General features: G+C 36.2%; 4 protein-coding genes across 8 annotated transcripts; 2 read left to right on the top strand and 2 right to left on the bottom strand.

Annotated features, from left to right (window-relative positions):
- Window positions 1–2,216: 2,216 nt before the first annotated feature.
- On the top strand, window positions 2,217–10,708 carry LOC128858373 (prolyl 4-hydroxylase subunit alpha-1-like). Its single transcript, XM_054094586.1, has 9 exons — window positions 2,217–2,475; window positions 5,902–6,053; window positions 6,120–6,270; window positions 6,366–6,553; window positions 9,325–9,461; window positions 9,536–9,991; window positions 10,059–10,112; window positions 10,188–10,353; window positions 10,431–10,708. The coding sequence occupies exons 1-9, from the start codon at window positions 2,285–2,287 to the stop codon at window positions 10,490–10,492; spliced, it is 1,557 nt and encodes a 518-aa protein (XP_053950561.1). The 5' UTR covers window positions 2,217–2,284; the 3' UTR covers window positions 10,493–10,708.
- A 4,199-nt stretch (window positions 10,709–14,907) lies between these two features.
- LOC128869168 (prolyl 4-hydroxylase subunit alpha-1) lies at window positions 14,908–24,285 on the top strand. Its single transcript, XM_054111702.1, has 8 exons — window positions 14,908–15,026; window positions 19,620–19,771; window positions 22,503–22,659; window positions 22,744–23,092; window positions 23,163–23,656; window positions 23,725–23,767; window positions 23,983–24,148; window positions 24,215–24,285. Exons 1-8 carry the CDS (start codon window positions 14,908–14,910, stop codon window positions 24,283–24,285), a joined length of 1,551 nt encoding a protein of 516 aa, XP_053967677.1.
- A 3,484-nt stretch (window positions 24,286–27,769) lies between these two features.
- LOC128871995 (J domain-containing protein) lies at window positions 27,770–121,653 on the bottom strand. Of its 5 annotated transcripts, none has more exons than XM_054114238.1 (5): window positions 121,398–121,653; window positions 120,396–120,554; window positions 59,383–59,484; window positions 34,142–34,297; window positions 27,770–30,191 (listed from the first exon to the last, which is right to left on the bottom strand). In XM_054114238.1, the coding sequence occupies exons 2-5, from the start codon at window positions 120,480–120,482 to the stop codon at window positions 29,970–29,972; spliced, it is 567 nt and encodes a 188-aa protein (XP_053970213.1). In that variant the 5' UTR covers window positions 120,483–120,554; window positions 121,398–121,653; the 3' UTR covers window positions 27,770–29,969. The 5 variants fall into 5 exon arrangements, with proteins under 5 accessions (XP_053970213.1, XP_053970216.1, XP_053970215.1 ...); XM_054114241.1 differs by lacking the exon at window positions 121,398–121,653 and adding an exon at window positions 121,276–121,296; XM_054114240.1 differs by lacking the exon at window positions 121,398–121,653 and adding an exon at window positions 120,832–121,203.
- Window positions 121,654–131,967: 10,314 nt separating this feature from the next.
- On the bottom strand, window positions 131,968–133,022 carry LOC128858368 (uncharacterized). The gene is made up of 2 exons (XM_054094573.1): window positions 132,125–133,022; window positions 131,968–132,065 (listed from the first exon to the last, which is right to left on the bottom strand). Exons 1-2 carry the CDS (start codon window positions 132,632–132,634, stop codon window positions 132,057–132,059), a joined length of 519 nt encoding a protein of 172 aa, XP_053950548.1. The 5' UTR covers window positions 132,635–133,022; the 3' UTR covers window positions 131,968–132,056.
- Between the last annotated feature and the right edge of the window lie 11,157 nt (window positions 133,023–144,179).

Here is a 144,179-nt window from a genome sequence, read left to right as displayed (position 1 = left end):
CACATGCGTTATTTTCAATAAAAAACGAGGATCAGGCAAGGCAATAACAGTTTAATATCGAGATACTTCAATCTCAAAGAACCGTCGTTAATTTTCTCACTTCTCTCTTCCCATTATGCTTAAGGGGGCGTCCATAAATTACGTGAGATGTTTTAGGGGGGGAGGGGGTCGAGTCAAATCTCATCTAATCTTACGTTGGAGGGAGGGGGGGTCTCGGCAAATATCACGCAATTTTTTTTCTGATTGAAACAAAAAAATTGTACATGCTTAAGATTTAATCTCAAGCGTAATCGTAGTATGATTAAGATCATTCACTAATTCGTTCGAAAGAAAATAATTTCATTCATACTTCGACGTTATACATTACTACTGTCAAACCACCATATTTGTTTTATACCAAATAGCTCAATTTAATCTGAATTTGCGGTACAGTGTAGCCCGTCGGTTGTTTTCGCGCCACTATGAGCCGAACGCCCTATCACTCAGGTTGACGTTTGACAATTCCGGACTTTAAAGAACATGACGGAAAATCATTTGCTCCATTTCTAATACGCGTACCGATTCAACCGCTGAATGCCTTCATCAGCACGCCTATTGATCTCTATTGCCCAAGTATACGTGATGATTTAGAGAAAATATGCTGCAGTACATGCGGTATTTACTTCGCATCTATCACAAGAGCTGCAGAGCACAGGAGAGCAGCTCACATTGCACCAGCTAAGCAAGCGCGTATGTTCCGCAAAGTGCGACCCTCACGGATTGTCACAAGACGAGCTAATGAGTTACTGTGCGCAAGCGTCAACGGCTTAGAGTGGCTAGATTAGAACGAAGTTGAAGGAGGACATGATTTTACTGAAAACCATATGGACATGTTGGTCCCAATAGTCTCTCTTGAAACCGCGCATGATTCTCCATGAACTGAATTAGAGTAGATATTCTTTTTTTAATCGCAGTAGTTACGATTTAAGTCTTCTATTGTTAAATTTTTATTACACTTATAACTCTCAGCAATATTGATTACTAGTCTTAACTAGTCGTAAATAAAAGCACGAAGCAAATTTTTTTTCTTTTTACAATAACAATCCAACGCGTTTACATAAGAAACCCACATTTTGAAAAATCTCACGTGAGATTGGGGGATGGGGGAGGGGGTTGAATAAAATCTCACGACATCTCACCAGGGGGGGAGGGAGGTTCAGAAAATTGAAAAAAACACCTCACGTAATTTATGGACGCCCCCTAAGCAACTTAGCTTAACTTGCAGGGCGATGAGGGTTGCGGCGAAGCTGTGGAGAAATGCAGTGAAATGAGTCGCCAACTACAGTTGAATGATTTCGAACATATGTGAGGGAGGAGATACGTCTTCTCGAGAAGACTGTCTCGACGAAGACAATCTTCAGATCCTTACAAGCTTGACACTCACATCAACTCTCCCCAGCTGAGTTTTAAGTATTTTCTTGCTGATTACTGCATTCTATCAACTAATGCCATTTAAAAATCTGCACATTCTTCAAAGCAAATAACTTGGCAATAAAAGTTATCAAATTGGATACGCACGCATTCATCCGCCGTGCGAGTAAATCACCCAGCTCTAATCAATGTGCATTTTTACACGCACCGGCGTAGCATCGTATCTTTAGAGTGGCAACAATAAATAAGTGGCTCAAAACGCAGCTGATAAGCGAACAAATTGAAAAGAGTTGTACGCTATTCATTTTTGCTTCGACCTGATAAATGAGATAAATTAAAACGATAAAAAAGCAGGGCCGTTTCAGGTGGGAAATGTGCGTGAAATTAACCTATTAAAAAGTACCAAAGATTAACAACCAGTAAGAGTACCAGTATTTAATTTTGTTTTATTGTAACCATAAATGTGTTAATTTATCAAAAACACTATGTAATCGTACACCAGCTTGCACCTACATACGTCTGCACAAATAGCAGAAGCGCACCTGATAACTACTCATGGAAATCAACTTGGTGCAGTGCGATGTTGCCCACCTAGCAGCGATTTGAACCACCAACGTGATTTGGTTCAACTTTAATTGCTTTTATTTGTCAAACATAATGATAAACAAAACAAAATAAGCAAATAAGCACAAACAAGCAAATAAGAGAAAAAAAAGTTGGTACCATCGCGCAACTAAACATACTTTGATACGTTCTGTTAGAATTCGATCTGCTACCACTTCGAGTTGAACGCCTGTAGTATTTAATAACTCTTCTGGGTGTTGGGTCAAACTATCGCTTTCATTTCAAAAACCATTGGCTGCGCATCGGAGACATGTGCACTTACGGTTTATTGTTTTTGATATTCGGTTTCGGTTTTGGTGCGACGCAAAATGCTGCGGATGTAGGCAGTCTTACGACATCTGTTGCCGGCCTGGAACAATTGCTAGCAACAGAATATTTGCTTATACAAAATTTGGATGACTACGCTAACGCGTTAGAGAAAAAGCTACTTGTCATACGCAGGTGGAATATTGAGTCGAGTCTTTGTGTTGAAATTATTTTTAATTGCAATTAATTGGGTTTTTATCGTTTTCTTTACAAAGTGAATACAATTTTTTGTCGATTCAAATGCAAACTGCGGTGGAAATAAATAATGTAAACATAGATAGCACCAACTGCAAAGACTTTCCCAAAACCAATGAAGTGAGAAATTAACTTCCACAACTTTCGATAAAGAGTCGCTTGCAAGGGTCAAAAATCGACTCATAGAAATAAAAAAAATGTTAATATAAAAAAAATTATTCTGCGTTAAAAGCATGTCGAAATCGTATTTTTCTATGTAATAGTGCTGAATATCCTTCCTTGGAAAATTTAATTAATTCGAAAATGTAAATTCGCACGCTGCTAAATCATGCAAATGGATGATTGTTCAAATGTGACGTTTAGTAAAACCATAGGTCAAAAGTGTCAATCGATGCGATGGCTCATTATTGTGCAAAAAACGATTGCTTTCTTCTGCATGAGTTACATAATAGGTGGCGCAAAATTAATGAACCAATTTTGTTTTTGAATTACTTACATATTTATTAAATACAAAAAACCAAAAAAATTATTTCGAGTGCTGGAAACCTTTATTCTAATCGTTACGCGCTCCATTGCTTGTCTGCTGGTATACTGCAGCTGTCCACTTTACAAGTGTCAAAAAATATAGATATTCTGAATGATTAATTTTGCGCCACTTTGTACAACTACCAAACGTTTCGCAACATCAAGATAGGCTGGTGCATTAACAATTGTTTCAGTGAAATGAAGTCTTTGTGGGCAATGCCTTTGGAGGCGTAAAAGCAAATAAACATGCAAATATGCCCTTTAAAACTTTTTTAAGTGCTTAAAACACTTTAAATTTTAAAAATATGCTTCGCATTAAATAACTATAGTGCAGGCGCTTCTTCACATGTTTTGACAATTTATTTGTTTCTAATTTAATTTGAATAATTTTTCTTGGAAAATGCAGTTCAATAGCCCAAAAAAATCTAAGTGTCAAACTTAGTGCAAATTAAAAAACAAAATAAATCAACAGATTTTCAGCAAATTTAGATAGAATTTAAGAAATTAAGTTTGTTATAATAAAGTGAAATTTGTAATTGCCGCAAAAATCGGGAATGCTGAAAATCAGGCTTGGGCATTTCGCACTGCCACTAGTTTTTTGCTGGTATTTAGAATAGGGGTTTCATTATCACTAAGCCTTCAGTTTTTCAGTGGTTTAATAGGTCTATTTATAAGTTCGTGCGGTTTTACAACAGATGGCGTAACTTGATTATTATTCCATCGATCCACATTTCCAAACATTCATTGGAGAGCTACTGTCGTAAGGCACAAACGTCAGTATAAGTTTTTTATTTGAAGCGTAAACAACAATATTTTTACCACACTTGAAAATGTCGAATTTCGTGCCAAATAATGTGTTTTTGCGGGGAATTCTTCTTCATTATTTTAATATGAAGAAAAAAGCAGCCGAAAGTCATCGTATCTTGGTGGAAGTTTATGGTGAGCATGCTCTATCTGAGCGAACGTGCCAGAAGTGGTTTGCACGCTTTAAAAGTGGTGATTTTGGCTTGGAAGACGAAGAACGCGAGGGTGCGCCGCCAAAGTTCATGGATACCGAATTGGAGGAATTGCTCGATCAAGATCCGGCTCAAACGCAAGAAGAGGTTGCAAAAACTTTGGGAGTTGATCAATCAACCATTTCCAAACGTTTAAAAGCCATGGGAATGATCCGAAAGGTAGGCCATTGGGTGCCGTATGAATTGAAGCCAAGAGACGTTGAACGCCGTTTTATGGCATGCGAACAACTGCTTCAACGGCACAAAAGAAAGGGTTTTTTGCATCGAATTGTGACTGGCGATGAAAAGTGGGTCCATTACGACAATCCAAAACGTCGGGCAACGTATGGATACCCTGGCCATGCTTCAACATCGACGTCGGCGCAGAATATTCATGGCCTGAAGGTTATGCTGTGTATCTGGTGGGACCAGCTGGGTGTTGTGTATTATGAGCTACTGAAACCGAATGAAACGATTACGGGGGATGTCTACCGACGACAATTGATGCGTTTGAGCCGAGCACTGCGAGAAAAACGGCCGCAATACGCCGATAGACACGACAAAGTTATTTTGCAACATGACAATGCTCGGCCACATGTTGCACAAGTGGTCAAAACATACTTAGAAACGCTCAAATGGGATGTCCTACCCCACCCGCTGTATAGTCCAGACCTTGCGCCATCCGATTACTATCTCTTCCGATCGATCCAACATGGCCTGGCTGACCAGCACTTCCGTAATTACGATGAAGTCAAAAAATGGATCGATTCGTGGATTGCGGCAAAACCGATCGAATTTTTCACAAAGGGAATCCGTGAATTGCCAGAAAGATGGGAAAAAGTAGTAGTAAGCGATGGACAATATTTTGAATATTAAATTTGTAACCATTTTACGTCAATAAAGTTTCAAATTTCGAAAAAAACCGCACGAACTTATTCATAGTCCTATTAACTATCCGCTTATTGCATTAATTATTTAGTGCACTACGCCCAATCCTGCTCAAAATCTTTTTTCTTTGTAGCAGAAAAAACCAAACACCATCAGCAAATCTAGAAATAATTTAAAAATCAACTTGCATTCCAATTTCTGAAATCAATGGGCTATAAAACTGCATTATCTAAAAATGTTGAATAAAAATGTGTAGTTGTATGAAAATTTCTTGCATTTTTTCTCATATTTGCAATAAGCTTGAAACATGGATTTATATGGTTTGGGTAAGAGAACGAACTATGTTTTCAAAAAAGGAATTATAAAATCTAAATTGCCATTAAATAAATTGTCAAAACTTGTCAATAAGTCCCTGTGCTACAGTTATTAAACGCTGTGTAGTCATGTTGGTACCATATCAACCTATTTTGGCGCTCTGCCTGATACTCTAAATATATTGAAAATATTCGGAGGCGGTAATTTTGATAATTATTACTGACTTTGAACTGTGTCGCACGTGATGACTAGTTGTGACTCAACAACTTTTTGTAGTCTTGCCATTAATATGTCAGTGTGTATGTTCACAAGCATCGAAACAAAACAAATGACAATTCCTCCTCCGCATTCTCCTCTTCAAAAGCGTCTTCCACTCTACCTAAGCTATACTGATAACTTCTCCCTTGCTTTTAATTAACTTTTTGTATCTGTTGTTAACTTTTAGTAGAATTTTCTTATCGCACGACCAGGTTTCTAGTTAATAATTGATTATCAAATAGTTAGCGGAAGGTAGCGCTTTTTAAATAATATTTATTATTAATATTATTTTATATATTAAATAATTATATTGATGCAGGCATCAAAAGTTTTGTTCATTAACTCCTAGGGATCCACTCTAATGTTATAACTTCCTTGTCTATAGAGTGGCTACCATCCTCCGTGAAGAAAATGAAAAAGCACAACGAAATTCGGAATATTATTTATCCATACCAACAAATATATTTTCTTTGGTGCGCCGATCACAAATGGATTGGGTATATTTGGATATTTTTATGAAACGAAGTGCGGGTGAAGGTAAATATCTTCTATGTTTTTTTGTTTAAAAACCAGCATATATATTATTGCAATAATTTTCCATAGAGCAAATCAAAGTGTTACAAGATCATTGGATTCATTTGCCTAAAACTGATGACTTTAATGAAGCGGTGAATGCTATAAGTCGGTTGCAGGACACCTATGATCTCAAAGCAGCAGACCTAGCAAAGGGAGTGATTAATGGCAAAAAATATGAGTGCGTATCAATGAAAATAAAGGGAAATGGTTTGATGAAAATTAATTGACTTTATAACATCGGATTGTTAATCGATATTGATTTTTTTTTTATAGTACGAAACTATCTTCCCTCGATTGCTTTGCTTTGGGTTCTGAGCTATTCAACCAAAACGATTTTATAAACGCTGGCTATTGGCTATATACAGCATTACAATTATATGAGGAAGATGTAATGACACGACTACATACCTTAAGTCAGTCAACTATCATGGAGCTCTATGCCGAAACGCTTTTGAGGCAAGGTAAGTGCGCTTAGTACATAACACGTCTGTTTTGTTTTCATTTTCGGGCAAATGAGCGTAAAAAGAAAAGCACTCTTAATAGAGCGTAAACAGCCTAGAAGCAGTGGTACACAAAAAATATTATTTCTTGCCAAGAATGCAAGATTGCGCTCACAAGAATGTAAGAAGAAGAAGAAGTTACATAAAGACCCACGAACAAATTACACAACTGTGACGAGACATACACTGCGATTCTGTCAAATTCACTAAGCGCGGAATAGCGGTACGAGATGGCCGTTACCTTGAAACTATATTTTGTACACCGTCTTGTCCGAAACAAAACGTTAAAGTTATATGTTATTCTTTGTTATTGTTTTCCATTCCTCTTCTTCTTACACAAAACAGTGGACAATTCAATTTGTCAGTTTTCAAAAACTCGCCTGGATTTCTTTTGTTGCCGACTTTCGGCAAATGAAAAACACAAATTAGTCTCTCAAAGTGACTCTCAACAGCCTGAGGACCCCGAAGAGAAACACAAAGGCAATTTCGGACGCCCGCGGGCAAGCAAAGAAAGCTCATTAAGACCGCCTTTTTTGAAAGTTTTGCGTCTTTAGACTTATAAGTATTATTGTTATTATTATTATAAAGTTATTATTAAGGTAATACTGTTAATTTTATAGCCCTCTCTGGTAACCAGCCTTCCCTAGCAGAGTTTTAGAATGGTTGAATGAGTTATGGTCTCCTTGCGAACGCTTTTTTTCTTTGACCTACGTCGGTAGGCGCCAAACACACTCCCCTTATATTGCACAAGTCCACATGTGTGTTTTTTTTGTTTGTGATATGAGACTGACTTCTGATGTGCGCAGAATACGTGTTCGAAACCCCTCACGTCAGGGTTTTGAGAAAATCGGGGGTAAAACCCATAAACTCCATGAATTACTATGTTAAGTTGAAGCGGTTGTCCTGTGGGACACACTCAGGCTCAAAGCCCATTGTAATGCCGAGTGGGGAGCTTTCTCTATTTCCCTATTTCTTCTAAAACCACTGTGTGCTTTTCAAAAATTTTAGAATACCTCGTATTTCTGCAGAACTGAGAGCATCCAATTCATTAAAAAATTGTCCGCCTAGAATGGCTAATCTCCGTTTGGATAGAGCAGGACAATGCCACAGAAGGTGCAAGACTGTCTCTTCCTCTTCCTCATCAAGGCAACTTCTACAGAAGTCATGTGCTTGCGCACCCATCCTACCTATTAGACAATGTCCCGTTATGATTGAAATTAGTGTGCTAAGGCTGTGCTTGTTTTGGCTAAGCAAAGATTCTGTGCGTGTAGCATTGAGAGTCGGCCCCAGTTGACGGGTAATTTTGCAGGTGGCTTCAATATGCCGCCTTTCCTTTGCTTTCCTAACGATTTCTTCATTGCCTATGTACTCATCGGTCAACTTGGTGCCGAGTCTCGCTAGTTCATCGGCCTTCAATGTGGCGATGGCCAGGAACCCGTATTATCCTTAAGCGAAATGACTCAGCCATTTAACCACTTGCTTAGAGTGTTCAGCCTTATTGCCGCATTACGCGCGATATATTTTGCTTGCAGATCTACCGGCAGCAAGTTTAATGTCGCATATAATGCTTTCGATGGTGTGGTTGACATCGCGCCAGTTAGGAGAACAGATGCTAGTCTTTAAATTAATTACTAACGAATTCCGAACTAATTCCAAATTATTAAACTACAGTTAGACTAAGGCCATAAAAATGGATACTCTAAGATTTTCGGGATCGCTATTACTAATTCAAATTGACGGTAATGGGGACTCGGGCAAACATTTCGGAGTACTTAGTTAGATGACATTAGTTCAACACCGGATTTGTAATCAACGACCACAAAGCCTCCGAGTATCCATTTTTAGAAGTTCAGCTTAGTCGTAGCTAAATAAATAAAAAAGAAGCGAATAAATACATTTTGTAAGGCTGTGTTATGCAAGTATTTCGCTTTACTGTGTATTCTCGCTTTACTGTGATGCTCCGAATAAAACCTCTGGCCGACGGTGGTAACCTTGTGTCGCTCAATTTTACTATGTAATTAGTGAAGTAGATATATATTAATATAGATATATTTATATATATATATTATATATTTATAAATGTATATATTTAGCTCCTCCTTCTATTTGATTTTTTTACACAAATGGAAGGACCTACAGTTTTAAGCCGAGTCCAAATGGCAGATATTTGTTTTTATGAGGACTTTTTTCATGGCAGAAATACATTCGGAAGTTTGCCATTGCTTGCCGAGGGTCTACCGCTATTAGAGACAATTTTGTTATCAATTGGTACTTCATGCCCGGGGTTTCGAATCTGCGCTTCCCGAATGGTATATATATTTGCCTTTGCAATTTCACTAATTGCGCTTCGAATATATGTCGACGTTTAGTTGAGAAATTGTTCTCAGGTTATTGACTTCAATATTTTCTTAAAAACACAAAGCGCCTGAAAAAGAAATTCAACAGCATCAAATTGCATGATCGTGATGGCAAACTCAAATTACGCAGGTGCGATATAATATAATTTTCGAATCATCGTTGCAAGACTTTCATCATTTTCATAGTGGACTTGCATAATTCTGTACGTTGTCACACGCGACAGCTGCGAAACAAGAACACTGCACGAGCAACACACAATTTTTTTTCTATGGGAAAAATATATGCACTTATCTCCTTGTATGATACTTGCACATCCTTTGTAATATTTACTTTGATTTCCTGATACATTAGCAAACACATACTCGCCATTTCAGGTCGCCATCAAGACTCTCTATTAGTGATGAACGCTATACTGGTCTTACCTTCCGATGTGCCGAAAAATTCGCTTATAATTAAGAAAAAAGCCGATCTGGAGTTGCACATTAAAACATACAATCCACAACCAGTAAGGGTGAGTCAGAAGCGATTCACTCATATTAAGTAACTGTAGTTTAATTCTATAAAACCCCTACCTACCTTCCTCAGCATCCGAAAACGGAGCCAACTGTGTATCAACGTTGCTGTCGTGGTGATTTTTCGAGTCGCAGCTCTAAATTCTACTGCATCTACAATACAACAACAACCGCATTCCTTAAATTGGCTCCCCTTAAAATGGAAGTTATAAGTCTCGATCCATATATGGTCGTATTTCATGATATTATGAGCGATGTGGAAATCACCACGCTTCAGGATATGGCGCGACCTCACTTGCAACGTGCGACAGTATACAATCATGCCCGTAAACGCAGTGAAGCTGTTGCTGGGCGCACCTCAAAGTTTGCCTGGTTCTATGATCATACGAACGCAGTTACCAAACGCGTTAATAAACGCATTGAAGACATGACTGGGCTAGATTTGGTAGGTTCGGAAATGCTACAAGTTATGAACTATGGACTAGGGGGTCATTATTCTACGCATTACGATTTCTTCAATGTTTCAACGGTAAACAACTTATTTAGCTTAAAATATTATGAAATGGGATATTTATCTAATTCATGTGTGTTTTCAGGAGAACGATATAGTATCCATGCAAGGTGACCGTAAAGCCACTGTACTCTTTTATGTAAGCAAAATCATTTATAGTACTCAAATTTTTTCCAATACATAAAATAATATTATATCCTTTGTATAAATCTAGCTGACTGATGTGGATCAGGGGGGCGCGACGGCGTTTCCAAACTTAGAAACTGCTATTTTCCCTAAGAAAGGCACAGCTGTAATGTGGTATAATCTAAATAATCGTTTCGAAGGGGACCACAAAACTTTGCATTCCGGTTGCCCAGTATTGGTTGGTTCTAAGTGGGGTAAATAAACATTTTTATTGTGTGTTTGTATAATTTTAGAATATTTTATTAAATTTTTTGCAATTAATTCTTTACAGTCACAAACAAATGGATACGCGAGAGGAACCAAATTTTCAAGCTTCCCTGCTACAAGGAATAGTTTTTATAATAAGAAATAATAAAATTTTTTGCATTTTTTATATTTTAATATTGTGCAGCCTCATAGTTATTAATTAAAGGAATCTTAAAAAAGCAAATCAGTGCCTAAATTCGGGCGGAGTCGATCTGTGGTTTGCAAAATCTTATGCGACTTTTATTTCCGACTTTGTGACCATAGTTTATGAGATAAAATTTTATTACAATAAATACAAAATGTTGCTACTCGACTCTCAGCTATAGCATAAAGCCTTTGCTATAGATTATGTGACTTAATTCTTCTTCTTCTTAATTGGCGTGATAAACGTTTACGTGATTTTGGCCGAATTTAACAAAGCGTGCCAGTAGTTTCTTTCTCGTGCTAACCGATGCCAGTTGGACACACCAAGTGGCGCCAAGTCCTACCTTCACCATCTTTCCAACGCAGGGGAGGTCTTCCTCTTTCTCTGCGACCATCAGCTGGTACCGCATTGAATACTTTCAGAGCCGGAGCGTTTATATCGATTCGTACCACATGACCCAGACAACGAAGCCGCTGGATCTTCGTTTACTGCGCTATGTCTATGCTTATGCCGTCGTAAAGCTTTTACAGCTCTTCTTCGTTCCATCGCCTACTATATTCGCCGTTGCCAACGCACAAAGGTCCAAAAATCTCCCGCAGAATCTTTCTCTCAAACACTCCAAGCGACTCTTTATCGGATTTTGTTATTGTCTACGCTTCTGTGCCATACGTTAGGACGGGCATGATGAGAGCCTTGTAGAGTGTTATTTTTGTTCGTCGAGAGAGGACTTCACTACTCAATTGCCTACTTCGGCCAAAGTAGCACTTGATGGCAAGAGACTTTGTGACTTAATTGGATTTACAAAATACTTGCGAAGAGGTGCATAGGAGTTCAAGGTAAGAAGGGGATCAATACGTGTAGGGGTAGCAGCAGTTGTCTCTGAACCAGTGTGCCTTTGCTCTTGCTTGCTGCTAGATAAATGATTTCTTTCTTATCGCTCTACATGACCCCGGAGTATAAACTCAGCCCTATGTGTATTATTTTATCAAGATCGCATCTTTCTCGGCTTCTTGCAGGGATGCGCTGACAATGCTAACAATGGGTAATTCACAAACTCAACCAAAAGTAATATGGTCCTCTTGGATAGATATTGATTCGTACCACACTTAAAACCATACATCAGGGTACTAACATTCTAATAATAAATAGGTGCAGGTATAACTCCGAGCGGAGTGAGGTGAAAATTGCTGCTACTCATTGGTGTCTAGTGCCATCTGTTCTAAGTGATACACCACCGTTATCTGTGCTGAAGAGGCTGTGCAAAGTTTAAGTCCCGGGTTCTCATCTTGTCCTAATTTCAATACCGGCTTACGATATTGAATAACCTTTAGTGATGTCTCCAAAATTGGTAGAGGCGATAGGATCAAACTTATTCCTTCCTCTTAGAAAATATGTCTCTCATAGTTAAGCTGCAGTTATGGCATTGGTAAGCTCTCTAACTATTTAAAAACTGGCTCGGGCGTGCAAGTTACAGCATAACATTTAAATATTAATATATATGTTAATAAATGGAAAGCTCTTTATTTTTTTGATAAAAGCTCAAATAGGAGTACCTGTGAGTGAGGCATCTGGCTTGCTTCGAAGTTACTGGTAGATAATTACTTAGAGGTCTCAAGTAGCTGCGGGTGGGCTAAGCTAAGCAGTTACTGCTTTCACTGAGCAAATGAACCGGCAAACAGTTGCTGCGGTCTATACTATATACCTTCTGCTCAAATATGAACGAGACGTTATCAATAAAACGGTCCGCGGATGACATATGGCAAAACTAAATTTTACATGGCAAATTTCAGCGTGATATATCACATAGTTTGTTTTCTGTGCTACTGTAAACAAGTCAAGTTCGAGTGTGTTCTTCGAATTTAACGATGGAAATTCAAGTTGAACAAAGAATTTGTTTGAAATTTTGTTATTCCAACAAAATTTCGGCTTCAGACGCCTTAAAAATGTTGCAGACAACCTATGGGGTCTCTGCTCTATCGCGTGCACGTGTTTTCCAGTGGTACAAATTGTTCAAAGAGGGCCGTACATGAACCCAAAAACTTACGCCAAAGTCGCTCAAAAATTAAGGTTATGCTGACTGTTTTTTTTCGATTACGAAGGTGTGGTGCACTCGGAGCCCCTCCCGCAAGGCCGATCGGTTAACGCTGAGTATTATTTAGACGTTTTAAAGCGTTTGCGCGAGAGCATTCGTCTTAAAAGGAAGGAATTGTGGGACTACAAGTCATGGTTCTTGCATCACGATAATGCACCAGCTCACACATCACGTCTTGTTCGCGATTATTTGAACAAAGATAATGTTAATATCGTTCCGCAAGCACCGTATTCGCCTGATATGGCTCCATGTGACTTTTTCCTGTTTCCCAAGCTCAAGTTGCCGTTCCGTGGAAGACATTTTGAGACAATTAAAGTCATAAAAGAGAATTCGAAGAACACACTCGAGCTTGACTTGTTTACAGTAGCACAGAAAACAAACTATGTGACATATCACGCTGAAATTTACCATGTAAGCTTATAACAGTCCTACCAAAAAACAAACAATTTATTTTTGCCATATGTCATCCGCGGACCGTTTTATTGATAACGTCTCGTTCATATTTGAGCAAAAGGTATGTATGTAAATTGATTTTCATACCCAATCTAGTAAAAGAGTGATGTAATGCTTTTTAGTTTCAGGCAAAGGAAAACGCAGTAATGCTGTATAGAGAATCGAGATAACAGCGTTCTCATCAATTAGGCTTTCATGAAACGACTGTTGGGCGGATTTTACCTGTAGATATACTCATAGTGGATATTTAAATGATGAAAGTGATAACGGCCGTAACCAAATGGGGTGGTGCATTACTACCATTCGTAATTCAGAGAGAATGTTGGTTCGAATATCGGTGGAACACCAAAATGAAGAAAAAGTTTTTTTTCATAGCAGTCGTCTCTAGGCAGGCAATGGCAAACCTCCGAGTGTTTTTCTGCCATGAAAAAGCTCTCCATAAAAAATATCTGCCGTTCGGAGTCGGCTTGAAACTTCAGGTCCCTCCATTTGTGGAACAACATCAAGATGTACTCCACAAATAGAAAAAGGAGCTCGGTCACTAAGAAGGGTGTATGCGCCAATTATATATATATACCCTATGATCAGAAAGTACCGGGAATGTTTAAATAAAACAAAACAGAGCTACATAAATTTTAGTCAAATTTATTTTATCTCCTTCAAAATATCACCCATCTGAAGCAACACACATGTGCCAACGTTTAACCCAGACCTCCATGCACCCCTGGTAGGTCGACGAAGGGATGGAATTCGGCTCTTTCGACGCATTGTCTTTGATCTTCTCTGTCCACTAAAATCTCCTTCCACGAAGTAGAAACTTCAACTTGGCAAACAAAAAGAAGTCGCACGGGACCAAATCTGGTAAATACGGTGCTTGCACGATGGTAATATATTTACTTGGTGTTTGGTCAAATAATCCAGTACAATTTGGGCTGGGGGCGATATCATCATGCAAAATTCAAGAATTGTTTGCCCACATTATAGGCCGTTTGCGACGTACAGCATCTCTCAAACGTTTCAAAACGGATAAATACTATTTTTTATTAACTGTCTGATGAAAGGTTATCATGGTGCACTACGCGTTGGTTATCGAAGAAAACAGTCAACATCACCTTCCCGGTACTGTTTTGATCATATAATTGAATAAAAGTAGTAAAAAATGTAAGAATCGACATTTTTACATGATTTATTTTAAAACAACATCTCGGCACGTGTTTTGAAATACCTTTTATATCCCTTCAAGTTAAATTAAATATTTTGGAAGTTAATTGAATGCAAAAACACATGCGATATTATGCCATATTTATCTCTTTTACCAATACAAATATGAGTGCTGTTTTGAACTTACCAGTTGGCGCGTTGACCCGAAAGCTCGCCGCTGCCGGCAAAACACTCAGTTTACAAAACATGGTACGTATGTAAATTAGAAACCGGTTAGGTAATCGCCCCACACAATCAACGAGACTCCAGCGGTTATGCCACTTAAACTATAATGGCCTTTCTCCAACCTTTTCAACCATGCCGATTGCTGTTAACAGCGAATTTGCTAAAGCTTACTATTATCGTGTCTATGTGGTCGATTGATCTCCTTTGGTTTATGTGACTTTTAGTAAGAATTTTGGTTTTGGCTAGAGCGGGTAGTTATATATGTACATAAATAGCTATAGTGCAGCGTGAAATATACTAATTATTGGATTTTATGTTTTTGTGGTGATTTTGGCTTGCTAGAAAATGCAGTTCAACTTTTGTACTATTTTTCCGGTGAATTGCATTCTCCTGCTGCTGCTTTGTGCCAACGTGTTTCCTTTTAATATGGAGTTCTACTCATCCGTACATCAAATGACCAAATTGGTGCAATTTGAAGCGGTCTTTTTGCGGCATATGCAAAAATATATAAAAGCTAATGAAAATAAGTTGGAATTTCTGAAGGCGTAAGTGAGGGTGCGAGTGGTAAAAAGAGTGAAGTGGCTTGAGATTTTCTCAGTACTGACGTACACCAGGCGATGAAACAATAGCACATCTCTATTTTGACAATTTTGTTGTTTTCTTTAAATTTTCTTGTTTACCAATGCAATGTTCACATTACCAAGGGATAAAGGTATAACAAAATCAATTAATTTTTTGGCAACTTCAAGATTGTACTTATTATACTAAAATTTAATAAGTTGTGAAGCGGCTTGCCAACAATTTTTCGAAAAATTCGAATTAAAAACCTTAAAATTGTAATGGAAAGTTTAGGGAATTCTTCTAATTATTGTGCAAAGTTTGAAACTTGGATTTTTCTAGACAGTGAAGTATACTTTTATAAAAAAAATGATGAATATTCACAAAAAAAAAGTAGTCGAAACTGGTCAAAATATTGATGTGCTATACGGCATTTGAGAAACTTAAAAATTTTAAGGAAAAAATTGTTCATTAAAGTTAATAATCAACTCCAGGCGGAAAAGAGTGATAAAAGTTATGCGGGTAGGCGCAAGATTTAATTTCGTCTTCAATGCTTTAGTAAGGCTACCAAGTTTGGTTCGACAAGAAAGGGCTGTTCATGTTTATATTTCCGTGGAACACTTCAGTTAATTATGTTTTCCTAGGAAGCTTGTAAAAGACAGTTTTTAGTTGAAAGACTCACGTGACTCAAATAACCTTTGCGATCGGCAAATTTCTCTGATGGGAAGACCAGCTTTTCTGAGTTATTTGTCCCTGACTGATTTAAAGCAAATATATGGATATTAGAAAACACTGAATACGTTGAAACTGATTTATTGTGTTTAATAGCGTTATATGACATAAGAGAAGAAAATCAATCCCTTTTAATGACATCTTGTCGCCAGACTGGCGGCCTCGACTTTTAAGACGACTTGCGAATGCCGCCACTGTAGTGCAAATTGTTAATGTATAAATTTAGATTTTCTTTTATTGTTTAGTAATGTTTAGCGAAATAGTTTTTAATTCTTTAAACTAAATCTTAGAACTTAAACAACTTCGTGTGAGCCCTTCTACCTCTCAAAAATGTACTAAGAGTGAGAGATCATTTGTATAGCTATAACTTAGATATTCATCAAATAAAACTAAACGAATATTTTCTTTATTAACCATTTAACTGTGTCGCACCGTTTACAAAGCGCCCACAAATTTGTGTCGCGAAAATCGAACGAGGACGGGTATAATTGCCAAGCGTAGAGTAAGAATTGCATGAAACATAGGTATAGGCTTATTTTGTAAAATGAAATTAAAATTACGAATATTGATTTATTTCACTTATGTTATTTCGCTAAAAATGTAAGAATACAAAGTTCAAGATTTATTTTTCTGTTGTGGAGTGGTATTTTCTGAAACGAGGTACAACACACAAGGGCACATTCCAACAGAACACCAGTAAACATCTTACGTTTATTATAACACAGGGAACACCTTCGTGTGGCGTTGCTTGCACTCGAAGTTCCGGGATTTGTATAATCCGGAAAATGATTCACGAGTAATTGGGTTACATGATGTATGTTTTCAGGATCGCTGTCGGCAGTAATGCTTTCAGAGGACGACGAAAATGCTTGTAAACGTATTATCTTCTTTGTAGGCGAAATCACATCATCGTCGCTGCCGGGATTGCTCATTTTGAGAATAAAAATATTAAAACTAAAAAAAGAGTATTATTATTATTATATTATTATTATTATTTATTATATTATAATAATATAAAATATTAAACTAACTTAAAAACAAAAAAAAAATGAGCACTCTAGCTGCTTGGGCCTTTACAAATATTTCTGGAAAACTTTGTAACATTTACACACTCACTTTATAAGAACCATTGACTCGTGAGATCGTATACTCACTTGATAATAACTGTTCCCCAAATACCACTAAATCGCTGATATATATATACCATGGCTGATTCGGTATGCGAACTAATACGCTGCTTCTTCCGGTGTATGCGGGGAAGCATGAGTTTATTACACAAATTTTCATATTTTTAGGTTTTTTTTTTGGTTTATTTTGGCCTGGTCTCATATTCTTCTAAACATCTTGAAATTTAAAAATATGTTACATTTTTTACAAAAATTACAATTTAAATACCCAATGGTAACTACTTTCTTGTCATGACTAATATTGTTGTGATGACAAAAATTTTTGCCACTTTTCCATGACGAATATACTCGCCAAACACAGTTAACTGGTTAGTACTGGGCTAAAAATATTCTTATCGCGATAAATACCGTTGCTGTAGCGCTTCGCTGTGGATATGAAGCATCACACATTGTTTATCCAGCAGCAGTAGCCCTTAGGTAGGTAATGGGCAAACCTCTGAAAATTGCCTTTGTAAGGCCGTTAAGCCTTCGTTGCTGGAACCTACTCGAGATAACGGTTTAAAATGCATATGAAAAATTAGATTATTATCAAGAAATGACAGTGAAAGAAGCTAGACGACAACTCCTTAGCGCGAGCCATTCAACCCTGCCTCAATTAACATAACTGAGTACAATATGTTATATTATTCATGTTAAGCGCTGTTTTTTTTTAATGAAAGTAAAAAAAATCATCATTTCAAAAATATAGGTTGTTCTAAAGGAACTTATAAAAGGAGACAAAGAGGGGATTACGGTAAACCGAAATTAGTGAAATGAAATGAGGAAATAATAGCATAAGAGACAAAATTCAAATCGGGAATATCTGCAATGAATACTTTTCTAAGAAAGTACCATTTTTTTTAAATTATATTGATAACTGACAACAGAATTCAATTATCCTTTTCCATTGGAGGAATGCAGTATTTATTAGCTTGAAAGGGCAATCAAAAATTTGAATATAACAGCAAATGATCCGTATGGGATATCTGCACGTTTTATAAAGAAATATAAGACTTTCAAGTTTTCCGATTATCTAAATTTATCAATGAATGTTTTGCAGTTAATCAGGAGTTAGGGGAAGTAAAAATTGGCTCCGTTGTCCCAATCGACACAAGAAGAAGTTAATAAATATTTTCAAGCTTCCTATAAATAACGAAATTAAGCATTATTGCTCCAAAATTTTAAAATGTTATTTTAATCGATTCAAATTCTTTCTAAAACATAACCAAATATTTGATGAGAACCAATTTGGATTTGCACAAATCTGAAACTCAAGAAAAATCTGCTTGTTTCTCATGTACGAAAATATTGTCTATAAATTAAAATATGTACTTCGCCTGGTGATTTAGTTAAAGCAATTGATTCGACTAATATACAATAGAAATAATGGTCAGAAGACTTTTAGAACTGGGGCCAGAAAATAATCTTGTAATAACGTAATAAGTTCCACGCGCGCAATAGGGGCAGGTGTACCGCAAGCTCAAGGCTTTATTTTTAAAATGTAATATCTTAATAACGTACTTGAATTAAACTCGATAAGAACACTACACGCTGATGATGAGCTTTTCATGTACTCAACGATTTCGATACAAGAACTATTAACAAGCATGAAATCAAACTTGCGAACAATTAAAAATAAATACACAATAATTATAATCAAACATGATATCCATATAAAGCTGAAGTATAAGGAAATTGCCTTCTTCCTCTTTGATTTATTACTTTAATCACTTAAGCGATTTTAATCGAGTTTAACAAAGCGTACGTGTCGTTTCTCTTTGTGCGACAGTTGAATACACCAAGAGAAGTCAAATCCTTCTGTGCTTTATTTTTCCAGCGCAAAGAGGGCCTTGCCTTTTTCTGCTACTACTTCCAGGTATACTTCCGCATACTTTCAGAGTTGGAGAGTCTGTGTTTTGCGGGTTATGGAGAATACCGTGTGATGACTACTTGCGGTTGTGTCCTTTATACTATTGGGTAATTCCGCAGATGTATGATAGATAGAGACATGACGCGAAGTACAAGGTGCTTAGATTGTTGGCGCTGCCAAGCTTCATAAAGCTTTTGTAGATTCTCGAAAACTGTAAGGACCGCCAGCATGCGATGTTGTCATCGTCTAATCTTTTGCGTCATACAATAGGATGATGAGAAGTAATGTGCAAACATTTTTATGATACAATATTCTATACCAAAAATTTTGGGTTTCAAAACTCTGCCGGTTCAAATTCTGTATCTTAAAAATCTAAATGACTCAATATATTTAGGCGGTTTATAATCTGATTCACACTTTTTCTACAATTTTCACCTAAAACAATATTGTGGGTGCAGAGCTTAGAACGGTTCCCTGACGAAAGACTTATAAAGTGTGGTTTATAGGTATTCGTCTACTTAGGCAGCATATGTTGCCAATACAGCTTCTCCCCGACCCCAATCGTCTGTGAATTAAATAATTTTCTTTTTGCAACTAACAGAATATTTGTGCAGTGAAGTGTAAGAAGAGATAAGGAAATTATATTCAAAGTGCAGGTACCTCTGTTGAAATGAATATATGTATGGACATTCTCAAATTGCTTTTTATGTTGCTTGGTTAGAAATATTTTACATTATTACGAATTATGGAAATTACCACTCTGAAAATCCTTCTCTAATCACCCAACTTTCTGGTTACTTACCGTTTTGCAGTCGGTTGGAAGAATTGGAAGCAGATCGCGATGAAGCACTTCGAGAAGGGGCGGATTACTTTGAGAGCCCGTTAAATATGTATATGCTAACCAAACGCTTGACAATGGATTGGGAGCGTGTTGAAAACCTTATGCAATATGAATCAGGAAAAAGTAATTCAAACATGCCAATATATTTAAACATAATGTAAATTCAGTTTTAACCAAGGTCATATTTTGTTATCTGTATCTTCTTTTTTTACGGAAGAGGAGTGCTTCGACAGTCTATGGCCATTGTAGCCATCAGTGTGAGACTTTAACCCGAATTAAAGCCCCCTCTTGTCTGTCTATATCTGTATCTGTATCTGTATCTGTATCTGTATCTGTATCTGTATCTGTATCTGTATCTGTATCTGTATCTGTATCTGTATCTGTATCTATATCTGTATCTGTATCTGTATCTGTATCTGTATCTATATCTAATTTGTATCTGTATCTGTATCTGTATCTGTATCTGTATCTGTATCTGTATCTGTATCTGTATCTGTATCTATATCTGTATCTGTATCTGTATCTGTATCTGTATCTGTATCTATATCTGTATCTGTATCTGTATCTGTATCTGTATCTAGTATATCTAATTTGTATCTGTATCTGTATCTATATCTGTATCTGTATCTGTATCTATATCTGTATCTGTATCTGTATCTGTATCTGTATCTGTATCTGTATCTGTATCTATATCTAATTTGTATCTGTATCTGTATCTATATCTGTATCTGTATCTGTATCTGTATCTGTATCTGTATCTGTATCTGTATCTGTATCTGTATCTGTATCTGTATCTGTATCTGTATCTGTATCTGTATCAGTATCTGTACCTGTGTCTTATCTTATCTTTATCCTTATCTTCATTTCGAAATTGACTTTAAAGTTATGCTGTAGTGGACCTTTTTTCTTAGAATCTTATGTAGACCCTGAATCTGCTGATAATGATGTCGAAAAAATATACTTCAGGGTTTGATTGAAATGTAATGAGCCTTATTTTTTTAAGCAGTTTTATTAAACCTTTTGGCTTATACAACTAATATTCTTCAAAATAGGACCCTTGGCGTCAATACACCGCTGGTAGCGGTCCTTCCACTGCAGGAAACATTTTTTAAACTCATCCGCCGGAATCGCATTCAATTCGGCTGTCACAGTTTCTTGGATCGCCTCGATGGAGTCGAAACGCCTCTCCTTCAGCTTTCTTTTCAGGCGCGGGAACAACAAGAAGTCCGGAGGGGAATGTTCAAAAATTCACGAACCCGGTTCACATCTTCGTCTGTTTGCGTCGTCGAAGGCCTTCCAGATCGCTGTTCGTCTTCGACGTCCTCCCGGCCTTCCTTGAACGCCTTGTGTCACCGTTTTACCTGGGCACTGGACAGAGATTGGTCCCCGTAAGCCTCCTTGAGTAGCCCAATGGTTTCGGTACTCGTTTTGTTTCGCTTTACGCAAAATTTGATCGAGTAACGTTGCTCCAACGATCGCTGCATTTTCGCCACTGCAAAATCCTAACACACTTTTAAAACAACTTTCCCGCGCGGAGCGATGTTGACTGCATCGCTGTTGCCAGCGAACTGGGACCGGTTTCTAGTGGAAGGGGAAGGTCCAACGATCATTTTCCCCCACCAGCCGATTTGGTTGAACGCTTGACAACCGCTCCGCGCGGGAATGCTCATTACTTTTCAATCAAACCCTGAATTTCATAATTATAGCACGGGAACTTATTGACAAATTTAGACGTTATTTTAATTTAGTATTGAGTATTTTTAGTATTTCAATACTTATTTTTTTTTTGCTCATATAGTTTAGTTTACTATAAAACCTGTATAAATTCCAGTTTCAAACCTTGTGTCAACTCATAAAAAAATCTATACATTTAGATAAAAATTTCAAACCTCTTAGTCAGAATTTTTAGAAAACTTTCGGGTGTGCAGTTTTACAGCTCATTGAATTTTGGTTTAATAAAGTGTTAGTTTAAAGTGGCATACAAATTCCGTAAATTTTTGAAAAAAATTTTTTCTGGCTATCTTCTGCGTTTTCTCCATGTATCGAATGCTCGATACTTTTATATCTTGTGATTTAAGGGTTTATTACAGTGGTTTCCAAATTTTATAATTTAAAAGGGGACCTTCACAGATAGTCGTTGTAGCTACTAACAATCATTATTAATAGAAATTTATTTTCAATAGCTTGCTGTTTAAAGTTCATGCAAGCCTTTCACAAGAAGTTGCTGATATATAAAAGAAAAATGGAAGGAGCGCAAGGAATCACTAACGGGTTTCCTATTTTGAAAGACTTTTTACAAGAAAAAATACCTCCATCTGAATTTTTATAGTACAGGAGCAGCAATGAACCATATAAGCAAATTCATAAGTAATTACCAAAATAATAATGTCCTTATGTATCAAGGAGGACTTTCCCTGTAGCCCTGTAAATGTGATTTATCATTATAATACTTATTGCCTTTATAGTGCTCTTTCAAATATTTGTGTTTCCTTTTCCTTAGGTTCATGTTTTATTTGTTGGTAAAATGGTTGTCAACGCTTGAAATGTTTGTATGAATCCAACAGTATTACTTCGTCTCACATATGCAACTTTTTTATTATGACCTTATTTCACTTTTTTCATAGAACTAAAGCTATATAACTGTATTTATCGATGTGAAGTGAAATAAAGTAATATGGCTTTATTTATTTATACATATGGCTTTGGAATTGGTTACATTATTTCGTAGTACTTAATGTTGGTATTGAAGCAATAAAACCATAATAAATTTGAAATTTAGGCACAAAACCTATACGATACAAAGAAAGACGAGTTTCTAAGAATAAGAATAAAGAAATATGTTTGATTTCCGCAGAATCACTCAACGCAATTGAGCGCTACAAGGACGCCATTCCATATCCTGGAACTTCCGAATTAGATGGCGCTATTGACGGCTTAGTGCGCATACAGGATGTCTACCGGCTCAACACAGCAGATATGGCTCAAGGTATACTGGATGGTGTAAAGTATGAGTGAGTGCTGTCCTAGTAATTTCATCACAATCATCTAGGAATATTTTCTTTAATAACTTTATTTTCTCATTCGTTCATTTCCAGCGTCAATCTAGATGCCCGTCTTTGTTTTGATATTGCGAAATACGCTGCCAAAGAAAATAAAACGCGACTCGCTCATGCATGGGCTACAGAAGCGCTACGCTTGCGCAACGTCGAAGTGTTACCCAGCGAAATGCTTTCGGTAGAAGAGAAAATCGATAAGGCAGAAGTTTTGTTGATGCTGGCCAAAACAAAAACGGAGCTGGGAGATTTGAAGGGCGCAAATCAAACCTTAGCGGAGTTGGTGCAGTTGCGTCCAAATGTCGAGAACTATACAACGACTTACTTGCATTTTCAGGCCAAATATTTTGAAAGTGAATATGCTAGCGTTAATCTAACGGAAGACCATGAAGTGCGTGAAAATTTGCGTAAAATAATTTTTATTTTCCCAGTATAAAATCTATTCCCTCCCACATTTGCAGCCATTACCAACCAACCTATTCACTACCGATCCCCCCACGCTTTACAAACACATTTGCAATGGCTTATTTACGCAAAGCCCGAGCGAAGAACGTGATCTACGTTGTGGCTACCTCACCGAGACGCATCCTTTTTTACTGCTTGCACCCATAAAAGCCGAAGAACTAAATCACTATCCTTTGCTTGTGCTCTATTACGATGTGCTTTCGGATGCTGAAATCGAGATAATGAGAAGTTTAACAAAAAATCGCATTGTACGTTCGAAAATCTTTGGTGCTAATGAATCTGTTGTCTCACGTGTGCGCACAAGTCAAGCCATATTTTTACCGAAAACAGTGCACAAGATACTGCAGACGATTGATGTGCGTGTTGAGGACATGACAAATTTAAATATGAACTTTGCAGAGGATCACCAGTTTCAGAATTATGGCATCGGTGGGCATTATGAACAACATTATGATTGGTTTGATTTAAGTTTGGTGAGGAGGATTTATTTGTTTTCGAAAGTAATTTTAACAAATTCAAATTTTTGATATTTTCATACCAGACTGATCTTGTTGTCAGCGATAAAGAAATGGGCAATCGAATTGCAACAGTTTTATTTTATGTAAGTCAATTCACTTTTGCTTCGCCTAATTTAAAGTTCAAAAAAGTTATGGCACAGTGATCCAATATTAGCTATGCTTTTCTACATTTTTTCTTTTTAATTTTTGAGGGATGAAGAACATTGCGAATATTGTAAAAAAGTCACTTTGCCAGAAATTCGTTAACTCACTGTACTCATATCTATAATTTTTTATTATTGTTTTTTTTTTTTTCAAGTTAACTGATGTCGAGCAAGGCGGCGGCACTGCTTTTCCCTATCTCAAACGTTTGTTAAAGCCCAAAAAGGGTGCTGCGGCTTTCTGGTACAATCTGCATGCTAGTGGCGAAAAAGATCAACGTACTCTCCACGGAGGTTGTCCGATTATCGTCGGCTCCAAGTGGGGTATGTTGAAAACAAATGAGTTCGAAAACATTTTTCCCATAAATTAATGTTTTGTGTTATTTTCAGTACTCAATCGTTGGATACGTGAACATGATCAGAGTGAGCGCCGTCCCTGTGAATTATGGTCTAATGTATAGGTTAAAGTCTTGTGTTGTTAAGTGTGTGAAATAATAAAGTGGTTAGAGTTAAGATTTTGAATTTTCGTAATTACAAATTGGCATTTTCGGAGTTTAGTTTGGGTTATGTTAGGCTGGCTCAAGGCCCATTTATTAAAGGTGACGGCACTAGCCAAACAAAACATTTAGTACATTGTCATTTGAGTTAATTATACTTTCAATAACTTTTTTCAATCATTATTGTTGTAAAGATTTTCACTAAAAATATAGAATTAGTTTTTAAATTAATTTAAATTTCATTTAAGTATTATTTTCAAGTATATCACTTTCTTCCTTCATTTTATCAAAAACAAGGCGAATCTATTAAAGGTGATATCAGTGGACCAGCTGATTTGATTATTTTCTTTTTCCGTGTGAATTCAGATGCCAGCACAAAATGAAAAGTCGTTCCATTCGCATCATCGTCGTATGCTTCTAATTCCAACTACATATCGCCTGTTCAACACAGTTCGGCGTTTCTATTTCCTTTGTCGCGACATTACATTAGGTACAAAACGTTGTTGTTGGTCTAGTGCCATCACCTTTATTGAATGCGCATGGACCAAAAACTGGCAAATTTGTTTTCTTTTTTGTTTACTACATAAACAAAAATATATACAGGGTGCTTACGTTATTTAAGGACAACTTGAGAGCAGGACTAATTAGCTTTTATTTTGAACAAAATTTAATAAAACTTTACGAATTTTTTACACAACTTTAGCTTATTAACTTATTTTAACCTACTTGATCCAGGTCCAGAAACGATTGCATGCCCGAAACAAAAGCTTTTTATTCATACTAACCATAACGGTAATAATTGGTGTTTTCAAAGAAGAAATGGTGTTATGAGGATTTTTATTGGTTTCACGCTCAACTATGGCCCATACGTAGTAATCCGGATGATTAAGGTTTGGGGAGTAAGGCGGCCATAAGTTCGTTGTTGGGGTGGCTATGGAAATTTTCAGCCCTTCAAATCTTGTGACGCCATGGCTTTGTGTGAAGGAGCAGAGATGCTAAATTCTGCAGATCCGATGGTGTCGGAACGTTTCTCATGTTTTTTGCTTTTTTCAACAAATTCCCCATTGCGGCTTGATGCCTCCAATTCACGTCGAACCTTATGAATGAATGAATGGGCGCCCTTAAGAAAATTTGGTATTTTTAAATCGGTGTGATTTCCACATATAGCAAAAATAACTGAAAAACTCTTCATTTCTTGCATTAAATTGCAGTCGTGCATGCCATATCTGAAAAAGAGCAAAAATAAAAATAACCGTTTTGGGCAGTTATAGCCGCATATATGCATGCCCTTAACTCACGCATATACCCAGTATTTTAAAAAATCCATAGCCCATATAGTTAAAAGAACTAAATATTTTTGAAGGTACGTGAGCTTTTTATTGTAATTCACATCAACTATGTACAATAAATTAACCATTTTTCGGATTCAGACTTTTGTCATAGTAAAAAAAGAGAAATCTTAAAAAAATATAAAAAGCAACTATAACATACGAACTTGACTGAGAGATTGTATCAGAAGTATTTTTAAATTTTTGTTTTTTAGTTATTATTACAGTGGAAATATGGTTTTGACTCACACGTTAAAATGGGTTTAACGCATATACTCGCATACTGCCATAACCTGCCGCGACTGTGGGGTGCAATAGAGCTGGCAAAATATCGATGGCAAAATATCGGATAGCGATATATCGAGTTTTTAAAATTAAAGTGTTATTATCTATATTTTTTTCCACTAATTATAGTTTTTTTTTAAATATACATATTTCTCTGGTTCAGGTTTAAAAAACTTGGCCTGAGAACTAAAATATGGGTAATCAAAATGCATTAAAATTTCAAACAACAATTACTTTCAGTTCAATTTCTATTATTATAGATGACTTCGAGCATGGAGAAATTCTTGAAGATGAGAAAACTGACCTAATCATCACTAATAATGAGATTGGATTTTACCATTGAATAAGTCTATATATTTTTTTGGGTTTAAGGGAATATTTTTGTTTTTGAATGAATTTTAATAGTATAGATAGGATCGATAACGAAAATATCGAAAGGAGCCACAATTTTAGTTTGCCAGCTCTAGGGTAGGCACTTTCTGTGGACGAGTGCTACTTAAGAGGTCAAAAGCTACTCATGTGCATAATATGAATCAAAATTTATAAAGCGTGTTATTGAGCGCTTGAGAACTTAAAATGATAATACAAAATAGAAATATGATTTTTTTCTATCATGATCTCGTTGATAATTTCATGGCATTTATTTGTGGAATATGATATCCGGCATATGGGCGCCGTGGCTATGAGTTACATGATTCATTAGATCAGTTCTATTTTTATACTTTTTCCAATAAATCTGAATCAGTGAAAACTCGATTGCTTTTAGCTAAAATATTTCTGCTAGCAACCTTACTATATGGATGTTAGTTGTATGCCAGACTATCACCTGTGTCGTAGTAAACTTAATGTCCTCCACAACAACATCGCCAGATACGTGTATTGTGTATAACGTCGTCATCATATATCAGTTTTTGTCTGAAAAATATTTTCTGTAAAATTTTATGGTTTATTAAAAGTAAAATGCCAAATGCTCCCTCACAAAGTCATTAAATCTCGTAAATACCTTGTCGAACGAATTCATTCCATAAATGGACCCTATCACTAATTCTGCTTAGTATGAAATACGGGTGCCCTGTATCTGAACGTAAAGTTTTCGTTTTTGCTGTGCGTCTTTGGAACTCTTTCAAACTCATCTGTAGTACAGTGCGCTTTAAAAATGAATTCCGACATTATTTTGACCACTAAGTTGCTAATATGCAGGTACACTTATATGTTCTTCTAATGCTTCATTACCCTTTCTACTTCATACTTCCACTATTTTACAACCTACTATTTCCCTTTGTTAAATTTTTTTCCCTAAAACAGCTCTATTTTTAATGTTATTACTAAGCTTGTAGAATTAAGCTCAAACGCTGAAAAATAAGTTGTGTTTATGTGTTTCATTAATAAATGAATAAATTCTAAATGAGCCCAATCAGTAAAAATGCGAATCAGTCTATGATCATTTCGGTTGAATTCTTGCTCGAGCTGTATTTTACTTACATAGGCACGTAAGGCAAGATGTTAACGTAAAATTTTGCACGTAGTCCAATGACAAAAGTCAACAAGTTGAAAACGGTGACGAATCGACATTTCGCTCTATCAACAGTTTCGTTTGTTTTCAAAGTAAATTTCCGCAATGTGGAAGCTTGTTCTGGCGTTAAACGATTCACTGAACAGAAATGTCAACACAGTTTGCCATTCTCAGCTGTAAAACCAAAGTTATCGATATCGAAAGTTCTCATGCAGCTAAACAACACTCGACATATGAAGATTCTTTTTTTTTAATTATTTCTTTACATGAAAATTCATACTTACAAGAAAATTCAGGCAAAACAAAGTTCATTTTTTATTAAGTGTTTCTTTTTATTTTTTTATTGATTTAATTTTTTTTTTCTGTTGTGAGTGTCTTCTGAAGAAATTTCAGCAATTGAATGTGGTTGATTCCATTTTCTATTAATACAATGTGGTTCGTTACCAAACAAATTCTATGTTTTTATTTTTTTTATTTTTGCTTTGATGTAAACATCTAATAAGTTCGATTAAATGGGTTAAAAAATCTTTCTCATTTTTTTCTAAATTAGCTTTCTTTTTAGTCACTGCGATGCTGCACCGTGTATTACATGCTTTCAAAGGAGTTCAAATAAAAGAAAAAAAGTACAAAAAAAGATACAAATTCATGAAATATTTTCTTTGCTGTTATCTAGTACTTTTTACGCTCGTTAAGGTTTATTTTAAGTTTACATTTATAAAAAAAAAATATCTACTTTTCTTGTTCGTTTTGTAGGTGGTCAATTTCACGTTAATATTCGTAAGTCGGTATTGTATTTTGCAGTTTTAAGTTGCTAGAATGCACATACACATATCTGGTATAAACTCCGCCGTTGAAAGCAAAATATCTATGCTTATATATATATTTCTTTTTAACTTCTGATGTGCTGTATTAAGAGGAGCGTAGTTTTTCATTATTAGTTCTCCAAAGTCATGGTTTGCAAGCAAACTCCAAACTTGCTTCATAACTGATCTATCTTTTTTTGCAAAGCATATTTTTGACTTATCAATTGTCTTTATTATTTTTTTAAGTTTAATTTTAATTTTGTTTTTAACATTTGATTTTGTGCGGTACATCAATTGCATTAGAGGCAACGGAAGTAGTGTTTGCATTTTAAATAAATTTATTTCCTTTTTCAATGGGGCTCACAAGTTTCTAAAATTGTAGTTAAGTATTTTTCACACTTTTCAATATTTTATTTGATTATTTTTATTTTTCTGCCTTTTAAATTCGCTTCAGATTTGATTTTTGTTTACGGTGTTTTTGAAATACCAATTTGACAGCCTTTGCCTGTTCATGTGTTTGTGTAGGACCTTTGGACAAGCTGCTAACTTCTTTTATGGTGTATAGAATATATGTTTGTATGTAAATATTATTAATATTTTTTTGTTGCAATCTTTTCTAGTCGAGCTTAGTAAAGTTTTCAAAAACAGGGATTGTCATAAGGGGCACACATTTAACATCAATAGATATTTTTTTCAATACAGTATAGATCTTAACATTAGGTATGTAATTTATATATTTTTATTTTTAGTTTTTATTTTGTTTTTTTATGTTTTTTTTTGCTTTTTTAACATTTTCAAATTCAATCTGCGCAATAAATAAAGACATTTAATGCAGTTGCTTTGTGGTATATTTATTACTTTCAAGTTCCTCTTAAAATATATATTTCATAATATTTGGTTTACACTTAATATAAATTAGTTTTTTTCTTAAGGTTTTGTTTCATAATCATCGTCTTTTTCTTGTTCTTCATCATTTTAGGCGTTTATTGAAATTACAGTTTCTTAGTTTCGTTTTTTTCATTTGTTTCATTCGCTTCTAGTCATATACGTTAATATATTTATTTATTATATAATATTAATAATAATTTTACTATTTAATAAGTAACAACATATATGTAGTTAATATTTTTCAAAACATTCAGTGTATACATTTAGATAAGTTTTGAAAATTTTGGATATGATAAAATTCATCGAAATTTTAGGCAGCCAACCATGGTCAAACCCACAAAACGGGCTTGTTTGCCTGTGTATAGCTTTCTCTCCTTCTCCTTATGCCGTTTTATTTCGCTCACCAGCGTGCATATACAGATAACTGTACGTGAGTACGTATGTATGCTTGCGTACCCAAATGGCTAAAGTGCAATAATGCTGCTTCTAAAAGGTTACTCATACATGCTCGTACACACGTACATACTATACATTTGTATGCTTAGTACATGTGGAATTATGCATGTATGCAGTGTGCTAATATGGGTTTTGTTGGTTTTTTAATTTTATAGTTTCAAATTTTCCGCTCTTCGACAATTCAATTAAGTGCCGTGGCATCAATAAAATTTTCATACTGGTTTAATTCTTATTTACTCTGCTATTATAGTTGTTTTTGTTGTTGCGCCCACTCCTATTTGACGGGTATTGTATGTATTTTGCTTCTTCGTTCTTTTATGTTAGTTGTTATTGTTTGTTGCTGTTGCTGTTATTGTTGCGGCTGCTATTCTCTGCTTAAATTTCATAGTTGCGGAACTTATTGGCCACATCGGAATTATCTGTGCCCCATTCCGTTTTTCGATTGCCATAATAGAGTGCGGCGCCACCCTCGGAGGCACGTCGATGGGCTGGATTTGGCGAAGCCGCCGAAAGGCCACCACTGCCGCCGGCACCTGCTGTAGCGCCCGTCTCGGGCAGCATGCGATCTTTGGTCTTTGGTGTGGCCCAATGCATGGACTGGTTTATGGTAGATGGTTGTAAGAATTTAAATTTATTGATGAATTGTTTTTGTTTGGATATATAAAAGCGGAAAGAATTGTGGATTACATTTAGTTTAATATAGTTTGTTTTACATGCGGGTTCTATACAGTTAAGACGAATTGATTTTAACATATATATAATGGTTTTTAAAATATTATTTGTTTATATAATTTAAGCACGAAATTTTTAGCGAAATATCATTAGTAACTGAACATTTCTGCGTTTGGCTAATCGATTTTTCAACTCTTATGAAATTATGCATGAAAGTTGAATTTAACGGATAAATACATATGGCTTAAGCAATTCGTCCTAACCAATTCCATACTTCATTGATAAGTAAAAGTAATTTTTTTTTTCTAAAGGGTGACTCAAGGGTGATGCAGATTTTTGACAACAATTATTTGCGATATGTAAAGTTTTTTTCCGGACTCTTGGTGAAACAGGCTTTGAGACAAATTTAGACATCGAGCGATACTCAGTTGAACAACGCGTAAAAGTGATCCAAATATTTTATAGAAATATTCATTCAGCGCATTCCATGACCTTGCCATGAGGCACATTTTCATCTAAGTGGATAAGTTAGTCGGCATGTCGTTAAACAAAAAAGAAAAAGAAAAAAATGACAAAATATGCACCCACAACAAGTCACAGTTTAGTTTGGTATTTCGGCTGACGGAATCAGCGGACCATAATTCTTCGAAAATTATGCTGGTAACGTTATTATGGTGAACTTATGTATTTGTTAAATATGTGGTTTCACCAGTACGGTGTCATTTGATACACATCGCATGAATAAATAGTCATATTCTAAAAAAAAGGTATCAGCACGCATTATCTCAAGAAACGACGAGGTCATATGCTTGCCGACTTTTTGTGATTTATGACTATTGGACTTCTTTCTCTGGGACCACGTGAAAAGTGTGGTCCTTGTCAACAAGCGCGAGACGTTTGTAAATGATATAAAGCCCGAACTAAGCTAAAATGTCATGGAAAAAATTTTGACATGCACATCCTGTAGTTGGAATTTATCCGATATTGTAAAAAATATGATAAGATAAAAAATATCAATTCGAAAAATTTTGTTGTGTTTTTCTTATAAAATAAAATCTGCGGTCTTATTGGATCACCCTGTATTTGTAATGGCAAGCATACATATATTTATCTAAGTATAAAAATGGATATGGAGTAGGGCAAATACACAACATCAAGTAGATTTATTAAAAATGTACAGATTATTCAATAAAGTGAAGAGATTTGAGGTACTTCATGCAAGGTTCTTCGCACTACTAGAAAATTGAAGACAGAAATCTGATTAAATATTCATCTTCATATGCACTTTGTTAAACCATGTAGATAGCTGGCATAGTTACAACATATTTTTTCGCAATTTTTTATTATATGCACTTATATGCCGGAATCTAAGGTCACAGAAAAATAATGTCTGCGCTATTGCTCAGACCGAGGCTTTCAATAGTGAAATAACAATGCTATACTTAAATAAAAAGATATTCTAAAGTTGTATGAGATTACGAACGAAATACGCTTAGAAATTGTCAATCATTACTACCGAAAATTTTGAGCCGATTATAATCGCAACCACAATTCGAAATTAATTGAGTATTCATTTCAATAATGTGGCGAGTTTTGTGTAAAGATCTTGGCCTATACTTTTTCGTGCCTCTTGATGTGCCGAAATTTTTCTAAATAATTATATTATGTCTCTATTGCCAAATCCTATAAATATACAATCTACTTGGTAGCCAGACTGTGGAAAAACATTCCATCTCTAGAATATAGAATATATATTGATGAAATACAAATTTCAAACGGGCTCTTTGTTGTAAGAAATTCGCTAGAGAGAAATTTGCAGAATACCACAAACAATGACTAGTTTAAACAGCTGTTATGCACAAATTATCTGACAGTTAACTCTCAAAAATCACATGGAAACAAGTCAATGATGTAACAACTTAGACAAAAGAATTATTTTGACAATATCTCAGGCGCTGTAAAGAGTATTTGGTATGGGAGTATGGTAGTATGGCAATCATGTCTGGCACTGGCTACGCAACACTCGGCTTACCTCCGCGGTATATCGGCAGCGTAACGTTATGTGCGCTTCGAGTATGCTGCGCCTTTGAAACTGTGTCCGAAGAAGCAGAGATAGTAGTCGCTGGAATTCATATAGTAGACATACTGGCAAACAAAGCTGCAATGTTAGCTGGGAGTGAAACGCAACGCTTCGTAGCACCCAAAACTAGTACAAATACTACATAGTATCTACCGAAACTTGGCAACGTAGATGAAACAACACAATGAAGGGCCGCTGGACACATCGCTGCATCCCAGATGTGCGAAGCAGCCTAGAAAGAAAGTACGGACAATTGGATTTTTACCTTATTCATTTTTTGACCCGGCATGGATGCTTGAAAGCATAACTCCATCGATTCAAACACGAATCGGTTGAGATTATTGTGGGGAAAAAACGCGGTAGAAGATATCGACCCCGTATTTCTTGAATGTGGGCGATTCAATGGCTCTTGGTTGAAGGTTCCTATCATATTTGACGGAAATTATTATCCTGAGTCATTCGTGCAATCCATGCTACAAAGAAGCGAAAAATGGACGGCAGTATGTGACAAAAAAATAACAGTTTTGCGCCGCCTCCTAACGGCAGATAGTTTTTTAAGCGGAGCTTTTTCCATGGCAGAAATACACTCACAGGTTTGCTATTGCTTGCCGAGGGATTGGCCTTAACAAAATTTGTCTATACCAGTTTATGGTAGACTACTAAAGAAGTCTTCACGAGGACGTGAATCGCAGTAAATCATTGAAATGATTAAGGGTTAGGGTTAGGCAACCCTTCTCTGACGGATTTATCTGTGATCTCCTCATACCTAGCCATTATAAACTGATTTAGTTACAAACCGATTATTTTCTTTCAAGGTTGCCCACAAACCGTAAATTTTAAACGAAATTGTAAAATTGTACACTGAGAATGGCTTTGAGCATGCAGTTTACCACAAAAAAAGAAAAAAAATGGATACTGGCTTCAAAAATATATTGTCAAATTTTATAATGTTGCTTTTTCTAATGAAAATTATGCATATCTTTATTTACAAATGTAGAGTCATTTATGCAAAAACATCCAAGTGGCTACAAGGGCATGTGGATTGTTTTTTTTTTGCATTCAAATTATTGCTCATATACAACATAAATTTCATCCGAAGTCAAGTGGGAGGGAATGGATGAAATGTGCAAATGCATATTTATTACACCAAGGACTAGTTCTTTTGGAAATGAATTTGTACACAATTGTAAATGGAAGAAGGGAATTCAGAAACAAAATAAATATATCAGAAACACACAAACGCGCGACCCATACTTTTATGCGCTCATTTGTATATTCGTATAAATCAGGAAGTGCAGCGTGGAAGTAGGGATGCCACTCCCCAAGCGATATGGCGACAGTTTGAATATAATTTTGTATTTTTAAGTAGGTAGATACAGACATACATATATACAAATTTGAGGAAAGGAAAGGGGATGTTGCCATAATAGAGCAGCGAAACAGCGAAATGGTCAGCTGGTTGCTGTAAGAAAGCTAATGCTGTTACTAATACCAGTTTAAAATGGTTTTTAGCAAATTGTTGAATGTTGAAACTTTTTAATGTTTCATTACTTAATGTGCGCTGCTGCGTGTTCTTTCAACACAAGCGTTTGCATTGTTTGTATGGGGAACTAGAAACGTGTAGTTTAGTGCATTTTAATTTTTTATAGTTCTTACGCTAACTCGTATAAATGGATTGTAGTGGTTGTGCGGGGTACACTCATTGCATTAAAGGGGCACGTTGAGTAAAATTTTTGTAGTTTTCTTTTAGCTTCGTTTTCTTTTATACTCGCTGCGTTCGATTTGCCACTCGTACCTCCTTATCCACTTTCTCAGCAATTGTGTATCTTCTCACCTGTCCCACGTGCTCCTTCATACCCAACCAGTTCTTGTAGCTCATTGCAATGCCACTATTGCGCCATTTGTCATAGTTGGCGCGCTTTTCCGGGTCGCAGAGCGTCTCTTTAGCTTCCTGCAAGTAGAGGAAATTTTGAATATCGTTACGGAAGGGATTTAAATAAAAAATGTCACAAGAATTTAAGTAGAAAATTTCATTATAAGAATAATGTTTTGCATACAGTTATAACAGCAAGTTGTTCTTTGTTGCAGAAAACTGGCTCTTAAGAGAGTGGGAAGAGATGAAAGGAAATGTTTAAGATATGATTTCCTCATGGGGTATAAATGGCGCAATTTCTGGAGAAATGTAGAGAGCTACAAGTTACATAGAATGACAGATTACAGGATTGCGTCACCCGTGAGAATTTTTTTAGCTGTAATGTAGATTAGGTTAAGTAACTGTGGTTGCCACTCTCCATGAGGGTATGGGTCTGGACTGGAATTGTGATACTAGTAGCTGGTTTCAAGCCCACCCTCTAATTACCAATGTTTCCAATAAACAATGAAATATTCTGGATGGCTGTGACAATTTACAAAATGCAAAGGCAGCACCCATAATTTTTTTTATCGGAACGGAACGTTGTTTTTATCGGAACGGAGATAAATACCGTCTTACGTAGATACCGTCAATATAGACGCCATGTACGATTTATTATGCTCGCTACAGGTACACCTCATTCGGAACCACTCACAATCAGTATTATCTCACTAAATTGGACTTGCGAAACAGTACACGTACGTACTAAACTCTTAACTCTGACCTCTGTAGCTTTAAAGTTGCCCTGCGGTACCACTGTTAGGCATTGCTTCTCAGGGACAAACTGGATTGTTGTGTCTTTTCATGTACGCATTCTACTACATTATTCCACAGTCTATTCCTCATCATTTGGTTATCTCCTTTTTGCGCTATGTTGCCATTTTTTCTGCCGCGTTCTTGTAGCGCATTACCATCGTCCTTTCGGACATATATTCCGTGCAGTAAAAGGAGATATGTTCCGCATTTTCACTACAACTGCCGCAGAACGAGCACTTCATTGCGTGATCATGACTAAATCTGTGAAGGTACTCTCTGAAGCAGCCATGCCCCACAAGGAATTGTGTCAAGCAGATATCCGTTTTGCTATGTCTTCCCTTTAGGCTTTTGGCTTTGTGATATATTCTGTGTTGTTCGGAAGCCCGATATGATACTCACCGCTTCAGATGAGGCCGTTCTAAAATCACAGGCAACTCGAATGGCACTTAGCCTCCACTGTTTCCATCTTCTTGGGGTAGGATTGCTGTATTAGAGCTTTTCCACATATGGCTGCTGCATACATAACTGAGAACTGGCTAACTTTAGCCAGAAGACTTAGTCTCGCATCGTTCATAACGCCCAGATATTTCAAGGCAGTTTGCGTTGTAACGTAGTGCCCATCAATGTTAAGCGTGGTCGTTTCTAGCTTTTTCCTGCTGGTTATAAGTACTGCCTTCGATTTCTGTCCTGCTAGCTGAAGTTGCGCTGTCGACAATCATTCTTTAACCTTCGCCGTTGCTTCGCTGGAGATGCTTTTGATATAAGAGATTTATTTGATAACTATTGTCAGCGCAATGTAATCTTGTGTTTTCAGAGGAGGTTAAAATCAAAAATGTCAGAAGCATCATCAAAGGTGACGTCACACTAATGATATGTAGGGATGCTCCCACTAGTCCTATAATATTCCTCCCCTCTCGGTTGATTCCACCCTGGGACTGCTAAAAGCATTGCATCAAGGTATTTATGCCTTTTAGACAAACCAGGTACCTGCGTCCAGGTTCCTTTCCTAATTGACTATTTGGGTTTTATGTTATCGATAGCCTCTATTGCTTTGTGACCAATGCATCCCACTTCTCTTTCGAATCTCAGTTCCAGGCACAATATTGTGGTCTATCATTCTTGGATGGCTGTGGATTTTAAGTCTGAAAGACATCCAAAGGAGTAAGAGTTTAAACAACGATGTAGCGTTCGGGCAAGCGCGGGACAGTGGTCGCGTTCTGAAGCAATCACTGCGTGTGTGTGTGAACTTGCGTGCCAGCATTGTAATGAAAAGAAATACCGAATTATTAGCTGCTGATTACGTTAAATTCCCTAAGAGCGTGATTGCGGCTCCTGGATTTCTTCATCTTCTATACTCTTTCGTCCGTGTTTACGCTCCTCTTAAACAGGATATTGTTTTTATATAATACAAATATAGTAATAGACGTTTCGAAACTATTTAATCTTACACTATTATTTCCTCTGATTGTTTTGGTTTTGCATTTTCATTTAAATAAAGTAGAAATCAAAATTTTGATAAACATTTTTTATTATCCCTTTTCGACCTATGGCAAATCTAGCCAACCAATTGGTATGCATTTTTGGTCCCTATCACTTTGGTCAGTGTAGAAAATAGCTAAAAAGTTTATTTCGCCGAATCTTCTATGTATCCTTTATTTCCAGGATACGCACAATTGTTGCGTTTCGGCCTGAATACAAATAAAAATGCACGTTGCTAGAAATGTTAATTTATTTTATTTTTATTACGCATTTTTATTATTTTTCTGTATGATATTTCGCAAAACAATTTTGTCTTTTATTTAAACACAAATAAACTTTACATTTGGTACAAAATAAACGTGTGCGGGATTTACAACCAACACGCCTGCAACATCTTGCTGATGACAAATCATGCTCCTCTGGTATATGATTGTACCTATCAAGCCTCTTATTAATGCATGGCTATTCAGATGGTCGATATTTTTTAGATACACTTGGAGTTTCTTCTTCTTCGGTATCGGAGATATACTCTTCACGTGGCCTTTGCGCAACAGCTATCAGTTGCTCAGCTAATGCTAATCTAAAACTTAGTAAGTCATGAGAATCCGCTCGAGATTTCGAATTTATTTTGCAAGGTTCTCTGTACTATAGCCAAGAGTTCCAGCATGCAAGATCAATAAAATGAATGAAAACTTTCAACGTTCACTTACGAGTTTTGAAAAACGAACGGTATGCCTCCTAATTGAATACATATATCTACCCCTCCCATAGACTTGTTGTATTCTCGCACTATCCTTGGAGCCGGTACTTCAGCATACCTCTTTTTCTTTTTTTCCCAGCGTTTTACATTGGAAACGGGCCCGCAACCATAAGCTGATGATGCCAAGATTACCGCATTGGAATCCTTCCATTGGACCACGACAATATTATCCTCGCTATGACAAAATTCTTCCATATCACCCCTTTTCATTTGCGTTTCATTGGTAAGGTGGATGTTTTTTATTCTGTTCCTCATTATAGTCCCTGTAGCATAAATACCACGGTTTAGTAAGGCCTGAAGGAGTGGTATTGTCGTAAAGTATCGGTCAAAAAACACTTTTGAACCTTCTGGAAGTGTTTCAACCAAACGTAAAACGAAGGCTGGACCTACGCCTAAGTTCGTATTGGAAAGTGGTGTCGTCTTTCCTTGGTAGATTTCAAAATCGAGTACCAGCCCTTCAGATGTCGTTAATACTTCGTTCTTCAATCCAACTCCTCTAGATTTGTTAGGAAGGCTTTGTCTCACGGGGCAACGATCAGTAAGTGGGATCATTTGCTCATCTATGGAATAATTATCTCTTGGCTTTCTAGGAATGCTCCGACATGCCGATCTTACAGCTTCAATTAATCGATTAATCCTCCAAAAAACATTTGATTGTTTCCCTGCTTCTGTCACTTCATTTTCCTCCATAACATGGAGGCACATGCGCAATCTTGGATAACGTATGCAGCCCATCGCAATATTTATGCCAAAGAAATTCTTTATTTCACCAATTGTAGTCCCCGGTGGTTTTCCTTTCGAAAACATATGGTATCTGTTTGTGTATTCCGCAACGCGTTTGAAAAAGTTGTCATTAAAATATTTATAAAAATAGTATATTATTTAGGGGACTCCACATCTATGTTAACTTCCACAGAAATGGAAGCACTCTCTTCCAGATTTATTTGAAATGGTCTTTTCCTCCAAATTTCGCGGCGATTGCTGTTTTCATTTGGTGGTTCCTCAGTACCATACCTTCGCCATTCCCTTCGTCACTGTCATTACTTTCATCATTTACAGATTCACTGTGCGCGCCAGGTAACTCCCAAGTAGCATCTCGAAGATCATCATCGCTACTAAAGTCCTCCAAATCCGAGTCTAATGTGCACCCAATATTTCGTCTTCAGCTCGGATTGAAAAAAAAAAAACAAATATTTCGCTAAAAAAGTCCTAAGACGCACAATTTTGTTACTTCAAACTAAACTGGCTGTACATTAATTAGCGTCACAAAAATACACTTAATTTCACTTTTTAATTAAAACTTCTTTTGTTATTATTATCATAACACATTTTTTAAATATAATTTTCTCGGTTTACACAATTGAAATAATTTTTCTAACTTACTCTTTCGATTCATTTTTGCAAATGATTGAAATGCAACATCAAAATAGCGAAATTCGCGAAAAATAACGGACACCAATAACTGTTCGTTGTGTTTTTATTAAGAAAATAGCTCGCACAATTTTGCATATCAGGTCCTGACGGAATCCCATCGGAGGTGCTGAAAGTCATCGCAAACGAACGTCCGCAAGTACTGCTAAACATGTATAATGTCTGCTTATGCGAAGGAATCTTCCCAAAAATCTGGAAGAGGCAAAAGCCCCATCAGCGTACCGCCCCTTGTGCATGCTCGACACGACAGGGAAACTGTTAGAAAGACTGCTGAAGCCACGAATAGCAGCAGCGATAAGCAAATCGGGTGGCCTCTCAGATAGGCAACACGGTTTTAGGCAACGCAGGTCGACAACCGGAGCAATTGAGGATGTAGTGAAGAGTGTAGAAAAAGCACGGAGCAGAAATCACTTCTCCCGACCGATCGTGCTCTTAGCCACGATTGACGTAAGAAACGCCTTCAACAGCGCAAGATGGGAGGATATGATTGACGCACTTGAGAAGCGTTACAAAATACCTCAATACCTGATGAAGATGATCCGTAGCTACCTCAAAGATCGTGTACTCATTTACGACACAAGTAGAGGACAACGGACAAAAGTGCTAACTTCAGGTGCGGCCCAAGGTTCAATCTTAGGCCCTGATCTCTGGAACGTCAGCTACGACGGCATCTTCAACATCGATATGCCCGACGAATGTTATCTAGTAGGATATGCGGACGATGTTGCAGCAGTAATTACCGCACGCGACTTAGACGCGGCAAGACGGAAACTCTCACAGACGTTGATAAGAATCAAGACATGGCCCGACTCGCACGACCTTATCTTGGCTCCGGAAAAGACGGAACTAATTCTACTTACGAGGGCGCGCATACCTCTAGAAGTAATAATGCCGGTCTACACGGAGAATATAAGGACTTCAAAAGTGGTGAAATACCTGGGCATCAGACTTGACAACAAGCTGACTTACTGGGCACAAATCCAACACGCTGCTGAAAAATCTGCCAAAATAATCACAAACTTATCACGATTAATGGCTAATATCGGAGGCCCCATCGCAAGCAGGCGGAAGCTGCTCATGGACACAACGATATCCATCTTGCTATACGGCTGTGAAGTATGGGCGGACACACTCAAATCAGAATGTCGTCGGAAGATTCTTGCCAAGGCCCAAAGAACTGCTGCCCTCCGCGTTGCCTCAGCTTACCGCACGGTATCGGAAGCAGCAGTACTTATCATCAGCGGTACTATACCCATAGATCTCCTAGCGAGGGAACGAAAAGAACTATGGGACCTCAAAAAGAGCGAGACAAATGACACAGACGACCACACATGCGACCGCACAAATACCAGAAGGCAACAAGCTCGAGCACGCACACTCCAAATATGGCAAGAGCGCTGGGCGTCAGAGGCGAAAGGAAAATGGACAAAGAGACTGATACCAAACATAGATAAATGGTATGACAGGAAATTCGGTGAGGTGAACTATTACATCACCCAGATGCTATCTGGGCATGGGTACTTTTATAAATACCTCAACAAAATAGGGAAAGCAGAAACTGCTGAATGCATCTACGGAGATGCACCCATTGACGATGCTGATCACACATTTTTCAAATGTGAGAGGTGGACATCAGAGCGCACAGCAATAGAAGATAGGCTAGGCCCCTTAAAAGCAGACAACATCATCCAAAAAATGGTCGAAAGCGCAGAAAGCTGGCAATTTATTGACACGTACGTGGAGCGCATCCTACGTGCCAAGAAATTTGACATGGATAGAGATGATCAATATACATACATCCATCCTACCTGAGTAGAAGATGAGCCGATAGCGTGATGCTGGCTCCAAAATTGGCGACCCTGGACGCAGGGGGAGTAGAAAAGGCTTCTTTCTGAACAGAACGCCTACTTGGATCTCCTCTGCCTACGATGAAATACTACCGTAGTCCCGGGGCAGAGGAAACATCCGGGAAGGAATGGGGAGGGATTGTTTTAGTGGCTACACCATTCGACGCAGTAGACGACGGTTACTGTAAGTGCGAAGGCATTTTGAACCCTACCTCACCGCCAAAAAAAAAAAAAAAAAAAAAATTTTGCATATCAGGTTAAATTGCACCAGCGCAGATATTTTCGGAAATATTAGAATTTAAACTTACACGCACAATTGTGCGTACACGGTCGGAAAGGGTTATTTTGATTTTAGTACTTAAACTTTTATATTATATAATTTAAAAGGGTATTTATAATTGTACGAGTAAGTAGAGCGTCAGTACCGCCAAAATGCTTTGTTACGTCTTTACTCAATGGAATGGATGATGATAAAAGATGGTCTGAAGTAAAACTTTTAAAAACCGACAATCCCGATTTTTTCCACAACACGGTGTAAGTAATTACCACTAATTCCTGCCTATGGCATGTGATTTGGCTTTTGAATCGATATAAACCAGAAAACTTGTTACACACTTTTTGGGTGTTTGGCCAAGCTCCTTCCCCTATTTGTGGCATTTCATCTTGCAGTTGTTCCCAAATGGAGGCACCTATAACTTTAAGCAGACTCCGAACGGCAGATGGTTTTTGCGAGAAGCTTTTTCATGGCAGAAATACACTCGGAGAGCTACCGGCTTTAGAGAAAACGTTTTCCATCAATTGCTGTTGCGTACCCAACCCATTCGGCTACGACTTGTTATCTCACCTTTATTTATAGGACATTACGCATTTCGAAATGGACCGGATTTTATATATTTTCAAAGATTTTAGTTTATTAGGTGCTGTCCTATATACAGTAAAAGTGCAGAGCTGCGTTTTCCTTCTTCCTGATTTAAGGAAGGTAAAAGAGATTCAACCCCTTTTTAAAGAAGAAAAATACTTAAAGTGCTCAATACAACCATTGAAAAAATCTAATTCTTCGCTACTTTTATGGTAAAAGAAAAAATTTCGATTGAAATTGAAAATATCTTAGACCAACACCTTATAATCAACCAGAATTTTGAGTAAGAGCTTAAATGAAGTGTATTTATTCAAGAAACATACATACAGAATAGCAAAACAGAGCTTTGGTCTTTGAAAAATGGAATTGAAAATGCATTGTATGTATGTATATGTACATATAATGAACCATATACTCGTATATTAGCTTTCGTCTACGAAATAGTATCTGATTACAAAACATATTTGGAGACGATTTTGCTTGCATACTTCGAGGCATTGTTTACATATTTCCACAAATATGTTTATGTTTGTATATATAATATATATACATATCACTCAACTTCCACATCTTTTATTCAATAGGAGCTGAACGTACGTACCCAGCGGGGAAAACCTGAACTAGTGAAACAGACTCTTGGTTAAGAATCAATAAGATTGCACCATATGTGAATCATAAAAGCGTGGCAATAGAGGGTTAGCTTAGATTTGGGATGCAGTAAAATGGGAAAATTATGCTTTCTTTTTAAGTCACACGCTATTTTGACACTTAGGCTCAATATCATATCTCTGCAATAACTTTGGAAAGGTAAAACAGTGATGCTCCTATTAAAAAAATATTATATAAAAATAAGGCATTAAGTTGTATATAAATAAAATAATAAATATTAAAAAAATATATAATAATAAAAATAATTGGCGCGTACACTTCTATAGGGTGGGCCATGTAAAATTTGCTTTTTAATCGGCTATAAAAAAAAATTAATTAATATTTTTTCAAACCTTTTGTTTTATTTTACGGATTGAACATTGTGATGAATAAAAAATAATATCGTTCAAATGACTGCCTCGACTGGCTTTACAATAGGCCATTCGATCAACCCAATTTTGAGCATATTTTCGATTGTTTGGGTTCGAATTTCATGAATGGCAACTTCGATTTCGTGTTTTAAAGCATCAATCGTCTCTGGATAGTTCGCATAGCACTTGCCCTTAAGGGATCCCCACAAAAAATAGGCTAACTGGCTTAAATCACAGCTTCGAGGCGGCCAATTGATATCGGAATTCAAAAACTGTAGCCAAAAGTTCGAGTGTAACTTTGGCAGTGTGACAAGTTGCACCGTCCTGTTGAAACCAAATGTCGTCCATGTCATCGTCTTGAATTTTTAGAAACAACTCGTTAAGCATGTCACGATAACGCTCGCCATTTACTGTAACCGCGGCTCCTCGCTCATTTTCGAAAAAAAATGGCCCGATGATGCCGCCAGACCAAAAACCGCACCAAACAGTGACTTGTAACGTGTGGATTTTCTGAGCCCCAAATCCGACAATTTTGCCTATTGATGTGAAAATCAGAAAAGAAGAAGAAGACTCACCACTTTGGAAATAGGTTTTCAATATTTCCCAATTTTGTTCAAGCGTATAGCGTGCCATTTCGTAAATGTCACACCTTTAAGTAAATTACGAACGCATTTGATATGTCATTTGTGTTACCATTCTCAAAAAAATAGGTGGTTCAAAGAGCAAACGCTATATGTCCCACCCTGTATTAGGTGCTTCGCGCTAGTCAGGTTTTTTTACAACTCTGAATGTTACAAATACCGTAAATGATGTAAATATATGTGGTGTACAGTTTTACACACAGTTTTATGATGCTTATGAAGGTAGTTTTTATGAGGAGCTTTTTCTTAAAAGAAGTACACTCAGAGGTTTGAAATTGGTATTTCGTGTACGAGTTTTCGGACCTGTTACTTTCACCAATAGTTGACATCGGCTTTTTTCGATTAATGAGGAAAAATAGGTGATGAATGCGGTACTCAAAGCTTTATGCTAGAAAACCCAACAAAATTAATTAAATTAAAGACTAGGACCTGCTAATATTATTGTCTATTTTAATATTTGTTTTTCTACTGGTTCGGAGCGTTAACATTACTCATATCCAAATATGTATGACAGGACCAATTCGAAACTCGTAAATTTCCCTGCAGAGCATGTTCTCTTTCGCTATGAATTACAACTCGTGCCTACAAGTGCATATATTCATTGCAAGGAAGAACAACAAGTGGTTGAAATTTAGACAATGACGAGCAACAATAGCAGTCAAATGCTACGAGTACGAGTATGTATAATAACCACTCTACCGAGACTGACAAGAGAGGGAGGAAGGGTAGTAGATAGGGAAACAAACCATCACTACCCCAATGAAACTTATGGAACTCAGGCGCAAAGCCTAAAACAACTATACTCTTTGAGGTGAAATTGATCAAGTGAAATGAATTCAGTCGCGTTGAAAATAGTGAATTGCCACAAAATGGACGCCCGGTAGGGGCATAATGTTTGAAACCACTACTATGTACAATGGGATGTAATGAAAGTGTGGGGTTTGCTTATTGGAGAGAGGAAATACTATAAATGGAGTGGAAGTACGATGGGAAACTTAATACTCAGGAGAGTTGTATAAATATACAGCATATTGAATAGAGATGGAGAAAAATGTATGTACACCTTCTTGGTTTGGCTGAAATTTTGTTTAAGCTCTTTATAGGGAGAGATGTATTGAGATTTGTTTTGTGATTAATTTTGTGATTTTTGGCATGGAAATTTATTTTCAAAATTTCTAGCTTGAAACCAAATATGTGTTGTTAAGAAAGGTGTTCGATTTGTAAAATAATGCTTCATATACCGTACGATCAAAAAGTATCGGGAAGGTGATGTTGACTGTTTTCTTCGATTGCCAAGTGCACCATGAGTATCTTCCATCGACCCAGACAGTCAAAAAAGAATATTACGAGGGGTGCCTTTTATATGTCGGGACTTGGCAACCCTGGTGTTGCAATCTGGCAACTGACAGCTGAATCGCAAAGTTTGACATTTTTTGGCTTTTACGTACTCACAACGTTTTGAAATACCAGCGCTATTTGTGTTGTTTACAGTAATTTAAAAGATTCATCTCGGTCCAAAAATGGAATTAAATCGTTAACATTTTCGTGCGATTATTTTTTACAACTTTCGACGTGGATTAACTCAGCAACATTGCATGGATGAACTTAATTCATTTTTTGGCGATGAAGCTCCATCAAGGACCAGTGTTTATCGATGGTATGGTGAATTCAATCGTGGTCGTAGTTCACTCCAAGACGAATTTCGTGAAGGTCGTCCAAAATCAGTTGTTGTTCCGAAAACCATTGATGCTGAGCGCGAACTGATATTGCAAGATCGTCATGTGACCTATCGTGAGATTGAGACAATCTTAGACATTAGTGTGACCAGCATACATTCAATATTGCATAAACATTTGACTGTCAAAAAAATTTGTTGGCGTTGGATCCCACACAATTTGTCAATCGCTCAAAAAAAGGTTCGTGTCGATTGGTCGAAGGAAATGCTCAAAAAATACGATCGGGGGGTTTCGAAACACGTCTATGACATCGTGATAGGTGATGAATCATGGATTTACGCGTATGATCCCGAAAGTAAACAGCAGTCGACTGTATGGGTGTTTCAAGATGAGCCAAATCCAACAAAAGTTGTTCGCGCACGAAGCACTTCCAAGCAAATGGTCGCCTGTTTTTTCGGAAAAACTAGACATGTCGCAACCGTACCACTAGAACAACGCAGGACAGTAAATTCTGAGTGGTACACAACCATTTGTTTGCCAGTTGTCTTCCAAGAAATTAGGAAAACCAATCGCCAAAGACGGATCACTCTTCCCCAGGACAATGCGAGCTCTCACACATCGGCTCAAGCAACTGCATTTTAGAGCACCCAAAACATCGAATTAATGGGTCATCCGCCGTATAGTCCTGACTTGGCACCGAATGACTTCTTTTTATTCCCGTACGTAAAAAACAAACTGAGAGGTCAACGTTTTTCGACACCTGAAGAAGCGGTTGCGGCATTCAGAATGCATGTTTTGGAGGTACCGCATTCAGAGTGGCAAAAGTGCTTCGACAATTGGTTCAAACGCATGCAAAAGTGTATAGATCTTCATGGAGAATATTTTGAAAAACAATAAAGTGATTTTCGATGATTAAAATTTGTTTTTGTTCTCTAATCCCGACATATAAAAATCCCCCCTCGTATTTATCCGTTTTGAAGCGTTTGAGAGATGCTCTACGTCGCAAACGGCCGGAAATGAGGGAAAACAATTCTTGAATTTTGCAGGATGATAGCGCGTCATCGCACCGAGCCAAAATTGTGTAGGATTATGTGACCAAAAACCAAGTAAATACCATCGAGCAAGCACCGTATTTACCAGATATGGCCCCGTGCGACTTCTTTTTGTTTCCCAAGTTAAAGTTACCACTTTGTGGAAGGAGATTTCAGTCGATAGAGAAGATCAAAGAGAATGAGACGAAGGACCTGAGGACCATCCCTTCGTCGGCCTACCAGGGGTGCGTGGAGGGCTGGGTTAAACATTGGCACATGTGTGTTGCTTCAAATGGGTCATTTGAAGGAGATAAAAAAAATTTGCTGAAACTTAGCCCTGATTTGTTTTATTTAAACATTCCCGGTACTTTCTGATCATAGGGTACACTAAGGACTACATTCTTATGAAGGCAAGAGCACAAAAGTAATTACCTTCGGCGAACTATCTTTGTTGTCGAGCGTGCCTTAATGTTGGCGTGTGTGAACACTGTGAGTTGGCATTTTAACTGAAAATTTTCTAACAGGTAAGCAATAATCGATTAGCGCTTTTCTCACTGAATATTTAGGTCAGCGCTGGACTATTGCTGTTGCTGATGTTGCTCATACATGAAATGGAATTTCACATTTCGCTTAAATTTCTATTTCGATTTTGTTTTTACTTTATTTTTTCTTCTCACTTAGGAAACATTTAGATACTACTTTGTGGTTGTTGTTGTTGAATCGATTTTCTTTTTAAACATGAATGCACGCGAACAAAATACAAAAGAAGAAAAAAATAAATAAATTTGCTTACCAAAAACAAAAGTTCATTTGGTTTTGCTTTAAATAACTGGAATTGAGCTGTGGTTTATTTTTCGTTATAGTAACCATGATGATGATATTGAAGCATGAAAATTGTTAAATATTTACAGCGATACGGACACATAACGTATATGTGCACACATAAATATGTAACCACATACCATTTAATGGCTTTTGCAAATTCTGACCATGCACTGAAATGGAATGTGCAAAACTTCACTAAAACGCAGTAATTTTTCAAATAAATATTATTTGCAATTAACCTGAATAGAACGGCAAACAATAATTAATTATAATTGAATGTAAAATGCAATGTATCATTATTTAAGATATAATAATTAATTTCCTGTTTGTTAATGAGCATAATTCATAAAAGTATTTGCGGCTAGTTTTATCATTTATTAGTGTACTGACAAAATTCGCTCTATAGACCAAATTTAAATACAACTGTCTCGATCGAGTAATAAATTAAACATTTTTGATCACAAAACCCCGTTGCTCGCAAAGCTCGTTGCCAAATAATTGGCAGCATACGAAGTTTCTCCGAATTATGAAAGGAATGGGAAAAAGGGAATAAAAATTCCTTGTCCTGAATAAAAATTCAATTGAAATGTAATAGTTGGAAGCTAGGGTGTTTTTTTTAGAGGTTAGGTTTTCAAGTTGGCACTACTTTTTTCGTAGATGGTCTTTTTGACAGCTGTCACTTGATTTATGCTCAGTTTGGTTTGCCATTTCATAGTGAATATACTTACACCTGAACAACGTTTGCAAATCGTGCAAATTTATTACGAAAATAATGGTTCGGTTCGCGCGACGCATCGCGCGCTGCGTCCAATATTCGGTCGACATAATCGTCCATCAGAGTCACTAATTCGATTAACCATGGATCCGTTTCGCACCACGTTTGCTCTAGTGGATAATACGCATCCTCAGAGACGTCGTACAGTGCGCACCGAAGACGCTATTGCTGCTGTGGAGCAGAGTATCGAAGAAGACCCGAATGAGTCCATCCGCCATCGCGCGCAGCAATTGGAGATGTGCCCATCCACTTTATGGAAGATTTTGCGGAAGGATCTTGGTTTGCGGGCTTACAAAATCCAACTCGTGCAAGAATTAAAGCCGAACAACCATCAAGCGCGTCGCACGTTCGGTGAATGGGCCCAAAACGAGATGGCCACCGATCCCGATTTTCACAAGAAAATTTTGTTCAGCGATGAAGCTCACTTTTGGTTGAATGGGTATGTCAATAAGCAAAATTGTCGCATTTGGAGTGAACGTAATCCACAAGCCATTGCTGAGACGCCGTTACATTCTCAAAAAGTCACTGTTTGGTGTGCTCTATGGGCAGAGGGAATCATTGGTCCATATTTCTTTAAAAATGAGCCGGCCATAATGTTACAGTCAATGGAGAGCGCTATAGAGCCATGATTAATGACTTTTTCGTGCCTCAATTGGACGATGTTGATGTGGACGACCTTCGGTTCCAACAAGACGGCGCCACATGCCATACAGCCAACGCAACAATCGATTTATTGAAGGAAACTTTTGGTGAGCGCATTATCTCGCGCCGTGGACCTGTGGCGTGGCCTCCAAGATCGTGCGATATAACACCGCTGGACTATTTCTTGTGGGGCTATGTGAAGTCGCTTGTCTACGCAGATAAGCCCGAGACGATTGACGTCTTGGAAGAGAATATTCGGCGCGTTATTGCTGACATACGGCCCCAATTGCTGCAAAAAGTGGTCGAAAATTGGGCCTCTCGGCTGGAATTTATTCGAGCCAGCCGCGGCGGCCACTTGCCCGAAATCATTTTTAAAACATAATGGCAAACCCTTATCTTTATAATTAAGCTAAATTCTTGGCCATAACATTAAATTATATACGTTTTATTTCATCTTGAAAACCTAACCTCTAAAGAAAACACCCTTCATATATGCATATATTTGTATTTAAAAAATGTGCTGAGTGTTTGCTAACTGCATATTTTTATATGACATTAAAATTAATAGTCCAAAGGTGGAAACAGTAGGTCATTAGCTTAACGAGCTAACCTGATTCGAAGTTACGAATTACAATTACAACTACATGAATTTACACACAGGGACTCGTATACGTAAATATGTATGAATATTTTTAGACCCGCACATTTCCAAGAGCATTTGCCATTTTGTTCACATACCTGTTGTATGCAACAACATAAAATATATGTAGAAACAATTATAGACATATGTATATATATATGTTTATATGTATACACCAAAACGCTTAGAACTAAGAGAGGAACCGATTTATCCATATATGTATATTGCTCTCCGGCATAAAAAGGTACTTTTCAGAAAGCAAAATGCAAAATGTCCCTGTTAAATGACAAATCATGCAAAAATAATTAAATTTGGCACAAATAATGAGCCCAAGAAACGAAATGCGATGTAATTACAATTTTAAAAATTGGGTAACTTTCGGTAAATCTCGATAATGACTGAATTAAAATTCCCCACACATATAGCTCCCCACCCTATTTAATATAGATCCAACATAAATATTATTGAGGTCGGATAAAAGCCGCGCTCATTTTTCACATGTTGGAGTTAAATTTCCACCCGTCCGTCTGACTCTCATTGTCCATGAGATTGTTTGCTTCTAAAAATTAACTACCAGCCCAAATAAAATGTTACTAAAGTGTGCGCGGTTACATACATTGTGATCCCTCCTTTTTTTATTTAAATTCATGTTGCATGGATACCATCCCTGGAGCCTACAAAAATAATTAATTAACGTGTGACAACAACTGGTTGCGGTCTCAAGAGGATTTTCATTTTCGTTTATTCTGTTCTACATACATGCACACATACGAGTACGTGATTTTGTAATGAAACGTCTGACTAAATTACGAACGCAGGAAACCACTAAATTCCACATCACTGAGCACGCAAATTAGTGAACCCAACCGCAAAAAATTTTTTGTCCAAAAATAGTCAGTTTGAGCTTTTGGTTTGTATTGAAAAAATATTTGTTTTCTCAATAAGCAAAAATCTGCATATGCGTTACAAATTTGGGTAAAAGAGTTGGTATTTTTTCCGCTTGATATAAAAAAACTGGTACTCAGTGGTTGAGTGGGCCACTCTCCAAGCCAATCGTACGCAGTAAAATATGCACATTTTTGTGTATGTGTGTGCGTGTGTGAGGGCGTAGGCATCGAGATTTATTTTTGCTGCATATGCTCAGGCACAAATTCAAGGCGTGCTGCCCCTCCATTTTGTGGGGGAAACCTAAAGCTTTATGCCGCCTCCGAAATGTAGATATTTTTTTTAAACTTAATCTTTGGAGCAGATTTTCTCAATTGTTTTCGCCTGCCAAAAGGCAGGACGTTTTTTATAATTTATAATTTTGTTGCTTCCTTTGATGGTGGACATCGTATCCGGAATCAACCATTCATGATAGTCACGGATAAGCCCACTCAGCTATGATAGCCGCCCCTTCAAGACTACTGCCGTGCTTTTAAAACTGGGACGAAGTAACACTCATCACATGACTCCAAAGGCCGTCTTATTCCACCAATTGACAAATGGGTCCAAAGGAATATCGGGAAAGCGAACTACTTCTTAACTCAGTTGCTCTCGGCCCACAGATACTTTCGGAGATATCTATACCGCATGGGCAATGTAACCGATTCCAAGTGCATATACTGCGAAGCGCTGCGCGATGACGCTGAACACACGTGTTTTAGTTGTAACAGATAGCTTACGGAAAGAAATATTCTCAGGGAGTAGATCGACGACATCGCACCGAGCAATATAATCAGCAAAATGCTCGAACGCGAGGATAGCTGGATCACGGTAAAGAAATACATCGAGAGCGTACTACGGAAAGAAAAGATTGACCTAGACACAGTGCAACAAAATGAAGTCGCACTGATAGAGACCCAAGAAGACGAGCCTATAGCATGGCTACAAATATGATGGACCCAGACGTGAATGAATAGAATTGGTCCTTTATGGATGCCGTTCTGGGCCCTCCTGAAGTAATATAGAAAGCAGTTCCAGGAAGGGTACCTCCCTAGAAAGAGAGGAGGGATCGTTTTAGTGGCCACACTACACGACGCAGTTGACGGTCGCTGTAAGTGGGAGGGCATTTTGAACCCTACCTCGCCCACTAAAAAAAAAACAAAATCAAAAAACAAAGCCGTCCTAGAGCAGTTATCGTTTATCTCGCCCCACAGAACGATCATATGCACTATTATACCTCAAAGCCATCAAATTAATTTGGAGTTCAACTTTCAAAAAGTATTCCAGATCCATGTAGTTACATTTAGAGATTTGGCAAGGAGCAAATTTTAACGTGATGCATTCAACAGTAATGCTTGCATTTGCCTGGGTATTCAATCAGTGCCCTTCCATTCTTCCATTCCCCAAACATTTGCATTCCTTTCCGTATTAAGGAATTCAAGTGTAAGTTAGCTGAGGTTAGGAATATGTGGAAATTTGAATGAACGTCAAAATTCCAGGTTGGTGGGGTTTCCAGTTAAGGGCTCTCATTGATGGTCACACGAGTTGCTCTCTATGCTCTATATGATCTCGATTTTTTCTAGAAAATAATTCCAGCATCTCTTGGATCACTAACAGAATATCCGAGGTTAAATATTCAAACATAAGTTTAAGTAGCCCAAGGCAAAATTGTTATCTTTTCAACTCAGAGAATGTGTTGTAGAGTTTAAATTTGACACCAAGTTAACTGACTCGATCATACGAATATTTCGGATTTTTAGTTTTCTAACTCTTTGTCTCGATTCCGATTTTCTATTTAAAATTGAAGGCTTACTGCACAAAAAAATGGAATTATAGAGATGAATTAAAATGTAATAATTACTATGGAGTAATTAATAATTACTGTCACAGAGCTAGCAAATTAAGTCACAAAATAAATAACCTTTCGCTGAGCAAGTTAGTTATATACTATATTATATTATATATATAGTTATTGAACCCTTCATAAACAGTTAACTCTGCGTTAAAAAAGTAACCTTCAGTTTTGCAAGAGGACCTTATTGTGGCTTTCTGCGTCATGTCCACACTTCGTAGGCAATCGAATGCTCATAAGAGTATTAGCCAAGGGTAACTGATATCGGCTCTATCGAGGATCGTACCATCCAGCCTAACGCAGTCTACACCTTTTTCGGGTTTCCCGAGCCGCATTAAATTTAACCATTAGTATAAAAGCTGAATATACTTTCCAATTAATACTACTTAATTTTTTCATGTGATCTATTCCATTTCAATCCTCCAAGCTCACGTGTCGGAACATGTGCCAATATAAGTAAAATATTTGATTTCTCTTACATTTGAGGTGATGTACCCATAAAATTATATGGGACTATGTGCCGTATAGGAATCAAATGATCAAATATATTACTCGTATATATACATATACAGGGTGAACGATATGAAGTGTTACCTATTCAAAACACCATAACTTTTTTGTGTGAAATTAGTTTTTATTGATTTCAAAGACAAAATTGTTCAAACATATTTACAATTTTAAGATATATTCACTTTAGCTCGATATGACCACCTTTTGCCTTGACTATAGCCTTCAAACGGTCAAAAAATGAGTTGCATACTGCACGAATGTGATCTTGAGGTATTTTGGCCCATTCTCGTATAATCGCTTTTTTCAGCGCATCCATACTGGCATATTTTTTAGTCCTCACCTTGCTCTCCAAAATGGCCCAGATGGAATAGTCCGTCGGATTTGCGTCTGGCGAATTCGAAAGCCATTGTGTGGACGAAATGAAGTGTGGAACATGATTTTTTAACCATTCTTGGTTCACACGAGCTTTATGAGACGGTGCCGAGTCCTGTTGGAAAGTCCATGGTCTATGACCGAAATGTTTGCGTGCCCACGGCTCTAAAGCAGCTTCTAAAACATTTTCCCGATAATAAGTCGCATTCACTTTGACACCAGGCTCGATAAAAACGATTGGAGAGCGTCCATCACCGGTCACTGCGGCTCAAACCATTACTTATGATGGGAAATTGCTTTGAGTGACCATACGTAGGCTCAAATTCTCGTATGAGCGTTCGGCCAAGTAAACCCGATCGTTTTGAGTGTTTATGAACTGCTCAATTGGGACATTTTTTTCATCAGAAAACACAATGTTAGGAAATTCGCCACGTTCGTGCAATCGCAACAACTCCTTGGCTCTTTCGCACCGAACTTTTTTTTGCTGGGGTGAAAGATCGTGTGCTTTTTGGAAGTTGTAAGCCTTGACCTTGAGCTCATTTTTCAATATACGTCGAATGCTGTCTTGCGATATTTTCAGTTCTTTGGCCATTTTCCTTCCACTTCGACGTGGATTTCGTTCAAGTCGAGCCTTCACTTTCCGAACCATTTCTGGCGTTGTTGCGGTTTTTTTTTGGTCTACCTCCATAGCGTTTTGTATCATTGTAACGTTTTATAGTGCGATACACAAATATTTGATTCACTTTGAGGTGAAAGTTGCTAATTTCATATTTCATTAAAAATTTTTTAAAATTATAAACACTCCTCTATAAGTTTTAAACCTTGTACACACTTTTTCAAAATTTTCAAAATTTTACCCAAAATTTTTAGAATTTTTCTGCTCATAAAGCTCATAAAAGTTTTGAATCAATTTCAAATGACTGCAAAATTAATAAGTGCTTTGCTCGATGTTTGGTCTACCTCTTCCTCCAATTTGTGGCCCTCACTTTACCTTGTTCCACTATTATTCCTCTTCCTGAAAATTTTCGACCTCTGCAACCACTACTGGGTCGAAATTTTGGAATATGATCTGTTATGTCACAACTCATATTGGGTTATAAGTGGGGGCCGAATTGAATAATAAGTACGATTTTGCTAAATGTGCCGACACCAGCGTCCCCTAGTGGTTAATACTTGGGTTTAAAATTTAATATTTAATATGTCCTCAAATAACTTCTACCGGATAGTTAGATAAAGTGTTTCCTTTGAAAACACTTAGTTAGGTTTTTTACTTACAATAAACTTATATGAGTTTAAAAAAGGCCATTATTTCAAAATCCCCGACCGATACTTAAATTTTATGTGCGTGTTAAATTTCTGTACAATTTTATGTGGTTGAATGTGTGGATGTGCTACCAAAAAGAGTTACATGTAGATGGGCGGCTTCTCGTTTCAATATTTTGCATTCGCCCTCCCCTACTGCTAAATTTACGTGCATATTAGGTGAAATGAAAAGTTCCCAAGCTTTTTTCCTTTTAATTTGACGATGAAGTTAAAATACTTATCTCGAACTTATGGAAATGGTTTCAGATAGTTATCTGAATAATTTTTAACTCCTGGGCAATGGAATAAGTGTCCACCTTTCAGTCAGACTCGAAGATTTCCATGATTTTAAGGATACGAATGAAGTCCGAAATACTTGGAATCAACGCTTTGCTGTTGCATTCGATACCATATTGGTCGCAGAGATATTGAAGAATGTATACAATTTTTTTTAGCTTTATTTTGGAAAGCTGCAACACATAAAAACTTTTTGTAAGCGTTACGTCACCTTTGCATCATTGTATAGTTAGTATGACTCGTTGCATTGTGAGATATGACTCACGAAACATGTGTAGCGTGAAACATGCAGAACATTTGAATTCACCCAATATGTACGTGACAATGTATGTATCCTAGCCATTACGCATACGCCATGGCGTTTCGTGCAACATTCTAGCCTACCACGCGCTGTTGAGTGTTGTGGTTGCATTTTGTGTTGCAACTCACAGTAGGTGGTGAAAACTCCTACAGTTATACAGACATATATACGCCTGCACGGGAAAAAGTGCGAGACTAGGTAAACTTCGGTAAATTCGTTATTTTCGTTTTTAAACCTACACCAGCAATTTCGGCACGCAATGTATAAGCACACACGAACCAGCTCGTACTATGGCGATATAATCGAGTGTATTGTGAAGTTGTACCTCTAGCCTACGGAATTAATTCCCAAGTGTATATTGCATGATTTTTCAACTAAGTAAATAAAATAAAACTAAAAAAATAAGCTTTACTTTGTAAGTTTTAACTTCTCATTTGCTGTGCGTGCTTTTCATGAATTTTACTTTTCCATATTCCTACATGCCTACATATTATATATATTTGTGTATGTATATGCGACAAATGCTGCATGCATTTTTAATCTGCTTGATGTTTCTTTTTGTTTTCTCCATATCCATGCGCCTTTATAAAACTTTTACTTTATGTAATTTGTATTTTGTACGGCGGGCGCAATAAATAAAGTAGCACAGCACGAGTTGCATAAAATGGCATACACGCACACGCATCTACTATATGTGAAATGTTGTTGTGCGAGTGTTTCTTTGTGCTTCAATCAGCTTTCAGTGGTGGCTTTATGTGAAGTTTTAAACGAGTTAGTGACATACCAACATCTGTTCAGGCTATGCCAACGCACTCGCCGTCTGTCGTTCACATGCAAGCTGTTTGCGTGATTGACGTACAAGCATTGCTCCTGAAACATTTGCAAGTGGTGGTAATTTATTTTTAGTGCAAATGAACAATGGTGGGCGGACATGTACGGACAGTGGATGTGAATTCTTTTCTGCAGAATTGTAAAATGTAGATAATAGGGTGCGAATGTAGGTAAAGTTTTATTTGCAGTTAGGACAATAATCAGAACATATGTTAGTTTAAGGTTGCAAAAAAATATGTGTCTAATTTCTCTCATGAAAAATTGATAAAGAAATTATCATAAAGGAAGAGGCCACGGAGTTATCAGATGATGTTTTTAGGAAATTCGAACAAAAGCTCCGGTTTTAAATCTTCGTAGTATCTTCGAAAGAGATTTTCGCATTATGTTCCAGATACGAAATCGTACTAGTAGTTCTGTCTCAATAAAGTGTTTTTTTCTAGATGCGCGGATAGCATTTAGCGCGTAATTTATGCCTTAACCAAAAGTGTTGTTAAAGAACTGCTACAGACTTGACGACACTTTTGAATTCTTTCGAAAAATTTTTTATATAATTCAGCTCCGCATTATAGATTTTTAGACCCTTCTCCTATTCGTAATATGGAAGTGGTGATAGCCTTCCTATCTCACCTGTAAGTCTGAGAAGGATGCAAAAGACCTCATTAGATAATAGTTCACGATTTAAAGCAATTCCTTTTTATACCAGCGGACACTTGTGCACAAGGGTATTATAATTTTATTACACACCGGTTGGATGTGTTTGCAGCATATGGAATCGGGATATATGTAAACAGAAACATCAGATACAAGGTGGCGCAAAATTGATCAAAAATTTTTTGTTTGAATCATTTTTCACAAAATAAAAAAAAACATTCCCCATAAGCTTAAGGATAAGTATCCATTTGTATCAATGCAACTGCCTAATTCACAAGTGTCAAGTATGATTGACATCTGAGACCATTTCCAAAAATTATAATTCTTCCGATATGGTGATTAATATTGCGCCACCTTGTATCTATGTTAAGCTGGCCGATGTTATAAACTATAATTCGAAAATAAATTTAGATATTTTTGCGAGCCTTAGGAAGGTAACTTACCTTAATAGAAAGATGTTTATGCTAAAACTGAGCGAGAACGGCCAGTAACCACGCCCATCTTCTATAAAAGCTTAGTTAAAAAAAAAGCAAACTGTAGGTCTCTGTTACAAATGGAGCAAAATTACTCAAATTTGGTACAAATGACGTAATCAAGAAAATATTATTTGAAAAATGCCAATCCTTCAAACTTTCGTGCCCCCAGATATTGTAAGCGTGGTTTGAATATCGCAAGACATTCGCAAAGGAGATACTCTACAGTTGCCCTTGAGCTCTGCTACATTTCCTGCATTCCTCGCTGTCCGATATTGTTCACATCTTGATATTCCTGCAGATTCCGACAGATTCTCACATCTTGTCTTGAATTTTCTGATCATCTTTTCGTTCAGTTCGTAGTACATATAATATTCGTGTTGACTTTGGTATTACGTTGGCAAAATCTGAGGATAGAGAAAAATGGGGTCTTCTCTATATCGCCTTTTATCCCGTCCGCCTGATATTACAAGCTAAAACTTTCATTGTCTAAGAGTTTGTTTGATTCCAGAAACGAATAGCTAGTCCAAATGAAATTTTACTAAAAATTGCGCGGGTATATAAAAACCGGTCCAACCCGAATTCAACATGACCTTTCTTTCTTTTAGTTCATGGGCTGTTGTTGTTTCAAACCGAACTAGTCGAGCTTTATTCCTTCTTTACTGCAGCGATATCCAACTCAATTCGTCACCATCTTATTTACCGTTTATAGTTTAAATTTACATCGCGCTGCCTTTAACTTTTCACAGAATCTGGCTTAAGAATATGGAGCTGAGCCAAACATGATAGAGTACCCTATTTGTCGATGAAAGGTGTGAGAGTAACTTCGGCTGCACGTCATCAGCGATTTGGCAGCAGAATTCTGCCTATTCATTTCAAACGCTTTCTTAAGTTCAAATTATGCATACTTCGCATAAATTTTAAACTGTCAGATAAAAATCTGTTGAATGCGTTTTGCATAAGTCCGGAAATTAACACAACTATCGAAATATTAGGAGTCTTTTGTATTGTATTTACATTTTTCTGAAAATTTTGTGAAGTGGCATTTCAAATGCTGGTATTACTACACAACTGCACTATTTTTACAGACCTGCATGAAAAGCATATATTTATATTATTATGAAAATAATAAATAGTAATAAGCCCTGACAATCGGGATGTTCCATTATCCAAAAATATATAAAATCTACAGGATTTTTTTTTTGTATAACAATAATTTATCTATATAAGTACTTCTTGGAAAATTATAATATATTTGCAGTGCATTTCTTTTGGTCGTTCATTTTAACTTTGATATCTTTGCAAGATCCTACTCTTCTCCATACCATCTGCAGTGTAAATTAATCCGCTTTTACGAAAATACCAACAATTGGTGCGCTACAACAAATGGCGACGTTTAAATACAAAAAGTAGCTTTGATTCGCTGGGCTGTAAAATTAAGGGAATAATTTTTGTAGGTCTTACGCTGTAGCGCTGCCTACATGCGTACAAATATAGCAATGCTTTTCTCGATATGAAATAAAAACTGAGACAAAATCGAATAAATGCATGATTCAATAATAAAAGGTTATGAAAAGTTTGGCAACTGATTTTGTATGAAAGGGAAAGAGGGGCATAAGTTTATCCTATTTCTGAAAGGGTAGTAAAAAATTGAAAAAAGGTCGATGTAAACCACTTAATAATTTCATGTTATTTTATGAATGGTACTTAATTATTTATTTTTTTATCTTAACCATTCCCGTGTATTTGTCACATATATATTTACAACGCATGGGGATGGCATCAATATGTGCCTAGTTACCGAATTCTTTATATATTACAGGTATATTCCATGGCATGCTTGTTTGTAAAGCTTTAATTTAGTAGTGTTTCCCAAAGTTCCTGACTTTCTTCAGGTTTTCAATAGGTAAATATCCTCAATCCAAAAGCTCGTAGTGTAACCAATATTTGGGACAAGTGAAACCACACAGAAATAAGATACAACTTAACTTGGTATTTCCAACTTAATTGTGGGATTTTAACAACTTCTACAACGTTCGCTTTGATAACCTATTTCTTGAAAACTTTAAGTTTCACACAAAATAAATATTTTCTCTATTCTGAGTGGACCTATGTATGTTAATCCATTACAAATTGCTTGTGTCATGTCGTTCAATGAATTGGTTTCGTTGGATCCAAATTTTTAAACTGCCCCTTAGAAAGTATTTTACTAATGTTGGGATTGAAGTTATCTAGTTTCTCAAGTCAGACCTTAAGACCAATTTTTTTCCAGGTGAAACACACGACAATCGGTATATGATCTATATCAAAAGGCATCAGAAGAGCAATGCTTCGTTCAATGAAAAATTTTAAAAATCTTACTAATCAAATATTTCAAAAGCGATTCAATTAATCTCAAATTTAAAAAGTTTGTGTAAAGCCACTGAACGATTAACAGACTGCTTGAAATAATAAATAGATAAGAAAATTGAATATGTAATGTTATATTTTTTTAAGAAATACTGATTCCTATATATGATTGCAGCCTTAAGTTTCCTGAAGTTGTGCGAATAATCAGACCTTGACGCTCTTCCAATCAGACGTTGTTGAGACGCAACGATGTAATGCGAGTAGTGGTTTTTTTTTCTTATATATAATGCCAACATAATCTCAGTTTCATCGTAAACAAATCGCTCTCGTATTCCCTGTTACGTCAGCAAATCATTCAAATTTGTTTCCTTCAAATTGCCGGAGAGCCGGTTAATGGTCTGATGTCAACCACACTTTCTGAATTTGTTTACCAATTTTTTTTTTTTTTTAATTAATTATGTTTTCCTACTGTGGTTGCGGTATAATTACAAGGTTCTATTCAAAACTATTGTTTATTTTGAAAACATTTCCATGTACTGCTTCAGCTCATATATTCTTGCTGTTACAAGATGTAATGATAAATTATAATTATCACCAAGGATTTTCAGTCACTAAAGGTTCCGTGATGATGAAATTCGTGTTTTAACTATCACTGAAGAAGTACTGATAGTGAAACGCGAATTTTATTTATTTTTTTGTGCATTATGCCTAACCTTGATAAAGAGTTATGAGAGCTACATATATGTAGACAGTGAATCACTTTAGCTCCCAATTACTCAATCGAATGTAGCTTCTTTTAGAAATAAAATATATTTGAGTACAGCTGCATTACTTGCATAACACTTTTTTTATGTTGCTTGAAGCTATAATGTTTTATTTACCTTTAGTTTTTGAAACTTAGCCTCAGCATCTTTATCGCCGTCATTTTTATCCGGATGAAACTGCAGAGCCAAAATTTTGTATTCAGCCTGAATTTGCTCAACCTGAAAAATAATGTTTAATGTATAATAAAAAAAGTTTAATGTATAATATAGGAATCAATATTTATAATACTAAAAAGTGGTATACAATTATATGTGATTTATATGTCTATCATATTAAGAACAATGTCTATGTTGAGAACTATTGCACTCGAAAGCTTTATGAATGTAAACGTCTAAATTATGTTGCATAGTATATAAGTAAATACCAGTAGTAAAAGTTTGTAAAAAGGTAACTATGAGATGCGTTTACCCACTTTACAATTTTTATTATCCTTATAATTCTACATAAAAGCGGAAATTTATTGATTGGCGGAGAATGTGGCTGATCCACTCTAAGTATATCTGCTTAGTCTGACGAATACCACATAAAAACAAATAAATTTATTTGCATTATCATACACCTCCTGAATGGAGATATATACGAGGACTGAGCCCTCGGTTTTGACTATAATAGCCAGATGTTGGTCACATGCATGGCAATATTCGCATGATCATACTCAACCAGAGATCGCAGTTTCTTCTCTTTCAGCGTAATAGGAGTCAATAGTTCGCAGCTGAATAGAATATGTAAGTTCTTGCTGACACTCGAAGTGGCTTGTTGATGAGTATAACTCTTCGACATATGAAGGTGGACTGCTCGATGCGAGAAAACTGAGAAAAATTTATTTCACTATCAGAAGTTATAAAATTATGTAAGAAGCCCGATCGCTATTGGATTTGAACGTGCAAACAATGTGAAAATTCTTGGCATTATTCTTGCATGAGAGACTGAACTGGAAGAATAATATGGTTTAGCGACAGCCTTATGAGGAATTGCTGAGCATTAATTGTAAGAATAATTTGAAAGGAAGTGCCTTTTTATTTTTAAATCACTCATAAGACTTCACGCCGTATGGTTCCACGATTGGAGCATAGCGGTTAACTTTAATTTTCTTTCCAAAATTCAAAGGCCTAGCCTGATTTGCAATAACGAAAGATTTAGAACTACGTTTAGTGTTTATTTAATTTCAACCCTTTTTTAAGAGAGACGCTTAAAAGGAATGCTTAGACTTTTCCCGATCAGCAAGGATCTTGATTCGGAATAATAATTTTAATGCTCGAATTTCAAAGGAGTGAGCCTTCATAATTCCTTAGCTCTCTCTACAGTTACTTGCACTTAACCTGGTAGATTGACCATTTAAACGATTGTCTCAAAATTTGACGGAGGTGTCGTTTTACCCTGTCAGGCTACCCTTTTTATCGGGCAGGAAAGATATGTCTTTATTTTAAGGCTTACACGACTTGCGCTAGAATGGCACCGACCTCTGCAGAAGATGAGTAAACGGCCAAAATCCATCTCACTTAGTCCCCAAAACTTAAAATTATTTGGGGTCCATTTCATAGGGACCAAGTTATTTCTTTCTGGAAAAAAGTATATGTACATATGTAAATTGCTGCCAAATTGCCAAAAGGAGCGGCAGTCTTCACAAAGTTTACTAGTACGAGGGGAAAACAAACTTCGTTAGTTTTATGAAATTTTATAGGAGTTTGAAAAATAAAAAATTATATTTGTTTACCAAAAATCGTATGACTTTTTATTCTAAATCTGCGCAAAATAGGAATCGAAACAAGAAAACATAAAATTACTGATGGAGGGCCAGCAGAAACTCCTCTACTAAAACAGCAGGCAATTCGCCATGTGAGACTTTACGGATTTCGACACCAAGTTAAGCCTGTGGAAGTATTCAATGAGTTTCAGAATATAGATGAAATAAGCCCAGCATTCCCTTTGACCATTTGTGTATCATAGATTTCAGACTGTGAAGAAAAAAAAAATAAATAAATATGTTCGATGTGTCACACGAGTTTTGAATGGAGTTAGAAAAAAACTTAAGTTTGTTTTGTTCAATATTTCCTAAAAAGGTTCGAAAATGGAGAGTCTAGCAATTCTAATACTCGTACATATGATCGCAACAAGAGACGGAACTTGATTTTATATTTTTGACGGGAAAACTAAATAGCAGTATATGCCATGTAGTCCACAAAGAACAAATCCTCCTGTTGAGGCCAGGCCAAATTGCGCTTTCTTGCATCGAAGAAATCGTCCGCCACCATTTTTGCCAGATGTGTCACTAAGTGATTTCTGGATTGATATTTCCAAAAATTTCGGAAAAATTTTAGCAGAAAAGTCTGCGGTAGCATGCATAGATAATTCACGCGAATAACTTAGATCTTAAGAAGCTACAAGGGTGATTTTAGGGGCTGCTCTAAAAGAGTGGAGCTACGAATTAAAGATACATATACTCGTATATTGTAATTAATGGTGATTATAAAAAATAATGAAGAGTCAAAATATCAGATTAAAACTATTTTTGTATGTTTTTTCCAGTTAGGAAAAGTAATTACTCAGATTAATTAATTACACAGGTCTGCAAAAAAATGGGTTCAGAATGTTCTATAAAAGTGTAGTGTCATTTCCGAAGTAATTTTTTGCGTAAAATCCGAATCCGGGGTTTAAATTGCTCCATCACGTCAGGACTTTGAGATATCCTAACCTAAAAGTGCAAAAAACGCTGTTTTTGCCCATTTTTGAGGTTATGTAGCTACAAAGATTTTGCCCTTCATAAAAAAGTAGACGTGGTATTTTAAATTATAAGTCTTCCTCTTTTAAATGCCGTTCAGTTTGCTCAAATATCTTAATTTTTCACTGAGATATCGCATTTTGAAGTTTTTTTATTTTTTTTGTGCGACTATGTAATCGACCGTATCACGTCTCATGTTATCTCAATGAATTTTCGAATATCGAAAAATTCACAAACATGGAAACTTATATAATTATATGCGGAAGCTATAGTAGATGTGTATTTTTAAAGAAGTTTTAACAACAATAAAACCGAAGAGACAACTTCTCACTTCCTCGGTAAATACAGTAAATAACGAATTCTGAAATATAGAAAGGACAACAAGCGTAAACTTCTGGCATCAAATCAGCAATACATTTCTAATTAGAGTAGTTACAAATATGTAAATATGTATGTATATACACATATTTATATATTGTAAAACGTCAATCCTTAATCCACTGACCGCCATTAATTTCCTGAGTTCTGCTGCCGCTGTCGCTGTTGCTATTCATAAAAGATAAATCCCACTTAAGCTTTTCCGGATGAAGTGCTATTTTACATTCCGTGTGCTAGCCATGATAATGTAATTAAACTTGTTTTGAAGTTCTGAGAGTTTGAGTATGTAATGTACTGTTGTTAAGTGGATCGTTTAAGGGAAGCCACTCGGCCTAATACTGAAGCACATGCTCTATAAATGTATAAGTAACACAAATGCCTAAGAAATTATTATTTGTACCTATATGTAAGTACATATATATTTTTATAAGCACATAAGTACACTGCAATAACACGCAATGCTGCTTTCAAGTATCGCTTCATGCAAGCCAACGGGCCATATTCGTGTCTATATCCTTGGGGTTTTACAAGTTAAGAGCACCCCGGCGCATTTTATAGCCAGATTTAAAGCCTTAAGTGCATAATGATAATTTTTGTTTTTCTTCTCTACCCTGCAAATACAAACACAATTCCCACACATACCATACTTGTGGTGCACTTTGCTTCCGGATAACCTACTTTGTTGGGTAGGCAAACAAATAAAGAATGTGTGAAATTGGTTTTAGCTGGGAGTAGAAGTAGAAGGCTTGCACGCAGTAGGAAATTAACTGGACATTGTAACTGCAATCAAGCTATTTGCGAGAACCGTCGAGCCGTTGTATGGACAATTCTTCTCTTTTTTACGCTTGGGGACGATGCATTCATTGTTGTCAGTTGTAACCTTCTAAGAACTTTGCACCGTTTGAGCAAGGGAGTGATTTTTTTTATTGTTGCCGGTGTGTAATATTTTGTTTACTTAGCCAGTCGATGTCAGCCGCTTGGGTATTTCGCTTGTGTTTACAGGCTTTGCATTGTTTACTTGCTGCCATACTTTGTTAGCCTTCTCGATCTTGGCTCGCCTGCCTTTCATCATTATACCACATAATTAAGTTCTGTTTTGAGAAACTTGTTTTGTTGGCTACAAAGTTTTTCGACAGACACACGCTCTGACAGGCAGTTAAATTGATTTTTTGACACTTCTTAAACGCTTTACTTTTTGTTGAATCGCAAGTATGAGAAAAATAAGCCCGCTGACAATATGTAAGAAACAAAAACAAGTTAGAAAATGTCTAAGTCCCACAAGTTATTAAGTTTTTATGAAATCTTATATATGACTCGAAAAAATGAACAAAAGTAAATTTTCTGCAGTGTTGTTATCGGTTATATCGGTTTATTTGAAAGAACGAACTTTCGTATTATTTATAGATTACGATTTCATTCATGTGGCTGCCTCGGCTAGCTGCGTAGTAGCGCATCGTGTGAAACCAATTTTTCAATACTTAGGTGACGGTTTCTGGCTCTATCCCACAAATGGCTTGCTAGATATTAACCTTAAGAGCCTCAATCATTAATAAACTATTCGCGAAGCATCGGCCCTTCGCGGTACTCTATAAAAGAAGAGAGAACTCAGAGTGAGAGTTGGCCGCCGAACGATTAAATGAATTCTTTGTCAAAAGTTGAATGCTTTAGCCAATAGCCTTATTTGCTAGGGCTGATTATATTTTTGATAAATGTAATTGTAACAAATAAAATAATAATAATAATAATATAGATAGTAGGGGATAGTAGAGGGGATTGACATCAAGCGGCAGTGGAAACTCAGAAAGGTATTTATATTGCCGCTGATCATATCGGCCTACGGTCTCCTCACGTAAATCTGGCGGTAAGCCTCAAGAAGCTCAAACTGGAGAAGCACCTTATCTATGATCTTCAAAAAGCGGCTCTGCTGAATTCCTACCATTTCATAAGAAATTTCCTTTAGTAATAGTAATACATATGGGTAAGACTCCGTCAGAAAATATGAGATTTGCAAGTGGTGTTTCGATTTCTTTGAAACTTTGGGAAATATTAGTTCTAGGTAAGATACATTCGAGCCTAAAAGGATTTTGAAACATTTTCAAAATTGAGTCATCTACGCCATGTTGAAAATCGGGACCGTGTTTTTTTCAAAAATCAATATTTCTTGAACCGTTGGATGGATTTCAATGCAATTTACAGACAATATAGAAACAAATAAGTAGTTTAAATTAGTATTATGTTAAAAAAAAAATTTCGAAATTTTGACCAAAAAAAATTCAAAAAAAATTTTTGAATACATTTTTAGTTGATTTGGCCAGTTTTTTAGATTTTCTGTTATACACGTAACGATTCCTTATGATTTAACCTTTATTTTGAAAAAAAAAATTTTATGGTGTCTATAATAGTTCTCGAGATATTGCGATTTTAGTGTACCTATCAGTTCTACTTTAATTTAGAGTACGATAGTATAAGAGCTTATTAAAACAGTGTAAAGATTTGACTTGCAGCAAGTTGTGTAAGTGCCTCCCAAACAATGAGATGTTTGAACAAATAAATAATAATGACCGCTTAGAGCAAGACAATACATACAATTCTAAAGTGCTCTTTGTTAAAAAATAGATTGCAACTGGAGTGGTTACCGAGCAAAATGATACCCAACTTGAGCCAACAAGTATTTACAATAAGTATCCACATTTTTAAATAAATTGGTTTTGTTTTTTGTTTTTGTTTATGATACTCCCACATTATTGTTATTGCTTTGTCTATTTGCATTTAAAAGACTAACAACTGCAGCATTTCCATAAACTCAATTTACGAGGCCCAAGTCAAAAATCTTTTCAAAGAAGAGCAACTAGAAAATCTTTGCGTCTCCACAGATTTATTCCAATATTTATTTTTACTCAATTCGCACAGTCTGCTTTTGATTTGATGTGCAGAGTTACATCAACTTTGAAATTCCTGATAGTACATCCAAAACAATAAAAGTTTGCGAAGTGTGCGAAATAAGCACAAACAAGCGATACAGACGAAGTACATGTATACATATGGACCTTAAGGATGATGATTTTTCGCATTCTTTTCTTTCTATTTTCTCTACATTTTTATTTACTCCACCTTAGAAACATCAATAAAAGCAAACAGCCCCAGAGCATGCCAGCTGGCCACAAAAGGAGCAAAGCAGCTGCATCTACTCTTCACACTCGTAAAATATTTTTATTGCGCTTAAATATATTTGAATGTGTGTATATATGTATATGTATATATAAAGTACATTTTCATATTATTTGAGGGTATGTACCATTATGTTCAAAGCGGTTGAACCTTAGAAATGAAGAAAATATAAATTTTATGAAGGTTTTTCCCAGCTGACTCATGACGATGACGACTTAAAGCTTAATATTGATTCACTGCTCCAAAACACGCATACAGCTTACATATTTTGCGTGTATACTTATATATGTTTTTATACTACTTTTTTATAGATGTTTTCTCTCCCATCCACTACATTTTCTTAACTTCCTTTATTTTCTTTATTTCATTTATTTTCTTCTACCACGCATTTGACTTCTCATGGCAGCTACTAACAAAGTTTGCATTCATTTGCTCACCTCGTTCCGTCACATCATTCAAACACATATGTCTGTATATATATACATATGTACATATACTCAAGTAAGTGAGGTCATAACTCCTCAGGTCTACATATTTGTAAAAAATATTAGAAGTAGATGATTTGGTATAAGTTTATGTTATATTCTTGCTTTAAAAATGAATGCGATCTAAATTGACATTTCCTGTTTCTCCACAACAAGCGCAATATAGCGAATCACAAAAAGGAATTTAATACATGTATTTATGCCTTCTTATCTGTATCTTGTTGAAGAGCATTTCATATGCAAATGCTGTTCTACTTACTTATCAACATACATAGCAATACGCATCTATAAATGTCAAATCCAAGTACAAGTAGGTATATCCCTGCAGGGAATAGTCAAATCATTCTAATTTAGTTACTGGGACGTAAAATAAGAAATCCTTTTGATTCCTCATGGACTGGAATAATACCAGTAATAAAATTATCAACATTACCTGCCAGTTAGTTGGTTTTTTTATAAGAAATTTTGACGAATTATGCATAATTGAATATTGAGGAATGCATTGATTGGAAAAACGTTTATACGTACATAATCACATATCCAAATTATAACAGGTGGCGCTAAAGTAATCCTCCTATCAGAAAATGCTATAAATTTTGCAATTGGCCCCTAATGTCAGTTCTGTTTTGACATTTGTGTAGTAAACACGTGCGAAATACACTTTAATAAACAATGTTACGCTACACTGCTCCAGAACGCGGAATATTGCTGACTATTTATTTGACCAATAATCGGTCGGTAACTTTGGCACAACGTGAATTTCGTTGAAGATTTCCTCGCCGTCTAACGCCTACTGGTGAAACACTGCGACGTTTAGCCGCTCGCCTCGAAGAGGTTGGCACAACACAAGATGCTGCCAGGCGTGGCAGACCCCGGAGTAGCCGTTCTGCAGAGAATATTGCTGCTGTAGCCGAGGATGTCATGGAAGCGCCGTCGACATCGACCAGACGACGTGCCACGCAAATGGGTATCAGTCGACGGTCTTTACAGCGAATTTTGGTACAAGATTTGAAGATGTTTGCGTACAAAGTCCAGACGGTGCATCAGCTGTTAGCTGCTGACCGCCAATCGCGTCTAACATACGCTCAAGCCATCCTTAATCCCCACCAAGAGGAAGATGGTTTTTCATCAAAAGTAATCATGAGTGATGAGGCCCCTTTCGGCCCCAAAATTTACGTTTCTCGGGCACTGAAAATCCGCCAGTAACCCAGGAAGAGCCATTACACTTGCTCAAAGTCACTGTATGGTGTGCTGTTTTCGCTGGAGGAGTCATCGGACCTTTTTTCTTCGAAGATGTCGCGGACCAAACGGTTACTGTGAATGGTGAGCGCTACAGAGCAATGATCAACGAGTTCTTTTTGCCGCAACTTGATGAATTGAGATTGGAAAACATGTGGTTCCAACAGGACGGTGCAACGGCACACACTGCACGTGCCACAACCGATATGCTAAAGGATGCATTTCTCGGGCGCCTAATCTCCCGTTTTGGCGATTTGCACTGGCCAGCAAGATCGCCTGATTTGACCGCTCCAGAAGTGGGGCTTTTTGAAGTCGCAGGCTTATGTCAACAAGCCTCAGACTCTTGCAGCTCTTAAAGACAATATCCGTCAAGAATGTGAGGACCTATAGCCGGAAGTTTTGGCCAAAGTGATGGAAAATGCCATAAAAAGGGCTCAAATGGCAATCAACTGTGGCGGCGGCCGTTTACATGACATCATATTCTCGACTTGATGTAAAAAAAATTAAAAAACCAAATAAAAATAGTCCACAAGAAGAATCAAAGTTTTTCATTTTTTTTTTAATTACAGCCAAAAAACATCGCAAGGTTACTTTTGCGCCACCTTGTATCTATTACAAATCATAATAAAAAATTGTCAGTTAAAAGTTTCAGTAAAAATGAGTAGCAAGAGGAATATGAGAAAGTTTATAAAAAAGTAAAGGATCTATATTTGAATAGTTTAATCAATCCAGTGCACTATATTTCGTGACGGTATAATTAAGTCAATCGTTCCCATCCACTTACAGAGAAAAAAAAAATTCAAATTCATGTGCGCATATCGCTCGTTTAGAAAGAAAGTCTTATGTTGGTAAATTGTGTTCAGACCGCCATGAACATAATTTGAGGTCTTACTTTTTATTTTCCAAAAAAATAAATTTAGGGCAAATATTGAAACTATTGCACCAGGACTATATTGCCAGGGTCGATTAAATCTTGTTTTTCTTTGAGCTCTACGGAAGACTTAATTACGATGATTGAAAAGGTGGTGCCAGAAAATCGTACAATGTCGATGTATATTAAGTTTATCTTTGACCTCTTTCACTCGCTGAAGATCAATCTCAGGGCCCTCTCTTGCACATTCATACGCTCTTCAATTCTCTCCACCCCAGAGTGGCCGGTAACCCAACAAAGTGTGGTGTTGTGTTGTTGGATGAGCGAGAGCGATCTCCTGCATTCCTTAAGGGGGAAGTCTACTGTGAATTTTTCAAAAAATCGATTTTTTTTTTATTAGCTTAAAAAATACTTTGAACCCTCTTAAATAAGGTACAATATGTGTTACAGCTGGCTAAATTTTTCTTCGTTGAAATTTCGACCTTTTCCCGAAGCGCTCCAAAGCGCGAACCTGCTATACTGAAACTTTAAACGCATTTTTCTCGAAACTAAGTTTTTGTATACGGTGTACACGATATCTCGAGTTCTGATAAATGAATCAGCTTAAAAATTTAATTATATATTCTCTGTAATAGTGTCTCTCGTCTGACATAGGATTTTTTTGATATCGTTATTTGTTAAATTGTTATAAACAATAATAACATCAATTTTAGGCAAAAAAAAGAAAAAAATTTCAAGAATTTTTTTTTCAACGCCAAAATTTTTTATCGACATAATCCTACGTCAGACGAGAGTCAATACTATGTATATGATAACAATATTTTGTTTTTTTGTTTTAGATCACCGAAACGTAAGATTTCATGTACACCGTTTAGGCACCTAAGAAAAGCGGACCTGCGCTTGCAGAAGTGCCACAGCGGCCATTTTGAATATTTTGACTTAAAATTTTTTTTTCAAAAACTTAAATATATAATAAAGATAAGAGTTTAAATAGATTTTATGTACGAGCAATATTTTGTTAGAAATAAAATCCGGAAAATAAGCCTGTTTTTTCCCTTGTCACAGTAGACTTCCCCCTTAACACATCTTGAATTGATGCGTGTTAAGATCAGTGCTTTCATCGCTGCTTGACTATCAACAAAAATGTTAAGGTTTGCTGGAGGTAAGACCATCAGTCTTATCGTTTTTGCTGCTCGATCTATAGCGTATTAAATCATTAATTATAGTTGATGATTGTCAAAACACCCTGTATACAGGAATAAATGTGAAAAATTGGATGAAATAATATGGGTCTTCCTTGCTTCGTTACTTGGTAGTTTTCCATTATTTTGTTTTTGTAAATCAAACGAAATACCAAGACCAAGCGGTCGCATGTCGGCAGGCAATGGCAAACTTCGGAGTGTATTACTGCTATGAAAAAGCTCCTCATAAAAACCATTTGCCGTTGGGAGTCGTCTTATAGCTGAAGGTCCCTCCATTTGTAGAACAACAACAAACCACACGCCAGAAACCGGCCAAACAATTATTTACTTGTATCAATGAACGCTAAGCGCTAAATAACGAATCACCACAGTGGCAAGCTTGCAAATTGATGGGTAGTTGGTAAAATTATAATCAACTTTTTGACAATTAGAATTTGAAAGTGCAAAAAAAAAGTAAGTACGGTAAAAATTTTAAGGGTGAAATGAAAGTAATTTTCAAGTGGTGCAAAAAAGAGCTTTACCAAACTAACAGAATTAAGAGAAAAGGGTAAAAGTTTAAAACACATTTGCTGAACTGCCATCTAAATAACTGCCAAAGAATCGAAATTGGTGTGAATGCTCATAAAGTTTTTTCTCGGCAATGCTTTTGAAAATTTATAGAGTCATTCTCTTCTTGGGGTGAGTTTTTACATAAAACGTATGCTAATAAAATAAAAGGTTGGGTACTTTTATAGTTTTATGTTAGAAAAATTATATCTTTAGCCTTTCTAAAACTGAATAATTAATTTTTGTAATAAAAACATATTTTGTTTTTTTATTTAAAAACTCATCTCTGTAAAATTACTGTCCTGCCTTATGGAAGGTGAGAATGTTAACCCTGGGCAAACCACTGTTCGAGAGTTTCGAACAACTGTGTGGCTGAGAGTCAACAACCTAATATGGCTCTTAAGCCGCACTGAACTGATTCGATATAGTCATGCTATAAATAACTGTTAGACAAGTTGTTACAGAGGATGTGGCAACAAAATGGTGCGGAAGCGGTAGTTGGATTCTAGATGAATCACTGCTTTAAAGAACTAACCAACCAACCAAGCTTTTGTAAAATAGTCTGGCATGAATTTCACATTGAAACCCAACCTTAAGAACAGGAAAAGTATAACCTATAAAATATAGCAAAGACTGTAATACAGTACCCCCTAGCGTAGTGTACATGCAACTAGCATAACATATCTGCAAACATAAGATTTTTACAATTTTTAATGGACACGCAGCAAGAAAATTTAAGAACTTATAACTTTAAAAGAGACTCACAAAAAAAAAAAAATGTCCATTCGAAATGCACTAACGTAACTATCGTACAAGTGTGTATGTAAGTTTCCGTGTAGATGTTATCAACACTTTTTTGAAACCTATACAAATATAATATTTTTTCTAAGATTGATTCCGCTGTTCGATAAAAACTATAAAGAAAAAAATTAAAAGAGAGATATAGACTGTACTGTGTGATTCATTTTTGGAAGAAATTGCGAAAGAAAATTAACTGAAAAATGTTTGAATCTTCTTCCATTTTATGTTCAAGTTCAGAGTAGTTGATTACTGCATTTCCTTTGAACTACTTTTACATTTACTTGAAAAAGAAAAATTTATAATTTTCAGCAGTTCACTTCATTCCTATAGGGAAATTGTGATTCTATTATAAAATCATTAGAAATGCACCAGATTGACATTTGAGTTACAGGCAAGCGAGTGAATAAGCACTTGTGCAGTAATAATTTATAACGTCATTTATGGTGGAGTGAGATGAATGTTTCTTTCACCATGTGTTAGTGATACATTAGTGACACATGCATGTATGTGTATGTGTGTGGTAAATATATGTACTTGTTCCTAATTATAGAAGAAAAGGAAAATTTAGCATAAATATTATTATAAATAAGTTGGGATATTTTTGGCAAAGAGTCGAAAAATATGCAGACTTCTATTTGTAAAAAAGTTATTAATTAACCTAATGTACATACGCACATACACTTGGGTATAAAATCCCCAAAAAAATCCCAAGAATCCCCAACAAAGTAAAAAGGTATTAATTTAATCGTAGGTAAAGTTAGGCTAGGCTGCAGCGGTTATCCACTATTGGACACACTCAGGCTTTTAGCCCTGATGCCGCGTGGGGAACTTTTCCTCATATCTCCTAATATCACAGTAAACTTTTGAAAACTTTTAGAAGATCCATGATTTCTACAAAGCTAAGATTTTCTAGCTCATTAAAAAATTATCTGCGTCAAGTATTTACGTCTCGGTAGAGCAGAACAGTGGCACAGAAGGTGCGAGATCGTCTCTTCCTTTTCCATATTTAGACAGTTTCTGCGAAGTTATGCGTCTGCACGTTAATACTCTGGGCACGTTTGCCTGTTAGGAAGAGCCCCGTTACTTTAATTTAATCATAAATTAATAAATAAAATTTTCTTTGTACTTTAACCAAAAGTCGAAAAAATATCACGATAAATGTATGAACTATGTAAAGCTACAGAGATTAACCGATGTTATTACTAGATCTTACTAGATCCAGCAGTCTTTTCTACTCTTGTAAAAAATTATGTAACTTTTTTTTTTGATAACATTTTTCAAACAGTTTCTGCTGCTCTTGATGCTTTGCTCGTTTTCTTTGCTCGACGTTACAGAACGAGCTTTAGTCTAAAGTAAAGAAAATGGTTTGAAAAAACGAAAAAAAATGAAATCTGCATAAAAAGGCCTAAGTCTATATAGTTGACGCGCTTATACTTTGTTGGGTATTTGACCGATCTCTTTCAAAAATGTGTGGCATGCGTCGATATGTTCCACCAATAGAGAGATCAAAATTGTACGCCACCTCTGAGAGGCGTATGTTTCTTTATACAAAATTGTTTCATGGGTACAAATAGAAAATACATTCTTTTTAAACATTTGGTATTTATTATTCACCATAATTTTGCCGCATAGGTGGCCGCAAATCTATTCGGCTACCAGGGCCATCAATATTATTATTTTTTCCATTATTGCAGAATACCTTGTCTGCCGTATGTTTTTAATTTTTGTTGAACATGTCAAATATAGTTTGATAAAAAATGGGCGCCCAAAAATGCTATAAAAAAGAAACTACTCAATATTTTTTCCAAACTGTTTTTTTTTTATTTTGAAGTACAATCCTTCCGGTTAATGATAGAATACGACTTCATTCATATGGCTGCCTCGGCTAGCCATGCACCATCCCATATGATCGGTCCAATTTTTCAACACATTTTCGATTGTATGCGGCTGTATTTCAGCTATGGCATCGCGTATGTTGGTCTTCAGTGCATCAATTGTTGCTGGTTTGTTGGCATAACACTGGTCTTTGACGGCACCCCAAAGATAATAATCCAACGGCGTCAAATCGCAGCTCCGAGGCGGCCAAACGATATCAGAATTTCGGCTGATAATGCGATCTTCGAAGACAGTGCACAAAAGATTGATCGTAGCATTCGCTGTGTGGCAAGTAGCGCCATCTTGTTGGAACCAAATGCCTCCAATATCCTCCTCTTCAATTTCTCGGAACAAAAATTCGTTCAACATGGCCCGGTAACGCTCTCCATTGACGGTTACGGCCTCTCCTCGCTCATTTTCGAAGAAAAATGGACCAATGATGCCTCTCGACCAAATTCCGCACCAAACAGTGACTCGTTGTGAATGCATCGGCTTTTCTTCGAGTGCGTGCGGGTTTTCTGAGCCCCAAATGCGGCAATTTTGCTTGTTAACATACCCGCCGAGATGGAAATGAGCTTCATCCGTAATTTTCGTACACATTCTGCAACATTACCATGATTTTCAAAGTAATGTCGCAATATTTCCCAGTGTTCTTTGAGCGTATACACAACCATTTTCATTCAGCGGAAGAATAAAACTAATTTTCTGTCAAATCAGATGACAGCTAAGTGTTACCATTCCTCAAATAATACCTAGTTCAAATCCGTAACGATAGATGGCGGGCCCTGTATATAAATATAAGATTCCTTGACGGGTAGCATGGAGACCCACGGCAGTCATAACTGGCTTTTGGTCCGTCTAGTTGTAAACGACCTGAGAGAAAGCAGATGGTTTCCTATTTCCTCTGTGAATGTTCTACCCTATGGAAGGAGGGAATGTCAACCATGAGAAAATCAATATTTGAGAGTCTCGAGTAACTGCCTGGCTTAGACATCAACTGATAAATAACTTGGTAATAAGAATGTGGCTACAAAAGATATACAGATTCTCTTGTATATGTACATATGTATAATTAGTGCTTACACCCTTTGTTGGTGCATGAGGTTTTTCCACAAACAGAGGCGCCTACAAGTTTTAGCCGCCTTCGAATGGTAGATGGTTTTCATACCTGTCTTGGGGCGACCGTTTTTAGAAAATACTTTTTCTAATATTTGTTACGACGAGCTTATCTAAAAGTGGACATGTCATTGCTAAGTTTTTCAAAATTTGACAATCATCGGATTTATTTTCTTAGGATACTTAACACATGGATTGAAAAGTCCCGGACCTAACAAAGAAAACACTTTTTTTGTTCAAAATTAGTTTTATTCATCAACGTATTGTAATTTACATCAAGAACAATGGAATCATACCAGCGCCACTCTAACATTTCAATAACACTTTTGCAGAACGATTTATCTTTTGCCCTAAAATAGGTCTCAGTTTCAACGATCGAGCGAAATTTCTTAGCAGCGATCGGCCAGTAGTTGCTGGGAGTTAAATCTTGCGAATAAGGTGGATGTACGAGCAATTCGCAGTTTCATGCATGTAGTTTTGCCATTGCTTTGATTGACTTGTGACACGGTGCGTTGTCTTGATGAAACAAAATAGCGGCACCCATTGAATCAATCAAATGAGCATCAAGATGGCGCCATCAAAAACATTTTTAAGACGCTAGGATTGTTTATTTTGGACTTCACGTTGTGTTACAAATAAAGTTTGGTACAACATTTGGTTGCTGCTATCAGTTTGAAGCAAATCTGTAAAACTTTGAATACATTTTCTATCATTTTCAATCAAATGTGAGTTGATAGTTTAAATCTTGGTGGCTTTCCACTAACTTTTGATACATTATATTTTAACCTGGTTTTAAAGAAGAGATGAAGCGACGAATTCTGGAGAAAATTTGCGAGCTAATAAAATTTTATAATAGCTAAAAGTGATTAGCCACTTACATCTATTTCCAGCACCTCTATGCAAAGTAAAAATGAGGCAAGTAGAAATGGTATCACATCTACAAAAAATTAATTAGTAACACAACTGAGAATGACAAAACAGTCGAAAGTGGATTGCTTCAAAAAGGTTTTACCCCTTTTGAGTAGCTTTTGTCACATAAGTATTTTGTACAGATATTTGCAACTTAATTGGTAGCACTACGCTGATATTTTTACTGGAAACTATTAATCTAAGAGAAAAAAAAGAGTAAAAATACTGAATTCTCTAGAGAAATATTATGATTTATTAATGTGCAAGCAAAACTTATTAAAGCCGAATAAGTTGGATCATCAAAAGTGATGTATAAATGTACGAATTAAAAGTTGTCTGTTCACATTAACACAACCCATAAAAATAAAATATAAAAAAGTGTAATAAAAATATATTTATTTACACACAAGAGGCATTTTACGAGGTGGTGTATGACTTTCCTTCAATTAAATTTTTCCTCATTAAATGAAACTTTTCGATAGTGTTTTCCGCTAGTTATTGCGAATCGTTAAAAACTTTATTATCGTTTACTTTAGTTATACTTTATTTACTTTTTTATACAATAATTGTACCAAGAGAGTGTATGATTTAATACAGTTTCAATGCAAGGTGTGTAGTTGGTGCGAAATTTTAGTATATGAATACTCGTATGTTTAGTGAGAAGCTAGCGAATGTTAAGATGGGAGGGGTGTGAAATAATATTGGTATGGCAATATGTTTCTGTCCTTTCTTAGCTAAAGTTACGAATTATTTAAACAATTAAATAATACATGATATTATGTGAAGTATGTGCCATTGAAAGCTACAACTTTACTTCATCTTTCAGGCAGCATACGGATTCCTCTGACAAAAAAATGTGAGTTCCTTTGACTTCATCCATTCCATTGAGTTTGCGATGCTCTCGTAAGAAGTGCACCACTCCAATAAGGGCTGACTGCATTGATCGGAACAGTTGATAATCCGAAGGTGCAATGTCTGAGGAATACGACGGGTGGGGCAAGATTTTGCAATACAGTCCCTCTAATTATTTCTGGACCGATTTAGCAACGTGTGGCTTGGCGTCGCCATTCAGCAAAATCAGTTTGCCACATCACCATCCCATTCCGATAGCTTTTCTTTGAGAGCTCGATTCAAACGTAGTAGCTGTAGTCGGTAAGGATCGCCACTGATGGTTTCAGATGATTTAAGGAGTTCATAGTAGATGACACCCTTCTGATCCCACCAGATGCACAACATAACCTTTGAAGCATGCATTTTTTTCACTGTCGATGGACCGGGTTAACCAGGAAAGCTCCAACATTTTCAACGCTTGGGTTACCTTAATAGATTCATTTTTCATCGCCAGTGTTGATGCGATGCAGAAAAATTTTTCTTCTCTGCCGTTCAAGAATCACCTCACACGTCACCAAACGTCTCTCGATGTCCCTATCCTTCAACTGATGTGGCACCCAGTTACCTGTTTTCTGGACCCAGTTACCTGCTTTCTGACTGGTGCCCCTTCGCGATCTTTATTACTCACGTCGAAATTGCCACTTTGAAAGCGTCGAAACCACTCTATACAAGTTGTATTTGATGAAGTGTGATTACCTTAAATATTGATCAATATAAGACACGTTTCAGCTGCACTTTTCTTTAAAAAGTAATAATGAAGTATGACTTCCCTGAAATACTGTTTTTTCGGGACGAATGTATACATTTTCGACGTCAGATAAAATAAAAATATTTACGCTTCAAACGAATGTCAACGACTGCTATCGAGACCTTACATATACAGCCTCAAATTACCAGTATATTACTAGAGCAAACACAAAAATAGTATCAGCCGCGACATCTCTTTTGCGAGGGCGGAAACTTATTCCCATATCCAATACATTATATTATTTTTAGAAATAAACAAATGCGTGGAGGGATAAATCTGTGTTTTAAGGAAGGGTAGATCTGTATTTTAAGGTGGTTTCCATTGTACAGCCATCGTAACGCGATCCTTGTGAATGAGCGTCTAGTCGTGCTAAAGAAACGTGGGCTGAATCTGTTTTTTTTTTCATTATTTTATTTTAATGACTTTTCTTACTTTTTTTGATTCAATATATGTATGTGACTTGGTGTATGAAAAGGTACCTTACGTGTCAAAAAATCATTTTTCACTTTTTTGTTGATTCGAATAGTGTGTGAAAGGCTCTTTAAAATGGTGAAAACCAGAAAGTCATAATTTGCTTAAAAGTTTGTTAAAAGTAAAAAAAAAGCAAAGTACAAATACGAAAAAGACTGATTTTTTTGTCATGATACAAATTAGAATAACGAAAAAAATTTAAAATTTTTCAAATTTGGCACCAGAATCGTATTCAGTACTTCGAAAAAATTTTGTCACCGGGTCTTATAAGTTTTTTTTGGCATGGATGTCGGTACAAAAGCTAACTTATTTTTTAAAACGAATTCTGCGATTTGCATTAACTTTTTCTTATTTATTTATGTATAAACAAAATGTTTTTCACTGCTTCTGTGATTTTATTGATACTGTGATCTATGCTGAAGAAAATAAGCCAAACCGGATTGAAAAATATTAATGTTTAAAAAAGTTACAAGGGTTTTTAGAAGTTTAAATTTTAACTGCTGTTTTCTTGAAAACTTGTTTTCGCACGTAAGGTACCTTTTCGTAGACCAGGACACATATTTCATGCTCTCTTAATATCCACACCTTTTTATTTTTAATTGGCTAATAAGATAACTTTTGAGTTACAAATAATTGTTGTCATTATCTCTTAGCCGATTGGGGCTCTTTGAACTTCTGTTGGTACTGGTAAAGGTGTCTTTTGTGTAGTGTGAAGTCTAATCACGACAACAAATAGAATTTTTTATATAGCTGATATTTGCTTCTCGATAAATTAGTTTATCTGGCGATATCTAAAATAGTAGAAAAAAATTTGGTTAAAGTTAAGTGCTTTAGCTTCATTGAGTCGCTCAGTAGCTTTAAGCAAAAAAAGATCATCCATTTTCTTTTTCCTATCTCACTATTTCGAAACTTTAAATAGCTGTTAAACCATCGATTACTTAGGAGAATATTTTATTCTAAAAGTAATTTAAGTTACCTGTGAAAAGTCTTAGGTTTCCCATGAAATTGCCTATTTCCATAGTAACTACATTTGACGAACTGCTACGCAAAAGCACAAAATCTTATTTTAGTCAGGCGAAAATATTAGAAAGAGGAAAATTGCTCGTCGTTTGAAATATGTACATGTCATTGAAAATGGAATTGTCGGAATGATGAATTTTTGTATTTTTGTTTTGAACCTGGGGATAAATAGTCTGACATGATAAATATTTGAGTGACATTAGGAAATAAATATATTACCCTTCATCTAAGAGGCCTTTATTTTTATTTACTATCTTATCTATTATATTTGATGAACTTTTTTTCGTTCGAAAATTCGCCAATGAGGCAATTGAGGCGGTCGCTCCAGAGCATTAAAGAAAATTGTTGAGTTATCAAAATGTGATGTTAAACTGGACTAAATAAAATATAAAGTAATAAAAACGATCTTATATGCGGCGAGAAAGCATTGGTTTCCGTGCTACTACCTACTTCTATTTTTTGTCAAAATCATTTGCTTCATAATGTACATAAATCGATTTTCAAGTTTGAAGAAGTAACGCAGCTACCCACTTTTTGTACAAATTGTAATTAAAAAAAGTCTTAAGAAACACTTTAAGCAGCTTTTCTCAAAACACAATTAAATTCACACAAATTAGGCCAAAATATTAAGCAAGCACCCGTGATAAATCTTGTTGATTTGTGATGTGTTTCCACCGACATTTCTTTATGTGGAGAAAATGCGCTAAGGAAAAAAATTAGTAAAAATCAACTTCTTTAACAACTTCAAAATTACACTTTTTTGAATTAAATTTATTAAACTATAAAACCGCATGCCAATTTGTTTTGTAGAAATTTTATAAGGAATTAAAAACCGTGGAGTTGTGAAGTAAAGTTTTTGGAGTTTTTTTATTTGGGTATGATTTAAGCTTGGATTTATATGGTTTTTGTTAGACAACGAACTTCTTCTTCTTAATTGGCGCTTACGCGATTTTGGCCGAGTTTAGCGCGCCAGTCGTTTCTTTCTCGTGCTAACCGACGCCAGTAGGACACACCAATGAAGTCAAGTCCTTCTCCGCTTGACCTTTCCAACGCAGAGGAGGTCTTCCTCTTCCCCATCAGCTGGTACCGCATCGAATACTTTTAGAGCCTGAGTGTTTGTATCAATTCGAACAACATGACCCAGCCAACGTAGCCGCTGGATCTTTATTCGCTGCCCTATGTCTATGTCGTCGTAAAGCTCATCGCCTGCGATGATCGCAGCTGCCGACGGGCAAAGGTTCAAAAATCTTACGCAGAATCTTTCTCTCAAATACTCTAAGCGACGCTTTATCGGATGTTGTCATCCTCCACGCTTCTGCGCCATACATCAGGACTGGCCTGATGAGAGTCTTGTAGAGTGTTAGTTTTGTTAGACAACGAACTATTACACTGCCCTGCAAATTTCAATTTTTCTGATGCGAATAAGATGTGACCTAGTGTTCCCGAAGGAAATTTTCGCGCTGAACACGAATCCGAGTTCAAAAATTTTCCATCACGTCAGGTTTTCAAAAAAAAGGGGGTTGAAACCCCTAAAAATAGCGTATTTGGCCATTTTTCAAAAATTGTGGAGCAGAACCCTGACGTGCTACGATCTTCGTTATTGTCAATAATTGAAGGTTGAACTTTGCTCTTTGAAATAAGCCCAAACCCAAATTGTTCGCATGCACCCTTAGAGTAGGGGGTGTACTTATGTCTACGGGGGTAGGGAAAAAATGAACATAGGAAAATTTGAATTTGATTTTTTTTTATTTCTTTTTAAATGGAATGTTTGACTTCAGATTTGTAATCAGCGACACTAAATACCTTAGGAACACTGCACTTTTCATTACATCTTATCTTGGGTGTAGATAAGTTCCTATGTTCATTTTTTTCTCTACCCCCGTAGACATAAGTACACCCCCTACTCTAAGGGTGCATGCGAACAATTTGGGTTTGGGCTTATTTCAAAGAGCAAAGTTCAACCTTCAATTACTGACAATAACGAAGATCGTAGCACGTCAGGGTTCTGCTCCACAATTTTTGAAAAATGGCCAAATACGCTATTTTTAGGGGTTTCAACCCCCTTTTTCTCGAAAACCTGACGTGATGGAAAATTTTTGAACTCGGATTCGTGCTTAGCGCGAAAATTCCCTTCGGGATCACTAGGTCCCATCTTATTCGCAAAACCGATGCAGGGCAGTGTTATTATTATTAAATATTGCCACCTGAAAGATCTATTGTACCCCTTCATTGATTCGGAACCTTAGTACCTCAATGAGTTTGAGTACAATGGCGACACTGTTCCAATCGTTACCAAGGCGTTTCTATACCTTTTCTGCTAAGCCTATTAACGGTATGTTAATGTTCGTAAACAACAGGCTGACGTGTGGATCGAAGTCGCTTCTTACGACAGGCATCCTTTATCTTGCGCAAATTCTAACCCCATAACCAGCTGGTGGAGACAACATCCTATAGTTTAATAACAAAATAATGAACATTCAAAAATAAAAGTAAAATAAAATAAATATCAAAATGTAGATATGTATTCCCTACATTTGTTGTGCCTCTATACTAATCATGTATGATTAACCCCAATGCTTTTTTTCAGCGAGCTACGCAAAAGCTGGCCAGACGGAATGAGTAAATTATACACTAATCCTGACGATTTTCAAATGAAATTTTATGGTAATTTTTGGGAGTAATTAAAATACAATTTTTGTGTTGCCTTGCTTAAAAGTGGACTCCTGTTTTAAATAAATACATTCTTGCATTACTTACATGTAAATACATACATACGCAAGCATTTCATGGGCGGCACTTTAATTAAATGGGAAAACTAAGAAAATATATTGTAATTCTAGATCTACAGCAACTGTAACCTTGCGGACGACCGCATAAAAGCATTTCACATAAATTTGTATACTTACTAAAATTGCTTAACTGAAAAGTTAAACAAACCTCGCACAATCACACTAAGAAATACTGAAAGGCTTACGTGTATGAATACTTCTTAGAAAAAGTATTTGTCCCCTCAGGTAGGTACATAAACAGTGCAAGAAAATGCAAATAACTTTTTCGATAATAACTTTAAGGAATGCTTTCAAATACATTTTTTAGGATTTTGCTTTTCTCTTTTCGGGTACTTTGACTAATAACTATGTCTGTTGTCTTCATCAATTTCAAAAAATAAAACACTGCGTAGTCAAATATTTTACCTGCAATTTTGAAGTTAAATCGAAATGGGAAAGTCATTCGTGCCAGCAGCCTTAACGTTGCTAATTGAGTATCTGACCTGATGAAGAGCCAACGAGGCGTATGATTAATTAATACGTAAGTACAGTACCTGCCCGATAATATCGACCAATAAAGATCAGCGCCATCTCACTCCAACTGTTCTAAGTAATTTAGACGTTTGAGTTAATTATTTGAAAAATTGTTTTATTTATAAGTTTAAGTTTAATAAAAAATAAAGAAAAAAATATTTTAAAATTATAATAAATTTGAAATTTATCCAGTATGGAGAATTGTGGTATATTTTCAAAGTGAAATATCTTAGGTTTGTTTTAACATTCTACAGTTGTTTTTTTTTAATTTTTAAGGAAAACAGTTCTTTTTAAATATTTTTTTTTTTTTTTGGTATAATTTGGTTTTTACTATTTCTCTTACTTCTTTTCAGATATCAGCATAATCGCCCTGTAATATCTGTTTTAAGTAAATTTGAAAGCCGAATAAGACAATTTTGCTCGAGTCCAGTCTGGAAGACTCTTATCAATTATAGTCTTATTAAAGAAGAGGAACAAGCTTCACAATGGAAGTCCCTTAACTTTTCGTATACAAAATATGGCTAAAACTGCTCATAACAAGATTTTCAATGATGATTCTAGATGGATCCTGCAAAGAGTACGTGAAAATCCACATGAGAGCACCCCCACAATAACAAATGAAGTTAAAAATATCTTGGGGAAAAAGTGCTATCCTCAAACTGTCCCCAGAGTAGTAAGAAAAGCCGATTTCCCTGGACGCACAGGGCGCACCAAGCAATTTATCGGTGTCGAAAACTGTACTGTTCGATTGGAATGTGCAAGATACCATAACTTAAGGAACGCCATATTTTTTGCTGGCAAAAGCAAGTTTCAAAACAGGCAACAAAGGTTTTGTTTAAAAAGAAAACAATCATGTTATGAGAAATTTAACTTTTATTGAACGTCATTTGGATTGGCATAAATAAATATTTGGATATACCAAGGGAAAATGTGTTACACCAGCCACACATTCAAATATTCGGAAAAATGTTTGCTTCTATTAGGATAACGACCGGTGATTGCACAAAATTGGCCCATTCGAAATTGCTCACAAATCGTTCAAACCTAAGGCAATCGCTAGACTTGAAGCCTATAGAGAACTTAAGGTCGCTTTTAGGTAAGGAAATATAAATCAAGGTAATCTCAAAATGGCGCGAAAAGAGGAATGGCAAAAGTTGAATGTACTAAGGAGTGCATGGAATCGGTTCCAAAGAAGCGCCAAGCTGCTATTGGCAGATCCTCCTCTGATATATATTAATCCATTTCGACTACCTTAAAGTTTTAATTACTATAATAGGTATTTATAAGCAATGTTTTTTAGAACTGCATAATTTTATCTGTCAGTTGCTTTTTCAGTTTGTTTTTTCTAGTTCACAACATACCACTTCACTAGTCTACAAGGAAAAGTATCCGAAATAATTTAAACTAATATCTGCTTCTCTTCCATGCAAAATTCGGATTGATAACTAAAATTAATTTATTAGTTTGAGTTTTCGAGATATCCTAACCTAAAAGTGCAAAAACCCCCATTTTTGCCCATATTTGAGGTTATGTAGCCTTGCAGATGTTTTCTTTCACCAAAATTAAAGGATGGCATCTTTAAATACAATCCTTCTTTTTTCAAATGGCGTTTTGTTTGCTCAAATATCATTTGTTTTCGCAGAGATATCGCATTTTGAAATTTTCATGTTTCGAAATTTTTCTACACCTGAAAATTGATTAAGATAACATAGACATGATATAGTCGCTTACTAATTTTCTTAAATTGAGTCTTAGGCCAGATTTAGATTCAGCGCATCATAAACCTTCGGAAATATATAGTCTGGTTTCTGGGTCTGAATGTTGGTTAAATTTTGTCGGCCTGTATTATTAAGAAACAATTTTTTTTTTAATACATTATAACCTTGTAGATAATTTCATGGCATTTATTTCTCGAATATGATATCCGGCATATGTCCCAATTTGAGCGCCATGTATGGGATGTTGCGCCGTTTTGTTGGAACCAAATGTCGTCAATATTTAGCTGATTAATTGTGCAAAGTAAATTTTCACATTGTCGAATTGTTGTTATGGCGTTAAACGATTCATTATGACTTGACAAACCTTACTGAACAGAAATGTCCACACAGTTCTTTTGTCAAATGTAAAACCGTGAACATATCTTCGGGACGAGTGCACCAGCATAAAAGAAAGGATAATCGAAAGTCGAATGTATGTAGCCCTCGTCTACTATGGGAAACATTAACTATCCAATATGCCTATCCTGCCGCGAGAATGCGGGCACTGTAGAGAATTTTCTCTGTAGCTCTCCGCCGTTTTCTAGAATCAGACTTAGGCTATTGGCATGCGATGTCCTGAGTATGGATAAAGTTTATACTCTTCCTCTTCTACACCTCGTAAGTTGAAGTCTTACAATCCGTATGATGTCTATCCTGTCCCCCTATTCCTTCCACTGTAATCTATTCGGGTGTAGTACAATGGTCTTTCTGACTGAGAGCTTGTACCTGCCCAAGCCCCCATAAATCTAGTTCACGAGAACACTTCCTAAATTCATCACTAAAAACTGTGCTGTTGGACGATATACCCATAAACATATAATGGTATAGCTGTAACTGAGTTTCTCCCACGGTTGATGATTTTTTGGGAAAAGATTTTTCAGGCTTGTGGGCTTGTTAAGCCACTGTTCACAGTGGATTCTGAACCCGGGACTAACCAAATAGTAGTCACGCAGAAGTCATTTTGATATAGCTACCGTCGTAAAAATGATAGTAAAGAAGACATGGAACACAATTTAAAATACTAAAGACAAAGAAAAAAATTCCACTTTTGGGATTAAAAATACGAACTAAAAAAGGTCGCAATTGTAGAGGTTTCAATGATAAAATTTAATCCTCATGTAAATTAATTGTTAACTCGCCATAACAAAGAGAAGCCATTATTGAGCAGTTGCCTACCTGAATGATCGGGCAAGCGAGCTGAGACGGAAAAAGTATTTGGGAGAAGGTGTAGGTGAAGCGGATGAGAGAATACTAGACGTATGTATTTCCTCTTCTTAAACTTTTTACTTAGCAAACAAATTGATATTCGCATTGCAGGTATATATGTGTGTGTATGTGCGTGTTTATGCTAATTTTAATACGTACTATAAGTTAGCTTGGAGTTTACGAACTTATCTGCCTTGCAGATGCCTTGAAATCGCGGCCACTATTCAAGATGAATGCTAATATTTTGTCTAAGGAAATTTTACTAATGTACTTGTAATTTCGAATGCGTGAAAACGTCCGAAACGCCTCACTGCCGCAGTCACTGGAGCAAGCATCAGGCAATCAAGACGTGATTTAATGAGTGTGTTGCTTGCCTTCACGGCAATCTCCCAATAGTGAAGTGGTGTGGTTTTTGTCAATTTAAAACCACGACTAGTCGCTTTCCTTTCTTTGTGTCCTCTGAATTCCATTTTTAATATTCAGAGCTGATTCTAAACTCTTTCGTGAGACCTATGCAAAGCGCGCTTTCTGTATTTTCCCCTCGATAAATGAGAAATAATAAATGGCATCCTAGTTCTTATCTGTACTTATGTTCACATGGTGGATAGAGTAGAACATCGTCGAAGCATTCTGGGGGGCCTATGCTATACTCGTTCTCTTGAGACAGCCAATAATGCAACGGCCGTAATGTTCAAGATAAATAATTCTTCGCGTTTTACATTCCATTTCAACTCTGCCACGCTCAGAAGGCGGATTTAACCAAGCACGACTTAAGAAACCAAGTAAATCAATTTCTTCATTTTCACTGCTGGGTTACGTGAGATATTTGTATATAAATGGCACGTGTAAACACGGACTTGAAAGGACTCACATGCAAACCCACATAAATGCTTCGGTGAAACCTCTAGAAACACTTCAATGAAAGCAATATGCTAATGAGTTGCTTCTGAATATGACGAAAAAGAACGAGGATTAAAAGGAAGAAAACTAAAAGATATGCGTAGTGTGCGCTTTGATATACTTATTAGAAAAAACGAAGCATATCGTAAGGGTAGAAAATGTTGTAATTTAGAAAATTATCAATGGTAGTCGGAGCAGTTCACACAATAACATTATTTCCTTCGAAATCAAAACAAAAAAGGACATTTTTGCTTTGGATTAAAACTACACTGTACAAAACTCTCAGATGTTGTGAATCTCACTCCGTTATAAAACACCAGCATCTTATGAAACGGACTTAGAATTAAAATTTAATCCCTTATCTTCCTTTTTTTTAACGTCTACAAAATCACTCGATTGTCATAGCCCATACTCGTACAATGCAATCGTCTTGAAATATTGCACAATACAATTTAATTGGCTCAATTAGAATCGGCGTATCAGCAGTGCACTCGTATTGTACTGAGCACCATGAGGGGTCGGAATGCGGCGATTGCTCTGAACTCAACGCTGAAAAGAGAAGTAGAATGAACCACATAGGGCGAGGTAAAGAGAGGCAGAGTGCAGTTATTTATCCATTGATATGTTCTGTGCTGCATTTCGGAATCAATTGGATTCATATCAAAACCAAAATAGAAATAATTGTAGTTGGCATAGATATTGGCTGCATTAAAAGCTCATTCATTTTAATTTATTTCAAAGCAAATATTTCGTCGGTAGTTACATGACAGAAAATGTAAAGCTATTCAACATGCTTACGTACATATCTCTCGTGTGTCATAGTATGTACATACATAGGTAAGTATATATTATCTATTAAATTCGGACAGTAAATTTGTGTGGGAAAAATAATTGTTTCCAATCGATGAAGTAATTATGAAAATACAATAATACAGAGAAAGAATATAGAAGTAATGTCTTACAAATAATTCTACAAGGAAACGAAATCACACTTTTCCCGTTGCTTGCAAATTGTCTAACTGTTTCTTGTTAAGTTTACGTCTTTGACTTTAAATCTAGCCTAATTATTATCCAATGCGTTTTATATGTATGCATTTAAAATTTAGTTCGCACAAGTTATAATTTGTTGGGTATAAAAAGAGTTAGCATTAGAAGTAACTAGCGGTACAAGAGAATTCAGTATGAGAAGTAATCAGGTTGTTTCTTTTGCGTTTTCTTATACGCATACATACCTGAAGAATAACTTAAAATTTTAACATAAATATTTTAAATAAAATGTTCGAAGCAAGTGCTGTAAGTGTTGGAGCAATTGACTTCCAAAAGTTGAAGAAATTCAACAACGACTGTTCAAAGTACGTCTATGATATCGTAACTGGTGATGAATCTTAGATCTATGCATATGAACCAGAAACAAAATAGCAACCGACAGTACGCGTGTTTTAAAACGAACTTAATCCAACAAAAGTTGTTGTCCGCGAAAGAAGCAACTCAGAAAACCTTAAAAAATCAATTCTGTGTAATACAAAACCATTTGTTTGCCTTCAAAAGACAATGCGAACTTTCATGTGCCGGCTAACACAAGAGAGTTTTTAAACACTCAAAAGGTCCAATTTATGTGTTTGTTGCCTTACAGCCTTGATTTGACATGTAACGGTTTCTTTTTGATTCTGAATATCAAAAATAAAACGCGTGCTCAACGTTTTTCAACGCTTGAAGAAACTGTTACAACTTTTAAATATTTCGTTATTGGGAGCATCCACTTCTGTCAAAAGTGCTTTGAAAATTGGTTCAAGCGAATGCAGTGGGTTGCCTTTAAAAAGAATATTTTGAAAAACAATAAAGCAAATTTTATTATTATTTTATAATGTTTTTATTATTAGGCGCAATATATAACTATAAAAGGCAACCTCATATTTGATTAATAGAAAAAAAATCCCATTTACACTTCATTAAGTTTAATTATCTCTAATTTCCGAAGAAGCATTCAGCACTTCTGATTGAAAAGCACTTTGTTACACGTTACCCTAATAAATCCACCACCATTCGGCGGTTTTTATCGATTTTTTTTTAAGATACTGACTATAAAAAAATGCCCTCTCTTTAGAAGCATGAGATATTGGTGTGTGCCAAGGCCAATTTTGAAATATTTTCAAACTTTGAATTATTGGCTGCACGTTTTTCATATACAACTTTCACCAGGTATTCCTCTAGGGTTTTGCTTCATTATCTAATCTCTCAAATAGAGCCCATTGTTCGACTGCAGCATCTATATCAACACGAATAATTTTTAAAAGTATAAGTAGGCACAACATCAGCTATATCACGTTAATTGTTACTAGATGCAGTTTACGTAAAAAACGTGAATAGTTCTTGAGAAGTTTCCATGTTATATGGAATCTTTTGCTGTAACTCTTCAGCCAGTTTGATATTGAATACGTTTTTGTATCACGGTTTTGCTGAATATATTGAGACTTATCCAAAATCCATATCATCAACACCCATGAAATAATTTTGAAATTAAAATGCATTCAATTTATTAGCTTTTTATAATTGTTGTAGAACCACAACCTGTTGCAGACGCGAGTAAAATCTAAAAAACAGTGTGTTACCTCAAAACATTCTTTTTGAATTTTTCCTAGACGCTCTCAAAGTCAAGCCTTACAAGATCCAAAAGGCGCATGCTCTCACACCAAAGCAGCAACAAGTCAGGCTTGCGGAAGCGAAGGAGTTGCTTCGTTTGGCCGAAAGCGGTCAATTTCCGAACATTGTGTTTTCTGACGAGAAAATTTTTCAAATAGAGCAATTCGTAAACTTTCAAAACTATAGATATAATTTGATCGACCGTTCATATGAGAATTTGAGTCATCGATTGGTCACCAGAAGGCAGCAGTGTTCACAGGTTTGGTTTGGACCGCAGATGGGTGCTCTCCAATCAGTTTTCATCGAGCCTGGCGTCAAGGTAAATACGAAATATTAACGGAAAAGTATTTTGAAGGTTGCTTTGAATCCGTGGGCAGACAAACATTTCGGTGGCAGACCATGGACATTTCAATAGGACTCGACACCGTCTCACAAAGCTCGAGTGAACCAAGAATGGCTAAGAATAAACCTTCCGAATTTCATGATGTCCACACAATGGCTCTCAAACTCACCAGACGCGAATCCGATAGATTATTCTCTTTAGGTCATTTTGGAGAGCAAGGTCCGAACTAAAAGATTCACCAGTCTGGAGGCACATAAAGAGGCATTGTCCGCGAGTGAGCCAAAATACCTGCAAGTCACATTCGAGCAGGTTGCGATTCGTTTCTGGACCGTCTCAATGTCATAGTCAAGGCTAAAGGTGGTCATATCGAGCAAAAGTAAATTGATTCTTAATTTTGAATTATTTTCACACATTTTTTACGTTGAATTGAATGAAAGTAATTTTCGATACTAAATTTATGGCCTTTTTTATTGGTTGCACTTCGAGTGCCAGACCCTGTATTTGCTCAAACCCAAACATTTTTTCTGAGTTTTCTTTTGATCAAAAAACTTTTTTTTCTGTTTCGATAATATTTTAGCGATAATATTTTTTATTTTAATTTATTTGCCCAAAACTAAAAAAAATTAATATTTAATTAATTTTTGATTTAAAAATTTTATAAAAATTTGTTTTTTAGTTTTATACTTTTTTAGGACTCAATAACTCAAAATATCGCTCAGTTAAGCTATTACGGCCTGAGTGATAACTTATATTTGATATATTCAACACATTTACAATATAACAACATCAGTAACTATGCTGAAGTGTTTTTGAGTGCGAGTAAGGGGGTGTGAGAACAGGGACTAATTTTTATTGTAATAAAAGCTACAAAGTAATTACTACGTGGTATTGCTTGCAATAATTACGGTGCCTGATTGGATGAATCAAGTAACCCATAGGTGCGGCAGACATATGCCGGATATTATATTTAAAAAATAAATGCCATGAAATTATCTTCCAATTTATAATAAAAACAAAATTCATTCCAACAATACTTCTTTTTTTATCATTTTAAGTTCTCAAGTTCTTAGAAAAAGCACCCTTTAATTGAGCTGCCAAATAAAAAAATTAATAGTGCAAATTTAAAGTGCTAGATAGATATATTTTTCATTCAGTTGATTTGTTCCTAACCTTTATCTCGTTAAATTGTGTGCCTGGTTTTCGTTATGACATTTTAGTGAAAAAAAACTTCTTCTTCTTCTTAATTGGCGCTATAACCGCTTACGCGATTTTGGCCGAGTTTAACAAAGCGCGCCAGTCGTTTCTTTCTCGTGCTAACCGGCGCCAATTGGACACACCAAGTGAAGCCAAGTCCTTCTCCACCTGATCTTTCCAACGCAGAGGAGGCCTTCCTCTTCCTCTACTACCACCAGCTGGTACCGCATTGAATACTTTCAAAGCCGGAGCGTTTGTATCCATTCGGACGACATGACCCAGCCAACGAAGCCGCTGGATCTTTATTCGCTGCGCTATGTCTATGTCGTCGTAAAGCTCATACAGCTCATCGTTCCATCGTCTGCGATATTCGCCGTTGCCAACGTGCAAAGGTCCAAAAATCTTACGCAGAATCTTTCTCTCGAACACTCCAAGCGTCGCTTCATCGGATGTTGTCATCGTCCAAGCTTCTGCGCCATACGTTAGGACGGGCATGATGAGAGTCTTGTAGAGTGTTAGTTTTGTTCGTCGAGAGAGGACTTTACTGCTCAGTTGCCTACTTAGTCCAAAGTAGCACTTGTTGGCAAGAGAGATTCTACGTTGGATTTCAAGGCTGACATTGTTATCGGTGTTAATGCTGGTTCCTAAATAAACGAAGTCTTTTACAACCTCAAAATTATAACTGTCAACAGTGACGTGAGTGCCGATACGCGAGTGCGCCGACTGTTTGTTTGAAGACAGGAGGTACTTCGTTTTGTCCTCGTTCACCACCAAACCCATTCGCTTTGCCTCTTTATCCAGTTTGGAGAAGGCAGAACTCACAGCGCGGTTGTTAAGGCCGATGATGTCAATATCATCGGCATACGCCAACAATTGTACGCTCTTACTTATTGTGCCTGAGCGATTAAGTTCTGCGGCTCGTACGATGCTCTCCAACATCAGGTTAAAGAAGTCACACGACAGCGAGTCACCCTGTCTGAAACCTCGTTTGGTATCAAACGGCTCGGAGAGGTCCTTCCCTATTCTGACGGTGCTGCTGGTATTGAGCAACGTCATCTTACACAGCCGTTTTAGTTTTGCGGGGATACCAAATTCAGACATAGCGGCATACAGGTAACTCCTTTCCGTACTGTCGAATGCAGCTTTGAAGTCGACGAAAAGATGGTGTGTGTCGATTCTCCTTTCATGGGTCTTTTCCAAGATTTGGCGTATTGTGAATATTTGGTCGATGGTAGACTTTCCAGGTCTAAAGCCACACTGATAAGGTCCAATCAGTTGGTTGACGGTGGGCTTCAGCCTTTCACACAATACGCTCGCTAGAACCTTATAGGCGATATTTAGAAGACTAATCCCGCCGTAATTGGCACAAATTATGGATTGGGCAGAGCACACTTAAATTCCAATCGACAGGTATGCTTTCATCCGACCATATTTTGCATAGTAGCTGATGCATGCACCTTACCAGCTCCTCGCCGCCATGTTTGAATAGCTCAGCCGGCAGTTCGTTGGTGCCCGCGGCTTTGTTGTTTTTTAGCCGCGTTATCGCTATTCTCACCTCGTCATGATCGGGTAGTGGAACGACAATTCCGTCGCCAACGATTGGGGTATCGGGATCTTCACTTTTTCGTTGATATGCGCAGCTGTCACTGTTTAATAGGTTCGAGAAGTGTTCCCTCCATAATTTAAGATTGTTCTGTACGTCAGTCACCAGTTCGCCGTCTTTGTTCTTACAGGAAAACGCCCCGGTCTTGAAACCTTCTGTAAGCCGCCGAACTTTCTGGTAGAATTTTCGGGCGTTGTTCCTGTTGGCCAGCATCTCAAGCCCCTCGCACTCACGATAATACGTCTCTCTTCCTTTTTCAGCTCTCTGTAGCGATCCCACATGGCTCGCGTTGCGCCCGATCGCAGCGTGGCTCTGTAGGCAGCATCCTTTCTTTCTGCGGCAGCATGACATTCCTCGTCGTACCAATTGTTTTTTCGGGCTCGCCGGAATCCGATTTCTTCTTCGGCGGCAGTACGTAGGGAGCGAGAAATGTTGCTCCATTGCTCGCGCATGCCGGTTTGTTGGGCAGTGCTCTCCGAGAGCAGGAGTGAGAGTCGAGTGGCGAATCTTCTGGCTGTCTGTTGTGATTGCAGCTTTTCGATGTCGAACATTCTTTGCGCAGGTAGATGTACGTTTTTTGCTGCACAGAGGCGGGTGCGCAGTTTGGCTGCAACAAGGTAATGATCCGAGTCGATGTTGGGTCCTCGGATCGTACGTACATCTAATACACTAGAAGCGTGTCTTCCATCTATCACAACATGATCGATCTGGTTTCGCGTTTTTCGTTGGTGGATTTTTTTATGCTGGAATCTGGTGCTGCAGACTACCATGTTTCGGGCCCCGGCGAAGTCGATCAGCCTCTGTCCGTTACCGGATGTTTCGTTGTGCAGGCTGAATTTTCCGACTGTGGGACCAAAAATTCCCTCCTTGCCCACCCTGGCGTTGAAGTCGCCAAGCACGATTTTTATGTCGTGGCGGGGGCAGCGCTCATAGGAACGTTCCAAGCGCTCATAGAAGGAATCTTTGGTCGCATCGTCCTTCTCTTCCGTCGGGGCGTGGGCGCAAATTAGCGATATGTTAAAAAAAACGCGCTTTGATGCGGATTGTTGCGAGACGCTCGTCCATCGGAGTGAACGACAGTACTTGGCGACGAAGTCTCTCTCCCACAACAAATCCGACACCGAATTTGCGCTCCTTTACATGGCAGCTGTAGTAGACGTCGCAAGGTCCTATGTTTTTCTTACCTTGCCCCGTCCATCGCATCTCTTGGATGGCAGTGATGTCAGCCTTTACTCTCACGAGGACATCAACCAGCCGGGCAGAGGCAGCTTCCCCATTAAGGGACCGGACATTCCAGGTGCATGCCCTCAAATCATATTCCTTATTTCGTTTGTAGGGGTCGTCATCAGTAAAGGCAGTTCTCATCCGAGGCTTTGCAGCTCTTTTCATTGGGGGGGATTTTTAAGTGGCGGGTCCCAAACCCAGCGCACAACCAGCTATCCTGGAATGTTTCGCCTTCTCACGTTAGCTCACTCCCGAACGGGTGTTCGGAAGCTACCCAGAGGATACGTGGGCTAATCCCGGCCGTTGTGAGCTGCTTGAACCATATGTAGAAGAATCGTCCTGGCCACTCCCAAGTGAATGGCGATCAGTAACTTTCCCCACTTGCGTGGACTTCTACACATGGAACCATCCTCCATGAAAAAAAACTTACGACTTGAAATATAGCCCACATGTTAAAGTTACCTCTTTTTGGCAGTTTTAAATTACGTCATCAAAAACGATTTGCGCTTCACTAAAACACACACTCTGCTTAATTTGTCTGAATATTTTCAGTTTTATTGATATGGACAGCACATCTTTTTAATTTGAGTTGCGCTCCAATGGCTAATTTTCTAATTTTTTCAACTGGGACAGAAACCAACTCGTAGTGAGACGTTGCGGTGGGACTAACGATCACTCAGCACTCAGCAACTTCGCTATTAAAATTGAAATTCGCTTTGAAATATTTTATGTTTCTTCTAAAATAACAATTTTATTTTTGAAATGCTAGAAAAATAAAAGAAATAAATAAATTGGATGCAAAATATGGTAAAATTTTCAGAGGAAACGCGTTTACTTTTATTTCTTTCCCCCACTAGACACAGTGCTATCGAATCCAAATAACTGACTGAATGAGGTTTTATGCGCAAATCACGTAAAATTGAAAGAAGAAACAAACACAAGCAAAATGTGAAATATATTGTAAATTCGATCAACACTTTGAATAATTGTACTTGTACGTGTATATGTGCGAGTATGCACTCGTAATTAATTAGATTGCGACCACAGGAGGCCGCTGTGTTTGTGAGTGATATACCGACAGCAAACTCATGAAAATGATAGCATTTTTTTTTTGTAGTAGCAACCGCATCTCTATGCACTTCAACCATTGCAGAAAAGGAATTTTTATATAGCTACCTTGAAATTACAATTCAAATATTCGCTCAATGTTGGCCATGTTTATAGCAAGCTCATGGCAACAAGAACAACAATGAATATATAAGTATGTGTAGTCCTAGATTTTTCATGCCTTTTGGTTTCTTTGTATAAATACTATATAATACTCCACAATCTGCATTAATATTTGGTCCACGCACTCGCAACAGTTTGACGAAGCGCATTTCTAACCAGTCCGTATGTTTGAGCATACCTTTCATATAAATATGCATGTTGGTGCTTTGAAAACTTTTCTCTTCAATGCGTATTTTATTAACTCTTTAGTTTCCACATTTTTCGTCCTCGCAATTTTGCTCAGCTAATATCGGGTGTTTTTTTAAAAACTTGATAAATTGAAATGATATTACAAAATTCATTCGAATGCAACCTCTTTAATATAGTCTGGCAGAAAATTTGATCTATCTATAATTTCATGGCATTTATCTGTTCAATGTGAAATGCGGTATATGTCCGCCGCGGCTACGAGATACTTGGCATATTCGATTAATCCAATTTTTGTTTACCTTTTCCAATAAATCTGAATAGTAAATTTAAATGAGCCCAATATTCAAAAATACGACGGAAAATGATGGCCATTTGGCTTCAATTCTTGCAAGAGCTGTATAGGCCCTTAAGCCAAGATCCTTACGAAAAATTTTCCACGCAGTCGAAGGACAAACGCCAACAACGACGATGAATCGACATTTTAGCTATGAACTTTGCGAACACATTAATTTTTATTAATATTTATTTGTTTTATTATTTATTGTTATTTTTATTATTATAATTTTTTTTTCATAGTAGATTTCCACAATTTGCAAGCGTTATTCCAAGTTAAACGATTCATGATGACTTGGCAAACCTTACTGAACAGAAATGTAAACATAGTTTGCCATTCTCAGCTGTGAAATCATAGTTATCAATATCGATAGTTCCCATGCAGCCAAAATAACACCCGATACAAATATATGCATACATATATATGTAAATACATTAACGTAAGTGAGGCTGCTTGTATATGAAGAAATTTTGCGAAAAATGACTGCTACATTATTTACGGTAATGCCTCCTCTTTCATCCTTTCACTCCTACTCGCCTTTGCCTTATTCGTTTAAATTCCATTAATACCGAAAGCTTGTTAACTATATTTTAATATTGTTAGATATTATATTAAGCAAAAAGGTATGGCAGAAACCATAAATATGGGAAAATTTCAAAACTTTTGTAATGCTTCACCGTGTGGGCGCCGCTTATAGGTGGCGTTACACGTTTTAAGAGAATAATTAACAAACAATTTTATTTAATATTTTCATAAAACCGGAAAATTTTTTATTAAATTTTCACCTAAACTGCCGTAATTTTGCTGACGTCTGAAACTTCGTCCCGTTAGCCGCACGTATACATGTATGTAAATTTATGTCAGTCTATGAGAAACGTATTTGTGGCATTTAAATCGAATTAGCAATTGCCGTGTGCGCGGCTTACCCTGAACAACCTTAGCTATTCTGAAAATAATATTTAATATTTTGAGCGCCATTGCACAGGGTGGTTAAGTTGAATGTAACCCTAACTGCACTACAATGAGGGCATGATTAGTGCATTAGTGAATAGTTACTCCGTTCACATCAATCCATGGCTTCGGTAGCGATTTATATTAATGTTTTTCATTGCTATTTGTTTTTGGTTTAGTATATTTTGTAAATGTACTAACTTTATATTCAAAATAAAAACAAAACTTAAAAAAAAAATAGGTAGGTATATTAGAAATACAGATAAATTATTGGGTGCAGTGAGAGTGAAGTGAGAGCGCAATATAAAGATTTTTTGAATTCTTGTCACACGACCTAACCCTGACAGCCCAACAAACCTAACCTAAAATAAGTTTAGTAATCTCAGATTGAGAGTTTTAGTGAGTAATCTTTAATATTTTGTTTCTAACGACTTGGAGGTGCGGTAGCAAGAAGTCGCCACTATGTAAAACAACTACTAGGATTATGTTGTGAGGTGTGCAGCCAATTGATATCGTATAGGAAAGAAAATACTCAAATATGGTATCCCTTTACGAAAAACATTCATTTAATTTCATTCATTAATAAATAAAGAATAGTCTGAGAAGTTGGCCGCCGTAGCCGAATGGGTTGGTGCGTGACTACCATTCGGTAGTCGAATCTCGGTGAAACACCAAAATGAAGAAACAGTTTTTTCTAATAGCGATCACTCCTCGGCAGGCAATGGCAAACCTCCTAGTGTATTTCTGCCAAGAAAAAGCTCCTCATAAAAAAGATCTGCCTTTCGGAGTCGGCTTAAAGCTGTAGGTCCCTCCATTTGTGAAACAACAACAAGACGCACACCACAAGTAGGAGGAAGAGCCAAACACCCAAAATGGGATATATATATATATATATAGTCTCACAAGAGACTATTCACACTATCGGAAAATTTATAATTTTTGCAAATGGCGTCATAAGTCAATCATATTTGACACTTGTGAACTAGACAACTGCAGTATGCAAACAGACAAGCAATGAAGAGAATCAAGGTAAAGGTTAAAATAAAGATTTGCATCACTCAAAATCATTTTTGTTTTTATTTAGTAAAAAGTTATTCCAAAACAAAATTGTTTGATAAAAATAAAAAAAACAGAAATAATAATAATAATAAGAGTGCTCAATTCGGTATGGGCCAAATACACTAGCACATCTTTATAAAATTTGATTTGGGCTGGCTGTTAATTTTTTAAGCCAAATACACTTATAAACACTGAGAGTCATACAACCACTTAAATTATAATGAATGCGCCACATATTCACAAGTTTTTACCATTTACCTATTTATTTTTTAATTTCATTTGTTTTATAAAAATATATTTCATTCAATAAGAAATACCATTATAATCCAAGTTTCGAACTTAAAAAAAATCCTCAAATCTGTAACGATATTCCAAAATTATGAATCAGAATTTAAAAAGAAATTCGAGTACACAATTTTATATCCCACTGAATTATATTAAAAAAATTGAAGTTTGAAGTGGCTTAAAATTTTCGCTGATTTTTGATAATTTTTTCCCCCCCGATGATGTTTCGTCTACAACGAATGCATGGAGAAAGCGCTCAACAGCTTCGGGGTGAAGTAGGCAAGGCGCCGCCCGTTTTTAAGCATTTTATTGGCCTCATATTTATTTTCTTGTGCTGATCATTTTTACCGAATTTAATTAGTTTAGTAATTTCGCACCATTTATTAAAGATGTGTAACATTTTTTGCCTTTTTGAAAATCCACGCTAAATGTGCGGTTTCGCCCATTTGCAATACCAACTTGTTCAAGTCTTGAATACGTCTCTTTGATTTGGAGTTTTTTTATACTTCTCACGTTGCGCGCCTTGGACACATTCGAAAGAAATTTTACTTTCTTCAAATTTTGTCTTCCCCATGCCATTCATGCCATTCATAGTATAATACAAGTTGTTCGTTAATTGGCCTGCATCGCTTCGAATGCAATTCTTTAAATTTTATCGTAGAGTCATTATTGGCAGAACTAATCGCCCAGAGCTTTTAGAGCATTTTACGTTTAATGTTGCTTTTAAATACTTACGACGTAATATTTTTTTATATGAATTTACACCGAACCAATCATGCGTTAAATGACTCTATCACTAGATCGCTTTTAGAATTCAATAAGCTATTCATGAAAAAATATAATGAAGAGAAATTTTCTCAAACGAAAGTTATATAAAATGATTGGAAACTTCACCAAACTTCACTTTATTTCTATAATTAGTTTTATAATCTATCTGAATTATAATTTTAGTCTGTAGGGATGCCATACTGCATTGACTTCAAATAAATAATTAAGTAAGTAAATGGATTAAGGGTATTATGCATATAAAGTTTCATTGAAACATACGGACGGATAGATGGTATTCCTCTCATCACTTCAAGCCTTTTATATATGTTAGACTCGTAAATGTCTAAATCTTTAGGCAGCTTCATAACACCGCTTAACACAACAGCTTAACAAAACTATAACACCCTTGTGACAAGTGCACAGGTATAGAAATGGAAAAGGAGAAATTTTTGCAAGAATTTGAGTTTGAAAACTGTCTGCCTTAGTTAAAATGTCTGAATTGAGGTTAATTAACTGATAAACTTATTTAATAAGTTAATTTTATTTACATACGCTGGAATAGAATACCGCAAGCAAGAATATTTGAATGAAAGCGACGTTGCCGATGACATAAACAAAGTTGGAGTCAGGGCCGAGTTTCGTGTCAAACTTTTAGAATGAAGAAAATCTTGCAAACAAATATATACATAGGTACATGTATATACTCGTATAATTGGAGCTTACCTTAACCTTTTTCAGGGCCTGCCGAGAGGCGACCGCCAACAACTAACAACTTTTTCTATCATTTGGTATTTCATGCATTGAGTTTCGAGACAGCGCTAATCCGTTCAGCTACAGCCATATCTATATTATTGTTTTATTTTTTATTTATTAGCGGCCATCGTAGGCGAATGGCTGGGTGCGTGACTACCATTCGGAATTCACAGAGAGGTCGTTGGTTCGAATTTCGGTGAAAGCAAAATTAATTAAAACATTTTTCTAATAGCGGTCGCCCCTCGGCAGGCAATGTCAAACCTCCGAGTGTATTTCTGCCATGAAAAAGCTCCTCATAAAAATATCTGCCGTTCGGAGTCGGCTTGAAACTGTAGGTCGCTCCATTTGTGTAACAACATCAAGGCGTACACCACAAATAGGAGGAGGAGCTCGGCCAAACACCCAAAACGGGGTTAACGCGCCAATTGTAGTATATATATATATATATATATATATATGGCAAATGTACTAGAAGACTGTTTAGAAATGTTCTCATTAAAAACAAAAATAAATATTTAACATGTATTACATACAGTTTTCATATAAAACTGAAAACGTAAGTTTCACTGTATACATGGTAAACGAATCATGTGTATCAGAATAAATGGTATAACACTAGTGAGAAACTAGTCAACTTAATTTTGCTGGCAGTTACCTCTGAAATCTATTCGATGCAAAGTTCCTGTTAAAAAACAACAGTTCGAATCTTTCCGTTTAACTTCGAGACATCTGTGAGTAAGTTGACCCATTCTTAGTTCTAGACTTTACTCCACATCAGCTCTTTTCTTGAAGGAATGCATCAGGAAATAATTTCAAGTTTCTAAGAACTGTTGATTTGAGTGCCTTAGGGCACGATATTTAACATAAGTGTTAAGATCTGAGGTGTTGTGCAGATTTCCACCTTCGTTCTAGCTGCTTCACCACCATGGCTTCTTACTCCATATGGATTTTAGATAATATTACCGGTTACTTCTGCAATAATATAAGGCAATTAAGGCTCTTAGAGGTAAGCTTGACGAAAAGTTGTTGTCTGGAATGAACCCTATGTACTTAAATCCTATCAGAAAATACAAGTGGAACATAACCAATTCAAGGAAGTTGAAAATTAAGAACTTAAGGCATCTATTTGATTGGGGAATAGCGTTTTTATGTTTTCTTTTATTTTACAACGGTTTGTTTGCCGTTTGGCAAAGGGTAAGTGTACTCATTCGATAGGATTCTTTCTGTTTTACAAAACTACGTTAATTTTATTTTTGAGTTGTTTAATTTTTTATTACTTTTGAGGCTTAGAAATGGAATACCCAGGAGGCAAAAATCAACATTTTCGACACCTGCTTTTCTTTGCTTTTCGTCGAGTTCAAAAAGCTGCCGACCCAGGACATTTGCGACCTGTATGGAGAAGGTGTCATACCTGTAGGTGAGTTTACAGCTCAGAAATGGTTTGCAAAGTTCAAAAATGGCTTTGATGCTGATGGCACGTTCCGCAGCGGAAGAGCTTCTGAATTCGATGAAATTTGATGGAATGAACTATATCATAAAACGATTCTTAGTCACCTTCATTCGATTGGATTTACTGAAAAATTGGGAGCCTGGGTGCCTCACGAGCTCATGGAAAAACAGGAAAAGTCACCTTCAAATTGTATCTCAGGATCTCGCCCGCCATCGAGCAACACGCAACTATAAACAGCGCTTTTTGTAACGGATGGTCATGAGAGATGTGAAATGGTGCACATACATCAATATGAAGCAAAGAAAGGAGTTGGTGGCTCCAGAAGACACGCCAAAGCCGAGAGCCAAGTCGGCTCTTTATGTAAAGAAGATTTTGATATGTGTTTGGTGAGACTGGGAGGGCATGGTGAAAATGTTAGACAGCGTCCGTAGTCTCATTCCGGGGCGACGCGCCTAACTTTCATTTAAAATACAAAGCTGTTGCTGGATTAACACTTTGTTGAGTTAAGATACGTTTACTGGCAACTTGTACATTTTAAGCTTTTTATTTACGAAATAATAATATCTTCCTTTTATTATGTACTTACATTTGCCCTAAACCTTGATTCTGACACTCGTGGTCAAGTTACCCAAAGGATGAACACATTTTTGGGCATGGAAATAATTTTATTAACTTTGTTCTTATTTATTGTAATATAATTTCTACAAGTTTCCAAAACTAAGGGGAAAACCAACTGCATTTTTATTTATTATTTTTTACCTGCTAATATTAAAAGTATTTTTCCTATTTTTTCTGTTTATTGCATATAAGAAAAAGGAATTTAAAACTGAGAAAAGAAACACTCAGCCAAACTATGGAGAATAAGTAAATACCAAAACAGCTAACAACTCCGCCGTTTTTATCTTATTTCTTATTCACCCTTTGCTTAAATTTCTCAAACTTATCTATTATTCAAATTGTTCTTGCATTTCCAACAAAATAAAGAGTGAGGCAGATGCAATTTGACCGACCCAAGAATGTACTTATGTATGAGGGTATACATATATACATACATATAATATGTACATACATACATACAATATTTCTGAACGAGCTAAGTGAGTAAGCCGAGTTAAGAGAGAACAGTGTCAAGGTTTCGCACTAAAACTCGAATAAGAAGTGGAGAAGAGAATTGTTGGTTTCCTGCCGACAATAAGTTTCATGGAATTGTTAGCTCATTCATGGCTTTAGCAAACGACAAAATCACCAAACAAACGTAAATTTGCGCAAAGTACTTAGAGTGTTACAAATACTTCACTACAAAATACCTGCACACGTACATACATAGAATATATATTACTAAATTTGCATAATGGAAAGTACTTTGTTCAGGGTAGTGAAATTAATGTGCTGGCGTTAGTTTGGAATTTCATAAATATTAGAAGAGACTGTAATATTGCGCGATGAGATTTAAAGGATGAACGAAAACTGAGAAACAAATTCTTGGAGTGAATAAATGTGGTAGTATAAAAGCCACCAAGTTCTCTATTAGGGTATGCATTTGAGACTAAGCAGGAAAGTTATTTTTTATTTTACTGTTGACGAATACCATAGCCTTAAGCATTTGTGTGTGAATCACGAATTCTATTCTCACCCAACAACTTTAAAGTTCACAATTGCACGAAAATTTAACTTTTACGTCCTCAAACTATTTGTGTTCCCACTTCATGCAGCAAGACACCTCGATAAATTTGAATATCAAACTATTCGTCTAAACTTTTGTCAATTTACAAACCCTACTTTTCGTCTTATTTTCAAATCATATTTGCAGTTGCTCTTTATTTGCCGAGCACCTATTATCGGCAGATAACTTGAAAAATTTTCCCCCAATAAGAAGGGGGAATTACAATGCTATAGCACAGAAGAGAAGGCAACTATAAGACACATCCTTTGTGAGTGTGAAGGGTTAGCTGGAAGAAGACTTTACATGTAATTGTTCAAACTTCTCAGACCCTTAAACAATTAAATTTCTGTTTAGGCGTTTGTTCGATGTAAACTGGAATATTTTTGATTTATTTGGAGAACTTATAACAAGAATAAGACGCGCACGATGTTTCTTAAATTTGCCTAAAGATCTTTCGAATTTTCTGTCCCATTTCCTGCTTTCGCTTGTAATTATATATATAAATATTTGGCATTCACATTCTTTTTTGGTATTTGGCCGATTTCCTCCTCCTATTTGTGGTGCGCATCTTGTTGTTGTTCGACAAATGGAAGGACGTACGGCAAATAATTTTTTAGTTGTTTGTAGCTTGAGACGGGTGTAGCTACAATCTCCATACCAAGAGGGAGGTGTGTGGTAGGGCGCTTACTCACTAAATTGTCTGCTTTACCATTCCCTGGTATGTCACTGCCCCTGCCAGCTATATCAAATGGATGCTTAAATATTCCGCTATCTACTATAGTCCACCAAGAGATTTAATCGCCGCTTGGGTAACAGAATAAATATAGGCTTCCCAAAATAGCTACATTTTTGCATACCTAGACAGCTACCGCATTAAAGGCTACAATTTCAGTTTTAAATACTCTACAGTGATTAGGAAGACTAGCCGAAACACTTACTTTCGACTTTTTACAGTAGAAGCCAAAGCCACCTTTATCATCAAACTTTGAACCACTCACATCTAGTTGGTATCTTAGTACTAAATAACCTATTAAAATATGGTTCACCCACACAATACTCAAAAAGATTAGTTGGACTTAGACCGAATGTCCAACACCTAAATCGCGCCAAAGTGTTTCTTGCATTCTGTTTACCAATCAAGTCTAGGGAAGATATGAAGAAAAGAGTATACAGAGCATCAGTGGGTGTGGTTCTATGAGCGCCGCTAGTAGATATAAGTGCCACATGTTGAACTTTAAGCGAACTTTAAGAGGGAGGTGTGTGGTAGGGCGCTTACTCACTAAATTGTCTGCTTTACCATTCCCTGGTATGTCACTGCCCCTGCCAGCTATATCAAATGGATGCTTAAATATTCCGCTATCTACTATAGTCCACCAAGAGATTTAATCGCCGCTTGGGTAACAGAATAAATATAGGCTTCCCAAAATAGCTACATTTTTGCATACCTAGACAGCTACCGCATTAAAGGCTACAATTTCAGTTTTAAATACTCTACAGTGATTAGGAAGACTAGCCGAAACACTTACTTTCGACTTTTTACAGTAGAAGCCAAAGCCACCTTTATCATCAAACTTTGAACCACTCACATCTAGTTGGTATCTTAGTACTAAATAACCTATTAAAATATGGTTCACCCACACAATACTCAAAAAGATTAGTTGGACTTAGACCGAATGTCCAACACCTAAATCGCGCCAAAGTGTTTCTTGCATTCTGTTTACCAATCAAGTCTAGGGAAGATATGAAGAAAAGAGTATACAGAGCATCAGTGGGTGTGGTTCTATGAGCGCCGCTAGTAGATATAAGTGCCACATGTTGAACTTTAAGCGAAACCATACTCAATTCTATTCTTATGTCAGGTGAAGCCTATTTCGATCTAAAAGGCTATGTAAATAAGTAAAATTGTTGAATAAAGGGTTACTCTATCCGCGTGCTGGAATAATATCAGAAGATAATTATTTTAAGCTATGGTATGTGTGACCCTAAAGGATGCGCCAAGAATTCTATGAATATCGAGAAACTCTACATTTTGTTAGCCTATATCTGATTTCTCCTTGATTGCTTAAAAACGGAACCTTTAAATACGAATGATTTAAAACAATCGATGCGATCAAAACCATTATGTGATAGCAAAAATATAGGCATTTTCTTCGAGCTATACATCAAGCTGTAGGTCTGGCCAAGTAGAAAAAACTACATATTCAGATTTTTGAATTTACCCGCAAAATCTAGACTTCGGGCCGAAAATTCTTTTTTCATTGGTTGATGCATATATGTATATGTAAGGTGGCGCAAAGTTGATCACCCACTCGGAAGATTCATAACTTTTGCAAATCTCGTCTTCGTTAATTATATTTGACACTAGTGAACTAGGCAGCTGCAGTATTCAAATAGACAACCAATAGAGCGCGTAAAGCTCGGTATAAAGATTTCGATCACTAAAAACTAGTCATCTTTATTTACAAAAAAAGTTATTTAAAAACAAAGTTCATAACTAATTTTGCGCCACCTTTTGCTTACACATAACTTTTTTTTGTTTGATGAAAAAGTTTCAAATATCCAAATAAGATATTCATCTACTTATAATTGCACATAAAGTGTTATTGTATAATAGGGAATGTCGGAGTAAAAAACTAATTTAGTACATATAATACCTTTAAAATTTTGGAACATTTTTAAATATTTCGCGTAGCGTTCCAAACGACTATTTGTCTTGAATAAAATTGTATATAAAATAAAAATAAAAATGTCACCTATTTCCATTTCTCGTTTGTTCCAGAATGTATAGTGCGAATTTTTTCTTAGTTCTTAGCCGAACCTGAAAGGGTTTTGATCACTTATATCTCGTTGAAACAAAACTTAAAGCTGCTTATTCTCATTTAATCATCTATGAACCAGTGCAATTGAGCATAAGGGACTCCGAAACCAACTCTATTCGAAGTGATGAACAACCTTATATTTAAGACGACACAAATGAGTCACTCCGCGTGGAGCTCATTTCAATTTTACTTTTTAAGCACAAAAAAAACTTAACAAACCTTAATTATCTTTTAAATAGGTACATCTTGTGAACTGCAACGGAAAAAAATTGTGAATTTTCTATTGGAAAACAAGTCCATCAATCATCCTGCATATCAGTTTGACTTTTGGGACTTTTTTGTGCTTCTGACCTCTGTTTCTCAAAATCAATGTTACACAAAACTTCTTACAGTCAAACTTTCCATAACCATGTATTGGCATTTACCCGTGCGTGTGGCAATAGTCGCGTTGCCAATTATAATATTTCGCATTACTCATTACATTGCAGCACTGACCCTTTCGTAACGAAATCGACTAAAATGGGAATATAATATAATCAACTTAGTTTGCTCAAAGCTACTTAGTTTACACAATACTCAGTAATTGAAAAGTGTCTATGTCAATTATGAAGTGTCGGCGACAGCGCAGAAACAATTTTGCTGATGCTGACGGCAAAAATACACACAAAGGGAAATCAAATTGAGCGATGCGAAATGTTTCTTTTTGTTTATCCTGTCAACTTGTCACTGACTTTTGCCTACTATCGTTTAGATATTTATTTGTTTCGTGTGAATCAATCCCACACATACTTACAACGCCCATTTAAGTAACTAAGTGCTCAGAGTCTAGTCTACATACAAATACAGTGAGTCAAAAAAGTATTGGCACACTCGAAAAAGCAAAGTTCTCAGAGCTATAACTTTTCTTCTAATGAAAGTATAAAAAAATAGGAAACGGTATTTTATAAATGTATTCATTTATTACGTATCTGAATAAAAAGAAAATTGATATAGACATAGGCTTACAAGCTCAACCTTGAAAGGTAAAATAAGGCACAAATTCACATCAAAAAAGTATTGGCACATTATTTATGTGTTAGCTCGTGCTTTTGGCGTCGTAACGGTAAACTTCCGTTATTTTTACTCTTGCTTTTTAGCAAATTCGTACGTTTTTGGCTTTGCATACGGTCGCAATCACTTTTGATCGCGATTTCAACGGACATAGACCAAAATGGGGCGTGGTGCTGAAATTTGCATAGAATTACGTTAATTAATGATAAAACTGTAGTAGGAAAAAAATCCTACCGCGAAATTGGCAAACTTGTCTATAAATCATGGTCCAGCGTTCGAAAATCGTCATGCATTATTGCAATACTGGCAAAATAGCTCTTGAGAGCAGATCTGGCCGCCCAAAAAAATTAACCGAACGACAGGAGCGAATTGTGGTGTCCGCGGTGGCACAAAATCTAAAAACTTCGGTTCAAATTGTGCGAGACCTTGCAAAATTTATTTGAAATCAATTTCCACCCCAAACTGTTCGGAATACCCTATATAAGGTTGGGTATCATGGCCGGGTTCCTCGACGCAAACCCTTCATTTCGAAAGTAAATAAGAAAAAGAGGCTAGAATTTGCTAAACAGCATTTAAATAAGCCCGACGCTTTTTGGAACACCACCATATTTAGTGATGAATCAAAACTCAATTTATTTGGGTCAGATGGAGCATAAAACATTTGGCGAAAGTCCAATAAAGAGCTTCAAGGAAACAACCAGTTCAAAACAGTTAAACAGGGTGGAGGAAATGTGAGGGTTGGGGGGTGTTTCGCTACATCTGGTGGTGGAAAGCTCGTGTTCATAGATGAGACAATGGATAAGCATGTGTATCGCGACATTCTTAAAGAAAATTTAAGTCCAAGTGTTGAAAAACTGGGCCTTAATGGGACAACTTGACAATTTCAACAAGATAACGACCCAAAACATTCGTCTTATCTTGTGCAGGAGTGGTTGATATGCCATTGCAAACAGCTTAAAACACCCTCCCCCCAATCGCCGGACTTAAACCCTATTGAGCATGTGTTGCATCTTCTGGAACGGAAAATACGATCTAACCACATAACGTCAAAGGATTCTCTAAAAGAGGCAATAATTGCTGAATGAATAAAATAACACGTTCCGAAACTTCAAATCAGGTAAATAGTATGAACGTTGGCAGGCCGTTATTCAGTCTCAGTCAGAACCCACAAAGTATTAGCGCGTTACAGCTGCAATGGAGCAAGCTGGTTACGCTACCTGTGCCAATACTTTTTCGATGTGGATTTGTGCCTTATTTTACCTTTCAAGGTTAAGCTTGTAAGCATAAGTTGAAATTAACTTTTTTTTTGTGTAAGATGTGTAATAAATACATACAGATGTGTAATAAATAAACACATTTAGAAAATACCGTTTTCTATTTTTTTATACTTTCATTAGAAGAACATTTATAGCACTGAGAACTTTGATTTTTCAAGTGTACCAATACTTTTTGGACTCACTGTATACTTATAATTATCAGAAGGTCTTCGAATTGAATGCTCGCAAATAAGTACCGTAGCTTTTGTTTTCGATATTGCGTGGAAATGATGTTTCTATGCATTGGATTAATTGACGGAAAACCAAATCTTCGTTTGAAGGGATATTTATAAGTGAGTGTTAATATATGTATGTACGTATGTGTTTGTGCATTCGAGCACAAACAATTGACGCATTATCTCTTATCTATGTGCGGCTAAACACAAGCATTCCGAACTTCGCAGAAGTCACGCGTTCCTGGGCAGTGGATTTACTATTTACCGATTTTACCACCCGCGCTCTGTTCGCCAGCAGTTTAGTGTTTAGTATTCTAGTACTTAAGCGTATAAAACTTCAAGTTGTTGAGGCCACCAGCTGACTTGAGCTCGTATTGCTTTACCAGCACCACATCAATACACTACACCGCTACTTGTGGTTACCTCTATGAAGTTTCATAATTTACCCGCCCACCTACTATCCTATTTCCTTGTCTTACTTTGCTATTTCCCCACTCACATCTCTATTTAGAAGGCATTACTGTAATTATTGTGGAATAACATTTCGATTGTTAATTGGAATTGGATATGTATAAACATACATATAAATCCATGTATGCATGCACTTAATAACACTGTACAACACGGGAAAATAATTAGGCTCCTACAATGGTTTCTGTTAGAGAGGACAATAATATATGTGTAAATGCGATTTCAAAATTTATGTTTGAGTTTTACTTTAAGGTATCAAAGTTCCCACTACTTGCACATTCTTAATGGGAAATCGGCATTGGGAACCACGTCAAAAAAATAAATACTTATCGATGATTTGTAAGTTTACGTCTGAATTTACTCATAACAGAGAGATATATGTATATATTTATTTCTATGAAAAATAATTATAAATATTTGCCTTACTGCTGTAAGATAGCAGCTGGAGCTATCGACCTAAGAGAGTGTGTCCAAAAGGTGTCCTTTCCCCTCTGCTGTTCAACTTCTACATATATATCGAAGCTCTCCCAGCAACCAGAGGGAGTCTCCCTGGTCTCCTACGCTAACAAATGCCGGACAACGGCGTCTGGCAGTGACATTGATGGCCTGTGCGCCAAAGTGAACGACTACCTCACCGATCTTTTTCGCTTTTTGACTGCGAGGAATCTTCAGCTTTCCCCCACAAAGTCCACGGCGACCCTCTTCGCCACCTAGACAAAGGAGGTCAATCTGCAACTCAAGGTAAAAGTTGATGACATACCAATTCCGACTGTAAACAATCCCAAAATTTTGGGTGTACCCTTCGACAGTTATGTTTCCTTCTCTGCGCACATAACCGCAATGGCCACTCAAGTCCAAAATCGCAACAAGGTCCTCAAATCGCTTGCTGGCAGCACTTGCAGCAAAGACAAAGAACTGTTGATATCGACATTTAAGGCAATTGGCCGGCCGGTTTTAAACTACGTTGCGCCTGTCTGGTCGCATGGAACTAGTGACATGCAGTGGATAAAGTTCCAGACTTGCCAAAGCACTGCAATTTAGACAGCGACATGTTGCCTCTTGATGTCCCCAATCGGAGTCCAACCGTCATCTACAGCACTTGAAGAGCTCCAGTTTCCCCGTAAGACCCGCGTAACATTGGCACAACTACGTTCTGGATATTGTAGCAGGTTAAACTCCTACTTATCGAAAATTGTTCCCGACATACCAAACAGATGTCCTGAAATTGAAGGCACCCCGCACGACACTAACCACCTATCTAACAGCTCTTGACCCAATCTTTCGAAACAGCAAGTTTCCTGGACGTACCTTTAGATGAGTTAGACGAAGACGAGCAGTGATTTCCACTACACTGACAGACACTGAAATAAAAACTGTCATAAAATCTTGTTATAAGTCGCTTAAATATCAAAACTTAAAATTCTACCGAAACGAAATAAGGAAAATAAGGGTTAATTTCATTAATGCTTATTGTATAGTTTAGTTTTGGTGAAATTTCAGAATTTTTATGAATGTATGTAAGTTAGTGGACAAATCTTTTATTTGTACATATTCTGGCGCTTAAGGATAATTGTGAGCTTTGATGTATTAAGCGACTTCATACAGATATTCTTGACAAATAATTTTCGTGGTATAGTTCAACCCGTTATATCCCTAGTATATTTCTTTCGTCCCCGTTCGTAACGAGAGCCTTGTTATTTTGGAAAATGCTAGACTTGGTGGAATGGTGTAATTATTCCTTATATTTTTTTTCGTATATGTATGTAAATCCCATTATTATGCTATTGAATTACAAATATTGGATCCATTGTGTGTACAATGAGTGAACTCATATTAATAAGTATAAAAACCTTCATCATTTATGTTCGGATTACCAATCGGTTGGCCACGGAATCGAAGTCCATTGTGGATATAAAGTACCAAATGATAGAAAAATGTATTTGTGATAGTGTTGAAAGGCCATTACCTGTCGAGTGTACATACACATTAGATTTCATAAAGTATTATACTTATATGTTCAGTGAAAATCTACGGCTTTATTTTAGCATAAAAGTAAAACGAGAATGTAAACTGAAAGCCTCCTTGTGAGATAATGAACACTTATAGACTCTTCCTGATGCTGGGGGCCACCACGCTGAGAACACCTGTCTGATGAAGATGTGTGTGAATAGAAAGCAGATTTGGCGCATTCCTACGCAAGCAGAAAATTTATTTGTAGGAACCTCTAATTGATATAAAGACACTTTAATGGCAAGGACACAGAGATCGGAAGATTTATAATTATAAGATTTATATTACTACTTAGTACTGCCATAAGTTCTGTTACAAGTTAAGCCCATTATCGATACGAAATTATAATATTTTTTTTTAATGAAGTTGGTTTTATTAAATCACGTAAATATGTATTAAGAACAAATTAAATTTTCATTCGAAATGGTCACCATTTGCTTTTACACAGCCTTCAAACAATTAGGCCATTCAGCTATTGCCGCTCGCACGGTTCCCACGGGTATTGACAATCGTTGCTCGAACCAAAGATTGTTTGTGGGGTCTTCGACAGGCCATGTTCACCAACTCTGACTACAAACTGTACTTCATTGGATTCAGATCTGAATTTCCATACGGCCAGGCTTCTGCGAACTCAGGAATATTATTTTTTAGCCACAGCTGGGTGGTTTTTGCCTTACAGGCTGGATCGGAATCTTACTGGAAGATCCCATTGAAGAGAGTACTGCTCAACTACTTCATTACGTCTTCTAAGACATCCTTCTCGTACACTTTTGCCCCGGGTTTAACCTCTTTTTCGCAGAAAAAGGCATTACATCTCGCCTTTACAAGACACTTCCCACCAAATCATTACGGAGGCTGGATGGTGGCCACGCTGAACCCTTGGACCAATATTTTGTCCGTTTTTAGAAGTTTTAGCATAGATTTTGTCGTTTTGCTTATTAAAAACTTCTTCAACAGTGAAACTTTTCTCATTTGTGGCCGTTGACCGCGTGCCACCGAAGAAGCTGCTTGCATCTGTCGAGTCTAATGTTCTTTAAGTGCGTTGTTAAAAGATCAAGAATTGGGTGACGGAAGGCTTTCGTGTGAAGATTATCTCTAATTAGTCCTGACATGGATCTGGTCGATACACTCATTTTTCTGGAAATGATTTTCTGCTTTCTAGGGGGATTCCTGCGAATTATTTTTCGAACGGCTGCACTGATTTGAACCACGCGAGGACCACCAATTTTTTTTCTGACTGTCAGTTCAGAAGTTGCGTGCGGTAAGCAAACTTTCTCGAAATATTAAGTTTTTTCAGCAATTCGTAAATCTCACTTGCCCTTTTACCCCACCCCAATGAAATCACTGCGATCACATGCGATTTTCCTTAGCTTCCTACTCCATTGTGAACAAACGAAATTTCCCACAAAACTGAGTATAATTTATGAGTAGACAATGCATACGAACGAAAGCATAAACAACGTAACTTTTTTCTGCGAATTTGTTCTCACCGTATGCGTTGTAAAATTTGTCACAAAATTTATGGCAAGATAAAGTAGACAGGCGTAAAAATAAAAAAAAAGGATTTCCATCACTGAAAATATTTTTTTTTACAATATAATTATAATTTTCTTGCAATATAAATGTTATTCAGAAACAAATTTGGATGTTTAATTTTGTGTTGCCTATTGATTATTCCTCCTAATCTTTAGGAGGTAAAACAGTAAATTTTCAAGCATTTTTCTTAGCGCATTTATTAAATTTTTTTTAATTTAATAGAACTTAATTTTGCAAATAGACACCTTGGAACTAGACAGCTGCTGTATACAAACAGACAGGAAGTAGAGCGCGTAAAGTTCAAAATAAGGAGTTGCATCACTCAAAATAATTTTTTTATTGGGTAAATAAGTTATTCAAAAACAAAGTTGAATGATTAACTTTGCGCCTCCTTGCCCTAACTATCTGTTAAACAATATAACACGTTCGTGAATGCAGACATTTTTCTTTCGATCATGATTCATTTACTACTTAACACAGGGAAATCCGTCCTAGATACGTAAAGACATTATTATTAAATAGAATGTTAACCACTTCCGAGATGTTTGATTTTAAATATAATTTAAAAAAAATATGTTTGCTCGTGTGTGCATCCAGTTTTTTTAATGTTAGTTCAAGGTTCCGATTTTCTTTCTGTTTTTAGCTACAGAGTATGTCAATGATGGTACATACATATGTATGTGTATCACTCTGGACGAAAAGTTTAAGCCGTGAGCGATCACAGAGCCATAAATTTGCAGTTTATTTGTTTCCTGTGGCTGAAGGTGCTAATTAAATACAGAGTATTAAAAAACAATGTAAAATGTTTATGGAGGTAATAGTATGGCCAAAAGAAGGAAACAAGTTTTTGTAATAACAAACGGTTTGTATTTTCTGAAACATTTATTTCTAACCATTTCTATATTTATAACGTACAAATAAACAAAACAAAAAAGCAAAGGGGACATAAGAAAAAAACAAAGCCACATAAGATGTTTAAAGTGTCCACTTTCTATCATCAAGCAGGCGGAGTATCATTTCTTGAAGGGTATGCGAACTCATTGTAAAACCTTCTCAGTGGCTCCATTTGTTTGACATTTTTGATGAATACGCTACGGTATTGCTTTTATTGGGTAGTCGAAAAAGTCTTTTCGTATTTTGTCAATAGATGTCGTTGGAGTAATCTATCCCCAGTGCTACCAATCACATTGTGTCATATCATATGGTGTTAGAAAGGTGACATTTTAGGCTTCATTTGACCAAAAAAAAATTAAATTCGGAGAAGTTTAAAAAAAGTTATAGCTGTTCAAAACTGAGTGAAAATAATGAAGAAATGCGCTATATTTTGAAATTTTTGTATAAAAAAGGGAAGAATGCCACGCATGCCACCAATGAAATTTGTGAAGTTTACGGAGACGATGCTGTATCAGATCGTGTAGCACAACAATGGTTCGCTCGCTTCCGTTCTGGAAATTTCGATGTGAAAGATGCACCTCGCTCCGGTCGACCTATCGTTGAAAGAGTCGATGAAATTATGGAAAATATTGACCAGGACCGTCACATTAGCTGCCATGACATCGCCAAGGCACTAAACATTCATCATCAAACGGTTTTGAACCCTTTAAAAAAGCTGGTTACAAAAAGAAGCTCGATGTTTGGGTACCACATGAGTTGTCTGTGAAAAATTGAATGGACCGAATTAACATCTGCGATTCTTTGCTGAAACGAAATGAAATCGAACCATTTCTGAAGCGAATGGTAACAGGAGACGAAAAGTGGATCAAATACGACAATAAAGTGCGAAAAAGATCATGGCGAAAGGGTGCTGAAGCTCAAAAAATGATCGCAAAGCCAGAATTGACGCTTCGAAAGGTTATGCTGTGTGTTTGGTGGGATTGGAAAGGAATCATCCACTATGAGCTGCTCCAGCCTTACCGAACGATTGATTCTACACTTTACTGTCAAAAACTGATAAGATTGAAGCAAGCAATCGAAAAAAACGGCCAGAACTGATCAGCAGGAAGGGCGTCGTCTTCCATCAGGACAACGCTAGTCCACACACATCTTTGATGACTCGGCAAAAACTGGGAGAGCTTGGCTGGGAAGTTTTGATGCATCCACCATATAGCCCTGACTTTGCACCATCGGACTACCATTTGTTTCGGTCAATGCAGAACTCCCTTAATAGAGTAAAGTTAGTTTCAAGAGAAGCCTTGAATACTTGTCGCAGTTTTTCGCCGAGAAACCACAAAAGTTTTACACTGATGGAATAATGTCTCTAGAAGAAAAATAGCAAAAGGTGGTCGACCAAAATGGTACATATTTGGTTTAATAAGGTTCATTATAAATATAAAAAAATGAGTTGAAGTTCGATTAGAAATACGAAAAGACTTTTTCGACTACCCAATATTTAAGCTTTTTAGAAGGTTTAGATCAGGCTCTTTTCCATCTACAGTAAAGGTCCGGTGTAAATACTTTTTAACCACAGCTTTATCACTGCCATGTTGCAACCACATTTCTAGGATTTGGTACAAGGGAATGTTGTCCAAAAGATCAACTTGTGAGAACTTGGCTCAGAAATTATGTTTCCGATGGTGAATAAAAGTCAATACAAATAATTTCTGACATCAACAAAATATAATATCATAAGAATATCCAAAGAAAAATAATAGTACTGAAACAATGAAAGTAAGTAATCAAGAATCTAACAAAAAAATCTTTATTATGATTTTTTTGTTTCTTTTGGTCTACATTAGTACCTACTTTAATATTTTATAATCTTTTATTAACAACCTGTACATCTGTTATATCAGCAATAAGAGTAATGTTTGTGGTGAAGATATTTATTCGCCACATAAACAAATGCCAATTTACAGGCCTCTTCTGCAAAAATAAAAGTTGTGGCGGGAATTACAAATTTTTCGTATTTTGTAAACAATTGCAATTCCGAGGCAATTAACACATCAATTTAAGAAAAAATATTGTATATACAGTGGAGAGAGACTCGAACAGTATTATCGAACATTCTAGAAGTTTAGTTGAAAAGAGAAAATAATTTAGGTGTTTGCAGTTCGCCTTCGGTATTCAGTGGCCGCTTAGTCAGCTAAGAGCTTGTGGATTAAATATTTTGAATCCCTATATTTCTAATGAAGAAAACATTTATTTTTAGTAGTAGATTACATCTATGTACATACCTATATATACGCATAAAGTACCTATTAAATATTCAAATAAAAAATAATAACTTTTCTACAGCGACACATCATCGCAAGCTGGGGTTTCGCTAACCTAAATATGTAAAATATCTTGGAATTATTGAAGGTGATAACCAATAATGGTCCGGTATTCACTAGAGCCGTACTTGCATTTCACCTTGTTGAATCATCTCCACGCTTTATGAGAGATAAATTTATGTAATTTCAAAAATGTCTTAGGGTCAAATCAGAGCTAAAAAACCACTGAAATAACTGCAAAGTACGGCGGCCGCCGTAGCCGAATGGGTTGGTGCGTGATTACCATTCGGAGTTCACAGAGAGGTCGTTGGTTCGAATCTCGGTGAAAGCAAAATTAATAAAAACATTTTTCTAATAGCGGTCGCCCCTCGGCAGGCAATGGCAAACCTCCGAGTGTATTTCTGCCATGAAAAATCTCCTCACAAAAATATCTGCCGTTCGGAGTCGGCTTGAAACTGTAGGTCCTTTCATTTGTGGAACAACATCAAGACGCACACCACAAATAGGAGGAGGAGCTCGGCCAAACACCTAACAGAAGTGTACGCGCCAATTATTTTTTTATTTTTTATTTTTTACGTCATTAAAATTTATATCAATAAAAGCCCATATACCTACATATGTATGTAAGCATGCATGCACAGATGTAAAAGCAATGTTTGATTGAATAATTGCATATAATAAATTTGTGAGCGTAAACTTAAATAGGAAACCGTAAACTGCGAATGAAAGCAATTCAAATATTGGCGAATAGTGAAAATAAAAATTAATGATAACAAATGTTGTGCTATTTGCAAAATTTATTATTTTCTTGCTAAGGGTTTTAATAGTTTTATCGGGTTTTTCCAGAGTAAGAAATCATTAATGTGTACGTAAGAATGAAAATAAAAAATCATTATATAAAATTACTTTAGACTATTAAAAAATAATAATAATGACGTCTTAGATTAGTTTGCGTTTTTCCACAATTAGGTAATGCGTAAGCGAACTCATTACTCAGAGTTGCATTAATTACTTTGCACTGGCGTTGAATTATAAATGAGTTGTCGAAAATTAACAAATCTCTTGCCATGCTTGACTGCTTTTCGTCTGCGAATATTGTTGTAATTGTTTCTTTGTTTTCGTGCTTTATTTTTTATTCACGTTGTCTGGCGGCAACCTTAAAACTCAATAAATTGTACAGTACGTTATTGATAACAGTAACTAATTAAAACCAAACTGCGGTGGTTAACTGCTCATTTCTCATTCTACTTATATTTCGCATGGCAAGAAATGAGTAATTGAAGGGCACGAAAGCTTAAGTCACATAAATATTTGATTAGACTTCAAGTTTTAACAGTCTTAAGTCTGTGTCGGTTTTCGCAAAATTGAAGTAAATTGTTTCAAATTTGACAACATGAAAATAATAGTAGAAACATAGCATCATATCAGGTTCATTACATTATACTATAAACGGCGCAAAATTAATCACCCTATCTGAAAATTGATAATTTTTGCAAATGACGACGAACGTAAATCATATTTCTCTATATTTATATGTATGGGCACTCTGAATTTTCTCTTGGAGGATATGGTAAAATTTTTGCTGTCCGCAAAATTGATTTTCGCAATTCATATTCGACATTATCCCATTAATGTGGATTTTGAGGATTTCAATTTTTGTATGCATGCACATACATTCTGTCAAAAAATATCGGGAATTGTTCATTTAAAAAGCGCGCGTTACAATATATCTAATTCTTCTTTGCTGGAATGTTGGTACAACTGTCCTCTATAGTGTCGCAGAGTTTGAGCACGATCTGCCAATTAGCTTGTTTTTGGCATTTAATTATATCAGTCCACGGCAGGTGTGCTTTGCGATTTTCAGTATGGATAAAAATATCGAACAAAGAAATTGTCTTAAATTTTGTGTTTTGATTGGGATTTCGTGTGGCGAATCATTGCAAATGTTGTAGAAAGCCCATGGTGAGTGTGCTTTATCAAAAACACGGGTCTACGAAGATTTGTCCCGATTTGGTCGCCCATCAATATCTTCAACGGATGAAAACGTTGACAAAGTCAAGAAAATGGTGCTGTAAAACCACCATTTAAGTTTGAGGGAGGTAGATCTCGACCTTAGCGTGTCTCACGAATCAATATGTAACATTTTACACCATCAATTGGACATGAGATGCGTGGCTGCTCGACTCTTTGAAAAAATTCATCGTAAGAAGGTGGCTGAGGACATGCAAGTGAATTGAGCAAGTGAATTCGGACCAAACGTTTATCCAGAGCATCATAACAGGTGATGAGACGTGGGTATATGAGTTTGACATGCAAACAATGGCGATATCCACATGAACCGAAACCCAAAAAAACCACGTCAAAGTCGGTAGAAAGTGAAAGTCATGCTACTCGTTTTCCTTGATTATAATGGTATTGTGCCCTCGGAATTCGTTCCAAAAGGTTCTACGGTAAATAAAGAATATTATTTGGAAGTTATGTGACCTTTGAGAGAGAATGTACTTAGGAAACGGCCCAATTTGTGGAAAGAAAACTCATGGATCTTGCTCCATGATAACGCACCGTTTCACAAGGCTCATAATGTGAGCACAATTTTGACCAAAAACTCGACAAATACGGGTCCGCCATAAAACTTTACGGAAATAAAAATGCTATAAAAAAGAAACTACTCAATATTTTTCCAAACAGTTTCTTTTATTTGAAGTACAATCCTTCCGGTTAATGACGAAACACAACTTCATTCATATGGCTGCCTCGGTTAGCCATGCATCATCCCATACCATCGGTACAATTTTTCAACACATTTTCGATTGTATGCGGCTGTATTTCAGCTATGCCATCGCGTATGTTGGTCTTCAGTGCATCAATTGTTGCTGGTTTGTTGGCATTACACTGGTCTTTGACGGCACCCAAAAGATAATAATCCAACGGCGTCAAATCGCAGCTCCGAGGCGGCCAAACGATATCAGAATTTCGGCTGATAATGCGATCTTCGAAGACAGTGCGCAAAAGATTGATCGTAGCATTCGCTGTGTGGCAAGTAGCGCCATCTTGTTGGAACCAAATGCCACCAATATCCTCCTCTTCAATTTCTCGGAACAAAAATTCGTTCAACATGGCCCGGTAATGCTCTCCATTGACGGTTACGGCCACTCCTCGCTCATTTTCGAAGAAAAATGGACCAATGATGCCTCTCGACCAAATTCCGCACCAAACAGTGACTCGTTGTGAATGCATCGACTTTTCTTCGAGTGCGTGCGGGTTTTCTGAGCCCCAAATGCGGCAATTTTGCTTGTTAACATACCCGCCGAGATGGAAATGAGCTTCATCCGTAATTTTCGTATACATTCTGCAACATTACCATGATTTTCAAAGTAATGTCGCAATATTTCCCAGCGTTCTTTGAGCGTATACACAACCATTTTCGTTCAGCGGAAGAATAAAACTAATTTTCTGTCAAATCAGATGACAGCTAAGTGTTACCATTCTTCAAATAATACCTAGTTCAAATCCGTAACGACAGATGGAGGGCCCGTATCATCAAACAACCACCGAATTTAGCCCTCTGTGATTTTTTCCTTTTCCCAAAACTTAAATTGCCACTTGGCAGACGCCGCTTTGAGTCGATAGAGGCCATTAAGGAGAATGTACTGGAGGAGCTGAAGAAAATCTCTTCAAACGTGTTTAAAAGGTGCTTTGATGACTGGACTAATCGTTGCCAAATGTGTATTGCTTCGAACAGGGCGACAAAATAAATTTTGATGATTAAACAATTAGTTTGAGTTTTATTAAACAATTCCCGGTACTTTTTTGACAGAATGTACATACAATAAAAAAATAGATTTTTAGTATTCTTGCTTAGTAGTTTGCTAGCTGAAATCAGATTACTTTTATATTTAAAATCGAATTCAACAAAATTCCAAAGCATTGGATTCTTGTAAAAAATATAAACGAATATTTTTTCTGCGAAACTTACCGGTACATGGGTGTTTGTATATATACTTTTTTCGTGTTTGCATATGTTCGTAAACGACATAAGCATTATTCCTTTTCCCTGCACTACTCTTTCGTCGAGGTTCGCAAAAATAAGTGTAATCCGCTTGATGGCAAGAATAACGGTTCTGCAGTAGATGGAGCAACCTACTGTGTTGCATACATTTTTATAAAGGAGAAAATATTTATTTGATATATCTAAATTTTGTCAAAGTGGGATTAAACAGTATCAAAATTACAGAATATCAGAGATTTCGATGCACCTTTATGGCTTATATAAAATAAAGTATATATACTTGTGTATACTATATACATAACCACATATTCGTATAAACAAACTCCTCATTTTAATTAACTACCTTCTCTCTCTTTTCTCAAGGCATTGCTCACAATAGCTTTTAACTGCTATTGTTCGTCAAACTAAGGGAAATTTAGATGGCATATAAAATACCAGTTTTGTTGTTGTTGTTATACTTAAATCCTTGCATTTTAACTATCGTACTAAAAATAAGACCGCTATTATAAAAAACGTGTTCCGTATTTTGGTGTTTCACGGTGATTCGAACCAACGTAATCCGAATTCCGTATGGTACTCACGCATCAACCCATTCGGCTGCGGCGGCCGAATCATTAATCAATATTTATTTATAACTTCAAAAATACGTCTTGGCATTGATTTCACTAAATTTTGCAACAAAGTACGGTCCAAATCATCCCAAGCTTCAATAATGCCCAATTTTAGCTCCAGTAAAGTTTTATATGAGCTTTTTGTACTTAATTGTACATTTTTATCCCTAATATTTTTCCATTTATATTTTGTATTATTTTTCCATTACAAGGAATTGTATTTTGAGATAAGAATTAATTATATGACAGTAAGGAAATTTTTTCCAGTACTTTGAAAGAATTAGGAATGTTATAAATTTGTTTAGCCCGTTGTAAGGAATTGTAAAATATAAATATTTTGCTTCCAATTCCATTGGCGAATCCACAAAGTGGTTTAAATAGTAATTGAAAATAATTTATTAAATTATTAGTTAGTTGATGACTAGAAGATCAGTAGATGCAGTAAAAAAATTGTCATAGGGCTATCGTTCAGTCGAATATCATGTGAACAACGCACCAGCGGGAACGAGGATCTGGTTCGCCCAAAGAACAACACTTTCTACGACTTTGGCGATTTACAAAATATTCTTAGAATTTTCAGTAAATCGATTTTTTTTTTACAGATTATTATTTTTGATAGTTTTAGGAGTATTTCTGTGGAAGTCGATTGTAAAAATTTCCCATAGATACAAGGGTAGAAAATGTAATTGCCCGACGAGAGTTTATGCACACAGGTAGCTGTCCTTCGTTTGAAGCACTTGAAAGTTTGAACTCGTTTTTCTCGAAACTTTTTTTCCGGCACAGTCTGCATGATAACTTACACAGTTTTTAATATTTTTTGATGCGGTTTTTTGTAATATTCGAAAGTGTTTTCTCTATAGTTTGTAGAGCCAGATTTTTGATATTTTTATTAAAAATTTTATAAATATAATTAAAGTGTGAATAAACTTTTTTTTATATTTATTCCTATTGTTATCCCTTCTAAAAACAGTTTTTCTTTTAGCGTATTTTTGGCGCTGCTGGATGTATGTAACCCCTTAAAGAACTTAAATATTCCTGCAATTCTACCACCAGGAAATTAAAAATTTCTTTTTAACTGTGATGACTTGGTTGAAATTGTACTGATGATTTTTATTAATTGACATACTAACTAAATTTTAACTGAAAGCAGATAAAATTTGACCCTTGCACTGACATTTAAAAAATAGTAGACGTATGCAAAAAAAAATACTTTTTAATAATCTGCAAAATCGAATATCGTAGTTTCCGGCACTTCGTCCCCGTCTATGTTCTCTAGAATTATGTAGCGTATATAGCTCATTGATAAAGCTATGTGAACAGTTTTCGGTATTTCAACAGCTTCGTTATATATCGGGTGTTTTTTGGCTGTTTTGACAGCTGAGACTGGCAAACTGTGTTGATACTTCTGTTCAGTAAGGCTTGGCAAGGCATCATGTATCGTTTAACGCCAGAACAACGCCTAGAAATTGTGGACATTTAAAAAAAAAACAGAAATATGTGGCTCGATAGCTCTCACCATTCACGTAACGGCCCATCGGCCCTTAATTCTTTCGAAATGAGGAAGGAACTGCCGTTACGTGAATGGCGAGCGCTATCGAGCCATGCTGACTAAATTGGTGTTTCCCACGTTGACGTTTCCAACAAGACAGTGCAACAACTGCTACTTGGGGAGTGCTTGAGTTTTTTTAAATTAATATTATTTATTAATTAATTTCTTCATTTATGAACAGCTAAAAATTATTTTAATTAAACTTTCCTTCAGCAGATATTCTCTAATGAAATGTGGTATAAGCTGCTATTAATGCAATGAAAAGAATGTGGCAAAACGTGACCAAAATAATTTTTTTTAAGTTTGTTTAAGCGCCTTTAACTCGATGCCTATATCTTAGTACATATTGAAGTGAAATAAGTAGATGTTTTTGCTGCAGGAGGTAACGTTGCACAAAAATTGTTTTTGGAATAGATTTTTGTTACAAGTATTTGTCTTGATATCCATATTGTAATATATTAAGTTTTTTTTGAATACAAACAGGTGGCAACACTCCGCTCAAGTTAGTGGTACACATAAATAATGCTCTTTCGAAGAAATTTTCTACGTTTTTACATATGCACATATACACGGTGGCGCAAAATTAATCATGCAGACTTGTTTTTGAGTAACTTTTTTACTAAATAAAAACATAACTTGTACTGATGGAAATCTTTATTTTGACCCTGTATGTTTGTATAGCGCAGCTGTATAGTTCGCAAGTATCAAATATGATAGACATACGACGCTATTTGCCAAAAATATAAATCTTCCGAGAGGTTGATTTATTTTGCGCCACCTTGTACTTATGTATATAGTGATTGCATCTTAGTTTTTATGACGATTATTTATGCACTCACATTAAGATAAAAAATGAATTACTGCATTTAAAATGATTTACTCCAGAAGAACTTACTTACATAGATCCGGGGAAGGAAGATTGAAATCATGCATGACTTAGAACAAAAATAAGGAAAAGCAAATGTTTTCTTATCATGGGTTGTTTTAGAATGCAATGCAATAGATTTTGATCGTACTTACCGATGAATTCTCATCACAGTTAAGCATTCCGTAGAAGTCCTCGTCGGGACTTCGTTTGAAACTCAACACCGCATCGACTGCACTCATGTTGCTATTGTTATTGTTGCTGACGTTCTAGGCTTGATTTATTTGAAATACTAAGATAGTAAGTACTTAGCACTGTGGAATTAAATGAAAACAATAAGAAGGCACACAAAATAAAAAAAGTAATTCATTAAATATTTGATCAAACGTACACCCAATTTCATTTAAGCCAAGCTTTCAAACGATATTTTGTTTGATAAGCGCGGGCACAATTGCAAAAACAATAACAGCAAGAGTTTTTATTTACTCGTATCATTACTTTCTTGATTTTAGTTATTTATTCTTCTAAGATAAGCCTCTATTCAAACTGAATTGTGCTTATTTAAAGTAAATATAGAATACATTTTCTTACGAATAGTTGTTTGTACACAAATCCAAGTGTGTGTACGTGCTTGAGTAGCTGGGAGATAATCCGACACAAAACAAACACATTATGTTAAAGAGTATGAAATTCAAGAGTAGGGGAAGGGCAGGAAAAATAAAAATTCTTGACTGAAGTCAGCAAAAATAAATTGACCTTCGGCTTAAGAATAACAATTTTGCTAAGTTTTTGAATAACAAAGTCGATAGACTAACAAAAAAATTGATTGGTATCGCATACAGAAATGCTGTTTGCTGCTTTTGCGATGCGATATTAGCTAAGGCGTCAAAAAATAAAGCATGAACTGCGAAAAAAACCACAACAAAACAGAAAAACTGAAAAGCTAGCAACCGTCACTTTCACTTCAATACACGTTGTAACGCTTATAAACACATTCTTTGTATAAGTCTATATTTTTTATATGTATATACATACAAGTTCATATACGAATAATATTTTAATAACTGAAGAAACACCAGAAAACGCGCGTAACACGATTTATAAAAAATAAGTTTATACAACGTCAAAAACAGGTTCTTTCCATTAAATTAACAAACCTTTTTTCAAAAAAAACTTTAAAAAATATATTTATAATTAGTAATTTTCCTATATGAATTTTTCAGTTGATGTTGCACGCGCGCGCCACGTTGTTATTAACAGCACGACGATTTAATAACTGCCACAGGCTCACAGTCGCTCAATCGCTCAGCGAATCAATTGCTCAACTTGCTCAGCTACTCAGCTGCTGCTGTTGCAGTTTCGCCTTCACCTTCGCCAGCGCACTCGCAATCTGATTTTATTTCTTTATTTGCTACTGTTAATGGCAACAATAGCAATCTCGTTCAACATTGAAATGCACACCTGCCGGAGTCACCACTGGAAGTCAGCAAAAGCCCCAAATGTTGTTGCTCCACAACTGAGCAGAGATGAAGTTCTCAGCGAATAATTTGAAAGTTGCACAACGAGCTTTAATATACAGCTCATTCCATACAATGTAGTTGTTGGTTGTTTTGTTTTTGTTCGCCACCTTTATTGTACTCCGCATTTGTATTCGTCTATCTGGTGAACAGCAAGCTGAGTTGAGCTAAAAACTGAGCTGTTGTTGAAATGTATTCCATATTATACTTAAATGTAGTTGATAAGGGAGTCCCAGTGTTTATAAAAAAATCTGGTTTGCTATTCTGAAGCACAAATCGATATGGTCAAGTAGAAGCTTGAATACAAATAGATGTTGTGAAAGTGTCAATGAGTCAATGAGTTGATGTTTCATCATATGATGCAGGCATGATGTGATAGTGATGCGTAAAAGTTGTTTCTATAAGTTTATGCACATATTTGTATGTAAACAAATGCAATATTCGATGTTATTTGATTTTTTAGTCATCTCCACTATTTAAATACCAGCATAATGTGGTAATTGTTGGAGAAAACCGCAAAAACTTGTTGCAAAATTAATTCATCTGAATCGCAGTTTGACGTCATTTACACACCGCTGGTATACTTAGGTTTACTCAAATACCAACTAATTTTATATTGAGATACAATATTCTATATTTATTCTATAATTTGTGTCGGTCTGGTTAGGATCTACAAAGTACCCTTTTAAGATAGCTGCAAGCAGAAAGTAAGTAACTTCATAATATTCCATGTACGAGTATGCTTCTAAGACGATTTGCCTGCAGCTTGACATGTGAAGAGGAGGGCGATTGTTTCAGCCGTGAAGTCTGAGGCTGTATGCAACCATATTTCCGTACTTGAAAATTGTCTGTATAAAGTATTATCCGGTTACGCGTGCTTTATATGCATACCTATATCCAGAAACTTATTTTTAAGCGATCTAGTATGGTGGAGAAAGACCCATGGAGGAGTTAGATTACGTAATGTTGAAGTCGCAGAGATGAAGTTGCCCTCCTGTTTTACCATGCCCCTAAATTTTGGCCAGGTAGGAATTGTGCTGGTTTTTCGATTTCTTCCAACTAAATTTTTTATTTTTGTAATGCAGTTTTTATTAGAGAAACTTCTGTATTTCCGATCTTTGCGATCGTCTCTAAGCGCATTCTTGCGTGGGTAGCTTGGCTTCTGTCAGTATGTTTACAATTGGAGTCTATAGTCTTAATGTTAGTTTCGATATATTCCTATTTGAATTGAATGAAGAATTGCCGCTTCAGTTATTTGATACAAGTCTGTTAATATATATTCTTTCTTCTAATAAACATATTTTACGGCATTTAATCAATTTAAGGCACGTGCATAGATGATTCTTGCGATCATTCTAAATTCATTTGTTATTAAAAACCTAGTGTTTTGAGATTATATATATTATATATATTTTTTTTCTTGTTCACTCCTCTCGGGAGCATAGGGCCTCGACAAGACATTTGTCTTGCGTTGGTTACGTGAATTTAATGTATTAGAAGATTACTATATATATTAAGAATTGCATAATACTCTAAAGCATTAGTGCCCACTAGTTTGAACTGTGTGCAAAATAATTTGTAATCGAATCCAATGTTCATGGAAGAGAGACAATTACGGTTTTATTTTCCTTTTCGTTTTTATTCGTAAAAGTGATGGCACCCTGTTTGATTTTTAAACTTTTTCATAAATTTTCCAATTATGTGTCTGCAGTTTTTAGGCTTTAAAACTGATTATTTGCATTTATTTTTATTTAAATAAGCATAAAAACAAAATCTTTTCTGCACATTTTTTATGTATAGGATCCTATTAATATGAATTTGAAATAAGTTCAATACGACTATGGTGACGTTAGTGTACAAAAAATAAATATCAGGTTCTGGGTAAAATAAGCTTTAGGGCAAGGAAATCCAAAAATTATTCAGAAAGGTTGTCCAGAAAATTAAAAAAAGTAATTCAAGAATTTTTGTTCGATATTGTACGCCAATAATATTTAATTGATATTTAATAATATTTATTTCAAAAATTAGAAATTAATCTCAATTCGGACTTAAAATACTTGTGTACCGCTTAAATGTCAACAATAAACTGTATAAGCGATTGGTTTGCATAATATTCAGCTTTCACTACCCTTCACAAAATAAATAGAATATCTTTTCATAAAAAAAAAAAAAAATATTGCGCCTACAAAATAAACTCACAGAAGCTTAAAATATTTTACTTATAATACTAATAATATTATAAAAGCATATTTATGAACTTTATTTGTATTGAAACGAAAAATATTTTCGATTTCTTTATCATTGGGAGTCACTGTACTACATCTATTTTGTTCGCATGTATTTCAATGGATAAGATGTGCTCTAGAAAGCTGCTGTATTTTCCCATGCAAGCGCTTTCCATTGAACTCTCTCTTTTTAGCCAAGCAAAAGCTTTTTGTTTTGTGGGAAGAAAAGCTCTTATGAAAGTGTATAACTTTTATATGAGGTGTTGTTAGAGCTTTCTGCTTTATAAAAGCTTAGTTGTGATAACAGGCTACAGCTTTTGAAAGTACAACATATTTATTGCCAGATTGTTTAGCCAGAAGTTTAGCAAAGGCTTGGGATATTTTTTTTGTGGACTTTAGTGGATTTCTCTAAAATTCGTTCAAATATCTAATTATTTTTAAATTTTAAATGACAAATAAATTGAATACTTTTGGGAAAAATTAAACGTGATGAGATTATTATTTTTTTAAAGCTTGATAACCGTTTTATTAAATTGTGCGATTAACAAAAAGAATTAAACTAAAAATTTAATTTTGGAAAATTCTTAACAAAAATTATGTCTCTATGGCGTTTGGTTTTTTTGCTTTAAATCATAAATCAATGCATGTTGCTAAGGGCTAAAAATTTTCTTAAAAAGCAACAGAGTAATCAATGATAAATAAAATAATGAAAACTTCAAAAACTGTTAATTATATGCTGCATTTAATAAAAAAATATATTTTGGGAAATATTCTTATTTGCGTTCGATAGACTATTACTATGGTCCACTTCTCTTATCTTCTATCTTTGTCGGTTTGGAACTTGCCGAAAATGTTTATTTAAAGTCAGTATAAACCCTTTGTAATTTTTTCATGCTTAGACGCCTTGTTAAAGTCAAAACCTGTTTTAATATTGTGAAACATTTAAGCACAAAGGGGGTGATTTCCATATAATATAAGTAGAAAGAGAAGGACGGCATAAAACAGATGTTGAAAATCTCATGACGGGAGGGCGAAAGCTTATTTTAGCTATAGTTCAGATATATCTTAACTCGATTATTTTGCGTTTTCGTTTGCTTTGATGCCATCCCACTATAGAATGAAACTTTTAAAAGCTTAATAAATAAAATGCCCCCACAACAGCAAAACAGCCGTCCACAAATGCTATTTTAAAATTCAACATGCCAATATATCAATAAAATTGACGAATCAATGCTCATTTTTGAAAAATTTTATGCATTTAGGGTAACTTTATTGTTTATGTAATTTCTGATTAATCATATCGAAAACTCAACCTTTTTCGAGATATTCGATTTTCGAGAGATTACGTAAACTTGTTTCTTTGCTTGCCCACTTTTTCAAATTAAGTTCAAGAGTCTGATTGTGTTTTTTAAGGTCAATTCAAGGGTCCAATGTATTTTTCTGCTTGTTTTTTTTTTAAGTTAACGGATATGCCAATTAACTAAAATCCTCAATAAAATGTTAACCAGCCCTTCTTAGTTAAAAAGGGCTGGTTGATAAAGTTTTGAATTCACACATTTTCACTAAGGGTTTCCTATTTTTCATTAGTAAACAAAAACTTTTTTATTTGGAAACCGTAAATTATTTCGAGACCAGTATGTCTTTTTAGGCTATCCAAAAATGTATACAACTTAAATTAAATAAGCACCCAGTAGGTGGATTGCGAGCTCACCTAGTGGAGGGTACCATTTCCCTGCAAGCCCATACATGTATACTTTCCCCAACCACTATTAACCCATACATCTACAATCTCTCCTGACATACGCCAGATTGCAAAATTATAAACACACCAATATTTTTCTATTTTAGGCAAAGTTTCAAATTTTGTACAAAATTTTCTCCAATTACATCAAAACTTGCAACCTTTTACTTTATTTAAAACCTTTAGAACTTTCCGGGAGAGCAATTTTATAGATCTTTGAATTTTAATAGAACACAGTTCAAGTTTTCAGGTACTAAAAAATAACAAATTTTCTTCAATTTTTAGCAGTAGTTATTGAAATTTTGCATTTTTGAAAACTATCGGTAAATGTCAGATTTATCCCATTTTCGATAAAAATCGCAGTCCATGGACAATATGCACTTATATGCCAAGTTGCGTTGACATACTATATGTATTTACACTTTTTGATAGAGTTTCCATGCATTCATAGGAATGGAAGTTGTGCACTTTTGCAGACGGTTACACAAAAATAAGTCAGTTTAACAGTGTGCTGGATGTGAAGATATACAAAGTCCGGCACTCGAAGTGTAACCAACTTCAGACAGCTCGTCCAGCTGACGCACGGGTATCAACTGATGCATTTTGCCGAGAGTAAGTGCAAAAAAGAAAATCGGTAATTGATTTGAAACATAATAGTGTGATTGCATTATATTTTGAACGTTACGTGAAATGGTTCAAAAAGTGAAGAAGCAACTTGAGCGAAATCCGCAACGAAGTGCCAATCAAATGGCGAAAGAACTGAAAATATCTGTCCATAGCATCCGAACCAAAATGCGCATTTTCTCACACCAAATCAGGAACAAGTCAGACTTGAGGGAGCGAAGAAGTTGCTTCGTTTGGCCGAAAGCGAACAATTTTCGAATATTGTGTTTTCTAATGAGAAAAGTTTTCAAATTGAGCAATTCCAAAACGATAGAGTTTATTTGACTGATCGTTCATATGAGAATTTGAGTCATCGATTGGCCACCAGGAGGAAGCACCCGCCACATGTAATGGTTTGGGCTGCCGAAACCGTAGATGGGCGCTATTCATTCGTTTTCATCGGGCCTGGTGTCAAGGTAAATACGAAATATTATCGGGAAAGCATTCTGGAGGTTGCTTTGAACCGTAGGCTGACGAACATTTCGGTGGGAGACCATGGACGTTACAACAGGACTCGGCACCATCTTACAAAGCTCGAGTGAACAAAGAATGGCTAAAAAACATCGTTCCGAACTTCATAACGTCCACACAATGGCTCTCAAATCCTCCAGCCGCGAATCCGATGGATTATTCTCTTTGGGTCGTTTTGGAGAGCAAGGTCCGATCTAAAAGATTCACCAGTCTTGAGGCGCTGAAAAATGCCATTGTCTGCGTGTGGGCCAAAGTACCTGCAAGTCACATTCGGGCTACTGGCGATTCATTTCTGGACCGTCTCAAGGCCATAGTAAAGGTAAAAAGTGGTCATGTCGAGCAAAAGTAAATTGATTCTTAATGTTGTGATTGATTCAAAATCTTTGACAACCTCCGCCTCAAAAAGTATAAATTTCCCACAAAACATATATACTTCCCATTCTCAGAATACCTATGCATGTATGCTAAGTCATTGCATATTGCCAGGGCCATATCGTCCCAAGCTTAATGAATTGTTTAAGTTGGGTCATCCAACTTTTTAATCTGCTCGTCAGAAAGTATTCGCCCTCTTCCGATCTGGCCCGGTTTTTTCGCCTAGTTTCAATAAAGTGCCGCACGATTTTGCGCAATCTTTCCTTTCATGTTGTCTTTTGAGGCATGAACAAACGCCCTCTTTTGCTCATGTAGTGTGGCTCAACAAAAGTAGTATTAACCTGCTAACTTTTTTAGCAAAAGTTTTAATTTCTATTCTTTTGAGTACTTTTTCTTAAGAATTTATTCTGAAATAAAAAATAGCTTTTCCAAGAGGGCATCCCAGATTTATTAAAGTAGCTCAAGATGGCTGACACAGGGTGAAAATTATACATATTACAAGACCTTTAATTACACTGTGTGACAAAAAAAAAATTAAATAAACTTTTATGGAGACCTAGCACAACTTGTGGCTATAGAAAAACTAAAAAAAATGGTATAGGAGAAATTTCCAATACACCCCCAATATCTCATTTTATGGCCATAAAACCGTTTTTCAGTAGGTTGATGTAAAGAATAACTCCTAACTTCGCCAATTTCCATCCGATTTCGAATTTGCTTTTTTAGTTCGAAAGAACAAAAACAAGCCTTTTTGACAGTGTGTTGACAATTTTTCTGAAATGACAACTGACGAGACTGTAGACGGAAGTATTTGGAATTTTTTTATTTGTTCTCTATTTTTTCGACTTTGACATAATTTTTACGATATTATCCGATATTGAGGATTTTTTTTAGTACCCTACTGTGTTAGTAAATTTAATTTTGCGTCAAATATTTAACTGTAATTGAATTAAAATTAGTAGAGTTGTGCGAGTTTTAAGATTTTATTTTTTTGTTTTACTAATTTGGAATGTTGGTATAGCTTACGCTAAATGGGAATAAGGACGTGTTTTGATGCGTTATTATAGATACGTAATATTTATTGGAGTGTATATGTATACATAAGAGTACACTGTACTGCATACAACAGAACTGGTTAGAACTTACGAAAATATCTGACATATTATAGCACTTTTTTTCAATAGAAATATGAAAAAGCTCCCAAGTGTACCAAAGTTCACACTGTACATTGATTAACAAAAGAAGTTTGTTATTATAATTTAACCTTATTAAAACGTCAAAGTTGTATTGTTTGTTTCATTGAAATTCAAAAGATATAAATCAAAACATTGCCAGAAAAGTCAAATTTCTCAATATTCTCCGATGATATGGCATCATCAGCCTTATCATAAACCAGATGATTGTTATTTTTGTAAAACGGACGTAAACGGTCATCATTATAAAACTCGAAAGCACATAAAGTATGCTGATGTTGCAACTGTTAAGAACCCCGTAGTCTTGGACGATATGATTGACTCAACTGCAGGTCATGAACTGAAGGAAGTTCAACTCATTGCTGATGATGATCAAACTGATAACAATAAACCTGATGATGAAGAGTACTTTCCGTCTGGTTCTAAGTCTTCAGAACGAGACATGGTATCAAATTCAGATTTTCAGGTTCTTTCTCGTGATTTACATACTTCTATCGGGAAGACAATCTGAAACGCTCGCTTCTCGATTTAAACAATGGAATTTAGTTGATGACGACTTCAGATGAATGATGATGATCGAATTTCTTACAGAGAAGTATTCAAAACTGATGAAGAAATGACAAATGTACCGTACCATACTAAACTCCAAAGGGCCGTTTCCAATGCATTTTTAAGTTTGGAACCAGTGCCGTTGTGTACTGCACCGTACCATACCGTACAGTGCTGCACTGCACAATACTCCAATGAATATTAAGCGTTTATAATGACATTTGTTATTATTTTCATGCTTCGAAACGCATACCAAATCTCGTAGTAAAAAAAAGAAAAAATCTTAAAACCCACACAACTCTATTAATTTTAATTCAATTACAGTCAAATATAGCTCATTCGACGCAAAATTAAATTTACTATAACAGTAGTGTACTAAAAAAATCCTCAATATCGGATAATATCGTAAAAATTATGTCAAAGTCGAAAACATAGAGAAAAAATAAAAAAATTCCAAATACTTCCGTCTACAGTCTCGTCAGTTGTCATTTCAGAAAAAATGTCGACACACTGTCAAAAAGGCTTGTTTTTGTTCTTTCGAACTAAAAAAGCAAATTCGAAATCGGATGGAAATTGGCGAAGTTAGGAGTTATTCTTTACATCAACCTACTGAAAAACGGTTTTATGGCCATAAAATGAGATTTTGGGGGTGTATTGGAAATTTCTCCTATACCATTTTTTTTAGTTTTTCTATAGCCACAAGTTGTGCTAGGTCTCCATAAAAGTTTATTTAATTTTTTTTTTTGTCACACAGTGTTATTGCCACGAAATTTTGACAGCGTGACTTCTTTACAAAGTTATGGCAACTTTGACCTTTCATTCTAAATGTGGTTACCCTTGATTTTGTTGTTCGCCTTCGATGGGTTATTTTCCTCGAGCATTCGTTAAAGTATGTATGATCTTATTGACTCCTTGCTTTTATTTCAATACTGTTTCAGGACAGGTAAGCACCCGTAGAAAATGTATCAATTCTGAACTAAGAATTTATTGCATCATATTAAGGTTGCTCAAAAGGGATAGACGGATAGATTTCCCCTCACTCTTGTAAAGGAATGTCAACTCTCACAATCACCTGTAAGCAAACCAGGTCAAACTAAATTATAAGTAGTAAAGAGCGAAATTTTTGATTTGTAATTCTCCGGTTTTTTTTGGATTCGTTATAGAGAAGTTTGACTGTAGTATTTCATAAATTAAGTGTCGAGTTATGCCAGCAATTTTATTTCCATACATTCGCTTTATACATTTTCATTCAGAAACTTACATTTATTTTATTTTTTAAAAGGAATTCATGTATGCACCAACTCTTGTACACATACATACATAAAATTAGATAAATTCGTCCCTTAATAATTTACGACTAGGAGCCCAATTCCAAGTTAGCCAAATGAGTTAGAGGCGTCAGTTCTCTATTGAGGCTTTTCACGAACCAACGCACACCAACGTAGTAGATATTTACATACAAAAATACTCGCACACAACTTCAACTTCAGATAAAACATGTTCAGTGTGGGAACACATATGCTCTTATATGACAGAATTTTGACAAATGCAAATTAAAGTATAGTACGGAAAACTGATTTAATTGATTGCCACGGCATTGATTGCTGAATGGTTTCGAAATTACGCAATTTACACATACACATGCATATGTTCTTTTATCTGCCGACTATAAGCAGGTTAGTGTGCTCGAACAGTTATGCATGCAAAAGACAAATACTCATACACTCGTATATGGTCTAGATTTCTATACTCGTATCAACTGACCATTTGCAAACAACTGCTCATGTTTCCCAAGGCATTCTAGTTAAAGTAGTTCCTTCCGTTTATGGGGCAATGTTGTTAAAATAATATTTTACTTTCGAATGCTTTTACAATTCCAAATGCAAACATAAAACAATACATAAATACAAACATAATTTCAGATGTTTCCCCAAATATTTGAAAATAACTTTTGTAAACATGCAACTGCATGTAAGCAAACTTACTAGATGTAATACGTACTTTTCCCTCCTGGCTGAACTTTTCTCGCTTCTGTTCTATTTTTACTTTATTATTATTGCTTTTTTTTGTCTGTTTGTTTATTACGGACTATTTTTTTCGTAGCCTTAATTGGAAGAATAATTGCGTAAAAAAATTTTCCATTCAGAAAGTTGCTGCTGAAATCATTGAAAAGGTCATTCGAGTGCATTTATTTTGAATAACTTGGCTATTATTAAACAAACGCATACCAGTATATAAGCGTATAATGCGTATTTTCACAGACATGTTTGTTAGGGAGGGTCGAAACGCGTCGAAAATTTGGATATAATTTGACTAACCAACTTTTAAGATAAAGTTGAAGAAGAAGGGAGAATAAACCATAAAAAAGAGATCATAATAAAGTAAACGAAATACCATTGAAATGTGAACTAGGACCTACAACTCCTTGTCAGCTAGTGATTAAAGTCATTTTAAAAAGTTATTAATCTCCAGTGTATTATTTATATTTTACTTTGTACTTTGGCATCAATTAGATGCATACATATGTATTAGGGTGGTTCGAATTCCAACAAATTTTTCAAATCAAATTCTAATAGTGCGGAAAAGTTGCTATGGAGTAACACAAGTATTTTGGTAAAAAAAAATTGAAATCGGTCAATATCTTCTGTTCGCGCAACTCATTTAAGTTTTGAAAATTTTGTCGAAAAATGCATATTTCCTAATTTTTTTAGAATTATGTTTTAAATGTCGTTTTCCAAAGTTTTACTTATTATTATGTTTAAATTTAATTATTTATAAGGATTAGTTTGTATTTAAACAGTTTATTCATGCATTCTATAAGGCTTTTCACGCTTAGCTTTCCTCAGGATCAACGACGAGGACGTGGTGAAAAATCTGATCCCACTTTTTTTGTTTTTTTTTTTTATATTTTATAATTTTTTTTTGTTTTTTTTAATATTTTATGTTTTTTTTGTTTTTTTAAATATCTTTTTTTGTTTTTTAAATTTTTTGTTTGCTACTATCATTAAAAAAATTTACGATCGTGAAGATTTGTACAGTGAACTCTCTTTATGCGTTAATTACAAACTGGGATTTGTGATCAAATTTAGGCAAACTAGAACGAGAAAATAAAGTTGACCCTATGTGACCATCCCTATTTTGATAACCACATACCTTGTTCGACGCTTCAGTGACAAGCTTAACAGTTCGCTCTACCGCTTGAGTGTGGCATGGAAAGCTTGACAAGTTCCATTGAGAGATAGATGGTTGGTTATCAATGGAAGATAACAGATCTGCATTTAAGACATTTCTTAGTACTGGAGGAGGTGATAGTATTGTAGAAGACCAGTCGATCATTTCATAGTAATTAGTGGCATTAAAGTTCAGTTTTGGCAAAATGAATGAGCGCACCGAATTCTTCGCAGTAGAAGTTGTCTCTCTGGCTTTTAAAATCCTTTGCACCCCAATCTTACGTACATTCCGATTTTCATCTGTGACCATAGATAAAAGCAAATTTTCAGGATGCGCGAAATAAGCATTGTGTTGTATCACAGGATCAACTACTCTCAGAAGATGTTCTGGTAAGTACCGAGAATTTTTAATCATAGTGAATACATGTCTCGCACCATCTGCAATTGAATCGTTCAGTTTTATTTGAAACCACATAGGTAAATACACTTTCATTATAAATGTAACTATGTGAACTAAGTTTTCAGAAGGGTCTTCACTTGATATGTATAATCTCAACGTTCTGTTTTCTAGAGTGAGCCAACGCGCATGGGAGAGTTTTCCTGGATCTCGCAGAGACAGATCAGATGAACAATTACCTAAATGAATAGCTTGCCCAATGTCGTAAAGATATTTTTGATCTTTACTCAAATTGTCTCTGCATGTGACTTGTACTAAATCACACTCAATTTTATTGAAATTAACAACAGGCAAGTGTTCAACGCCCTGAAGTTGTTTTCCGATTGTACCTGAAAATGAATTCGGTCCACTTGTTTTTCCATCAAAATGTTGAAATACGTGTCGCAAAGGTAATTCATTTGCATGAAGCAAGCATATATTCCACTGAATTGGGCTGTTCAAGTATAATTCAATACGCCTAATAATAATATATAAATATTAGTTGCTGTGCCATCACAACCAACTAGGAGAAGTTCACTAAAATCAAATTCCATTTCATTTAAGTGAGATATCATACTTTCAGTGATACCTTTGCTTGTACCAGAAATAGGAATTACATGAGTTATATATTGAGAACCAGGTTCCTTTATAATAGAGACATGTTCTTCCTTGCGTGTTTTGCGATAACGCTTGGAGCCTACTTCCTCCTGGTATAAGGTCTCATCTTTTCTCCCATCAAAATAAAGGGATGTAAGGGCTTCGGACATAGTTTTAGGTTCCTGTTGCAAGGCTTTTCTGATTTTAGATTTCTCCCTTCTGATTTTATTTTTATCTATAACAAAAGTCAAGTCTGTATCAGTAACGATTTGTAGGTCTTTCCGAACTGACGTCGCAATTGCAGCGGTTGCTCTTTCCGAAACACCAAATCGGTCACTAATTACTGCAGTTTCAGGAAGATTAATGCGCATTTGTGAGGTAGAAGGCTTTTGAAGGTATGATGTTGATGGGCTGAGAGCGAATGTTGGATCTTTGACATGTTCTTGTACTTCAGGCGAACGATTCTCAACGAACTCTTCAATGTTGTCATCCAAATCATCTGAAAAACTTTTGGTATTGTCAACAGAAGAAGTGTAAGTACTACAGGATGTCATTTTATGTTTCGTTTTTTCATTTCTTTCAGCTCGACGAGTAAGTTTTGCAGTTTCAAGTACATCTATAGAACCAATCTTTCCGACTCTGGCAGTTCTTTGATCGAAAAGAAATTTACGTTCTATGACAGGAATTTTAGTGCCAGTAAAAGTCAATATTATTTGACTTTTGAATATCGCGTACAAGAGTTACAGTCTCACTCTTTCACCTCCACTGGATCTTAAAAAATAATTGTCTCAAACAACATAAAGTTAATTATTATGAAAAAACCAACAATCTGACAGCATAAGTAACAAAATATTAATAAAAAATAACAATTAAATCTTACTTTCAAAAAGTTCAGAAAATGCACTATTTTCGACAAAATTTTCAAAACTTTAAGTGAGTTGCGCGAACAGAAGATATTAACCGATTTCAATTTTTTTTTTACCAAAATACTTGTGTTACTCCATAGCAACTTTTCCGCACTATTAGAATTTGATTTGAAAAATTTGTTGGAATTCGAACCACCCTAATATGTATATATGTGTATTTCGCTCGTTTTTTTTTACCAACACTGTACACAAGATGGCGCAAAACTAATCATCCAAATTTGTATTTGAATACTTTTTTACTATTAGGTGCGCAACTAAGTTCTCGGTGTTTTTTTTACTTTTTTTGACAATTTTATTCTGGAAAAATGGTTGCAAGTGAATCATTGAAAGTATTGCCCATCGCTGGCTACTACTTTTTCCCATCTTCCTGGTAGATCTCGTATACTGTCGCGGTAAAACTGGTCATCTTTTGAGGCTATCCACGGATCAAGCCATTTTTAGATGTCTTCATATGAATGGAACTGCTGGTCAGCTAGACCATGAGCCATCGATCAGAACAGGTGATAATCGGACGGCGCAAATCTGGAAAATATGGCGGGCGGAGTAGGATTTCCCATTTCAGTGTTTCCAGGTAGGTTTTAACGGGTTTGGCAACGTGAGGCCGAGCGTTGTCATGCTGTAGAATCACTTTTTCATGCCTCTCAGCGTATTGTGGCCGCTTTTTGCACAGTGCTCGACTCAATCGTATCAATTGAAGTCGATACAGATCCCCAGTGACGGTTTCGCTTGGTTTTAACAGTTTATAATAAATAACACCAGCTTGGTCCCACCAAATACAAAGCTTAACCATCGCAGCGCGAATATTCGGCCGAGGCGACGACGTAGAAACATGACCGGGCAATCCCCATGACTTTATTTTCTTTGGATTGCTGTAATGAATCCATTTTTCATCACCCGTCACGATCAGAAAAAGAAATCCCTTCCTTTTTTGCCGCTGGAGCAGTTGTTCAAAAGCGAAAAAACGACGTTCAACATCCTTTGGTTTTAACTCATAACCCAAGTCCCCTGTTTCTGGATCATTCCTAAAGCATGGAATCGCTTGGAAATGGATTGGCGGGTAACTCCTAATACTGAAGCAAATTTGTTTTGCGTTTGACATGGATCCTCATTGAGCATAGGCCTCCAATTCAGCGTCTTCGAAGGTTTTTGGCCTTCTTTCACGCGGATGGTCGTCAACATTAAAGTTAACGTCTTTGAAGCAACGGAACCACTCTCGGTACATTTTTTCATTTAGAGCAGTATCTCCATAAACTTTCTGAGGCTCTCGATGCGCTTCAGCGGCCTTTTTTTCGAATGAAAGGGGAAAATCAACACTTCCCGCAAATGACGATTATTCGGCACAAAATGAGACATTTTCACAAAACCAAAATTATATGATATCAAAACAAAATCACTAATGTGTCGAAGCAGTTTGTTTACCATATGTCTAAGCTTGGTTTATGATGTTTAGGTTATGTTAGAATCGACTAGCACACACTGCTGGCGGCATCTATTGACAAACAGCGGGAACTTAGTTGCGCACCTAATAGATAAAAATAAAAATAATTTTGAGTGACAGAAATTTTTATTTTGATCTTTACCCACTTATAGGGAATTTTGCTTCCCCTTGTATAAGTTTTCTCTGATAGGAGTTTGGCCTAACTTCTTATAGAATTTATGGAGAGTGTCTGCGTGTAGCTTGCAAATTAAAGGATCCTAAATCGATAGGGTGATTTATTTTGCGCCTCCTTGTATTTATATCTTAGTTGTTTACATTATGCTTCATAATATGATATATGTGAAGAAAAGTTTTGAGAGATTGCGCTCATATGGCATGCACAGTATAAAAACAACAAAAGTGAGACATTCTTGAAGAAATTGCCAAATGCCAATTGCCATTTGAAAATATGAAAATCAAAGACAATAATTATGGAAAGTAAGACATTTGTTCGAATCACGAAGCATTTATTCTAAAATTGAAAGTGCGTTAGCAGATTTGTGTGATATTATATGATTTTTCGTGATTTATAGAGAAAATTATTTATCCTATCAGAAAGAAAGTCCCATGGCTAGTTTTAGGGATATTCTAGGCTTAAAAGTTTCATCCATTTTTGACATGTATGTTTGTTTTTATGCCCACCATCAATCAATGTTTCACTATTTACTCGTATTAGATTTTAGAAAAATTTCGTGAATAAACAATTGATTTACACTGCCTATTTGTATATTTGAAACAGGCATTTGAGAGCATGAACCTAGCCAAAATAAAACCTACGCTTATAAGAAATGGCATATCAGCAAAATTAGCAAACTTGGTGAATATTACACTGCAAAACACAATTAGCAAAGTGCTAGTTCAAAACAACCGGTCAGATCCATTCTAAGTGATCACGAGAGACCAAAAATTACGTATGCATCATGCCCTCTTACGTCCAATCCTGACATACGGCTGTGAAGTATAGACGATGAAAATGAATTACCTTGAACCCAATAGCAATATTGGGAAAGAAAATTTGTGGAAAAATGTATGGCCCAATCGAGCTGACAGATGGCACAAATAGTATTCGATACAATCTAGAACTTGAACATCTTATAAAGGGGCGCAACATCAGCAAATGCATAATGGCCCAACGAAGATGCTGGCTTGAACACGTAGAAAGAATGCCAGAGCAAAGACCAACAAAACGAGCCTTCAAGAAGCAACCGTATGGGAAGACCAAAGAAAAATGGATATATTCGGTTATCGATGACCTCAAAGAGATGAACATACAGAACGGTTAACGGCGGATCTAGAAACCTGGAGAAAAATTCGTAACAACTTTTCTGTTATTTTCTCAGATTTGAATGCAGAATATACATTTAGGAGCGTTATATATAAGGGTATGCTTGATACCTCTGTATATATTGATATTGATAGCTCTACCGGTTTCGGAAATGTAGTGAGGTCTCGTATGTCGTCGAAATAGAAAAAAATATACAAATATTATATCAAAGAAGAAGAGTTTTAGAAAGCTTTTTTAGAAGATACTATTAAAGAAGCCAATAGTAAATTTTTTTACATGGGATGTGCATTTGAAGATTCTTGTCAATAGTCCCTACAAATAAATAAGAAAGAAATTTGAAATACCAGTATACCACTGAATACCACATTTCTAAAAAAAAAATCGGAGCACCCTCGTGAGTACCTCTTTTTTTATAAAATATGAAAAGGCTATATCTCAAATGTTTAAAATCAACCAAATAATTTCTGTTCATGTCACAATTATTTTCCATTACTAAAAGTTTTTTGTGATGTTGGCTGAGATGCGACGGTATGCAACGCGTGGTTGAAATTTTAGTCATATAAATATACGGGAGTCCCTCAAAATATTGAACAGCAAAATTGAAATACATGTGCGCAATAGCTTTGGTCTATAAATACTGCAGATGAATTGACACATTGTACCAATATTATATACGTATTTATGGGACATGTTTTGATAGCCAGATACCCCTTACCTTCTAAAATTGAGTGTGCCAGATAGCGTGCGGACTTGGCTCAGAATTTATTGTATTGTTTTTAGAGTTTATTGGCGCATCTATATTAGATAATGTCAATGCAAAGAATTATTTCTTTCAGTTATAATGTTGCTCTTTAGAAATACTTTGATCAAATTCGGCCTATCGTCAAAGGCGCACTCGCAAGAATTCTGCCTAACATAGGCAAGGAGAGAGGAGGCGACTCATATCAACTTTGGCAGACTCTATCATTTCATATGCAGCGCCGATATGGGCTGAGGCCAAACGCAACCATATGCGTGAGGTGATTCATACCCAGATGCACTACGTACTGCATGCGCTTATAGAAGGAAGGCAATATGCGTTGTTGCTACCAGTGGACCATGTTACCAGTGGACCATGCGATGGAGTTTTATCGCCGATATGGAATGAAAGGAGTGAAGCCGACGGTGGCAAAAAAAGCTGCAGAAAGAATGTGATCGACGGCCGAATGGCAAAGAAGATGGGATGAGTCAACCAAAGGCCGGTGGATATTCAAACTCATACCAAATCTTGGAGGGTGGATGAATAGGAGCACGGCGATATCGACTACTATCTAACTCAGATACGTACTGGACACGACTGCATCGTGGAATATTAATCCATTTCTAGCGGGGCGGCAGCCCTTTTTGCCCCAGTTGCTCCAATGCAGTCGAGAGCGCAAAACATGTGACTTTTCAGTGAAAACGTTACAGGGAAGAACGAAAAATGCTGGAGAAGGCATTCGAATGCCTGCCATGCCACACAAGATTTGTTCCGGATATGTGCTCGACCATCGAGAGGAAAGCCCAAAAACGACAGTAGTAGTTGTAACTGCAGCAACAACAGCGGCAGCAGAAAGATAAACTAAGTATTTAATACTATTATTATATTTAATTAATTAGGGTTTTTTTTCAAAACTCAACAATGTATCATTGTTTGAGTTTTCATGAAAAACTCAATTTTGATACTGAAAAATCAGGTTCTAAAGATCTAGAGATCTAATTTAAGCCGCGAGGGGAATGAGTAATTCGGGCATTATGCGCACAGTTCATTTTAGGTCTGCTGAAAGGGATAAGATGATTATTACGTAAATGCTCGGCAGAGACAGGAAAGTCAATACTTCTTAATAATTCGGAACAGACGGTCTAAAAGCAGAAGCAATCGGAAATAATCGCGACTTGCAGGAAAGGACAGGATCGGAGAACTTTAACGAAGATAGTTCAACCCTATCAATGGAGAATGGTAAATAAAAACTGTATAATCTAATCTGGAACGAATGAAAGCCGTAAATAATAATTTTAAGGTACACATTTGAGCTATTCCTTGTTATGGATTCAGAGATTGAAAATGATTTGAGATAAAAGGGGAGCTTAAAAATTGCCGCAAATTATGACACCAATTGGCTATTCTTGGCTAATTGGCAATCCGCTTGAAGTTGCAATTCCATAGAATTAATTTTAACTCAAAATATTTTAAGTCATATAGAGGAAAATCGGCAAGTCAAAAAAAAAAACTAATGATATTATTTATAAGTAAAACAAAGAGCAGGTGATCTGATGTTCCCTTGTGGAACCCGAGAAAACGCGGTGCATGGTCTAAAGGAGACGCCATCAACAGTAACCGTACAGCAACTGTTGTTTAAATTCATGCCAGCCCAGCCAGGAACATGGAGTAAAGTCCAGACTCAAACACAACCAATAAAAGTAACCAAAGAACCAGACTTTCTAGGTATTTTTTAGCATCTATATGTTCTTTAGCATTTATATGTTCTTTTTTCGGTGATTTGAGAAATTCATCCCGCCTAATAGATGGAATTAGGTTAGGCTAGGTTAGGTTAGCCTGGTTGGCAATAAGCCACGCATAGACCATTTGGTCCCTAGCGATACCAGATGGAGACCGACCTCTATGAATACCTAAAGTGGACATCACGTAGGATGTCAGCGCTTTTGGCGAATCTAAGTAGGGCTGGGAGCTCCGCTTTTGAGACGTCTTCCAGACCCTCAAACAGTGGGGCTCCCAGGCATCTTAGTCGCGTTTTTAATAATGCCGGACAAACGCACAGAAGGTCTTCTAAAGTCTCCTCAACATCCTCTCTGCATTTTCTGCATTTGTCCGTGTTAGCAATCCCTATCTTGTACGCATGTGCAGCCAATAGATTGTGACCTGTTAGCATACCTATGATAGTTCTGCAGTCCTTTCGCGAGAGCGTAAGTACGCATTGAGTCAGTTTTTTGTCGTTAGTTCTACACATGACTTTTACTGTTTTGCATGTAGTCAGGTTAGTCCACCTAGCTTCCACTTGCCTTTTCATGTGGTCGTCCATTTCGTTGTATATTGTATAGGGTTATTCAATAGGTGCGCTTAAACTTTTTTCCGATAGGGAGGGCGAACGACGCAATATTTTTTATTTTTCGCTTGCCATTTGTAAACTTCATTAGTATACATTTCATCATGGAACGCTACACACTTGAGCAACGATTGCAAATCGTGCAAATTTTTTATGAAAATAATCGTTCTGTTGCTACTACTTTAAGAGAATTACGGCCATTTTACGGTCCATTTAACAAGCCGTCCCGTTTTGGGGTTATGTGAAGTCATTGGTCTACAGTAACAAGCCGGCGACGATTTGTGAGCTCAGAGCCAATATTGAACGCGAAATTGCTGGAATTTCGGCCGATTTATGCAAAAGTGGTCGAAAATTGGGTTCAACGATTGGACTTCGTAAAACGTGCACGCGGTGGTCATGCAAAAGAAATCGAATTTCATACTTAAATGTATATGTTCAAACTCGATAATAAAAAAAAACTAGTTAAAAAAGTCAAACCGTTTGTGTTTTATTCAAAAAAGTTCAAAAGTTGAAGCGCTCTTACTGAAAAACCCTATATTTAGCGGTTTTGGTATGTCGTTCTCTTGTTCAAATGGTAGTCTCATCTACTATTTCGTTCCCCATAATGCCTTTGTGACCAGGTGCCCAGTAGATATGCAGCCTACTGTTTCCGGCTAGCCTTTCTATGGCCTCCCTGCTCCGCCGAACATTTTTGGACTTAATAGAATATGAGCTTATTGCTCTTATTGCTGCTTGACTATCCACGTATATATTAATTGTTGAGTTCTTTCTTGTTCTAGTGTAGGCTAGCTCCGCGGCCTTCCCCACAGCAAAAACTTCCGCTTGGAAAATTCTGCTGTGGTCTGGCAGCTTGATAGGCTGCCTTATTCCTAGTTTGGAGCAGTAAATACCCGCTCCCACTCCGTCTGGAGTTTTCGAGCCGTTTGTATAGATGTGAAAAGTTCTATGGCCAGGCTTCATGCCTTTGTGCCATCCCTCCTCTTCAATTGTAGTGCGAAACCTTCTCTCCCAATTAAAGTACGGAGTCATGTAGTACGTCCCACCTGAACTCCACTTTCCTATTGAGCTGTGACCGAAGGTTCTGCAGGTGAATACCCCCGCAGCCATTAGCCTCCTCGCGGATTTCGCTGCCAGGTTTTCCGCCATGAGGTCAATAGGTGGCATGCTGAGTATCATTTCCAGCGCCGCCGTTGGAGTGGTCTTCATCGCTCCTGTTATGCACAGAGCAGCGAGTCGTTGAATCCTTTCCAGCGGCATTAAGTATGTCAGTTTTTTTGTCGCAGTCTGACTACTGCTCTGTAGCACCAATGCATCAGAGAGGGTGATAGACCCCAAGTAACGAACAGTATTCTTTTACATGCGTACAACGCATTACTGGCCTTTTTCACCCTCTCCTCAACGTTGTGCTTCCACAGCAATTTACTGTCCAGTATTACTCCGAGGTACCTCACATAATCTTTGAGAAGTAGTTCGTTGTTGCCTATCTTCGGGAGGTAATAGATGGAATTAACTCGTGAAAATTTTCGTCTGATGATTTATTTAAATGAGTTGTCCAATTTTCTTGTCTTCATTAATACATTTCATTAGATCTGCCTTCAATTTAATGCCTTTAAAAATATTTTATTATATATATATATATATACTAATGGCTGTGTAGTAACTTGTAAATTGTAAGCTAATATCTACTATGCGTGTTATGTATCATAGAATATAAGAATAGAGGTTCTTCAAATTGAAAAATTAAATCGCTTTAGTAATTTTAAGTATAAAACTAACTAAGAAAATGATTATGTGCTAATAAGAGAAAGTTCTACTGTGTGAGAAATTTCAGAATTGTTTGTTCTCCAGCAATAAATTTGAGGTAATTTTGTAGAAGCTAAAGTTGTTTCTTGCTATTTGTGAAGAATACAGAACAAAGAAAAATTAAGAGAAATCTACGGTCTCTGAGAGGGGCATAAGTCTCCAATGGGAGGTGAAGGAAATAACGAGGACGTACGCTGAATAATGGAAGGTGAACCCATCGGCATAATGTAATAGGATTTTAAAAACTCTGGATAAAAATATCTGAATTATTTAATGTCAGTATTCATCTATTAATTACAATAGATAGTATTTTTAATTAATTTTGAAAATTCGAATTTCATGGCTATAGTTGAATGAATTCAATTTTATGAAACTTCACCTAAATTGAGTCAATGCACGAATACAACTTAATGAAATTTTCGTAATAGCGTGAGCTCCATAAAAATTAAAACAACCACATTCATACATATCCCTATTCATTAGAGGTAGCGTGAAAGCTGTCTGCGCCTCGGCAAATGAACACACGTGCCCCAGACACGTCTGTCGAAGTCATTTGTTAGGAAATAATGCCACAGATCGAAAGTCAAAACACAGGGTACAAACAAAATTAGTACACTATATAAACGTATGTATGTACGTGTCTGCATATGTACTAGTATATGCATGCGTGTATATCTGAAAGAGGCTCCAAGGAACAAGAAACGTTGAATATATAATAAAACTAATTGCTAAACGAAATAATGACGTCAAACAAGTTGAAATAAAAGCAACAAAAAATATGTCTGTATACATTTGCATAGACATATGTATGTGAGCAAGAACTGCAGAAAAGCCAGATATAGAAAAATGGAGTGAACAAATATTAAAAAAGAATAACAAAAGCAATGAAAATGCCCACATGTTCACACGAGGGGCTACTGATTAATTCGTGTAGCCCACGCACATAATGAAAAAATAGTTGGATTTTATTATTTATATTTTCCGAATGAAATAATATTAAAAAAGTTCTTTAATTTACTCTTTAAAATATCTCTCTATGGCTGTCTTAATCTCAGGGACTTTGCTAAATTTTTGGTCCCATGACTTATTTTCGATTTAAAAAAAGGAATAATTAAAATGAAAAGCGGACTAATATATTTGTCCTTTAATGTCGGGAAATCCTTCTCACCACGTGTGTATCGGAGGCGCTCGTGAGATGTGCTGAGGTTAACAAAATTTTTAGTTTCGTGGGTGCTCTTACAGGACAGAGCACAACAGGAATGCATACTATGAGACTCAGCATTACCTCGAGTAATTTTTGGGGAGGATGTTATATGGAGGATGAAGTGGAAGCATCTCCTTAGCGATTCTGCTTACTCGGGGCTAAGATTTAGGTATTTTGTCTTTCATTTATTTGCTACTCCTGCTGATATAGCAGGCCTAAATATTAGCCACTTGATGGATTTAATAGCTGAAATGGTTAAAGGACGCGTTCAGTCGTCAGCCGACGTATGTACAAATAGAGGTAATGTTAAACGACATTTTCAAATGAATTTAACGCCAGTTTAACGCAAAGTGAGGGGAGAAGTACTCATACAGAAGAATTTGATTTAAGAATTTATAATTTTCAATATAAGTCAATGATAACAGTTGTTCTTTTGATTAAAAATAACAATAACAGTTTACTAGAGATATTTGCGAGCGGGTTTTTTATAGGCAGCAAGGAGAAGGTGAAACTAAAAAAAATTGCTAATCTTCGTACGAAGGTTTCATTTTAATTTTAATTATATTTAAAAAAGAATAATAATTGTCGTTAATTAACATTTTTGGCATTTTTTTTTTTGTTATTAAAATTATTTGAAGTTCTATAAAATTGGGTGACCACTTTGCAGCTGATTTTGTGAAGTGTTTCCTATTTTGTTTCTAATGCTTTGGCCCGGTAGTAAGAAAAAGTTACTTCGGCGCTACCCCTCAATGCATATGTATTCCAAGCGCCTCTAAAAAATATGAGAAAGCGGCTTTTGTTAGTCTGCAGTACTTTTCAGTAAATCTACAGAGTTCAGCTTAGTATATTTCGGAATAAATCTTCTCTCCAACAGTTTAGAACTAGAGAATTCGTTTTTAAGAATTTGTTTTTGAGAAAAAATAAATTCGCGAGATTACAATACGTCGGGAATATTTGTAATCGGGCAGAGTGTCTCGAGTTGCCTAAAAATAGTCGTTATGAGCTTTTATGCAAACCTTTTTACTTAAAATTTCTGGTTTATACATAAATATTAGATAAATGGGTTGGTGCGTACCATTTGGTACTGTCCAGATTCGGAATTCCGGATGGCAATGGCAACTCTCCAAGTGTATTTCTGCCATAAAAAAGCAAACAACAAAGTATGTAAACATCAATTATATATACATATTGATATGATATATAGACACAGCAATGACGTATCCATGT

The sequence above is a fragment of the Anastrepha ludens genome, chromosome 2, assembly GCF_028408465.1.
Source record: "Anastrepha ludens isolate Willacy chromosome 2, idAnaLude1.1, whole genome shotgun sequence".
Lineage (NCBI taxonomy): Eukaryota > Metazoa > Arthropoda > Insecta > Diptera > Tephritidae > Anastrepha > Anastrepha ludens.
This window is presented reverse-complemented; position numbering and strand designations above follow the sequence as displayed.

Coding starts and splice junctions, on each gene's coding strand:
- LOC128858373 (XM_054094586.1), top strand. CDS start 2,285: ATGTGCACTTACGGTTTATTGTTTTTGATATTCGGTTTCGGTTTTGGT. Junction 9,462..9,535: donor ACAATCCACAACCAGTAAGG/GTGAGTCAGAAG, acceptor TACCTTCCTCAG/CATCCGAAAACGGAGCCAAC. Junction 10,113..10,187: donor AAGCCACTGTACTCTTTTAT/GTAAGCAAAATC, acceptor GTATAAATCTAG/CTGACTGATGTGGATCAGGG.
- LOC128869168 (XM_054111702.1), top strand. CDS start 14,908: ATGGAGTTCTACTCATCCGTACATCAAATGACCAAATTGGTGCAATTT. Junction 23,093..23,162: donor ATCTAACGGAAGACCATGAA/GTGCGTGAAAAT, acceptor CCACATTTGCAG/CCATTACCAACCAACCTATT. Junction 23,768..23,982: donor TTGCAACAGTTTTATTTTAT/GTAAGTCAATTC, acceptor TTTTTTTTCAAG/TTAACTGATGTCGAGCAAGG.
- LOC128871995 (XM_054114238.1), bottom strand. CDS start 120,482: ATGAGTGCAGTCGATGCGGTGTTGAGTTTCAAACGAAGTCCCGACGAG. Junction 59,485..120,395: donor ACTGTGATGAGAATTCATCG/GTAAGTACGATC, acceptor ATTATTTTTCAG/GTTGAGCAAATTCAGGCTGA. Junction 34,298..59,382: donor CTAAGTTTCAAAAACTAAAG/GTAAATAAAACA, acceptor CTCTACTTGCAG/GAAGCTAAAGAGACGCTCTG.
- LOC128858368 (XM_054094573.1), bottom strand. CDS start 132,634: ATGAAAGTGTATTTACCTATGTGGTTTCAAATAAAACTGAACGATTCA.